Raw genomic sequence first — 144,179 nt, 5'->3', positions numbered from 1 at the left:
AATGAACTACTGGGACCTCATCAAAACAAAAAGCTTCTGCACAGCAAAGGAAACAATCAACAAAACTAAAAGGCAACCGACAGAATGGGAGAAGATATTTGCAAATGACATATGAGATAAAGGGTTAATATCCAAAATCTATAAAGAACTTATCAAACTCAACACCCAAAAAACAAATAATCCAGTGAAGAAATGGGCAAAGACAAGAATAGACACTTCTCCAAGGAAGACATCTAGGTGGCTAACAGGTACATGAAAAAATGCTCAACATCACTCATCATCAGGGAAATACAAATCAAATCCACAATGAGATACCACCTTACACCTGTCAGAATGGCTAACATTAACAACTCAGGCAACTGACACATGTTGGCAAGGATGAGGAGAAAGAGGGACCCTTTTGCACTGCTGGTAGGGATGCAAACTGGTGCAGCCATTCTGGAAAAAGGTATGGAGTTTCCTCAAAAACTTAAAAATAGAACTACCCTACGACTCAGCAACTGCACTACTAGGTATTTATCCAAGGGATACAGGTATGCTGTTTTGAAGGGACACATGCACCCCCATGTTTATAGCAGCACTATCAACAATAGCCAAAGTATGGAAAGAGCCCAAATGTCCATTGATGGATGAATGGATAAAGAAGATGTGGTATATATATATATACAATGGAGTATTACTCAGCAATCAAAAAGAATGGAATCTTGCCATTTGCAACTACGTGAATAGAACTGGAGGGTATTATGCTAAGTGAAATTAGTCAGAGAAAGACAAAAATCATATGACTTCACTCATATGAGGACTTTAAGACACAGAACAGATGAACATAAGGGAAGGGAAACAATAATAATATAAAAAGGGGGAGGGGGACAAAACATAAGAGACTCATAAATATGGAGAACAAACAGGGTTACTGGAGGGGTTGTGGGGGGGGATGGGCTAAATGGGTAAGGGGCACTAAGGAATCTACTCCTGATATCATTGTTGAACTATATGCTAACTAATTTGGATGTAAATTTTAAAAAGGAAAAAATAAAATTAAAAAAAAAAAAAAGATTCGCCAAAAGCCAAACAGGCCATTTTCACTCACCTTGGAGAGTAATGGCAAAGAAGGCTGGGTTAATCTGCTTCCCACACTAAGTCCTCAATTATATTCAGTCATTTGACAGAATGAACTAGAGGCTCTACCATGAGACAGAACATGAATGGATCCAGGCAAAAGCTCATGGGAAACCTATCCATTGAAAATAATCAGTGAGCATACTTTGACTACCTCCAGCAGATTTACTTTTTGTTTATTCATCTGTTTGTTTTTCAGCATGCTTCACTCATCTAAATTAAGCTCCAGAATTTAGTAAGTATGAGGACAGAAACAAAGGATGGAGGAGAATAGGGTTGATGTTGGAGAAGCTGGCTAGGGAGAGCTGAACAGTTTGTGCTTTATTCAAAGCTGGATGAGAAGCTTTGGGTGGGTCTTGAGAAGGGAGCTGTGTGATCTGACTGCTGAGGTCCCAGATAGAAGAAACAAGAAGTAACACTAAATGTTTGATTTTTTTTTTCTTGAGGAATAATGTTTACTCTCATAATTTTACATAGTATTACAATTAGCTAAGCAATTACAGGACGCATGGTATGTCATTTATTCTCTGTAGCTTTCTTGTGCCAAACGAGAAAAATACCTTTAAAAAAAACCCAAAAACTATACATTTGTTTGAAACAGGTTTATGTTTTGTGGGGTGGAGGGGCATTTTTACATTGAAACTCTAGTGATACAATGGCGGCATTCATTATATGACTTTTTGATTCTTTTACTGAAACATATGCTTTTGCCTCTTCCCCCACCCCGCACTCTCCCACCCCAAATGGAAGAAGCAATAGAATTAAGAATGAGGCATGGAATGTATCATTATTTTTGTTCATTTGACTAAGATTTTATCTCTAACTCAGAAATGTTTGTAACATTTGTATCTCCCAAGTCCAATAAACATTATATTCTGATAACTAAAAATAGTAAGTTAAATGAGCAAAAACTCATTTGTTCTGGTCTTTTTTTCAGTATTTCATGTACTGGAAAATAATTATGAAAAGGAATATTAAGCCTGGTGGAAGCATCAATAATTGCTCTGGAACTAATTCTACCTAGCATGATTTAATATAGGCTTTACAGAATTCTACGAACAACCAATTTAAATTATACACGCCAAGATTTGAACCCATAAAATGACTATGCAATTAGTTCAAGGCATTGGGCATCTGCCCCTCTCCATCATGTGTCTGCTCTTAAAGTGAATAAACATTAACAAATATCAGAAGTGACTATGACTCTCAGTCTACAAATCTACGTGGGTGTGGGAGAAATATGCACTTATTGTCTTTAAATCCAGCTAAGACCAACGCCGATCCCTCCTCCCACTCAGCCAAAAGGCAGTAGCTCTCAACAGATTCCTTGGCTGCCAATTTCTTTCCTCGGGAAATCTCTCCTGCCACTCCCACCCCCCCCCCCACCTCACCCATCCTTACTTTAAAAACCATTCCCCTCTGTTCTTCTCTGTCAAGGTAATCACTTCAATGAGCTCAGACTTTTTAGAAAACAAAACCAGAAATTAAAGTATATTAAAGGTGACTTTAGTTTTTGCTCTTAAAATTAATTTCTCCTAAGGGCTGGACTTCAAGACTTCATTTTAACAAACAGAACATAGCAAAAGTATGAGGGTGTAACTTTAATGATTAAGTTACAAAAGACTGTGACTTCCTGCTGGCGCTCCCTGGCCCTCTTGCTTCCTTGCTCTGGTAGAAAGCGGCTGCCATGTTCTGTGCTGCAGTGTAGAGAGGCCTCTGTGAAAAGAAACAACTGAAAAGAAACTGAGAGCACATGCCAGCCAGTGAGGAACTAAGGCCCTCAGCCCAACAATCCTTTCAGAACTGAATCTTGCCAATAAGCTTGAGTGAGCTGAGAGCAACTCTTTCCCCACTCAAGCTTTGAGGTGTGACCGTAGCCCTGGCCATCCTGGACCACAGACTCTGAGACTGGAGCAAAGGACCCCGCTAAGCTGTGCACCCAGATTCCGTGGGGGTATAAATGCATAAGACTTTGGGTGGGTCCGGAGAAGGCAGTGGTATGGTTTGGTTTTAAGATCATCTCCTGCTGTGTAGACGATGTTGGAGGGGCAGGAGTGGCTATGAAGGGAGGCTCTGGTGGTGATCCAGCGGAGAGAGATGGCTGGCTCCACCCAGAATGGCAGCGGTGGGACAGGAGGGACAGTTACGAGGTTCAAGGCAGAGGCAAAAAAAAAGATAACACTAAATATTTGGATCATTTTTACTGAAACTGTGAGCTATGAATGCTGTTGTTTCAAACCACTAAGACTTGGATTAATTTGTTATATAGGAGTAACTAATATAAACCACCAAGTATTTGTGGTGCCCTTGTCAAAGTATGAAGTTGAGAGCCAGTGAGGGGACCTTACACTATTTGCACACTGTGCCTATCAAATATCTGGGATGCCTGGGTGGCTCAGTGGGTTGAGCATCCAACTCTTTTTTTTTTTTTAACATTTATTTATTTTTGAGACAGATAGAGACAGAGCATGAGCAGGTGAGGGTCAGAGAGAGAGGGAGACACAGAATCCGAAACAGGCTCCAGGCTCCGAGCTGTCAGCCCAGAGCCCGATGCGGGGCTCGAACTCACAGACAGCGAGATCATGACCTGAGCCGAAGTTGGACGCCCAACCAACTGAGCCACCCAGGCGCCCCGAGCATCCAACTCTTGATGTCGGCTCGGGTCATGACCTCATCCTTTGTGGGATTGAGCCACACATGGGACTCTGTGCTAACAACGTGGAGCCTGCTTGGGATTCTCTCTCTCCCTCTCTCTTTCCCTCTCCCCTGTTCACATTCTCCCTCTCTTTCTCTCTCCCTCTCTCTCAAAAATAAACTTTAAAAAAATGTCATTTTCATTCTATATATTAAAAATATGTGTTGGTGAATGAAAAGTAAGTGTAAACATAACAAAGAGACACATGTACCATAGAGAAGGCCTTGAGTAAGGGTATGTTTGGTATTTTTATAATGTTTTGACCTGGTCAAAACTGAATAACTAGTAGTATTTTAATAAGGCATTTGAGATAAATGATGATATATTAACATTTATACCAGGGCAATATCAGCAATATGGCAAAGTAATTAAAAATGAGGTGTTTAAAGGACCCTTTATTATTAATCATCAATAAATAATATTAAGACATTAAAGTTGAGACTGAAAATTATGCGAACATAACAGAACTTCCCCCTTTATTTTCCATGTTGCTCACTATCTGGATCTTACAGAAACAATAAAGCTACATTCCAACTCTAAGTGGTGACATTTGTTCTTTTCACATCCCAGAAGGGACACAGCTGCACTTGGAAGGAGCACACCAGTACTGATAAAGAGAAGTTTCTTCAAGGGACAAACAAGCAGTGGGAAGGCATATGGTAGGACAAATCAGACCTGCCCTGTAGAAGTGTGACCCTGAATCAACTACATTTCTCTTATGTTTTTGGCCCTAGAACAATGTTTGTGCTGCTAATGGTCCAAGGAGTAGTTGCCAGATTAAGTATATAAAAATACAGGATGACCAGTTAAATTTTAAACTTCAGATAAACAATGAATACTTTTTCATGTAAGTGTGCCCCCCACCAAATAATAATTATTATGAAAGAGGCTGAAGAGAGAAACAGAATGAAGAAGCATTCACAGGTGACACCCTGGATAACTAACTGTAGAGGCTTTGGGGTCCCTTCCTGAAGTACAAGATGGCTGGATAGGTATAGTAAGCCATCAATGTTGTGCCTCTGACTTTGCCGTGCTTTGAGTTTACTTCAACCCACATCTAAGTGGGAGCATTCCCTTTGGAGACTTAAGAAATGCATATTGCTTACCACAAGTTTCCAGCAGAGGGCAGTAAAATGTCATGAGGAAAAAGCAGGTAGTAGGCACCTGCTTTTCCAACTCCATTCAAAAGACTTCAATGAAGAGATTGCCTCCCCACCCTTTCCATGTGTGGACCAAGCTAAGGAGACCAGTAAGAGATATCGCGCTTGGAGACTGGCAAGAACGGGAAGGCATCACCATTCCTAGACCTGAGAGCATAGAAGGAAATGGTGTTCTCAGAATCCAGTGAAAACTGGAGCTCTAGCCCTGTGGACAGATGTCAGCCACTGCCAGAGATGCAGCCCCAAGCAGGGAGGGAGCAGGAGTAAAGATCCCAACTCTCCTTCTGCCCTTTTACTTTCCCATTGGCAGAACCCAAGTCTGTTGGCAAGGGAGCCCGCGTGATGTAGTCACGAATGGTCAGGCACCGACCATGACAGGGAAGTGTGGAAAATGGATTGATCTCAGAAAAAAAAAAAAAGCAAAACAAAATAAAACAAACAAAAAGAGAAAAACCAGCATGGGGTCCTTCTCCTAAGTTGCACAGAGGCACAGTGTGGACAAACAGCAGCCTGCCTTTGTTAAAGAAGTATTTAAATACTCATCGGAACTTGATAAATCTGGCCTGTGAAGTCAAGTATAGTGGTATATTTTATGTATTAAATACTTAGCAAGTACAAATCAGTATGCAGGATTCTGAGGCCAGAGAGACGAGTAATAACAATAGCTAACGAGTGGCTCACTCATTATGTTACAAGCACTGAACTAAATGCTTTATAGGCAATATTTTATTATATCTTCATGTCAACCCTCTCACCTAGACCCTATTATTATTGACGTTTTACACATAAAGAACTAGGATGCATAGCAGGTTAAGTAACTTGCCTATATCATGAGCTGCCCAGATGGGAAATCACATTAATCTGACTGCAGACCTTGGGCCCTGATCTAAACAAAAACATTGGTTATAGATAAATGGGGGAGAAAAGGTTAGTGATAAATGCTATGTCTGCAGTAACTGTAGGGATTTATGAAAAAAGATTGGTGGGGCAACTAACCCAGAATACAGTGGGAGAGAGGGGCAGGTGCTTATGAAAAGTCATGGGGAGTAGGGACTTTATCTTAACAATGGTGTCTGGTCTTATCACCGTTCAATTATATTCTGCTTTGTAGCACAGCTATTTTGTGCACAGGCCACATGCTGGCCTTAGTGGTCCTCAGCTCTAGCTGCACATGCATATCACCTGAAAGAAGTGTCCTAGACCCCACACCAAATCATTTAAATCAGAGTTCCTGCAGATAGACTGTTGGCATCAGTATTTTTATGTCCTCCCCAAGTGATTCTTCTTTGCAGCCAGAGGTTAGAAAAAAAATGTATTACTCTAAAATTTTGTATGAGTAGGAGTAGTGCCTTATTTATTTTATAGCTTATAACTCTGCTTTGCATATAGTTCAATATTTAATTGAACAAACTTGAATCAAATAGCTAAAGAGAATAATTCATGAATGGGAAGAAAATATAACTTGGAAGGACTCAAATAAAAAAGAGGGGAAAATTTCCTTAGTCAATGTTCTTTTCTTCAAATCCGTAAAGGGCATAGGACCCTTGGACTTTTCCCAATAGATTATCAGCGCACACTGTTTTTCTCAAGAAGCACATATTCATCCAAGTGTCAGGAAATTCACTGAGCTATTTCCATCTATATCCAATAGCATGTAAGTCAGAGGTGAAATTTTTTAAAAAATCATAAAGGGTAAGACTATGGGAGAGGCCATGACCAACATGGGTGTACCTGGCAGAGACACCGTGACCTAGTAATGGTAGGAGAGGGAGCGGTGAGTGTCTGGACTACCTGGAATGGGAACATAGCTCTGGGGTTGAAGAGAAATAAACCAGAGGGAAAGAAAATAGAGCAAGTCTGGGGCGCCTGGGTGGCTCGGTTGGTTAAGCGTCGGACTTTGGCTCCGGTCGGTCGCGATCTCATGGTTTGTGAGTCTGAGCTTTGCATAGGGCTGGCTCTGTGCTGACAGCTCAGAGCCTGGAGCCTGCTTTCGATTCTATGTCTCCCTCTCTCTGGCCCTCCTCCGCTCACACTCTGTCTCACTCTCTCTCTCAAAAATAAACAAACATTAACAAAAAAACAACAACAAAAAAACCACTTCAGGCTCAGATGGCTTTCCCAATGAATACCATCAGGCATTTAAGGAAGAAATAATACCTGTCATAAATGCTTTTATAAAATAAAGGAAGAAGGAACATTTCCTAACTTGTTTTATGAGGCCAGCATATCCTTCATACCAAAACTAAATACATTACAATAAATGAAAAGCACACTATCAATATCCCTCATAAGCACATATTTTAACAAAAATTAGCAAACTGATTCCAGAAACATATAAAAAGTATGACATATCATGGCCAAGTGGATTCTGTCCCAGAAATGTAAGATTAGTTTAATATTTGAAAATCAATCAATGTAATTCACCATATAAAACAATAAGAAAAAAAGTTATATAACAATTGGGATAGAGAATAACAACAAAATAAGTTTTAATACCAATTAATGAATTAAAAAATAAAAACTTGCAGCAAACAAGAAATAGAGGGTGACTCTTAATATGATACACAGCCCACATCATATTTAATGGTGAAATACTGCTGTATGTCCATTAAGACTGGAGAAAACAAAAAGATGTGTACTCTCTCTAACATTATAGTGGAAGCCCTAGCTAGTTTGATAAAGCAAGAAAAAGAAATAAGAAGCATAAATATGAGAGAGAAATAAGTAAAACTATCCTTAATCACAAGTGACATCATTGTTTATAAAGAAAATACTATAGCATCTATAAAAACTAATAAATTAATAGTGAAATTACCCATATTACAGGATATCAAAAAAATCAATTATCTACAAACTTAATAGATGTGCAAATCTGAACACACACACACACACACACACACACAAAGCATTGCAGAGAGAAATTCATGAAAATCTATATAGAGAGATATGCCATGTACATAGATTGATAGACTCTCAAATTTTAAGATTTGAATTCTTCCCAAATTGATCTGTAGATTCAATGCAATCCCAATCATAATTCCAAGAAACTCTGTCAGAAACTGAAGAGCTGATTCTAAACTTTATATGAAAAAGCAAAAGGTCTTGAGGCGACTGGGTGGCTCAGTCGATTAAGCAGCCAATTCTTGAATTCAGCTCAGGCCATGATCTCAAACTCATGTATGCCAGCCCAGCTGTCAGTGTGGAAACTGCTTGGGATTCTTTCTCTCTCTCCTTCTCTCCCTCTCTCTGTCCCTCCCCCACTCGTATTCACTTTCTCTAGCTCTCAAAATAAACTTTTTAAAAATATACACTACAAAATAAAAATTTAAAAATATTTTTTAATTAACAGAAAAAGAAAAGAAAAGGAAAAGACAAAGGTCTAGAATGGCCAAAACAAACTTGAAGAAGAACAAACATGAAGAAGAAGAACAAAGTTGAGGGAATTACATCCTATGATTTTAAGACGTAATATAAAGTACATTAATCAAGAGAGTGTGACATTGGTATGAGCTTAAATAGATCAGTGAAGCAGAACAAAGACGTTAGACAAGAAGCTATTTTGACCAAAGTGCCAAGGTAATTCAATAGGAGAAAAATATAAAAAAATGGACCTCAGCATTTATTTCACAGTATATTAATTCAAATGGAAGTTCAAAAATTAGCCTAAATGGAACTCAACCTACATATGAAGCTAAAACCATAGAGTATCTACCAAAAAACTTGGAAAAATACCTTTTGTGATATTAGACTGTTAAAATATTTTTAGACAAAACAAAAAAGCACTAACCATAAAATTAAAAATTTATAACATGGATTTAATCCAAATTAAACATTTTTGCTCATCAAAAGATATCATTAAGAAAATGAAAAAGCATCCATAGCCTGGGAATAAAAATAATTTTAACACATAGGGCTTGTATCAGAATATATACTTCACATACTTTATCATAAGATACTCTTTGACTCTGCAAGTATGTGGATCTGTGTAAGAGAAGGGGTTGGGGAGAGGTACAAGAATGGGTATAGCATCATTGTTTATAGTAGCCAAAAACTGGAAACAACCAAAATGTCTACCAGTTCAATAGGAGCATGGATAAACAAAATGGTGTATCCATAAGTGGAAAATTACTCATTAAGAAAGGAACAGATAATAAAAGAACCAACTGCTTATACACCAACTAAACAGATAAAGTTCAAAACACCATGGTAAGTAAACAAATCTAAGCACAAAGGTTGCATTATCTATGCCATTTACATGAAATTCAGGAACCAGCAAAACTAATTTGTGGTAATAAAAATATGAACAATTGCTGCTTTGGGAGGTAAGAGGGAACTGACTGGAAAGGAGCATGAGAACACATTCTGTGGTAATAGAAATGATTTGTCTTGTTTTAGGTAACGTTTATATATGTGATGAAATTGTCAAAACCCAGGATCTATATATTTTGTTTTTATTAATTATACTTTAAATTATATTACATAAATTATACTTTAAGAATGTCGGTTTAATAAAATCAACCCATAGGATTTACGTATTGCTTTTCTTAGAAATTTGTTCTCCCTTTTCCCTGATCTGACCTATATTGTGAATTTAAGGCACAACTCATTGTTCTAAATTCTGGTATTAACCTCTGACCAAAGTTATTATAAATCTGACCTAACCCAAAGAAGCAATGATAGCATTAAAAGAATAGTATGTGAAGTAATTATTTTTGCATCTGTGAGTAGATAATACTGATCTGAACTGATGCAAGAGTGGAAAAAAAGCTTTTGTTGCATGTTTCTGCACACAATGGTTGGGTACAAAAGGCAGCTGAAATGCTACCGTTACATCACTGGCACACTTTGGTGTATTTCTTTGGTGACTCCCAAAGGAGTCCTTGTGTAATTTCCTCCCCATAAATCCGAGCCAATCCCATGACCTATTGTAACCAAAAGTAAGGCAGAAGTCCCCTGACCTTCCATGTAAGAAGTCTGTCTACCCTGCTGAAGAAATTACATATAGAGGCCATATGGAGACAACATTGGGAGAGGAAAGGTCATAAGATTATATGGCGAAGAACTGGGGAACCCAGCCAACAAGAAGAACAAGGCACTAAACATGACCCCAGCAGAGTCATTCAAGCCCTTACCACTGACAACTTCCAAATAGAGGCATGAGACATGCAAGTTAGGAAACCGCTTAGACATGGTAGCTCCAGCAGACATGACATGGAGCAGAGAAAAGTCATCTCTGCTATTCCCTGTCTGAATTCCTACCCCACAGAATGGTGAGAAATAACAAAACAGTTCTTGTTTTCCACCAGTAAATCTTGGGTACTTTGTTATACAGCAGCAAATAACTGAAACACACCTAATGGAATAAGCTCCAGAGGGAAAGTTGGGGCCAGGAGGAGAAGGAGGTAAGAAGCTGTTTGAGAATGAATAGAAGATGAAAGAACAAAGGAAACTGAGGCATATATATGATCCAGAGGAAGCAGGAGGATGCCTGAATCATAGACGTGCTTCAGACAATCCATCCCATGTATATGATGGCCTTCAGCCCACCGCAATAAAGAGGTAAACTATCATTGGGTCAAAGTATGGGATGAAGACGGAACAGACTTAAAAGCCAGCTATTTCTACCAGTTTGACCATGAAACCTAAGCCACATTGACTACTTTAAAAGTTATTTTTAGTCTACACCTCTATATCAAGATTCTCCGTAAGGTTTTCAGTGAGCTACAAAATGAGATTGCCTTAAGCAATCCCAAATGATTTTTTTTTGAACAATAAATATTTGTTTCAGTTAAAGAACTTAAGAAAAATTAAATAAAAAACTCAGATTCAATAAAATTCTACCTGTTACTTATTTACCCCAGAATATTGACAACAGAGTTTTATAATTATAGTCCAAGAATTAAGTAATATTTTCCATATCCAAAACAATCTAAGTTTGCATAGTTCACTTAATATCTCCCTATGGTACAGTAATGAGTAAAAGTTAACAATGTATTCATATGTCCTGAAGTTGTTTTTTTTAATTAACTAATTTTTTAAATTTTATTTTTTTAATTTACATCCAAATTAGCTAGCATAAAGTCCAACAATGATTTCAGGACTAGATTCCTTAGTGTCCCTTACCCATTTAGCCCATCCCCCCCCCACAACCCCTCCAGTAACCCTCTGTTTGTCCTCCATATTTAAGAGTCTCTTATGTTTTGTATTTGTATATTTTTATATTATTTTTCATATATTTTTAATATTATTTTTGTTTTTATATTATTTTTGTTTCCCTTCCCTTTATGTTCATCTGTTCTGTGTCTTAAAGTCCTCATACGAGTGAAGTCATGTGATTTTTGTCTTTCTCTGACTGACTGATTTCGCTTAGCATAATACCCTCTAGTTCTATCCACATAGTTGCAAATGGCAAGGTTTCATTCTTTTTGATTGCTGAGTAATACTCCAATGTGTGTGTGTGTGTGTGTGTGTGTGTGTGTGTGTGTGTGTGTATATATATATATATACCACATCTTCTTTATCGATTCATCCATCAATGGACATTTGGGCTCTTTCCATAATTTGGCTATTGTTGATAGTGCTGCTATAAACATGGGGGTGCATGTGTCCCTTCAAAACAGCATACCTGTATCCCTTGGATAAATACCTAGTAGTGCAATTGCTGAGCCATAGGGTAGTTCTATTTTTAAGTTTTTGAGGAACCTCCATACTGTTTTCCAGAGCATCTGCACCAGTTTGCGTTCCCACCAGCAGTGCAAAAGGGTCCCTCTTTCTCCTCATCCTTGCCAACATGTGTCAGTTGCCTGAGTTGTTAATGTTAGCCATTCTGACAGGTGGTATCTCATTGTGGTTTTGATTTGTGTTTCCCTGATGATGAGTGATGTTGAGCATTTTTTCATGTACCTGTTAGCCACCTGGATGTCTTCCTTGGAGAAGTGTCTATTCTTGTCTTTGCCCATTTCTTCACTGGATTATTTGTTTTTTGGGTGTTGAGTTTGATAAGTTCTTTATAGATTTTGGATACTAACTCTTTATCTGATTTGTCATTTGCAAATATCTTCTCCCATTCTGTCGGTTGCCTTTTAGTTCTGCTGATTGTTCCCTTCACTGTGCAGAAGTTTTTTGAGGTCCCAGTAGTTCATTTTGATGAGGTCCCAGTAGTTCATTTTTGCATTTGTTTCCCTTGTCTCCAGAGATGTGTTGAGTAAGAAGTTGCTGCGGCCAAGATCAGAGAGGTTTTTTCCTGCTTTCTTCTCGAGGATTTTGATGGCTTCCTGTCTTACATTGAGGTCTTTCAACCATTTTGAGTTTATTTTTGTGTATGGTGTAAGAAAGTGGTCCAGGTTCATTCTTCTGCATGTTGCTGTCCAGTTTTGCCAGCACCACTTGCTGAAGAGACTGTCTTTATTCCATTGGATATTCTTTCCTGCTTTGTCAAAGATTAGTTGGCCATACGTTTGTGGGTCCATTTCTGGGTTCTCTATTCTGTCCCATTGATCTGAGTGTCTGTTTTTGTGCCACCAAATGATTTCCTAAATAAAGAGGTGTTTATTTAAAAAAAATTAAACATTAAGATAGCAACACAGCTATTACCTCTCTATAATCATTACATCTGTAGCAAATTAAACTACAGATTTATTTTTGAATTTCTGCAGATGGCTTCAATCTATATCTGCCACTCCAGCCACACCATCTGTAGATGGTGCTTTTTTGAGAGCCATGCTTAAGTTGTCGGTAAAAGGACACATTAAGTCTTGCAATGACTGAATTTCTAGACCTGATTGCACTTGAGAAATCAGAAAGTCTTACAGAAATGACTCATTAATAATGGTTAAAGTTGTGAACAATGGGAAATAACAGAACTCTTGACTCCTCCCCTCCTTTATCTTTTGCCAGTGTCCCTATTCCTTGGAGAATTTTAATGGTACCTGGGTCATAAGATTATTATGAGCATTAAATAAGATAGTATGTGTTTAATGCTTCAGACAATGACTGGCATGAAGTGCGCATTCAATAATAAATTTTATTATATTGTTTCCAGTCTGCACCATATTGTTAATCAACCAAAATACCTTATCACTTTTATACAAATTAAATATCAAGAAGAATTTTAGTTATCCTGACAGATCATGGGGATGCTAAAACACTTGCTACATTGTCACAAAGACCTGCATAGATGTTTCAATTACTTTATACATTTTGGTATGTCTCGAAAAGATAATCAACATTAACAATTTTAGGGCTGTACATGATGGCTCACCTTCACAATCTCTGAGTTAGAAATCCTATTGGATTACTGAAGCCTGAACTCCTAAGAAAATATTAAGATATGGGGCGCATGGATGGCTCAGTCAGGTAAGCATTGAAGTCAGTTTCAGCTCAGGTCGTGATCTTAAGATTTGTGCGTTTGAGCCCCACATCTGGCTCTGTGCCCAGCCTGCTTGGGACTCTCTCTCTCTCTCTCTCCCTCTCTCTCTGCCCCTCTCCCACTTTCTCTCTCTCTCTCTCTCAAAATAAATAAATAAACTTAAAAAAAAAAAAGAAAATCTGAAGATAAATACTAAAATACTAGGAAAGACTGTTATACGTATTAGAAACCTCCAAAGCAAAAATAACAGAACTGACACCAGTTCTCTTGAGTAAATGGGATTTATCAAAGAATATTAGGAGTTGATGTCATTAGTGGGCTTTTGGAAGACCAAACTTGGAATATGGGCCAACACCAATGCAGTGTTAAAGGGCAGAAAAAGGAAGCTTTTGGCAGAAATAACTGCCCCTGCTGTTAAGAATTACGCCTAAGTGTCTCTATGTAAACGTCAGTCACCAAAGAGTCAGAGTCCCGGGTGGGAGTGTTTAACCAAACCCAAGTAACGTGACCATGTCCTGGCTCCTAGGAGAGGAGAAAGAGAATCAGGCCATTGTGGTTACTATAATGGGAGGTAGGACCCTGTGTTCTATCGAGACCAATGGTGAGTTAACAGGAGTGAAAGTTTGGAAATGCCATAGAAATGCTGGCTATGCGGGGCGCCTGGGTGGCTCAGTCTGTTAAGTGTCTGACTTTGGCTCAGGTCATGGTCTCGTGGTTCCTGAGCGAACCCCATGTTGGGCTCTGTGCTGACAGCTCAGAGCCTGGAGCCTGCTTCAGATTCTGTGACTCCCTCTCTCTCTGCCCCTCCCCTGCTTGTGCTCTCTGTCTCTCTCTCAAAAATAAACATTAAAAAATATATTTTAAAAAAAAGATATGCTGACTATCCAATACATCTTTGAACTGTTAGACATAGCAACATGAGACTGGCATCCACCTTATAACTATTTGTTCAAAAAGTAATATTCAGGGCTCTGGGTGGCTCAGTTGAGCATCCAACTTCAGCTCAGGTCATGATCTTGCAGTTTTGTGAGTTTGAGCCTCACTGCTGATCAGTCTGTTGATGCAGAGCTGGCTTCGGATCCTCTGTGTCCCTCTCTCTGCCCCTCCCCAACTTGTGCTGTCTCAAAAATAAATAAAAATCAAAAAAGAAGAAAAAAGTAATTTTCATGCTGTCCATTCAATGACCGACTGAGAAAGCCAAATTCACACTCCCCCCAGCCTTAAATGAACTCTGCCTTTTAAGCAATTTGTCTTAAAACCTTTTAAGTCTATATTAGCACAATACTTTGAATCAATTCAGAGATTATATAGACAAATAGTTACAGATTACATGAATATTTTAAATATTAATTACATAGAAAGACAAATTGGTTATTTGTAAATTTATTTGACATACCCACATCAGTTGACACATCTATATTAACCAGTCAGGCTATTTTCTACCACCATGATCAATTTAATAATCACTTTAATAACTTTTCCCTATTTTCCATCTGTATTAGTTTCCTGTGGCTATTGCAATAAATTACAGATTTGGTGGCTTAAACCAACAGAAATTTATTTTTTTGTAGTCAATGAAAATACCAAACACATTTGAGTTTTTTAATGGTTAATCAAAGAAAAATGCAAAATCATATAGAACATTTTAAAATTAAAAAAAATCTATATAAGTAATAAAATAATGCCATACACAGAAAATATAAAACTCTGGCTCTTTTAATATAAAATATACTTACTGTATAGGTTCCTTAATAAAAAAATAATATAAATTATGAAAGCTTAGGAAACATGAAACAAAAGGATTATCAATATTTCATTTTTTCAGTTACTTATATTTTACTTTCAAATATATGAAGAAATTAATTAAAAAACCATCTTCACAGATCCCCAAAGTTTCTTCCTTTCTGATTTCCTATTCTGAATCAGTTTATAGCTTAATAATATATCAAAATTGTTTTATCTACTGCTGTTCGTTAGATCAATTGAATTATAATAAAAACTAGGTTTAGAAACTTTGCAGAAGCATATTGTAGCCTGAAAATTATTTGCAGTAAGCAAACTACGTTTTGCCCTCAGGGAAGCAAATTTTATATTCAAAGCACTTACTTCCTTTTAAAGATAACTTGTATTTTTCTCTTTTTCCATACTAAAAACATCCAAATTTAAGTGTTACAGTCAAAAGTAACTTTCCCACAATTGACTGGGTTCAAATCATAATATGGTGACTTATCAGTGGAAACCATTTCAAATGCTTACAGATTTTTATATAAATATATAGTGAAATACATATGAAATGACAACATAATGGTCTTTCTGTGATGGAAATTGAGGACTAATTGTTAGTTTGTCTAGTTATTGATTTCCTAGAGACTGGTTCCCAGAGACGGAATTGGAATATGAAAAATTCCACAGACATAGGCTATGTCTTGTACTTAAGGGAATCATTCCCAGTCAACCCCAAATCTTGGACCCCCGTGTTCTGGTTATACCACGACAGAGATGGGTAAATCTTGCTATTAGCTTACCACATAGGACTTGGACCCAGTCCCTGAACACAAAAAAGGAGAGATACTTCAACCCACACCCTCATAAATATACCTGGACTCAAAGTCTGAGCTATTAGAATAAGACTGATGTCAACATTCTCCTTGGCCCTGATCACACCAGCAGGAAGCCCAGTACGTTCTTACTCATGCAGCCTAGCAGCAAAATAATCCAACTGTCCTCCTGGAATAGAATATTTAGACCTGCATTCATATATTTAGCTCTGTGCATTTCTCTAGACCGAATGGAGCATGGGATCCCTTGAATATTATTTAGTCTGTCTCTGGTAGTTTCCTCCTAAAACATGCTGCTTTAGCAGGCCTGATCATTAGATCATGCTGCCTGGTCATTAGAACTTGTTTGTATAATAAAAATACAATATTCCTATTCGAAAGCTTGTCATTTTGCTCTTAAGTAATTTTGAAACTACATTTTTTTTAGGTTTATTTATTTTGAGAGAGTGTGTGAGCTGGGGAGGGGCAGAGAGAGAGGGAGAGAGGGAGAATCCCAAGCATGCTCCGTGCTGTCAGAGCAGGGACCAATGCAGGCTCAAACACAGGAACCTTGAGATCATGACCTGAACTGAAACCAAGAGTCCAACACCTAACTGACTGAGCCACCCAGGAGCTCTGAAAAATATTTTTTTAATGTTTATTTATTTTTGAGACAGAGAGAGCAGGGGAGAGGCAAAGAGAGGGGAACAGAGGATCTGAAGCAGCCTCTGTGCTGATAGCATCGAGCCAGATGCAAGGCTGGAACTCACCAATGGTCATGACCTGAGCCAAAGTCGGATGCTTAACTGACTGAGCCATCCAGGCACCCAGCTACGTTTTTAAATTGTTGGCTAGGGTGGCCATATTCTTTTGATAAAGCTGCCAAATAATTCTTACTTATGATATTAGAGCAAATGAAAACTAGAAAGTGTCATCAGTACTGAGAATTTTGTTTAGAAAAGTGAAATATGTAGCAGTGCTACAGAGCTATAAACTGCTTAGGTGGGTCGTTTGAACATGAATTTGGAAGTCTTAGGCTGACTCTCTCCATTGCAGTGCACGGACTTACTGGGAAATTGTGTCAATAAATGTATTACCATTATCTCCCCCACTCTTTATATTCAGGATATTAGCCAACAAAATTAGAACAGAAAACAAACAAACAAACAGCTAAAGACAAATATTGGAAAGCAAGAGGTAAAATTATCTCTATTTGCTGATTATGTGATAGAATACCTAGAAAACCTAAGAAAAACAAAAGCAAAACTAATATAAACAATATGAAAATTCAGTAAGGTAGTAGAATATAAAATAAACATAAAAATCAAGAAAAAGAAAAAAATAAAATTAAATACTTACAAAAATAAACATAAATTTGCAATACGTGGAATAAAAATTTTTTTATTTTATTTTATTTAAAAAAATTTTTTTTAATTTTTTAAATTTTTTTTAAATTTTTTTTTAACGTTTATTTATTTTTGAGACAGAGAGAGACAGAGCATGAATGGGGGAGGGTCAGAGAGAGAGGGAGACACAGAATCTGAAACAGGCTCCAGGCTCTGAGCCATCAGCACAGAGCCTGACTCGGGGCTTGAACTCACGAACAGCGAGATCATGACCTGAGCCGAAGTCAGACGCTTAACTGACTGAGCCACCCAGGCACCCCCTTTTTTTTTTTAATGTTTATTTTTGAGAGAGAGACAGAGCATGAGTGACAGAGAGAGAGGGAGACAGAATTAGATGCAGGCTCCAGGCTCTGAGCTGTCAGCACAGAGCCTTACGCGGGGCTTGAACCCGCAAACCGTGAGATCATGACCTGAGCCAAAGTCAGATGCTCAACCCACTGAGCTATCCAGGCACCCCTGGAATAAAAATTTTAAACAAGTGTGAAGGACTGAAAAATTCATGAGTAAACTTGAACAAATGGAATGATGTCTCCTTTTCTTGGAAAGTCCGTTCAACATCATAAAAAAGTCAATTCTCTCCAAGTTGTATAAATTTAAACTACAACAAAAATAACAAAGAAACAAAAGTTATTTTCTGGAAGTAAATAAGCTTAGTCTAAAGTTAATTATGTAAGTAAGCAAAAACAGCTCAGAAATCCTGAAAAAGGACAGTAGGGATGCCAAACCTTATCAAATATTAAAGACAGTACAATCAAAACTGTGTGGTATTGGTGCATGGGTAAACAGACTAATGGAACCTAAAAAGTACAAAAATGGATCCAAAGACAAATCAAAATTTACTGTACAATAAACATGGCATCTCAAATCACTGGACAAAAAATGGACCTGGGAAAAATGTAACAATTGGTTAGCCATTTGGAAAAAGAGGGAGGGAGGGAGGGAGGGAGGGCAAGAAACTATAGAAATACTAGAAGAAAATAGGGGTGAATTTTTCTATAACCTGTAAGTGGGGAAATATTGCCTAACTATAAATCAAAATTTAGAACCTAAAAAAGATTGATAAATTAAGCAACATAAAAATTAAAAAAATGTTTGCATGTAAAAGATAAAGCTAAAAACAGGATCAAAAGGTAAATGATAAACTGGAATGAAAGGGTTTGCAATTTATATTACAGACAAAGGACAAACATCCCTAATTTGTAAAGAGCTCATAAAAAAGAGGAAAACATATACTAGAAAACAGAATTAAAAATGAACAAAGACATGTACATTTACAGATAAAAAGAAAGGATATGGGTTATAAACCTATGAAAAAGTTGTCAGCCTTATTTGTAATAAGAGAAATGTGTTTTGGTTTTCCATTGCCCCCAAACTCACTGGTTTAAAATAACAGCCATTTTATTTGCTCATGATTCTATTGGTTAGACACTTAAGCAAGGCTCAGCTGGATAATTCTGCTCCACGTGGCCTGGGGGCAGTCCTGAGACCACATCAGCTGGGTTCTGCTGGTACTGAAATATCCCAGAAGGCTTCACCCACCTGTCTGGGATGGCTAGAACAACCTGAGAGCTGACTGAGTTAGCACCTTCCCTCCCTCTCTCTCTCTTTCTTTTTCTCTCTCTCTTGCCCTCGCTCTCTCTCTTTTCATGTGACCTCTCCAGTAAGGTAGACCTCATTATGTGACAGTTCAGGGCTCCAAAAGCCAGGAAAATGAAGCAAGATCTTTAAGGTTTAGGCTTGCAAGTTGCACAGTGTCACTTCTGGTGATTAATCATAGTCACACTGGTCAGCCCATTGTCAAGGAAAGGGGGAACAGATTGTACTTCCTTATGGAAAATTGGCAAGGTAACATTGTCAAAAAAAAAAAGCATGGGGGTGGGAATTGTTAACAGCCATCTTTGGAAACACAATCTACCATAAAATGCAAATTAAAACTACAAAAAATTTCCCCTCCATCAAACTGGCAAAAATCTAGAAGTTGCTCATAGACTCTGAAGAAATAGGCACTCTTATATATTGCAAGTGAAAGGTCCCATAAAGGGGATTTAGCAATAATTACACTTTGACACAGCAATCATAACCCTACTTCTACCTCTATAAATAAAATTCTTGCACACAAGAATATATGTGGTATTATTTGTAATAGCAAAGAACTAGACAATCCAAATAATAGGGCTACTTGAAATAACCTACGGAACATCCAAACAACACAGTACCATGTAGCCATAATTAGGAAGATTTTTATGTCATAGCAAAGAAATATTTCCAGGAGAAGTAAAAATAGTAAGATGCAGAACAAACCCACTGATATTGGAAATATCAATTTTGCCTCGTGGTTAAAAAAAAAAAAAACGAAACTTATTTTCTACCTCTGTTCCGTGAAAGGACCTAGAAGCAATGACAGTAATAATAAGCACACCTCTTGTCCATTTCTTGGTTTCTAAATACCATGTCCACTAAAAGAGGCATTCTGGGCATGGGTCAGGGAAATATAAGAATAATATGATTGGGGTGCCTGGGTGGCTCAGTCGGTTGAGCATCCGACTTCGGCTCAGGTCATGATCTCACAGCTCATGAGTTCGAGCCCCACGTTGGACTCTGTGCTGACAGCTCAGAGCCTGGAGCCTGCTTCGGATTCTGTGTCTCCCTCTCTCTCTGACCCTAACCCACTTGCATTCTGTCTCTGTCTCTCTCAAAAATAAATAAACATTAAAAAAAAGAATAATATGATTATGTGGGGAAATGTCTTCATTCTTAGGACATACTTGCTGAAGTATTTAGGCGTATAGTGTCTTATGTCTGCAGGTTACTCTCAAATTATTCACCAAAAGAAACTACAGTAGTCCCATTTGGAAACAGGTAGTCCTTCTGACATATGATCACAAAGTCAATAGTAGCCTAACGCTACATTACAGTGCCTACATCATTCACCTCACCTAGGCATTTTATTATCTTACATATCATCAAAGAAGGAGGCTCAGTAGAACACAATACGATATATTGATAGAGAGACCACATTAACATAACTTTTATTACAGTATATTGTTATAATTGTCCTATTTTATTATTAGTTATTGTTGTTAATCTCTTACTGTGCCTAATTTATAATTAAATTTTACCATAGGTTTGTATGTATAGGAAAGTACATAGCATATATAGGATTCAGTATCATCTGCAGTTTCAAGAATCGGCTGGGGGTCTTAGAACGTATCCTCCACAGACAAGGAGGGACTACTATATACACTTGTATACACACACATGGGCACACACACACACACACACACGTATATATACAGTGTAGGTATGTATACATACATCTAACTATACATCTATCTATATACACATAAGATGGATACATAGATAAATTACATGCTGGAATATATTTAACAATTGTTGGATCTAAATGGAAAGTATATGGATGTTTGTTGTACCATTCTTTCAACATTTTTAAAGTTTGAAAACTTGTATTGAAAATATTTAGTACCAAGCTGGTGGCTTAGTCGGTTAAGCATCTGACTCCTGATGTTGGTTCAGGTTGTTATCTCATGGTTGAGAGATTGAGCCCTGCATCAGGCTCTGCACTGAGTGTGGAGCCTACTTGGGATTCTCTCTCTCTCTCTCTCTCTCTCTCTCTCTCTCCCCTCTCTCTGCCCCTCCCCAACGTGCATGTGTGCACATGCACACTTTCTCTCAAAGTAAGTAAACTTAAAAAAATATTTTTTTTAATAATGGGGGAAAGTTTTTGCTCTCAAAAAAATAAAAAGATGATCAATAATACAATAATGTCCATTCTCAAGAATGACTGAAAAAAGAAGGGGACAAATTAGCATGTATTAAGTGCCAGGATGGATTAGGTATAGTATTTCACCTAAACCCATAGCCACACTTTGTGACCACTTTGTTGTTCCTGCACAGTTAAGAAAAGAGTCTCGTAGAGGTTAGGTAACTTGCCCACAATCATACAGTAAAATTGGTTTTCAAACCTTGGTTTAACTGAGTCCAGAGTCCCTGCTATTTCTACTAAACCATACTGAAGAAGAGAAAGAGCATACAATGGTCAGGCAAGACAATATAACTGAGATAAAACTTGAGTTGGGTGCAACTTTGGAGATGGATAGAATTTGGAAGGGCATGGGTTTGGAAGATGTTGTGGCATCCTAGTCATGACGTTGGCCATGGCTTATTTAGGCAGCAAGGAAGAGACCGGCCCCCAACAGACAATGATGGTTGTCATCAATGAATAGAGTAACTTTTCAGAAGAGATTGAGTACTTGGACTTAGGTATCCTGGATTTTGGATGTCTGTTTCAAGAGTCTGCCTTTATGTCATAGACTAGAGGAAGGTCTGTGGGTAGGAAAGTGATATGAAAAGAACGTTTTAGAAAGGTGAATATGGTAGTATATGCATAGGAGATCCCAAGACATCGAGTTATTTCAAACAGTTTATTTACCTCTTACTTCATGCCAAGCACCATGTTGTATATGGCAGGAGATGAAAAAAATAATAATAACATTAAATTTCTGTTCAAAAAATCTTTAAAACATTAAAAAATACTTATTGAGAACCTAGTATGTGCCAAGTATGGGGTTAAGCAAGATAGATAATGTCCCAGCTCTCATGAAGCTTACATTTGTACAGGACCAAAGGGATATATAAATTACTATATCATTGTGATGTAAGTCCATCAAAAAGGGGGAAAATGCTCTGGGGGAGGTGGTCAGATGAGGACAACACTGTATCTAGTTTGAAGAGATGGAAACGACATCATGGAAGGCGTAGCACTGGTGAGATGGGTTTTGAAGAATGAAAACTGCTGTGGCAGGCAGAAACAGAAGGGGAGCATTCCAATTAAGAGCAACAATTCGAGCAAATGAAAGGAAGCAGGAGATTATTAAGTTAAGAGATAGGAAGTGGTACCTCATGGCTGGACTATTGGGTGTTTTTTTTTTTTAAAGTAAGAGGAAATATAGCTAAATATAATGCCTGGACTCATATATAGGATTCTTGAACGGCAGTATAACAGTTGGATTTACTGGTTAGAAAATAGGAGGACCTAACTTGGGGAACAAAGAAAGCAAAACTATGCTTTAGGAAATTCTTCTGATACTAGTCTATAGAAGACATCAGAAGGGAGATATAAAGCTGGATAGTTATTGGGAGATTAGCGTGATGGTTTAGTAAGCGGACATAACGATTTAGCTAAAGTCTTGAGCATGGAAACTGGAAAAAAAAAAGCCAGAAGTTTGGGGAATGAAGAATCGATAAAAATTGGACAGTTAAGTGAACTGGGGGGCAAAGAAGTAGGTATTACAAATGTAAAGAGAGGGAGTCTGGGTGGATTTAAGATGAACTAGCAGAGAGAGGCATCAGAAAGTCCATGGGGGAAGGGGAATGAGGGAGAACGGGGTGAGAGGTGTAAGGTGTCCAGAAAACCTCCATGTGAAGATGTTCAACATGTGGTAGAATTAGGCATCAGTGAGTCAGTAGTGATGGTGGGTAAAATATAGGTTGAGCTATTTATGTAAAGAGGTAGTGGGAACCGTGAGAATGGGTGAGATTGTTGGAGGAATGCACGTGGACATGAGAGGGGCTTGAAGGCTGGTTTCCTTGTCCCCCAAAGTGCTCTGTCTCTGTATCATCCCTCCCAGGACTCCTTTCCATGGCTGCCAGAACTATGCAAGGTGCGATTCTGACCGTTTCACTCCCTCACCTACTGCCTACTACAGCCGGGGTTCAAGCTTTTAAACTCTGCATTCAAGACCCAGCCCTTCTGGAGCCTCCCTGTTATTACTTTCTGCCTCACACTTTATACTCCAGTGTCAACTGTTGGTTCCCATGCTCACGTCTTGCTTTCCCGAGATGCCAGACGTACCCCAGCTGCCTTTACTGCCAATAAGCAATTCTTATGCAGCTCAGACTCCTTTCCTGAATCCTTTCCTGTCCTTCCAACCACTGCCCTGGAGTAGACATCCTTACTCCAAAATGGTAAAGTGACCATGATTTTGCTTATCACACTGCAGCCTGATGATCCACTTGGGTACCCATTTCCCACGAGTTATATCTTGACCTGTCTCTGGGGTAAAAGTGTTCCTCCTTATCAAGACTAATCTCACACTGTATGTGCTAAGGTGGGGTCTTTGTCATTTGTCTTCATACCCTCAGTATCTAGCATAATACCTGGAATGAAAGAGATGGCCATGGGGCACCTGGGTAGCTCAGTTGGTTGAGCATCCGACTTCGGTTCAGGTCATGATCTCACGGTTGGTGGGTTCGAGCCCCACAATGGGCTTTCTGCTGTCAGCACAGAGCAGCCTGCTTTGGATTCTGTGTCTCCCTCTCTCTCTGCCCCTCCCCCACTTGCACTGTCTCAAAAATAAATACACATACGGGGTGCCTCGGTGGCTCAGTCAGTTAAGCATCCAACTTTGGCTCAGGTCATAATCTCACAGTTTGTGAGTTCGAGCCCCACGTCGGGCTCTGTGCTGACAGTTCGGAGCCTGGAGCCTCCTTCAGATTCTGTGTCTCCCTCTCTCTCTGCCCCTCCCCTGCTCTCTCTCTGTCTCTCAAAAATAAAGATTAAAAAATAATAATAAGTAAACATTTTTTAAAAAGATGGCCATAATGGTTGGCAGGTTTTTTTTTTTTAAGTTTATTTATTTATTTTGAGAGAGAGAGAGTAAGCAAGCAGAAGGGCAGAGAGAGAGAGAGAGAGAGAATTGCAAACAGGCTCCCTGCTGTCAGCACAGAGCCCAACTCAGGGCTCAAGCTCACAAACCCTGAGATCATGACCTGAGCCGAAACCAAAAGTCAACACTTAAGCCTCTGGGCCACCCCAAGCACCCTGGTCTGCAGATTTTTAAATTAAACAACAAAAACAGGTTAGGGAAGTAATACTGGGTCTTTCTAGAATTCATTTCTTAGGAAAACGAATGAATCATAAACTCCAAGTATACAGGAGAGTATAGAATCCCAGAAACTAGAAATGTAACATTTGTAACTCAGGGAAAGAATCTCCTGTATTTAGCAGACAGTGACTGAAAATGGGAAGGAAAAAGCAAAGGTCCTGAAGAGAGGAAGAGACGGTATCAGAGGTACAGTGTGAGGATTAGTTGTGACACGAAGAAACGTCCTTTCCTCACACAGCTTGCAGACAGAGATTTTGAGGTAAAAAGGAATGATGCTGACATCTAGGTTGGAGAAGCCCTCTTCAAACCAGGCCTAACTAGCAAGTTTCAGGTTCATCTTTTCGGACAACATGCTAGATTAGAAAATACTAGAATTCCAGAGAATTCTTGGACATAATCACCAGTTCAGGACTCAAGTAGTACTAGTTTTTGTGTGATATGTTTTTTTATGATGACAAAAACTCACATTCCAAAGCACACGTACTCATTTATTTAACTTCTCTTTTCCCCTGCCTGGGCCCGCATGAGTAGGCAGCAGGTCAGCGACGATTTTCTTCTAAATTAATTAAAAGCATCACCAATTGATATTCTGTGAGCATCATGGCTGGTCTTCTCCACCTGATACGCTGAGGACCTCAGAATACATCTGATAGCGTCTGATTTTGCAAGTAATTAGGTATTCTGCATATTTACGTATAGATGAGCTTCTGCTTCCAAGTGACTCATAAATTAATATTTAATGAAATCATTTGCCTGGAGATGCTTTGTGTATTCCTGTTCATCTCCCGAATGCTTATATTTGGTGTTGCATCTCACACTCCAAAGCCAGTGACAGACTTGGCGGGACTATTTCTACGTACACATATGTATCCCATGTACACCTGAACGAAAGCAGGCTTATTTCTCTGTAATTTTCCCTTAGAGAAGTCATCTTTCTCCAGGCCAAGAAAAAACTCTTTATGAGAGGCACGCCAATTACTTATTTGAATTACAGGTAATATTTAGGAAAATCACATTAGATTGAAGCCACTTGAATATCACTTTCAGAAGACTAAAAAGGGCCACCAGATAAATTACTTAAAAATAAAAAAGGGGGCACCGGGGTGACTCAGTTGGTTAAGCGTCCGACTTCAGCTCAGGTCATGATCTCAGTTCGTGGGCTTGAGCCCCACGTCAGGCTCTGTGCTGACAGCTCAGAGCCTGGAGCCTGCTTCAGATTCTGTGTCTCCCTCTCTCTTTCTGCCCCTCCCCAGCTTGCACTCTGTCTCTCTTAAAAATTAACATTAAAAAAAATTATAAAAAAAATAACAATGCTTAATCATTATTCTTGGAAATATAACCTCAAAAACAAGCACAGGATGTTACAACAAGCATTTTTAAGAACATTATTAGGTGGTTATAATGTGGAAATCAACTACATGCAGATTAAGGGGGAAAATTTGCTAATTTGATGTTTATACAACAGGTAATTGAAGCATGGAATTTCTTATAACATCATACATGGGTAAAGCATTACCATCTTTCAAAAAACACTGCTTTCTTTCAAATAAGCTTAGACAACAAGCTGACAGGCTTTGGGAAACTGGTGTTTCAAAACATCAAGGAAAAATGTGAAAATAATGAGAACTCGTGCATGGAAAGAAGCTAACGTATCATTTCACAGAATTAAAATATGCATATACAAGCAAATGTGTATTTCATCTTTAAACCATGAACTATAGATTCAAGTAAACTTGATTTGCTTTTTAAAGTTATGCTACAGCGTATTTTAGGCACTATCCATCACCACCCCTAGCTTGGCCTCTTTCCACTGGATACCAGTAGTATGCCCCCTGTTGTGACAAATAATAATGTCTCCCAATGTTTTCACATGTTCACTGGCGGGTGTCATCACTCCAGTTGAGAACCACTGCTCTAGACAAATGCTGTCAAACATCTGTCAAGTAACTTCCACGTTTTTCTTGATGTTCCATTGTTTAATTATCTGAAATCTAATTAAAATACTGATTCCTCTCTGGTTAAAACAGTTGGTTACTATTCCCATTATTTACTTTTCTATTAAATTTTGTAAAAATAAGAAATTTAAGGCAGTTATGAGTAACTGTTACTGAGGAATAACCTTGCAAAATATACATTTACCAAAAAGAAAGGAAGGCTTCATAGAACCAGATCCATTAAAGATAGAGCAGTTGAAATCAATCTTTATCAGAATGGAAATATTAGATACTCTATACAAGTAGAACTATGCTGTTATGACTGCTCTACCTTCAGATCTTCTCATTTTGCTCAGGTTTTCCTTCTCTGAGCCAAACATCCTGTTTTCCTGGTCCTCATTAAACTTAAATGATGATTAAAACTACTAATGATGGGAAGTATAAACACGGTCAGTAGCAGGTAATCCAAATAGTCTGACCTCGGAGTAGATCTAATTTTTATCTTTTGCATTCTTCCGGATGTATGAATCTAGATGCTAAAATTTATGTATAGTTCCCAAATCTCTACAAGACAGATGGAGGGAAAAAAAGAGGAGTACAAAATTACTTGAAGAATTTGGATTAAGGTTAAATACTCGTTAAGGGTAACTGAATGTGGACTGTAATTTCTCCCATTTTATTTTCATGTGCTCATGTGATTGTTTATATCGGGACACAATAATTAAATACAAAACAGAATGCAAGACTCTCAATTTATAGTTTGTAGCTTAAAAAGAATCTCTTTATTAAACCTGTTACAGAATTCATTTTTTCAAATAGAAGTACAAAAAAATGTGATTGTCACCAAAAATGTAACCAATGAATGATGGTATTAGAAATTATTTTCCTTTACTGTAGCTTCTCTAAATTTTCTATTTTTTTCTATAATGAGTATTTTTTAAAACCACAAGCAAAAAATAAAAAATAAAAATAAATAAATAAATAAAACCACAAGCAAATTCTTTCTGCACTCCCTTTCCCCACCAATTTTATCACAGTTTGTGGCCTATCAAGTAGGATTTTTGGACAAGTGCTTACATTACTCTTGGTTCCTGGGTTTTATTTCAAACTATACTGAACTCTCCCTAATTTTTGCTAAGTGCATTTCCTATTAACCAAAATTAAAAATGTGCCCTTTGAAAAACCTGATTTCAGATGAAAATCTGTCTTGCAATTAGATACATAGAAAACGAATATTCTATGCAATGTAAGACAAACCATGGTTCTTACCATTCTATTTCCTAGTTTGATAAGGACTGTCAAATTTCTTAAAAGAGTACACACATACATTTTTAACTTGGCATTCCATGTTCAGTAAAAATCAATTTGATCTTAATTACTGTGGAATTTTGACAACTCTAGCAATGGCAAGGCTGAGTTTTATCTTGCCGTTATCTAGCAAAAAAGTAAATACCATTAAGATTCCAAATGCTTAACCTGGTTAAAATGAGAATATATTTCAATCAAAAACATACCATTGGGGAAAAAAAATAGTATTGCTATCTAGCCATGAGTTTCTCAGTACATTTCTGCAGGCCCTAAATGTTTAGAATAAAGGTAGCATTCACATAATACTATAGTCCATGAAAAGAGTATATTCTTTTATTGTTTTTGTACATACATGTTGTTTCAACTTTCAATAATAAAATTCAATAAATTTGATTCCTCAATCATAAAAACTTGCTTTACACATTATGTACATGTTGCCAAAGTCTATAGCCATACAAAACATCACAAAGATTTGACTCTATGCATGGTGCCATCACACAGGAGGGAGCTAATCAAATAACATACATTCAAAGATTAAACTGTAGATACGCACAGTGTATTTGGCACTGTTTCCTTAACATTAGAACACCTTCCTCTCAGAGACAAGTATTCTTAAGCTTTAGTCCCAATATACCAGGATTTCTTTTATTCACGTCAAAAGCAGCTTTCAAACTCTATTGTAACAGTAATCAGTTTTAAGAAACAAAATACAACCAGAATTGGGAATGGATTCAAACACGCAAACTTTTTGCTATGCTCCAACCTGCCATCCTTAGAGTAGGTTTACTTTGATAATTTTTCCATTGTCAGGGGTGTCAAGAAGAAACAATTTAAAGACAAATACCTTGAGTACACCTAAAGATAACAGTTTGTTTAAACTTTAAGATTATCAGTTCTTCTTGGGAGTGCCCAGGGAGCCCTGATGATGTGGAACTTGTGATGATTTTGGCAGGAATTCCAGAATGACCAATGCCATTCAAGTTGTGGAGACCATACAAGCAGTTAAACTCATGAGGAGAAGGATCTGGAATGCTTATATCTGAATTCAGAATCCTTAGCAACTTGTGTTAAGGGTCTCTTTCTAGGACTATAACAGACTCAAGTCACAGGTTACAGATTTACTTTGATGTGTAATACTACACTGGAAGGAGAAATAAATGGAATAAATGGAAGGAGAAATAAATGGGAGGAGAAAATAAAAGTACAAAGGCTTAACCACTAAACTTTTAGAGACTTTGGCTACATCCCAGTGGGTAATGTTTGATTAACTTCATTTTACCAAAATTAAATCCCTTCACTTCAACCAGACCCATTAAATTTATTCATTGAAGCCATACATATTCCAGAATGTTTATAAAAGACACATACCATGTTTATAAAAGACATAAATTCAGTCTCAAACTAAGGCAAAAAACCCTCAACAGAACATGGATCACAGTACAGGGGAACAGAAATCAGAAATTGGTAAAGTTCAGGGATATGCTATAGTTTCACACAAAACTTGTAGCAATAAATTAAGACTTAAAAAAAAGTCTTACAATGTACAAAGGACTATGAAGTGCAAAGTAATGTCACTGAACCAAAATTTAGTTTAATCATTTTATTTCAAGTGTAGTTTTTAAAATCATAAATGGGGTCTTATAGTCCAAAGTCCAAACATTTATTCCTCCTCAGAGCTTTAGAATATGACAAGCAACTTTAGACCTTGCTTTCCAAGCCCAGTCTTCCTTGCTATTTTTTAGACTTCTGAGACCTAGTATTTAAGCTACTCCATTCTAAATGTACAATTTTAGACAACTATTGTACACTTAAGATTTTTCTGAAAACAGTCCATCAAGTATAAAGAATGGTTTCTGTCCAAGGATCAGTAGTGAGGGAAGAAATACTAAACATCAAAAAATCATTTATTCATTTAAAAAATAACAGAACCAGTGCTGTTCTCTGTCACGAAAGAGAACATGTAAGGTTAACTTAAATTACTTTTGTAGACTTTGGTAATATTTTATTACCTATACAGGCCTCAATCTTACTTAAAGATCTTTTAGGCAAAGTCCCCCACCATCAGGATTTACTGAGTAAAAATCCTGGGAACTAACACAGACCTAAATGTGCTATTCCAAAGAGTAATAGGTTACTACTTTAGGGGAAAAAAGCTGCCTTGATAACTTTTCAAATGCTCTTTTAAATAGAAAGTTAATGGGAATCTTTTTTTAAACCAACTTTGGGTACATACTGCCCACCAAATAAAAAAGGGAATCAAACTTTATTTCCTATTTTAGGAAATTTTCCAACTTATAATCCTTTAAGATTATAACTTTTTCACCTTTTTTTGACTGATATTTAAATTTTTTAAATTCTACATTTCAATGTAGTAAGAGTACCTTTTCAAATAATTTTCACAACCCAGAACACAGACATCAGAGCAACACTCACAAGTCACATTGTTTAACTATAATGAGATGAAAATGGACGGATATCTGAAAATAGGTATTCCCTCTACTCCAAAGGTGAGCAAACTTTTAACATGTGACCAACACAGAACTCCATCCCTCCGGAGATCCCTCAGACTCAAAACAGTTCCATTTAATAAGTCAATACATTATTCTTAAAAATTAAGTTTGGTCACTAGGAAAGACTGAACAAAAACGATTCCCCTCCGCTCAAAACAACCAAATAGCTCTAGTTACCCCCTCCTCTCCCCACAAAAATAGGGAAGTAGTTGAGGCTGAAGTCTTTAAATCTGAAATTTCAGCTCCTAAAACACTGCTGCTATTTGCTCAAAGTTGCAGATCTATGTATTTCCTTCTCCAATACTTCCCCCATTTATAAATTTATTTACACACACACACACACACACACACACACACACGCACACACGCGCACGCACACACACACACACACACACACACACACATATTCACACATACCCTTACTCTCAAGTAAGACACTTTTTTGTGTTTGTTGATAAATTATGAGGATTATGAACTAGGTGTGTACAGGGTTTCATAGGTGCTTTGTAAACATCAGAGTCACTTGGGTCCTTTTCTCCAAAAGCCTGAAATCAAATTACACAACCAGGGATCACTACTTTCCCAGACGCTGTTCACAGGCTGCATATTGACGAAGGGCAGAGAAAAAGTCCTCATAACTGATGTTTAGGTGGGAAGGCAAAGAGCTGAAAAGAAAGCACAGGGGGAAAAAAAGCAATTAGATGATACGCTGTAATGTGGAGGGGGGAACCAGAAGGAAAATACCCCAAAAGACGTTAAGGACAGAAGAAAGTAAATGATAAACACAGAGTATGTCAAACCATTTCTACCAAATGACAGCTAAACTCACTGTGAAACAGTGCAAGTACAAAATAATCTCTCCTTCTTTCCCTAAGGAGAGAAAAGCAACTTGTAGCAAGACAGAGATTCAGAACCTGTATCAGCCGAAGTCTAAATCAGTGCAGAACTGGAGACCTATTTGTAAGGATCTCATTCACGTTCACGTTAGGAAGTCCTCTCTGCCAGAGCGAAGCCCGCACTGTGTGAAGCGGTCTATGAAAGCCACGCTTAGCACTGGCAGAGCAGCATAGCACCCTCACGCGACTGCATGTCGAAGCCACGCGGTGAGCAACCAACAAATGAACGTTCATCTCTACCATTTCCATTCGCTCAAGGCGGCAATCACAGTGCGATGTGAAGACACTTTAAGGGCAGAATGAATGTACAGCCAGAAGGTTCCCTGTTAGGTATTTTGAATACTTAGAATAATTTTCAATAATTGACATAAACAATTCTCTAACGTACACAGCTTTCTTGTGAGGCTTTGGGAATTCCAAACTGTACCAGAGCCAAACACCTGGTCAGAGTACAAGTCGCACTGGGAGCTCCAGGCACATACATCACAAAAAAAAGACTGAACAAACTTACCACGAACAGACTCCTGTCTGACCATGTGCTGGTTCTTGTAGCTAGGCTTTCTTTGTCCTTCCTTTTCCCCTCCCTAGCTTTACTGAAATATAATTGACTTATAAGCTTTTTCCTTCAACTGCCAAAAATTCTGAAACAAGTCTCCTTTTCTTCCACTTCCTTCTCTTATTAATCCTGCCATCAACCTTTTCTCTTACTCACTCCACTGCAGCGATAACCTCACAAGATATCCTCAAACAACAAGTCAACGACACTCTTCTTGCTGAAGCTTGCTTCATTCAGATGTCCTCCTCAAACAACCCACTTGACTAAGTCTTTCCCATTTTATCCTCTTCATCAATAGCTTCGTCTCCTATCACTCAAGAAGCACTTAGCGCCACTACCTCCTCACTGCCCCCAAAGTGGTCTTGCCATTCCTGTCTGTTCTGTTAGGGCTCCACCCTTCTACTTCTCCATGTTATGATTAAGACGTTAAGACATCAGGTGCTTACGGTCTGGTGGGCAGTAGACAAATCCAAAGCAAACCTTAATATAACGTGATAGGGCCATGACAGACACATGTACAAAGATCCACAGGAAAGCTTATTATGTGCTCGGTATCTGATGTCCGTTATCTGACTTAAATCCTCAACTTCTTATTAAAATACCCATTTTACAAATACAGAGACGTTTAAAAGCTATCCAAAGTCATGTTACTGAAAAGCATCACCAAGATTCAAACTGAGATGTATCTGTTCTAAAACACACTCTTCCCTTCAAACTACTCTCAACCTCACAAAGCAGCACTGCTACCTTTCTTGGAGCCCAATGCACAAGGCACCTGAAATTAACTCAGAAATCCCCTGGAGAAAAAGAAACAAGAGAAACATACACCCATCATACGGAAAACCAGAGTTTGGAGATTTGGGTTCTAATTCCACTTTACTACAAGCAATAGTTAAGAGCTACGTCTCCTCCCCATTTTCCTCACCCCTACAAAATGAGGAGGCAGGACCATATGATCTACAGCCCTTTCTGACTCTACAATGCTACGGGTTCTTTTCTGCCTTTTTATTTGACACCTTTACCCTGTCTTGCCCCTGAACTTGGAGCATTTATTAAAAGGCCAAAAGATCCCTTGATACTGTGCTCTTCTATATACACTTGAGAAAGTTCCTCTATTCTCACAGACTCAACTACTACTACTTCTAAGTACTGTCAAACTCTAAATATACATTTTTTAGCCCCTTGACTTCTCATCCATGGACCAATTCTGCATCTTCATCTGCCCTTGTAAGTGTTTCCACGAAATAGACTATGGCTTTGAAATCATCTTATCCTTGAAATCAACCTTTTTTTTTTTTTTTCAAAATCAATGCTCCCTTGACTTTGTAGTTTCTCTCAGTAACGTCATAATTAGGCTTAACAGCTTAGGAGTCATTTCATTTCTTCTCGGACTTTTAGCACAGTTGTAATTATGCTTGATAAATAATTCTCATTAGAGACAGAATTTATAGAATGTTCCTCCTAAGACTCAGAATTTAAATATATTTTAAGGCTACTAAGTCTCTTTAAAATCAGGGGTCAGCAAATACAGCCCATGAGCCTGCCACCTGTTTTTTTTTTTAATGATGTTTTATTACAACACAGTCACACACATTTGTTCTGCGCTGTCTGTGGCTGCTCAGCTATACTGCCAATGCTGAGGGGTAGCTGCAAAGAGACTGTATGGATCACACATTCGCCAAAAATACTTACCATCTTACCTTTATATAAAAAGTTTACCCAACTCTGCTCTAGATAAGCAATTTCATTCTCCGCGCTGTATTATGCCCTAAATCATAGCCAAGGATTCTTCACTTGTCTCTTTACCAGGTTCTTTCCCAAATCCGATCTACTCTAGTACACAGGTGCCAAACAAATCTTCTAAAATCACCATTTCCACACTATCTACAGGCTCAGTGGTTTCCTACTTCCTGTCTAAACCGTTATGCATATTCTTAGTGCTGGTACTTAAAACCTTCCCAGCATCAATACACCCAAATTATTTGTTTTCATCTTACAGAGCTGACCCTTCAACAACATGGGTCTGAACTGCATGAGTCCATCTGTACACAGATTTGGTTTTTTTGATACAGTACAGTACTATAAGTGTATTTTCTGTTCCCTATAATTTTCTTAATAACATTCTTTTCTCTAGCTTACTTTATTGTAAGAATACAGAATATAATACATATAACACATAAAATATGTATTAAGTTAGGCTTCCAGTCAAAAGTAGGCTATTAAGTTTTTGAGGAGTCAAAAGTTATATACAGATTTTGGACTGCACAGGGGGTCCACACTCCTAATGCCCACATTGTTCCAGGGTCAAGTGTACTACCATCTAATGTCATAATGCCAAATCTCTGTGCTCTGGTAGGGCCGGTTCCCTCACGATTTCTCTAAAATGAGATGTTCACTCCTCACTTCCCAGCTTTTCTTTTTTCCTTGTCCATCATCCCCTATACTTCTCACCCTTTCTGTAATTACAAAAATTCTATCCATTTTACATGCCCTGGAGTATGTCAGACCTTTTCTTTAAAATCAGTAACTATGGGGGCACCTGGGTGGCTCAGCTGGTGAAGCATCCGACTTCGGCTCAGGTCATGATCTCACAGCTGATGGGTTCAAGCCCCACATTGGGCTCTGTGCTGACAGTTCAGAGCCTGGAGCCTGCTTCAGATTCTGTATCTCTCTCTCATTCTCTCTCTCTCTCTCTCTCTCTCTCTCTGCCCCTTTCCCACTCACACTCTGTCTCTCCATCTCTTAAAAATAAACATTAAAAAAAAAAAAAACAAACAATACAACACAATAAAATCAGCAACCCTGACCCACAGACATATCTCTCTCACTCGTCTCCTATGAAATTTGTATTAATGCCAGATATTTGCACAAGCACTCTCTCTTGTGTCTGAGTCTTTATCTTACCACTGATACTGTGAAATATCTGAGGCAAAGGACCAGTATTGTAAGTCTTTGGGAATTCTCACCATACCTAGTACAGTGCTAGGCTCAAGAAACACTTGCTGAATTGAATCAAAGTCAGTACACTTTTAATTACTTACACAATCTCAGTCAATCTGATGTGCCAGGGAAGAAAGCCTAATGTGCTGTCCACAGGACCAAACTTCAGTACTAAATCGGGATCGGGGAAACCATCTGAACCTTATAAAGAAAGAAACACATAGGAATTTAACATGCATTGCTCACAAATAAAACGACCAAGGGCAAAATCTGTTCATCAAATTGGCTTTTTATGCTTTATCTGTTTTCTTCACAAGCTTCACTCATATGTTTCCATACCACCACCCCACTGCCCAACATATACTTTAGTATCTATGTTATTTCCAAACGTGAACACTTTCTCTAAAGACCATTTGACTGAATGGATTACCTCATAAGAAGAGGTAACCCCACTCCCATCCTAAACCATAGAGACAGCCCCCAAATCCCATCCATCTTTCAAGACTCCAAAGTTCTCCTGGCACCCTGAGAACCATACTGCTTTAGGGGCACAAATGCTTATTCTGGCCATAGAAGCACAGAACTTCAGAGATGAAAAGGAACCATAAAAGTAACTAGAACCCTTCCTTCCCCAATACCCCTTATTTTATAGCTGATAACAAAAAAACCCAACCCCTAGCTATCTAGTATAAATGTTTTCTCCAGAGCTCCAGCCCAGGGAGGGAAAAGACCAGACACCTGCCTCAACAAAGGCATGGCCATTCAGTCTCACAAACTGGTTTCCATACAAGACCTGGTTTGAGAAAAAAAGGGGATAAGGATAGTTCAACTGCTTAAAAAATAAAGTAAAATAAATATTAAAATAGTCACTGGTAGAACAGAAAAGATGCTATTATCCAAGAAACCCAGGCTGCAACAGTTTCTAATAACCTCAATTCTGCCACAAACTTTCCGTTGCACAACCTCTCCGGGGCTTAGTTGTTTCATTTGTTAAATAAGGAGACTAGATTAGACAGGCTCATCTAGCAGTAATTAAGAATTATTTCCATAAAAAAGTCTCTTTAAAGTCCATATTGGTAAAGGTGTGTGGACTAAGAAGAATATATATTCCTCTGACTGCTAAAGAGCAAATTCTCTTTAGATCAAAAAAAAAAAAAAAAAATTAAATTAAAAATGGCAAGAAGGAATTTCTGGCTAAGGGTAGTGTGAAGAAGGTGATGAATCCTCCCCCCAAAAATATGTATTAAACTGACAAAACCAAACATTTAAGGGCACCGGATACTGGCCAGAAGCAGACAATTATTCTTTTAATAACAAAAAAATGAAACACCAGCTAGAGCTTCAGGTAAGAACGGTAAGGGTCTTTGTCTTTCCTGCCTGGGAATGGTCCTAACTCCCATGCCTCTACCCCCAATCAAATGGAAAAAATTATAGGTTTACCAGCATGGGGCTGATGGCAAAACTGGTAGATTTGCTGCCTGTGGCTAAAAGATATGAACTCAATTTGGAACTGGAGATTGTGGGCAGAAGGGGGCAATGATGAAAGCCCAGGGTTTTGCCAGCTAAAAGCACCAAGTGGCAAACTCAAAAGGAAACAAATGAGGAAAACGCACAGCTTGTTGGCTTGATGTTGTGGCCCCAGTTAGGGCAGGCAATCTAATGGTCAGAAATTTACCAGGCAGATCCTGAAAATAAGGGCTCAGCTAAGCCCTCCACGTACCCATAGCTGATGAGGAAACTGCATACATGCAAAGGAGGAAAGTAACCAAGGAAAAGTAACCAAGAAGACTTGAGAACTGGTGGGAACTCTGAACCCAGCAGCCAACATCATACAGATCAGGGGAGCCTTCCAAACTCAAGCTGTTAGAGCACAACCAGTGTGCAAATGACAGTCTGACACATAAAACTAGACAGACACAAGAAGTGAGACTAAAACATAAAATTAAAAATAGAAAATTTGAGAAGAGGCAATGGGTGTCATCTTTATATACAGGCAACACAACTGTATATTTAAAAAATCTTAAGGGGCAGGGTGCCTGGGTGGCTCAGCTGGTTAAGCGTCTGACTTCGCTCAGGTCATGATCTCACAGTTTGTGAGTTCGAGCCCCGCATTGGACTCTGTGCTGACAGCTTGGAGCCTGGAGCCTGCTTCGGATTCTGTGTCTCCTTCTCTCTCTGCCCCTCAACCGCTCACACTCTATCTCTCAAAAATAAATGAACATTAAAAAAAAAAATCTTAAGGGGCACCTGGGTGGCTCAGTCGGTTGAGTGTCCAACTCTTGGTTTCAGCTCGGGTCATGATCTCACGGTTTGTGACATCTGACAGTGCAGAGCCTGCTTGAGACTCTCTCTCCCTCTCTCTGCCCCTCCCCCAGTCTCTCTCACAATAAATAAACATTAAAAAAAAAATCTTAAGACTCTGCAAATAAACTATCAGAACTAGTAAGTGAATTTTAGCAAGGTGGCAAAATACAAAATCAATATTAAAAAAAAACAAAACTATATTTCCATTTATTATCAACAATCTAAAAGCAAAACTAAGCAAACAATCTCATTAATAACAGCATCCAAAAGAATAAAATACTTGGGAATAAATCTAACAAAAGAAGCAGAAATCCCAAATCCTTTTAAAAACTCTGTTAAAAGAACAATTAGGACCCAAATATGGAGACATGCTATGTTCATGGATTAGAAGACTAAGTATTGTTAAGATGGTCAAACTCCCCAAACTGAGCTACAGATTCAATTCAGTCCCTACCAAAACCAGGTGCTTTGGGGTTGGTGAAGCTGATTCTAAAATTTACATGAAAATGAAATGTTCCTGACTAGCCAAAGTTGTTTCACTTCAAAAAAGAAAATCAAGGGGCGCCTGGGTGGCTCAGTCGGTTAAGCGGCCGACTTCGGCTCAGATCATGATCTCATGGTCCGTGAGTTCGAGCCCCGCGTCGGGCTCTGTGCTGGCAGCTCAGAGCCTGGAGCCTGTTTCAGATTCTGTGTCTCTCTCTCTCTGACCCTCCCCTGTTCATGCTCTGTCTCTCTCTGTCTCAAAAATAAATAAACGTTAAAAAAAATAATAAAAAAAAAAGAAAATCAAAGTTGAAGGACTTTAAGGACATGATTTCAAAGTTTATCATTAGTAGGCACTACGGTAATCAAGACCTTGGGGCATTTGAAGGGACAGGCAGTACAGACCAATGGCAGAGAATAAGAAGTCCAGAAATAAATTCAAAGATTTATAGTAAATTAGATTTCAACACAGGAGTCACAGTAATTCAAGGGAGAAAAAAATGGCAGAAGAACAACTCAGTTTGTCTGCCTCACACCATTCCCAAAAAGTAAGTCAACATAGCTTACAGATTTAAACGGAACAGGTTAAGTGATAAAAGTTCTAGAAGGAAATAATGGTGACTTTGGGTTAGGCAAAGATTTCTTAGCTATGACACCAAATGCATGATTCACAAAAGAAAAAAAAAATGATAAACTGGATTTCATAAAGATTAAATACTTTTTTTTTAAAGTTTTTATTTATTTATTTTGTGGGGAAGAGAGGGAGAGGCAGGGAGAGAGAGAGAGTCCCAAGCAGGCTTTGCGCTGTCAGTGCAGAGATCAAGGCAGGGCTCAATCTTGAACTGTGAGATCATGATGTGAGCTGAAATCCGGAGTCAGACACTTAACCAACTGAGCCACCCAGTCACCCAAAGATGAAATACTTTAAGGAAAAAAAAGTAAGCCATAGATTGTGAGGAAATATTCATAAGTCATATCTTACTACTGAAAAAAAGATCTGTACCCCAAATATATAAAGACCTCTTAAAACTAAGTAAGACACACAACCCATTAAAAGTAGGCAGAATGTCTTGAATGGATATTTCACCAAAGAAGATACAGATGACAAATTAGCACATGAAAAAAGCTCAATGACATTAGTCATTAGGAAGATGTTAATTAAAACCACAATAAGATACTATTACATCCCCACTAGAATGGCTAAAATTAAGAAACAAAAACAAAAAACTGACAATACTATGCCTTGGCAAGGACATGAAGAATCTAGACTCCTCTACATTACTGGTAGAATATAACAATACTATAGCCTCTTTGGAAAAGTTTGGCAGTTTCTTAAAAGTTAAACATTCACTCAACCAACACAACCTAGCAATTCCATTATTAGTCATCTACCAAAGAAAGGAAAACATGTCTGCACAAAGACTCGTATGTGAATAGTCACAGCAGCATTATTCAAACAAACCTAATGCACATCAACTGGTGAATGGATAAACGAAATGTACATCCACAGAACTGAATACTATTCACCAACAGAAAGCAATGAACTACTAATACATGCAACATGGATGAACCTCAATAATATGCTGAGGAAAGAAAACAAGACATTAAAGATTATTTTATATGATTTCATTTATATAACATTTCTAGAAAAGATAAAAGTATAGTAAAAGAAAAAAAGCAGATATGTAGTTGCCTTGTATGCAAGTAGGAATGGTGAAGTTCACAATCATAAGCGAACTTTTGGGGGTAACAGTATTCAGGGGGTCTGCTTCTGTCAGATTGGTAAATTAACTTATGGACTGTGTACTTTTTCACTTATCGTGAGTTTGCCACCCCTGAAGGCAACACCTGGGCTCAAAACTTTGGCACTTCTCCATAGGCTCCCTGAAGGACCACCTTTGGTCCCTCTATCACTTTTAGGACACCCTCATAAATTACTCTATGGTTGGGGCCTTACAGAATCCGGGAAACAGTCAACATCCAGTAACCTACAGTAAGTCCCTACAATGGTCTACTTTAAGTCTATTCATTCAGCCTAAATGCAGCCAGGCAATGAGAGAGAATACCAGAGTAGGGGAAGAAATGAGTAGTCAGTGAAAGACAGGAGTTGGTGAGACCGGAGGCCAGAGAGCGAATGTGCTGTATGATGAACATGTGTCAATTTGGAAGAAACAAGAATGGAGAGTCAAGTAAATGACTGAATTAGACAAAAAAAAAAAAAAAAAAAAAAATGCATGATTAATAAGTAAGGTAAATGGAGACCCTATTTGAATGAACAAAAAATGTATGCCTGAAATTGCATAGCTATAGAAGCTATTAATGGACATAAACTTGTTAGAATCACTGCCTTTCTTCAAAAGATCAAGGATGGGGTGGCTGGGTGGCTCAGTTGGTTAAGCATCTGACTCTTGATTTTGGCTCAGGTCATGACGTACGAGTCCTGAAGTCGAACCCTGCATCAGGCTCTGTGCTGGGCATGCAGCCTACTTACGAGCCTCCCCCCAACCCATCTCTCCTACCCTTCTGCCCACTCCCAAACAAAAGAAAATAACCCAAAAAACAAAAAAACAAAAGGATCAAGGATAATGCCAGTAAGCAGAAGGACCATAAAGTTGAAGCAAAAGGTTCCTAGGAGGTTCTACAGAGAATAAACAAATTAAAGGCTTTTATAAATAGTTGAAGGAAAAAAAACCCTATAATGTTATATTTGATATAACATGACAAATACAGTGAGTATATTTCATATCACATAACAGAAAGAACACTAAAAATAAAGTGACGAATGCTAATAAGATTATATTCTTGGGACTGCCTCCTAAATAGCTGTTAAATTCAAACTTAACAGATAGTTCAAACTAAAAAGAAACAGTAAGAGGAGTGCGATATTATTATAAAAAAAATATGTGTTTGGTCTCTGTCCAGGTTCCAAGCACAGAGCTCCTAAAATCCTTGGAATTTCCTGAATGATAGGAGTGAGAGGAGTATCTTGTGTTATTCGTAATAAGCCCCCTTCCACCACAGCTGAGTTTCTGTTAATGGTGACTCTGGGCAGGCTTCTGGATAGCTTTAGGATGGGAGCTAGTTGCTGGGGAAACCAGTCATGTGATTAGAGGGCTGCAACTTCCGGCCCTACCTTTCAACCTGCAGGTAGGGGAGAAGAGCTGGAGACTGAGTTCAATCCCTAATAGTCAATGATTTCATCAATCATGCTAACATAAAGGAACTTCCACAAAATCCCCTAAATGACAGGGTTCCAAAAGCTTCCAGGTTGGTGAATGCACTGAGGTGCTGAGAGGGTGATGAGCCCAGAGAGGTCACGGAAGATGACTGCATCCCCTGGCGATACCTGGCCCCGTATGCCTCTTACGCTGGACGGCTCCTGAGTTGTGTCCTTTATTATCAACTGGTAAACATAAAGTTTAGTCAAGTTCCTTCCTGAGTTCTGGGAGCCATTCTAGCAAATTAGCAAACCTTAGGAGAGAGTCATAGGAACCCCCTGGTTATAGGTAGTTGATCAGGTGGCCTGTACAGGTGGCATGAAAACCGCAACTGGCATCTGAAGTGGGGGCCGTTTTGTGTGACTGAGCCCTTCAACCTACAGAGTCAAACACTATCTCTGGGTGGTTAGTGTCAGAAGTGAATTGAACTGCTGTACACCCATGTGGTGTCTGGAGAATTGGAAAACTCACGGTGTAGGAAAACATCCCACAGGAAGGCTGACAAGCAGAAGTCCCGATATTCAAGAACATTCATCAGCCCCCTGCAAAATCCTCTTATATCCTCTCCTTTACCAGTAAGTTCTCTTGCAAGTGAGCTGACTACAAATCTCATTATCTCAAAATCATTTTCAACATGTGGGGCTTCAAAATTTCAGAAACATTACAAGTGTAACAACAACAACAACAAAATCAGGCTTTATAGCGCAAAAGGAACCCAGATGCTCTCCTTCATAGTGTACCCTCGTAAACCACATACAGTTGTAGGACACAACTGAAAACATATATATTTGTCTATATATGACTTACTAAGTAAACTGCCAAACATATCTACATCCAAATCTGTGGATCTCTTTTGCTGCTGGGCTACTAACTGGCAAAAGTCCTGAGCAGCTCTCACAATATCTGCTTTTCCATCTTCTGGGGAGAGCACCTTCACTGCCGATTGGCAATTTAAAACTGAAAGAAAAAACAAACAAGTTATTAAAAAAAATATCCTGTTCCAGACATATTTAAAAATCTGTTTCAAGAAATATTAAGTTCAGACTAAAATAAAAGTATAGTTCTTATAGTAAACATGGATCATTTAAGTCCTTCAAATTGAACATCAAAACATACTTATCTACTCTCCTCTGAAAGGACCCACACATCACATTTGTGTGTATATATATATATAGTACCTTCCTCTCAAAGTACTCAAAGACCTTGTATCTCTGAATAAATCCTCTAGAAAATAGGAATCATACGCTAGTTTACAATTTCACTCACCTAAAATGCCATCTACAATCATAGTACAGTTAGCAGTAACACAAAAGATAAAAATGAAGAATATGGGGAAAAAATGTGTTTCAATGAAACAGGTACTGTCTACCTTATCAGAATCTGATTCTGTGGGAGCTATTTTATAATTGACAGGATTCTAGGTACCTGACAGGAATGCCAAATTCTTGTCTATAGACAAGAATGCAAATTCTTTCTTGTCTGGTAGAGGTTCAACTATCTTCCCTCTAACCCAAAAGAAAAACCAGTTTTGCCTCCATTTACACATTCATTGCAATATCACTTACCTGTAAGTATGTCCATCCTTTGGACTCTCTTTGAACTGGTTACAAAATCTGCCTGTTTCCTGGTTATTCATTAGTTAAATAAAATCTTTAACATGTGTGTATTTTTTAATATCTATGAAAGTCACGATTTTATCTTTTTCTGAAAATTCTTTGAAGAAGATGAAGAAAGAAAAGTCTAAATCTGATGATAAAAGAAGCGTGACAATAAAGACTAACAGTGCAAAATGAATGAATGAGTGACAGGACCTGCCTTGAAACACAAAATACATCTGTGTAAGTTAGATATTCAATTTGATACTCACGCTTACCTTGATCATCTTTGTCATTACTATTCGCAAACTCTGGTGAATATTTGGAACAATCTAAACCCAGAAGTTCCTGCTGTTGTTTTAAAATTTCATCCATTAATCTGGAATTATTTCTTTTGAAAATACCTTAAAAAGAAAAAAAGCAAGTAAATCCCAACTAGGTTAATTTATCCTCTTCAATAATTAATGGATGTTTGCTGTGAAAACATCACTGCACCCAGAACTGAACAAACTCCACATGAAGCATTGCTGACTATGCCTCAACCGGAGTCTAAAAGAAAAACAAAACAAAACTCTGTTAACATAAGAGTCTGGAGTCAGGCTAACATAAAAAAAAGGATAGAGGTGACTACTTGGAGCCAATATGAGTATGATGAAAAATTTACACCTAGAAGGAAATTTTAAGCTATCTTTTACTTGAAATTTTCATTTACAGATTAAGAAACTGGGACCCAGAGTCCTTAAGAGACTTGTTCAAGAATCTGTAACTGTGGCAGTGGCCCAGAGCCCTTATCTTGTGGACTCCCAGTCTGATGCACTTTCCTTGCAGACCCATTACGTGCATTCAATATTATTACTTCTATTTGATTCGTTGTTTTATTTATTTTTTATTTTTTTAATGTTTATTTATTTTTGAGAGACAGAGAGAGACAGCATGAGCTGTCAGCAAAGAGCCTGACTGGGGCTCAAACTCATGAGCCGTAAGATCATGACCTGAGCCGAAATCGGACACTCAACCGACTGAGCCACCCAGGCGCCCCGATTCGTTGTTTTAATGGTAAGAGGAACTATTAAGAATTATGTAGGGACGCCTGGGTGGCTCAGTCGGTTGAGCATCTGACTTCGATTCAGGTCATGATCTCATGGTTCTTGAGTTCAAGCCCCGCGTCGGGCTCTGTGCTGACAGTTCAGAGCCTGGAGCCTGGTTTGGATTCTGTGTCCCCCCTCTCTCTCTCTGCCCCTCCCCCGCTCATGCTCTCTCTCTCTCTCTCAAAAATAAACATTAAAAATTTTTTTTAAAAAGAGAATTATGTAGAAAATAAAGAGAATACACAAAAGTAACAAAATCAAAATTTAGTAAATCCCAGCAAACCATGGAAATACTCTACCTAAAACTGTTTTTGATCCTTCAACCATGCACAAAAAAAGCTAAAACTTTTAATGACTATTATGTCATTGAAAAAGATGAAGTAACTATGTGGCATAAATTTAACATGAAACTAATGAAGAGAGTTCTAACTAAAAACAAGTGACAACTATTTAGCTATTTTCAGAGGGGCAGCTTTTTTACTGGTCATTGCCTTTTCGATCTTTACCAAGTGTTCCTACTCTGTACTCTCAGTCAGATCTGACTTTAAAGTACTTCAAAGATTAACTGGGAAAGAGAATATAGTTAAAAATATATAAAATAACACAATCTGGTGAATATGCTGTATACACATTATGTTGCTAGTCCACGTGTAATAGCAGTTCAAAGGTTAAAAAAAAATTCTCCTTTGGTAGGGAAAGCTTTGTAAAATAAGCAAGACTTGAGCTGAGCTTTCGAAAGTTAGAAAACTGAGCTTCAACCTTAGAAAGTTAAAGATGATGGAGAGGATATTTAGTTTGGAAAATGTTTAAGAAAAAAACACTGAATACTCAAAAGACAGACAAATGTTGCTGGTGCAAAGGATTCGAGAAAAGGGGACAGACCTAATTTTCATTTCATGTTGCCTACCAAGTGGGTAACCAACAATTTCTAAGCCATGTGGGAAGGTGGAAATTTATAACTTTAGGAAAACTAACCTGGCAACGGTATAGAGAAGGTCAGGCAGCAGAATACTGCAATAGTCCATTCGTAATTTGATGAAACAATGGAAGGAGTTCATTACAAAAGAACTGAGAGAATGAAAAGCATGACTTAATGAGAGGTGAACAGAGAAAATTCCATGGCATTAATCCTAGCTAAAACAAAATAATAACTTTTGTTTAAAGTGTGGAATTTCTAGCAGAGAACTGGTTTGAAGGAAAACATAAGCTTAAGTTTTAGACACCTGATGATAGAATATTTGGGCAGGGGTACTGAAAAAGTGATTAAGACATAGGAAGCAAGGACATTCAAAAAAGGTCATATAGGGACGCCGGGGTGGCTCAGTCCATAGAGCATCAAACTCTTGATCTCATGGTCATGAGTCCAAGCCCCACACTGGGTGTGGAGCGTACTTAAACAAAAAAACAAAAAACCAAAAGAGGTGATATAAGCACTATGTGGGTAGAGATCTTAACTGTGTTTGCTTACCAGGGGCTAGCACAGTGCCTGGCACAGAACAGACACTCAGCAAATAAATGTCTGCCGAAAGAAGGCAACAGTCAGAGACTGACTAGGGGACTTAAAAAGACCTCTTTAGGGTAAGTGACATTTCATCTAGCCCATGGAGAATTAGGAGAATTCTACAGGGGTAAGGCTGGGAAGGTAACATAACAAAAGATGAGGATACAGACACACATTTGGGAGTCACCTTCCTTAAGGTGAAGCCAGACAGACACACAAGAAGTGAAAAATAAGATCTGCAAAGGTAAAGAAGCATACGTGAAGAAGAGCAGGGGGCTAAGGCTGTGGCACCTTATGAAAGCCCACAGTCATAAGACCAAAAGCTAGGAAGTATAAAAGTGAACACTGTGTAGTTACCCATATGCAAAGCAACAAAAAATACATAGTCCCAAAGACAAACAAAAATTTTAAAGGAAGGTGATTAATATCAGAAGCTATTGGAATAACAATGTTGAGAACAGCAATACTTGTGCAACAATACAGATGTGTAGGATATTAACATTATGTTCAAGTCAGTCATAAAATTTACATGTATGACACAAAAGCATGTACTATAAGACAGCTACATGATACAGGCTTATTAATGTTACAAGACTTCCAGTTGTTTATGCAAGTAAAAAATAAAAAATGATTTAGACCATACTTTGGTCTATATCATAGATATAAATCATGGAAGGCATGCAAATGCAAGCTGGTGCAGCCACTCTGGAAAACAGGATGGAGGTTCCTCAAAAAACTAGATAGAACTAGAACTAACCTACAACCCAGCAATTGCACTACTAGGCATTTATCCAAGGGATACAGGTGTGCTGTTTTGAAGGGACACATGCACCCTAATGTTTACAGCAGCACTATCAACAATAGCCAAAGTATGGCAAAAGCTCAAATGTCCATGGATGGATGAATGGATAAGGAAGATATGGGGTGTGTGTGTGTGTGTGTGTGTGTGTGTGTATACACACATACACTGGAGTATTACTCGGCAATCAGAAAGAATGAAATCTTGCCATTTGCAACTACGTGGATGGAACTGGAGGGTATTATGCTAAGCGAAATCAGTCAGTCAAAGAAAGACAAATATCATATGACTTCACTCATATGAGGACATTAAGTGACAAAACAGATGAACATAAGGGAAACAAAAATAATATAAAAACAGGGAGGGGGACAAAACATAAGAGACTCATAAATATGGAGAACAAACAGAGAGTTACTGGAAGGGGTGTGGGAGGGGGGATGGGCTAAATGGGTAAGGGGCATTAAGGAATCTACTCCTGAAATCATTGTTGTACTATATGTTAACTAATTTGGATGTAAATTCAAAAAATAAAATAAAATAAAATAAAATAAAATAAAATAAAATAAAATAAAATAAAATAAAATAAAATAATAAATTATGGAAGGCATATGAATTTCAAAAACAATGTAAAATCTCCACAACACTGCTAGAACATATGAACTTACTAGAATGTAGATTTATTCATTTTAATAGTAACCCACCACTAGGAACCCTTGCTTTTGTCTATTTACAGGACACTGATCCCTTCCTTCAATACTCCAAAGACCTATACTTCAGTGCTCACTAATTCACTCATCTCTGCCTTAGCTTCCAGATTAAAATAGAAACACATTTCAGGAACTCTTGCTCTCTCCAAATCAATGGATAACATTCTTTGTCACCAAAATGGTCACTACCTCTTTTCAATCTGTATCCTTTCCTTCTCAATCTTTCTGAAGTGTTACCATTAATGACCAAGCTGCTCCATTCTCAAAATTCCATCCTTACCCCACAACTTGTCTAAACTCCCTTTCTTGGTTCTACTCCCAGCCTGCGCCTTGAATGGCCCCTTCTCCCTTTGCACTGAATCCTTTTCCTCTTCCCACTTCTAACTGGAAGATTACTCCTAGAGTTGCTATCTCAGCCTTCTCCTTCTGTCCATGTGCTCCTCTTTCTCTGAGTCTAGTCACTCATGGGACTTTAAAACCACTCAGGGCCAGGACAAGGGTGAGATAAGTGAAGCAAAACTTAAGTTGGCATCAAAAAACTCTAAGATAATGAATAACGCATTATCTTCAACAACTTAATGCAAAAACATCCCATGATGAACAAAACATTAAAATTTTAAGTAAAATCAAGGATCAGCATTTAATAATTCCAGTTCAGGGGCGCCTGGGTGGCTCAGTTGGTTAAGCCTTCTACTTCAGTTCAGGTCATGATCTCACGGTTCGTGAGTTCCAGCCCCACTTCTGTGCTGACAGCTGGAGCCTGCTTCGGATTCTGTCTTCCTCTCTCTCTGCCCCTCCACTGCTCATGCTCTGTCTCTTCCTCTCTCAAAAATAAATAAACGTTAAAAAAAAAAAAAAAGAAAATTCCAGTTCATTGTACCCAGAAGTTCTGTAAGCATCTGAAACATACCTAAAACATAGCAGCTGATCTCTTAAAGTTAGTTCTCAGGGAGCCTGGGTGGCTCAGTCGATTAAGTGTCCGACTTCGGCTCAGATCATGATCTCACAGTTCGTGAATTCGAACCCCAGCTCTGGTCTCACGCTGACAATGCAGAGCTTGCCTGCGATTCTCTCTCTCCCCCTCTCTCTCTGCCCCTCCCCTGCTCATACTGTCTCTCTCCCTCTCTCAAAATAACAAATAAACTTAAATTTTTTTTTTAAATAAAACTGGCTCTCAAACACTTATATCAAGTTTTTTTTTTTTAATTTTCTTAAATGTTTATTTTGAGAGAGACACAGAGCGCGAGCAGGGGAAGGGCAGAAAGAGAGGGAGACACAGAATCAGAAACAGGCTCCAGGCTCTGAGCTATCAGCACAGAGCCTGACGCAGGGCTCAAACCCATGAACTGTGAGATCAAGACCTGAACCAAACTCAGATGTTTAACCGACTGAGCCACCCAGGTACCCCTATATCAAGTTTAAAAAAAAAATGGAGCAGTACCATAACTGTAAAATTTATATGCACTTAGGAACCAAGCTTGGAAGGGAATAGGCTATATGACAACAGTGAATGTACAAGGGTGATAGGACAACAGGGGATTTAAAATGGTAATTGGGGTAAAACTATATAATTAAAAAGAAAAAAAACACCAGCCTTTTTTGTTGTTTTAGTTCCTTTTTTTTTTAAGTTTATTTTTGAGAGAGAGAGAGAGAGAGAGAGTGTTTATGTGTGCATGCAAGTGGGGAAGGAGCAGAGAGAGAAGGGGACAAGGGATCTGAACAGGCTCTGTGCTAACAGCAGAGAGCCCAATGCAGGGCTCAAATCCAGGAACCATGAAATCATGACCTGAGCCGAAGTCAGACACTTAACCAATTGAGCCACCCAGTTGCCCCGTGTTGTTCTATTTCTAATAAAGGCATCACTACCTGCCCAGGCACCCAAACATCTTCTCTACTCTAGTATTTTCACTACCACTTCCAATGCCCTATTAACATGCTAAACCCATATACTCATCTACAGCAATATTTCCCCTATCCATTTCCATTTGTCCATTGTCCCCAACTGTTTCAAGTTTTTCTTTTTCATTAAAATATTACAATCACATGATCTTCCAATGGGTCTTCTTGCCCCTTCTAGCATGTATCACTAGATTGACAACCAGATTAATCTTTGGGTTCATCTTTAATCCTGACATATTCCAATTTAGGATCTTCAATGGCTCCCAAAATGCTTAATATACTAAGAACAAACTGCTCAGATCAGCATTAAGATTCCAGACTACGCTTCCACACTTGGTGGGTGGAAATAATGTTTATGAAACAAATGAATTTATTTCTCTGTAGTAGTCTGTCCCCAGCAAATTAGAACTGTCGTATATTCCCCTCAAAACATATGACATGAGCCCAACCTCCATCCTTTATGTTACCTCCCCAGCCCCACACCTACAAACTCTTCACAGGCCAGCTAAAATGTCACTTACTCTTAAGAGACTCTTCCCAATCCCCCAGCCAGATATGCCCCATTCCTCCTCTGACTCACCCTTACCTCCTCCAAATACACACATTTTGTTCAAACTCCATAATAAACGAGATTCTACTTTGTACCATAATTACAGCTTAATCCCCCTACTGAACTGTAGTCTTCCTTGTGAACTTCTGGCTTACTCATTTCTTTTCCCCTAAGGTGCCTTCCACATAGCAGGAGTTCAATGTTTATTTAATAAACTGAATTAATCAGTGCACAAAGTGCCACCTAACAACAAAACCTAAATGGATAGGTCACTAAGTGGAATTTTTAAGAAGTTTCCAGGAACCTCTCACAATAAAAACAGGCACTTCCTCATTGCATACAGGCAGAAATTCTGTTAAAAAGGAAGAATACACAGAGCCACAGTTACCAAGTATCTTCCATAAAGAAGTTCATAAAGTTATTTTAAATACAACCTTTGTCTCAGCTAATTTGGATGGAGAAATTAAATGCACAAGTATAGTTTCTGAGAAGTGTATAGATAAAACAGAGTATCAGTAAGATGATTCCTGATCACTCACAGCTTGCCCCTTCCAGAAATCTGATTATATGCTATGCTGCCTATCTCACTTACCCATAGGCAATACTATCATCTTAAAATTTTCTTCAGGATTCAAAGTCTACACATACATACTTCTCATGATACGCAAGAAATGCGGAAAGATATGAGTGCCTTTGTCTATGATAGGCAATTCCTCCACTAATATCATAGTATGGTATTAGGCAAGTATTCATACTTGCAGAGCTCTTTTTCTCATATCACACTTCATCTTGTTTGCCTTCACAGAATCTAAACTAACGCCAAAATGGTGTAATAAAAGAAACTATGACAAAAGTCATTTTATGTAAAAGGAAGTTGAGACTACATTTGCTCAGAAATAACTGACCTAAGGGAAAAACATTTGTAAATATATTTTTCAGAAAATCGTAATTTACAGAATTATACAGTAATAAGCTGAAATAATTATTTTAAACCATCCTTTCACAGATGAGGAAAGAGACCCAAAAAGGTCAAGCAACTGTCCTTGGCCAAGAGTCTAAGATTTTGGCCTGGAATCCAGGTCTCCTGGATTCTAATTATTCAGTTCAGTAACTATTTCTAACATTGATAAACCAATGATGCTAAACCCACTTTACTAATACACCCATTAAATTCTGAATTCCCCTCCCTAAAAGTTGAACTCTATTAAATATATAAAACTGGCCTTTTTACAAATAAGCAGTATCTTTGGAAAAAACTAGAACTAGAGCTCTTTTTTAAAAGATTCTTAAGGAGGTTTCACAGGGCTGACAGTTATTTGAATTAAGAAAAAATAAGTTTGGGGTGCCTGGGTGGCTCAGTCAGTTAAGTGTCCAACTTCAGCTCAGGTCATGATCTCACATTTGTGAGTTTGAGCCCCGTGTCTGGCTCTGTGCTGACAGCTCAGAGCCTGGATCTTGCTTAGGATTCTGTGTCTCCCTCTCTCTCTGCCCCTCCCCTGCTCATGCTCTCTCTCTCTCTCTCTCTCTCTCGCTCTCTCTCTCTCAAAAACAAATAAACATTAAAAAAAGTTTTATTAAAAGAAAAAAGAAAACATAAGATTTTGCAATAATGATTTCAAGAATTTTATATTTTGTTGCTCTACAACTATACCTCATGTATTCTCAATTTCCTAACTGTAAACTGTATGTGTGTGTGTGTGTGTGTGTGTGTATGTGTATACATAATATATATAAGAGAACTATCTTTTAAAACACGCACATGCACACACACACAAACATCTACAATTTCCATAAAAAAATAAATAAAATATTATGCCAGAAAAATTGGACCTCAGAAAGACTACAATGTTTTTAGTATTTCTTTTTTTTTTTTTTTTTTTTTTTAAAATTTTTTTTTTTTTTTCAACGTTTATTTATTTTTGGGACAGAGAGAGACAGAGCATGAACGGGGGAGGGGCAGAGAGAGAGGGAGACACAGAATCAGAAACAGGCTCCAGGCTCCGAGCCATCAGCCCAGAGCCTGACGCGGGGCTCGAACTCACGGACCGCGAGATCGTGACCTGGCTGAAGTCGGACGCTTAACCGACTGCGCCACCCAGGCGCCCTGTTTTTAGTATTTCTTGACAAACATTAGCTACACACTTTTGGGGCCAAATGTAAACTTCTCATATTCTAAGAAATACCTATTTTGAATTATAGTATTAAAAACTACTTAAGACGCTCAACATTTAGACAATAAGGTAACCATTCATCCTAAACTGAATATTCCCTAACCTCATCACCATAACACTTCCAGTTTTTAGTGTTTCCTAGTCTTTGTTCCCACCCATGTATAATACTGGCCTATATGATTATGCAATTTTATATCCTGCTTTTTTCATTTATATAACATGTATTCTTCCTTGGTGCTAATCTCATGATTATTATAACAATTGCATTATTTAACAGAAAAGCCTTTGCTGATTTGTTCCAGCTCTCAAAATATAAAAATCAATACTTCCAGGACTAAGATTACTACTAGAGCTATTGCATATTCTCTCAGCATTTAGGTTTTCATCATATTCAAGGAAAATAAAATATATTGCCAATATAATTGGTGAACATAGAAATTAAGTGGAATGAAGGGCATCATATGAGGCCAGGCAAAGGGGTAATACAAAGGGGTCTGTGGGCCTTGGTAATGAGCTGAGAAAACATTCCAAGTACAACGGGAAGCCATTGGAAGGTTTTACTCAGAGCTTAAATGACGTTATCAAGAAAGATCACTTTGCTGGTGAGTAAAGAATGGATTATACAGGGGCCAGAATATAAACGAAGACCAATCAGGTGGCTACAGCAAGAATCCAGGTGAAAGATAATGATAACTCAAACTGAGGTAGCTACAACGAAAAACCAAAACAAGTATCCAATTTGGAACATATTCTAGAAGTAGAGCCAGGGAGGCCTGTTGGTAGATTATAGGTGGAATGTAATGTAAGAGACTCACAGAAGACATCTACGTTTTTAGCTTGAGCACTTACTAGTATGTTTTAAGATGGGAAAAACTGTGAGAGAGGTCTGAGGGGAGTGAAATTTGAGACATGGTTTGGACATGTTAAGTACCTGAGATGCCTAATAAAAGTAAACCTGTTAGGCAGTGAATTAGATATAGGAATCTGGAATTATGGGAGAGATAAGGACTGGAGATACAAATCTGGGTATGAGCATTTAAAGGACTTTTAAAATGATAAGGTTAGAGAAATCATCTGGGACAGCGGTCAGCAAACTACTGGTATGGGAACACAGCCACACCCATCCTTTTATGGCTGCTTTTTGGCCTCATTGGCAGAGTTGAGTAGTTTTCACAGGAACCCATAACCCACTAACCTAAAATATTTACTAGCTGGCCCTTTAAGAAAAAGTTGTTGACCCTTGACCTAGGAGATAGCAAGAACAACAGAAGGACAAAGGCATATATGCAGCACAATACTCTAGGACACCCCAACATTTAGAAGTGAAAAAAATGAGAAGCCAGAGGCTCAGAAGGAACACATAGCAAGACAGGAAGAAATCCAAGCATACGTACGTTTCAAAGAGAGTCGAATTAAGCATGCTCTATCCACCCATTCGATTATATGCTATATTCAGGTACCTTACTGGAGTCCTTTGAAATCTTTACTATACCAATCGAAATGACATTTTAGAATTATAGGTTTCAATATAGTCTACTCTTTCACTCAACTCATGCACACGTTAACTGGCTAATACACCCATGACATACATACTTTTTTCAAATTCAGGAAACCAAGTAAGGAGTTTAATTAGACAAATATTCAGTCAGCAAATCTTATCTCTATTCCTTAAATCCTGCTTCTTCTAAAATTTATGTGAAATGAATAATCAATTCCATAAAATGAGACTTTTAAAGCACATATTTAACATATTTTCTTTTAAATATGAAATTACAGGGCATTAGGTGGCTCAGTCAGTTGAGCATCCGACTTCAGCTCGGGTCATGATCTTGTGGTTCGTGAGTTCGAGCCCCATATCAGGCTTTGTGCTGACAGCTGACAGCCTGGAGCCTGCTCCAGATTCTGTGTCTCCTTCTCTCTCTGCCTCTCCCCCCCCACCCCAAAATACACAAACATTAAAAAAAATTAACTGAAATTAGAATTTTTACCATGGTTATTCCCTCCTTTCTACAGAAACAGACTTTAAGATATAGCTAACATCAAGTATTTATAAGGATACAGGAAGGGAAGATATAAGGATACAGGAAGGGAAGACAGAAAAGTGAGATAAACACTAAAACAATCTCTCCTAGTTATAAAGCATCTCATCAGCTATGGAATTAATGTTAATACTTCTTTAAAAATAAGTGCCTGTCCTTCAAAATGGCCTACCTTTTTTCCTTTTAAACTAGACACTTAAGTAAGTTACCTAGTGGCTACCTTCATTTAATTTCTCTAACAATCCATTTACAAAACTATCAGAGGCAATCTTCAGAGAAGAAAATATAATACTTATGGAGCAATTATTTAAAATTTAAAAAAAAGACTACCATTAAAATTTTATATGACTAAAGCAGTCCTAAAAAAAACAAATCTTATACACCATTAAACAGTTTTATTTCAAGAGAGAGCCCCAGGATTAGGAATCAGCGTGTCGTAGCAGGGAAGGTATGTGTGTGATAGCAGCACAGCATAATGGAACGAGTGTTGTGTTTCAAGTCCCAGCTCTTCAGCAGGATAGGTGTGTAAAATTAACAAGCCATGTGGCCTCTCTCAGCCCCTGGGTACACATTTTAAAAATGAGACTATCTTCACAGACTCTGCTCACCTGACAAAGAAACAGTTCAGTACAGAGCAGGAGTACCATGATATTACGTTTAGTTGATTAAAAAAGTGTCCTATGGGGCGCCTGGGTGGCTCAGTTGGTTGGGCGTCCAACTTTGGCTCAGGTCATGATCTCGCGGTTTGTGGGTTCAAGCCCCGCGTCAGGCTCTGTGCTGACAGCTCGGAGACTGGAGCCTGCTTCTGATTCTATTTCCCTCCCTTTCTGCCCCTCCCCTATTTGTGCTCTGTCTCTTTCTCTCTCTCTCAAAAAATGAAAAAATTTTTTAAAAATTTAAAAAAAATAATTTAAAAAGCGTCCTATCAGTCACAGGATGAACGTTTATATTAGTGGTAGGAAGAAAATTCTATTTGCCTTCATATTATGTTACAAATCATTTCTATCACCTGTAGATAAGTACCACTTTACCGAGGCTTTCAGATGACCTAACATAATTAGAAACAGTACTAAAAGTGACTATTGTAGTCCCATTCTCTTAGGAGTGTAAGTCAGTATAGCAAAATGGTTAAGTATAAAAGCTTTGGAATAAGATTTAGTTCAAATTCTAGACCTGTTCCTTACCAGATATAGGTTCTTAGCTTTCTCAGTCTCAGTTTCTTGATTTGTAAAACTGCTAAGGGTTTAATGGACTTCTTTGCACAGAAAGAATTCAACAAAGACTAATTATTCCTATTAAGTAAAGGTTTATTTTCATAAATAGATCCAGTACTATGGTTAACCAGAAGGGTACTCAAGAGAAGGTCATTTCAAAAGTTGCCAAAAGCAGAATAAAGCTTTTCAAAGTCAGCAAAACTGGGGATGGAATAATAAGTCAAGAGGTTACCGAGGAAGTAACAGAACGGACGTTATAAGAATTGATGATAGCCTTTTGACAGGTAGCTAACTCTCTGGCACAAAATGAAGACGACGTTCCAGGATGCTAGGATATATATGAAATTATGTACAAGTTGTGAACTACACAAAGGTGAAGATTAGGAACAGATGTTGCCTTCCATGAGTTTCCACATGAGGGAAGACAAGTAGCCTAGTTTGTACTGCTCATTGTGTCAACATGTAATCACAGTACAAGTGGATTTTCAACCCTCCTTCCAACTCTGTATTTCAACATAAGGAGAACAAGAAGTATTTAGTAAGACCATGCTTCCCAACAGCATCTCCGTCAGTGTGCCAAATATGTAACTAGGGGAAACTATGTTCGTTTCCTTCCATTATTCTAAGGTTCCTGGGTACTTATGCTCAGAAACAAATTACACGGAGAACACCAAGCTACCTACACGCTGTAGGAGAAGCAAAGATGAGAAGGATGGACAGTATCTGTGGAGCCTAAATCTAGTAAGAAAATTGAGGCACATATACATGATTACTATTTTAGAAAATCTAAATACCTTTCAAGATGCAAAGTTCTCAGGAGATTCAAGAAAAGAGCAAGATTAGGAATGGAACAGTCAAGAGAGACTACATAAGAGGTGACAGGATAGACTTACAAGGATCAATGACAGCCTTCTGACAGGTAGACAGCCATTTGTCAGGAAAAGGAGAAGAGCCATTCCGGGGAGGGGAACATCAAGTAACCTAAATGTGGATGAGGCAAAAGGTATATAAAATGTGAGAAGTAGGTTAGGGAAGCCGTGAGTACACTGGACAGACATTTTTAATGCCAGTGTGAGAAATCTGTACCCAAAACCAATTTCAGAAGACACCTAGTACACATTTACAACTACGGAAGTAACACTAGAAAGAGCATCGTGAAAGATTCCTGTTTGCTTGTTGCTGGATCCTCACACGGAAGGCAATGCCTTATCCTAGATCACTCCAATTTATAACGAGCAATACTAAAACCCTACCCAGATTTCCTCATTCATGACAAGGAACATGAAGAATGAATACTTTGAGGCAAGGCAAGCAGCAGAGCAGAGTATCCCTCAATTTGTGTTAGGGTCAAACTTCAAGGCACAAAGGCAGTATATAGGCAGTTGGGTAAAAAGAGATGCTCAGGTCCCACTCCCCTAATTCAGTCTGATCAGTAATTGTGTTGAATCTGTAGTTTTTACAAGTATTCCCAAAAACTCATTCTCAGAGGGTCCACAGGCCACATTTTGAAAAATACTGCCCTACAGCAAGGTCCCCAACATGGCACCAATATAACTGGGCCGAAGAACAGGCTTCATCATTGAAGATGAATAATACATACCCAGATAATGTGGAGCCCAGCATACTTCAAGTGAGATCCAGGCCAGCACAACGCCCCTAAGGTGGTAAAGTCCCTGAACTCCAGGTTTTGTGCCATCCCAATTATGGTCATTTCTTCAATTATAATCATGTAGACAAATTAGGCGAACCTCTTTACTAGAATTCTGGGCTTAAGAAATCCTGAGAAAACAACTCCAATTTCTAATATGTGAAAGAATTACTGGCAGAAATTATTACAATCAAGAAATATGGCAGGTAAATGAAAATAAAAAGTTCAGTTTGCTGGCAGTCAAACCAAAGTAAATATCAAGGGGTTTTTTAAGTCCAAGAATAAAATATAATCTAGATTCAATTATAATTAATTAGAATGAATACTTACTTAAACTCAAATTTTTAAGTGACAGGGTACAGGACAGGGAAAGATGTAAGAAGGTACAGTAGCTCGTCTCCGAGATCCCTGCCATCAATCCCCCTGCCTAACCCCCATCCTTCCCACACTTGTCTCCCTTGCACCTTTCTGGATAAGCTATTTTCTCAATGAGAGGTAAAGTCTATTTCACCATTTTCTTGATTTGGGCCAGACCTGTGATGTCTCAAACCAAGAGAGTACAGCAAAAGTAACACTGCATGGTTTCCTAAGCTAAGTCAAAGAAACCGTGTAAGCTTTGGCCTTTGGCTAGGCCTTTGAGAACTTTTTCTGGGAGAAGCCAGCTCTACCATCTGACTACCCTGAGGCCACTATTAATGAGGAAGCCTAAGCCTGTCAGGTAGAAAGACTGTGTGAGACAGATGACCAACCCGCCCTCATCTATTCCAGCCATTACAAACCAGGTATCAGACTCATGACAAGAAATTTTTACGTCCTGGCCACTATCTGACCACAACCTTATGAGTGACCAACCCCCAAAAAGAAATGACCAACTGAACTGAGTCATATAACATATAAGCTGTTGTTTTAAAACACTATGCCCCGGGGTAAATAACTGGAACAGTCACGGAAACCTTCACCCTACCGCATTTCTCAAGTTTTCTTTATAAGAACTTGCTTATATTTACTGCTCCCCACAGTCCTCAGCACCGTTGTTAAGGCTTGTCTGATAGGAATGCCACCCAAAGGGAATTCCCTAGTCACATACAGAGCAGGGAGGGAGAGAGAACACTGCTGTTCATGCTAATCCAAATTCTACCTACTTTGGCAAAGCCTAGCTCAAGTGTCACCTCCTTCCTTATCAGGGGCATATGGGGGTGACCCTGCTTTGCAGGGATTTTTCTTTCCTTAAATAAAGTCTCTGCCACTCCCTTAGCATCTATATATATTATATATTAATTTTTAGTAGATATCCTTGAGATACTTTAACTTTCTTAAGAAACACAAGTTCTTGTATCCCTTTGTATCTCAGTGCTTTACACCATAAGGTACTCAATAGATGTGGCATTTGTGAATATGTCAATAGGACTTTTTTTAATTTATAAAGAAATGGGTTTAAATAAAAGTTTGTTTGGGAAAACTAAATAAAGGGTAAGTAGCTATACCTCCCCTGAAAAGGACAACTTTTCTCACATATCCACAGGTCGTTTCCTCACCTCTTTCAGGTCAATACTCAAAAGTCAACGAGGCTTTCCTTGCCCACCCTACTTAACGCTGCACCCCACCATTGCCTTTCAACATTCCCATTCCCTGTTTCATTTTTCCTCATTTCATTTATGATCTAATTTACCACTCTTTTACTCTTATATAATATTTGTCAGGCTTCCACTAAAGTGTAAGTTCCATGAGCACAGGGATTTTTGTCTGTTTTGTGCACTGGTGTACCCCATGCCCAAACGAATACCTGATAGTTAATAGACAGCCACTGTCACTGTTGAATGAATGAATGAACACCAAGAATGGGTACGTCAAAAGTCTCTTATTTCAAACAATGAAATTATCCCCTTAAAAATAATGAAAACTGCTTTTACAGTTGGGCACAAAGTGCCCTATGTCAATTCCCTGGAAATAACCTTAAAACTCCTTCAGGTTTTCAGTCAATACCTGGTTAGCTTGACTTCTCCCTGTTCATCAACAATCACTTTTCTTTTAGCAAATATGGCACAAGATATTTCTGGACCATATCAGCAATTCAAGAACAGGAATTATCAGAAGATGAAAGTGTTGCAGTATTACAATCTGTAGGCACAGTCACCAAGTTAAACTATTTAGCTATATACATCTGCATTTCCTACTAGAACGTAAAGGTACTTGCTTTAGAAGAATCACCCGTATATAAGGGATTCACTTATAAGTTAATTCACCCTATTGTTTAATGGCTTTAACTGATTTCCATTTCTGCTTCACTTGTTTCTTTCCCCACACAGTGTTTCTGTTGCATTGGTTTAAGCAAAGACTGGGTTGCTTCCTAACAGTCCTGTATTTCTATTGGTCTGCTCAGTTCTTTGGCAAGTTCCATAAAATGTCAGCCCCTATTAAACTTTACCCTACAGGTTATATCATCAGTTGATAATGACAGACTACTGAGTCACTATATTCCTTGCTGACTGCACGGAAGGTGACAGGTCAATCAAAGATTACTCTAATACCCTGCAAGAGTTCCTGTCTGACCTTGACGTACCCTTTCGGACAAAACCCTGCACTTACACCTGCCTATGTGACAAAGATTTAAAGGAAAAAAAAAAAATCAAACCGTAGCGTCTGTGGAGCATACCAGTAATTTACGTTACTCAACAGAGAAGAAAACATTAGTTTTCTTTCCTTCATACACATACACCTAAATCATTGTTATCGTCACATCTTTATATCTAAGGAAAGGAAATGACACTACTTTCAGGATCTGACTGAAATCCAAACCTGCCATTTAGAACCTTCCTCAACCTGACCTCCTAGTCATCATTTCAGTCCAAAGGAAAGCCCATTTCCTCTGCATGAACTTCTCAAATTCCTCCAATTCAGAATTTCTCTCCCCCATTCTCATCGTGGTTACTTACTCCCAACACTTCTTGCTATTCACCAACAAGTTACTTATGTATCTACTCCCCTAAACCTGAGAATCCATGGAGTTAAAAGTAAGATTAAACGGAATGTGTTTATTAGCACAGTGCTTAAGGTTTGTAGCCACCCAATAAATGGTGAATTCTCGTACTTAAAAAATTCCCCATGGTTAAATGCATTCCCTCAATCAACCCTTAAAAAACGGCAATTACTATATCAAGTACTGTGTTAGCCACTAAGGATCAAGGATTGCACACTATCCCAGACCTCTGGGACTGTTTTCATTTTGCCTATCCAGTCTCTCACATACTTTTTGTAAGCCCAGTTCAAACGCTACCTGCCCCCAACCACTCAGCTTATGCGCCTTCACAGACTAGCAATGATTTAAGAGCAGTGCCTTGAATCTCTCTGAAGAAACAGTGTAGTAAAAAACACAAACAACAAAAAAGGTTGGGGCGGAGGGCAAATAACGTGGAGAAGCGCAGATGTTGGTGTTTGTGTTCAATAAAGCTTATCTCCCTTCCTCGAAAGCGCTAGCACCGTAATTTGCCCTGAAGGGCCGTGGAATGGGGCAACTGGAAGAGCAGGGAGCGCTGCGGTGCGCGGCGCGCCGCGGATACACCTGCCGGATGTGCGGTCCCCCCCGACGGAGACGCCCGGGTCCCCCTACCCGCGCCGGACCTCACCTTGGTGGTCGTAGACGCTAATGTAGGAGATGCCCACAGCCATACACCACACCACGAGGCTCGCGATGTCCGTGAAGCTGGGCTCCTGCTCCTCTTCGGTGACCACCAAACCCATGTGCACTGGCAGCTTCTCCAGGGAACGGCCGTCCGCGCGCCAGCGCAGCCGGGGGTGGGCGGCGGCCGGGCCCGGCCTCACTCGCGGATGCCGGTGGTGACGGCGGTTCCTGCCGACAGCCGGGGGCTTGCGGAGCGTGAAGCCGAGCGGCGCTAGGACCGCGGCAGAGGCGGCGCGGCAGCAGCGCCGCCAGATCCAGTTCCAGGTGCCGAACCGAACGCGGAGCCAGGAGGTGAGCGTGCGGTGCAGGCAGAGCAGAGCGTGCAGCACCCGCCACACCAACTCGTACAGCCCCGTCATACTCCCGTGGCGTCCAGGCGCCCTCTCCTCCCGCCCTCCCACACCCGCGGTGCGACGGCTTCTTATCCAGCCCTGCGGCCGGCGCGGGCCATCACTCCACGTTCCCCCGCCCCCCACGCCTGAACCCCTTTCCACTGCCAACACCTCACCTCGCCCCCGCCGCCATCTTCCTCCTGCCTTGGCAGCCCCGCCCCCACTAGTACATGGACAGTTCTGATTGGTCGATGCGGAACTCTGACGCGACTTCTGAGTCCGAGGATGTGGCCTAACCAGACGCCGCGAAGGAGAGCGCGCTCCTGGGAACTAAGCGGGTTGGGGACCGAGGGCGCCCCCTAGTCGTGTGGAGAACGAGGAACAGACGCCGCCAACCCTTGCCCGCAGGACTCGACAGAAAGGCACTTGTCTTCAAGGTTGGAATGGGCCACCTCAGGCACTCCGCGTCCCTCGAGGCCTTGGGCGTCTTCTACTGCCTGTCTCCTCGCACGGCCCCGCCAGAAACGGTTTCTAAGGGATAAAAGTGGCCCAACTGGATTACATTACATTGCAAACGCCAGAAAGAACCTAGGAACAGAAGGTAGCCCTCAGCAAGTGCTGATGTTGGGGGTCAACGAGGGTCCTGGAAAGGAGGGGTGCGGAGACAGAAGCGTGCGCCTTACGGAGGTCCTGCTCCTGTTCTTTAGTCAAACCTTGTACCTGAGGCTAATTCTTCCCAAAATGTGAATGAGGATCTTTAGGAGTGCTCTTGAAACATAATTCTGCCTATGTCCTCCCCCTCTAAGTGGAATCTTTACTGGCTGTCCATTGCTTAATACAGAAAAGGGGGTTCCGCGGCCTGCAATCCAGCCAGTTTATTGTTTTGTTCGTTCAGCACGCGATCGCTGACTACCAGCATGAGCGACCTGAGTAACCACCTCTCTCTGGTGGAAATTGCCCATGCAGTGACATCATCCCCTTCACACAGGCTCATGTTCCAGCCCACCTGGACCACAAAGTATTCCTCCAGGCCAATTCTGTACCTGCAGGAGTTCTGTACCTTTTTTGCCCTCTTTGCTCTCTTGCCTTCTCCTTAATCCCTGTTTCCCAAGTACGTGTTGCCCGAGCCCCAACCCATTTCCCAAGCATCATCGTACAGGCCAAGTCCTCGGTGAAAATTCTCTTGATCTCCTAGCCTGAAGTCATTTCTTCCTTGTAAATCTCACCACTGTTTGCAAATTTCATGGCTCTACTTATTACACTTTCCATTTTCATATTCAGTTTACCCTTGAGGAATATGGTGGGTTAGGCTGCCAAAACTCCCCTCCCCTCAGTCAAAAATCCTCATATAACTTTTGACTCCCCCAAAACCTAACTATTAACAGCATACTGTTGACCAGAAGCCCTACCAGTAGTACAAACACTGGATTAACACATATTTTGTATGTTATATGTATCATATCCCTTATTCTCATAATAAAGCTAGAGAAAAAGAAAATGTTATTAAGAAAATCATAAAGAGAAAATACATTTATCAAAAAAATGTATCAAAAAAAAATCCAGTAGGAGTGAACCTGCACAGTTAAACCTGGGTTGTTCAATGTGAATATATATATAAATATATATAAAAATATAGATAGATATATATATATAATATTGCATGTTACATATAGCATGTATAAAATAATTGCATTTTTGTAATGCCTACCTAGTCTTTGTTCTCTCAAGCCCTTTTTCCCACGGGAAACATCTGTTAACTTCTTGGCCACATACCTTAGTGTTTCAGTCATTGTCACTTTTTGGACTAGTCTCATTGTCCAAGACTCACTTCATTTTATTTATTTATTTTTAAGAGATGCTTGAGAGTTTTAATGTTCATTTATTTTTGAGAGAGAGAGAGAGACAGAATCCAAAGCAGGCTCCAGGCTCTGAGCTGTCAGTACAGAGCCCGACACGGGGCTCAAACTCACAAGCCGTGAGATCATGACCTGAGATGAAGTGGGACACAACCGACTGAACCATCCAGGCTCCCATCACTTCACTTTATTTTGAAACTGGAGGGGCACCTGGGTGGCTCAGTCGGTTAAGCGTCCGACTTCGGCTCAGGTCATGATCTCATGATTCGTGAATTTGAGCCTGTTCATGGGTTCAAGCCCCATATCGGACTCCGTGCTGACAGCTCAGAGCCTGTAGCCAGCTTCAGATTCTATGTCTTCCTCTCTGTCTGCCCCTCCCCTGCTCATGCTCTGTCTCTCTCTCTGTCTCTCAAAAATAAACGTTAAAAAAAGAAACTGGAATCTCATGTCCATGTCAAAGTTTTTCTCCCTTTGGCAGTTCAGCCAGAGGAAGTAAGGGCTAAGCACCAGGCACACCCTTCACTCCCTTCTACATCTTTCCGGACCCTCTGTCTGGTGATGGACAAAGAGGAGGGAGAGAGGAAAGGCAGTAACCAGGAAAGTCTGCAGTCTTCTTCCTCACTCGCCATTGCTGTTTATGTGACTACAGGATGCTCTGCTAAGGAAGCTCTTCAGGCACCAGCACCCTTCTGAAATTTGGCTGTGTATTCCAAAGGACAGCCCCCTACACACACACACACACACACACACACACACACACACACACGGCTACATTTCTCTGTTCTACTCACCTCTATGCCCCAATGTTTGCCACTTCTGACAAGACTAGAGGCATCAGTCTCATCTCTCCATGGTCAGCTCTCAGGTCTGCAGGCACATGCAGGCTGCAACTTTTGTACTTCCTTGAATTGCAAACTTAAGCAAAGGGGTTCTAGCTCCATTTCTGTCTGACAGTATCCCACCACCCCCCGCCCAACATGCAGATCCTGCCTCCTGTCCTCAATTGTTTGTTTTTTTCCTCCAAGAGTAACCGTAGGTAGGGTAACAGGTCTCTTGACTTCAAAATGTTCAGCCTCCTGAAAGGAGATAGGCAAGGGCTCCCCGCTTTTCTTCTTTGCCATCTTTCAGTAGGCTGAGAATGGAAGTGTCAAATTCCAGCTACTTCTCTGCCCTTAGAAGGAGCTGGATTTGGGGGCACCTGGGTGGCTCGGTTGGTTGAGCGTCCGACTCTTGGTTTCGGCTCAGGTCGTGATCTCATTTTTGTGAGTGTGAGCTCTGCGTCTGGCTCTGCACTGCGGTGCAGCATCTGCTTGGGATTCTCTCTCTCCCTCTTTCTCTGCCCCTCCCCTGCACGCACTGTCTCAGTCTCTCTTAAAATAAATAAACTGAAAAAAATGAAATAAAAAAGTAGGAGGTAGATTTGATGCCTGTTGTTTTCTGCCACAATTCTGGAACAATAGGAAAACATATTATCTTATTGTGTATATCCATTCAATCCAAAGCTTAAGGACTTATCTCTTTTCTAAAGAATTTCTAATTTTGTCACTTGCGAAAAAAAGAGAAAAAGCAATGAATGTGGCACTTTTAGGAATGTTAAGTGTTCATATAAATAAAGTATAATAGAAATTTTGAACTTCTTAAGCATAATTCCCATCACCCAAGTTCTACCAGGGACAGATAAATGCAGAAAGAATTCTACAGCCTCAGGAATATGGTAAGTCTCAAACATTATGGGGACAAGCATGCTGTGATTCCAAGTGTATGACATTTTGATATGTCACCTCGACATCCTCGTTATATCTCAGTCAGGTTCTGATGCTTGCTCTCTCTCTTCAAACTGTTTTTTGGGTTTTTGTTTTTGTTTGCCATTTAGAATGCCTTGTAATTTTTATCTGGTGATTGGACATGATGTACTGGGTGGAAGGAACAGTCCTTTAGTAATGTGGTGTCAAGGTGCAGAGGGTGGGAAGCGTTCTGCAATCCTATGATCAGGTCTCAGTCTTTTAGTGAACTTTGTGCCTCTGGTTTGTGAACTCACAAGTATTTTTCAGTTCCCTAATCCACCCCCCGTCTTATGTGGGCCAGGATGACTAGACAGGGCTGGCATTGGGTATTTCCCTTCCCCCTAGATTGGATAAAACCCCAGTAATTTAGACTGTGGTAAAATAGTTTCTCTTGAGAGTACCCCCTGTTAAGAAGAACAGAATGCTCTGGCATCTTTCAAAATGGCTCTTTTTCTCCTCCTGCTGTCAGAAGCATGATATTTTTCCCCCTAATATTCACTGGAGAACCTGGTTGAGTTCCTGAAGGTGAAGCTTACCTAAGTGTGGGGGACCTCCTGTGTCTGCCAGCCCCTCCAGAGCTTTTAATTCTCAGACTTGTCCACTCTGAGCCTCTAGCAATTACCCATCACAGGTCAGATTTTTCTGCCATAGCACAGGTTCCTGCAGAGGCCTCTGCTCAGGGCTTTCTGCTCCTGTGATTCTCTGCATTCACCTGGCTCTCTAATTGGGATCTCACTTTCTCTTATGGATCAAAAAAGAGTTGTTGATTTTCAGCTCATTCAGCTTTTTTATTTGTGGCTGCAACAGATTGACAACTTCCAAGCTCCTTACATGGTGAATCATAAACTATAAGTCAACTATGAGTTTTTAAAAAGTTATTAGAACACGGCCACATTCATTTATGTATGAATTGTACAAATGTGTACTCTTAGGGCATTTACCTTAAAAGTTGACCAACCTGGAGTGCCCGGGTGGCTCGGTGGGTTCAGCATCCGACTTTGGCTCAGGTCATGATCTTGCGGTTCATGGGTTCAAGCCCCACAATGGGCTCGGTGCTGATAGCTCAGAGCCTGGAGCTTGCTTCACGTTGTGTGTCTCCTTCTCTCTCTGCCCCTCCCCTGCTTGCTCTCTCCCTCTCTCTTGAAAATAAATAAATATTAAAAAATAAAATGGGCACAGTGAACAGATCACCAACAGAAGAGGAAATGCAAAGGCTAACAAACATATAAAAACATGCTCAACCTCACAAGTAGTCAGTAAAGTGAAAATCAAAACAATGAGGTACTGTTTTTTCATTCATCAGATGGGCAAAAAGTAAAGACTGAGGGTAAAAGCTGATGACCAGGCAGAAACAGGTATCTAAAAACATTGCTGATTAGTTGATACATTTGGAGGAGGTAATATTTGTAAAATGATCTGATAGAATCGATTATAATTAAAAATACACATAACCTTTAACACAGGAATCCCATTTTGAAATTCCATCACATTTCCAAGGGAAGAATTATCATGGATTACTTTTCATATAATACATGGACCTTTATAGTCTGTCAGACAGTTTTATTTTCAGTGGCATTTGTGATTTTTTTTTTAAATGTTTGTTTACTTTTGAGAGAGAGAGAGAGACAGAGAACGAGTGGGAGAGGGACAGAGAGAGAGAGGGAGACACACAATCCAAAGCAGGCTCCAGGCTCTGAGCTGTCAGCACAGAGCCTGATGCGGGGCTTGAACCCACAAGCCGTGAGGTCATGACCTAAGCTGAAGTCAGACACTTAACTGACTGAGCCACCCAGGCGCCCTGGCATTTGTGATTCTTTTAGAAAAGTGGTTGATAAATTAATCCTAAAGCAGAAATGAGTACTGTAAGTCTGAATAACAATGATCCAACACTGGGTGGGGCAGCCTGTGGGGAGTTTGTGTTGTGGGGAGTTTGTGTTGTGGGGAGAGAGCAGGTGGGAAGGAATGACGATACACTAGGTATTTTATGAAACCAAGATAGACTGGGATGCAAATACTCGAGAGGCAATGGTCAGTGACAGTTTTAAAAGTTGAATAATGGCTATTAAATAAAATCCTCTGTATTGGGTTCCTAAAAACAGTGTTTTGTGACAGCCTATAGAGAATATTGGAACAGTATTCTACCTTAGAGGAAAAACATAAAGAAATCCATCATTCGAGCTCTTTCCTGTCAAAAACAGATACCATCTGGAATAAAGGTAATCCTTGAGCTCAGAGACAATGCTAGTAATGTTACAAAATCAAACTGTTAAGATAATCCATTATTATTACTGGAATGATACCAGGAAGTTCCACGAAGTTCATTCTTACAAAATTGCACTTTGGGGGCACTTTTACACATTCCCTGAGGTTTCAGACTAATAAGCTGGCAAGAATCCAAGTTTTAACATTCACTACACAATTATATGATGGAGAAACATTGAGTTTTTGGTTGATTTGCAAAGATAGTAGTTTTTCATTTGTGTGCATATTTGTTTAAGCAAATTCAGCTAAGAGCAAAATGTCTAATTAACTAAATGATGGGTGATATAACTGAACCGTGACCTCTGGCAAAGTAGAGCTTTAAAAACATACTGATTATTCTGTTTCTCAGGGCTGGTGAAATCTGTATAACCTGTATTTAAAAGGAATGAAAAAATTAAATAAAAGGGATGAAAGCATTAAACATCAACCAACCCTCTTCCAACCTTCCCCACCCCCACCCCCACATGGTTGTTTTACCAGAATTTTTGGCTACAGCCTCAATATCATAGCATTATTTGATAAGGGGACATAGTGAACAACTATTAAAAAAAAAGAACTTCTTTAGAGAAAGGAGAGTTTTCTGAGCATTGGCCTTAGAGACATCTTTGTCATCTAAAACCAGAACATCTATGAACCATGAAGTAAGGGAAGAGATTCAGAGGTGCAACAAAGCAGAAAATTTGAAACTTGTGAGCCTCTTTGCAAAGGCATTAACAGAAAGCCTACACATCACAAGAAGGCAAGTCCAAAGTTCTTGCTATTGCACATATTGTGTAACAGAAAGTTATAAAGTCTGTGAGAAAAACTCTTCAAAGTTGGTAAATTCTGAGTATTTCTAAGTAGAAACTAAGTATGCTCCTGAATGAGAATATCAGCTCTGATAAAAGTAGTACATTTGCATGTGACCATGTGCATGTTCTAGAAAGGAGCTTCAGTGCTTTCTTTTCAGATCATTCATTTCAGCTATTTATTCATTTCCGTTTTTTCTCACTCCCTTTTCCAAGGGTAAGTAGAAGACTAGTCTGTCATCAAAGAACAATCAAGCCCTGCAGGGGGCAATTTAAAGGCTTCAACCAGGATTTGTATTACCAAGAGAACAGTCACAGTAGGAGAGTATTGACCAGGCAGTGGCTTGGTTCTGACTCTTGGAAGGTCTAAGCAGGCATGATTTGAAAAGGGAGAAGGAAAGCAGTGAGAGAAGAAAAATGCCTTCAGTATGGACACATGCTATCCACTGCATAACCTTTTGGGGGGGAGGCATTTGCATATGCTACTGTGTGATTGGCCTCTGAGGTATAGAACAATGTCTCCATTTGGAGAGACAAGCGGATTTGCAAATTTAGGGGGCAATTAAGGAAATGTTTTTCTTCCATATAGGTTTAATTCAAAAGAACGCTAGGAGGTATACTACAATCCCCATTTTACAGATGAGGAAACAGTGGCACTAAAAGGTAAAAGGAAAAACTAGTCTCTGGACATTAATCTCCCCTTTTCCTTATCTACCACAAAGTAATCCCTTTTTCCAGATATTAAATGTACCCTTGTGCCCAGGATGACTGCCCCTTCTCCAACTCCAATGACACTCAACCTACACCTGTCTTCCAGGATCATGAAGCATTATCTCACAATCTATATTTCACTCTTCTTTCTAAGTTTCACCTGCCTTATATCTCAACCTTGCCTGCTAGCTGTCTTCTCAGATTAGCAGCTAAATATCTGATTTTTAAAAATCTCTACATAAGTATAAATGTGCGATAATTGGGCCTTAAAATTTCCTGATCCTTTTCTACTTTGTTCTCCCCACTCTTTCCTTTTTCTTATTTCTTTTTCTTTTTTCTGTAAAGATATCAATAAACTTAATTGAGAGCCCCAAACTGAGATAGATAGTATAGGTAAATAGGTAAGTAGATCGATAGATAAGAACTTACATATATATATATATATATATATATATATATATATATATACACACACACTGTTATGGACTAAATTGTGTCCCCCAAGATCCTTATGTTAAGCCCTAACCCCCAATATGATTAGATTTGGAGATAGGACTTTTAGGGAGATAATTAACATTAAATGAGGTCTTAAGGGTGGGGCCCTAATCCAATAGGACCGGTATCCTTACAAGAAGAAGAGACAGGAAAGATCTCTCTTTTTCCATGTGTGTGCACACCGACGCACACACAGAGGAAAGTCCATGTAAGGACACAGCAAGAAGACAGTGGTCTACAACGTAGGAAGAGAGGCCTCACTAGAAATCAACCCTGATGACATCTTAATCTTGGGCTTTCTAAACCTCCAGAATTGTGAGAAAATGAATTTCTGTTGTTTAAGCCACCTAGCCATAGTATTTTGTTATGGCCACCAGAGCAAATAAATACACATACCTTATGGAACATTTTACTATTCTGGACATTGTGAGTAAAGTGTGTCCTAAGTGAATCTTACAGCAAATTCTGTAGTAGGAGTATTGAATGGAAGTAAAAAAACAAAACAAAACAAAACAAACAAAAACAAAAACAAAAAACCCAGGTGCAATCAAGTTCCATTTCTCCCACTTTCTTTTTTCTAAGTTTATTTATTTATTTTGATGGAGAGAGTGGGGGAGGGGCAGAGAGAGAGGGAGAGAGAGAGAATCCCAAGCAGGCTCCTCTCTGTCAGTTCAGAGCCCAATGCGGGGCTCAATCCCAAGAACCATGAGATGATGACCTGAACCGAAATCTCGGAAGCTTAACTGACTGAGCCACCCAGGCACCCCTAGTTCTGCCAGTTTCTATGTTCGTGAACCTGACAGTGACTTCACCCCTATGAGACTGGCTCTCACATCTGTAAAAGACTAAGATTCTTTCTCAAGGCCCTCATAGCCTGGAAATTCTGATTATTAATACCCAGGCAATGGTAGTGGGTATATATTATTACATATCACAAATCACTGGTTTTTCTTAGAATTATAGGTCAGACACATCACAAGAGTTGAAACCCACACCATAACAAGGAAAATCACGTAAGAGTTCCTTTATTTCTGTACTTCTATGCTTTATGTTATTGGGAAACCTGTCACTATGCCAAGGAATTCTAGAAGCCACAATAAAAATAGGGCTCTTTTCCAAGGAATGTCAATTTCATAAAGATTTTGGGAGAAGAAAATGTGGACATAAAGCAAGTAATACAAACTCTGCACAAAATTTTAAAACATGACACTTTGGTGAAAGTTCAAGCTTCTGGTGGGCATATTACTCATCCACTCAATCTCTACTATTTCCTTTCTCTGCCTTTAGAAGCATTTTGATGGAAGTCTTTGTAAAATGCTGCAATAGGTAAATCTTACTAATTAGGAAAGGAGCCAATTTAGATGGGGTTTCAGATTTATATGCCTGTAGATTTTATTTACAAGTAGATTGATAGAAAAAGATTGCTAGTAGATTGATAGAAAAAATACTGATTGAAAAAAATTATTCTACAGTCACACCTCTATGACCAGACAGGCAATTCTCAAAAGTATGCAGTTCATCAAAAGGAAGGCAGTGTGGGATTGTGGTCAACTCAGGGAAAATGGACTGTAACTCAAAACACAACTCTTTTCAGGGAGGCCATTATAGGGACATCTGTAATATTTAAGGTGCCAGTTTATCTTTCCCTTTTTTTGGTTTCCCTTTGGTCTTGATCAGACTGTCCCACAAGACCTACTGTCCCTTAGCAGGGATGAACATGTAACCCAAGTTAAGCCAATTAGCCTCTCCTTCTGAAGATATGACTCTTGAGAAGAGGGAAGCAAACACTGGTAATAGCAAGAGCTCTTCATTCTGCACAGAGAACCTCGAAGAAGCTGAGGGCCTCTCCATTACATCATTCTGTCTGGGACCCTGGAGCAGTTCTGATCCCTGTTCTTCCCAGATTCTTCAGTTTTCCTTTGATTCTGTGGGCTATTCCCAATCTTTCTAATACTTGCTTGCTTGCCTAAGTTGGAGTATGTCTCTATTGCTTACAGTCAAGAGCCAGTAGTGTAGACCTGCAGGCATCAGCTTCATATACAAAAGTCATCATCTTATGTGAAAAAATGAGCTACTCTATTTGCAGGAAGTTAGTGAGATGGCAATTTATTTGGCATTATTATTTGTGTAGATTTCAGTATAAAACACTAATTACCTTTTAAGTGGAAGGAATCTTATATCTTCTTACCATTGTCCCTTTCTCCTTCCCTCCCCCCACCTCAATTTACTTCAACTCTGATTTCATTCTTTTTTTTTTAATTTTTTTTAATGTTTATTTATTTTTGAGGCAGAGAGAGACAGAGCATGAACGGGGGAAGGTCAGAGAGAGAGGGAGACACAGAATCCAAAGCAGGCTCCAGGCTCTGAGCACAGGCTCTGAGCCTCAGCACAGAGCCCCACACGGGGCTCGAACTCACGGACCGTGAGATCATGACCTGATCTAAGTCAGACGCTTAACTGACTGAGCCACCCAGGTGCCCCTCTGATTTCATTCTTTAAAAAAAAAAAAACAAAAAAACTTACAAAAAAGACTCTTGCGTATCTAAATTTATTGTATATTTCTGCTTAGGAGATTAAACGCTATAAAACTTCATCTGGAGCACAGAACATTTTTAAGGCAGTGAAACTACTCTGCTACTATTATGATGGACACATGTTGTCATACATTTGTCCAGGTCCCCAGAATGTATGCCTCCAAGAGTGAACCCTCACGTAAACTATGGACTTCAGTTGATGATGATGTTTCAATGTAGGTTCATCAATTGTAATAAATGTTCCACTTTGAAGGGGGATGTTGCAATGGGGGAGTCTATACATGTGTGGAGATAGGGGGTATATGGGAACTCTCTATACCTTGGTCTCAACTATGCTATGAACCTAAAATTGCTCTAAAATGAAGTCTATTAGAAAAAAATTTTTTTCTAAACTGTAGGCAAAGCTCATACTTAATCTATTTCATAATCATAATAATCATCATCCATGTTGATTCTGATGCTGGAGTGCTCTTCTGGTTTTGATTTCTTTTTGGTTTCTTTGTTTTTCTCGGTTAGATGTAGTTGATGCTCACATTGTCTCATGATCTTCTTGGAGGACATCCAGCTTTCCCCTTGTCGTTCAGCTGGTGCAGCACATTGTCCCCCCTTCACATCTGTGCCCTTGGCCTTCAGGATCTCCCTTGCTCTTATGAGACTACAGGTACAATTCCATGGATTTCCATCCAGATACAGGTGTCTGAGGCGAGGCAACCCCTCCAAGGCTTTGAGGTCTAAGGCAGAAATCTTGTTATTCCTAAGGTTTAGAACCTGAAGCTGCTTCAGATCCTTGAGGTCCCTCTCAGTAATATCCTGGATGGCATTGCCTTTGAGGTCCAGCCTGGCTAAGGTCCCTGGAAGCCTGCAAAAGTATGGAAACAGGATGTGAGAGGAAGCCATGATCACCATTCCATAACTACCTAGGCAACCCGGACTGAGCAACACCAGCCTTTTCTGTACCACCATGTCCTGTTTGAAGCTAGAAAACAAGACTTGTTTTGAAAAATTAAGTCTTATGTATAGGTCTTTAACCCTTTCTCATAGGTCTTGTTTTCTAACCCTCTGAGTTTTCTGGTTCCTAGCCATAAAACTCTTTAATTTCTTTTGTTGTCAAATAGGATCACAGAAACAAATTGATAAGAAAAAAAGTTCCCAATTTTTTAGTTGGCAAAGGCCACGAATCCATAATTTATAAGAGAGAAAAAGTATTGAATAAAAACATGAAAAAGTGTTGTTCTTCATGAATATAAAAGGCAATGAAAAAGTGATGCAATGTTTTATGTATGAAATTAGAACATGGCTTTGGTTAATTTTTTTTTTAATGTGTATTTATTTTGAGAGAGAGGGTGGGCACCCACAGTGAGGAGCCCGATGTGGGGCTCAAACTCATGAACCATAAGATCATGACCTGAGCCAAAATCAAAAGATCATCAAGACCCAGATGCTTAACCAACAGAGTCACCCAGGCACCCTGGTTTTAAATTTTTATATTTATTGCTGCTGAAGAGGTTGTAAGGTAAGAACTTAAACTCTATTGGTGGGAGTGCTCAGAGCCTGGAGCCTGTTTCCGATTCTGTGTCTCCCTCTCTCTCTGCCCCTCCCCCATTCATGCTCTGTCTCTCTCTGTCCCAAAAATAAATAAAAAACGTTGAAAAAAATAAAAAATAAAAAATAGAACTTAAACTCTATTGGTGGGAGTTTAAATTGGTACCATTTTGGAAATAATTTGGTACTACGTATCAAATTTAAATAATGTCATACCTTTCAACCTAGGAGATAACAGAAGCAAACAGATTTGCAAACATGTTTGTCACATATTTAATTATACTTATAACAGCAAAAAAAGGATAGACTAATGTCTCCTAATATGTAAATTAAGAGATAATAAACTGTTATGTGACAATAAAAATCATATACTTAAATCATTTTTGAAGTACTAATTCTATGAGAAAGCTTTTCTAACTATGGCTTGAAAATCCAGAAGCTATAAAAGATCAATGAATCAATGACATTAAACATAATTAAAAAAAAGAAATTGTGTATAGCAAAAGACATATGCAAAGTCAGAAGATAAATTATAAACTGGGGGAAAATATCTGCACCTTAAAACCCGGACAAAGTGCGGCACCTGGTGGCTCAGTCGGTTAAGTGTCCAACTTCAGCTCAGGTCATGATCTCACAGCTAGTGAATTCAAATCCTGTATCGGTTTCTGTGCTGACAGCTCAGAGCCTGGAGCCTGCTTCAGATTCTGTGTCTCCCTCTCTCTCTACCTCTAGCCCATATGAGCTCTCTCTCTCTCTCAAAATAAATTAAAAGGAAAACCAAAACACAGAAAAGCAAAGCTCTGAAGTCTTCAACCATACTCAAAATAGAGAAATGAAAAATAAAACCACACAGAGATGCCATTTCTCACCTACCAGATTGGTAAAAATCTTAATCTCTAGCAACACATTCTGTGGGCAAAGCTGTGAAGGAACAGACATTCTCATACACAGAGACTAAAGTAGCATAGCCCCTATGGAGGAGAATTCAGCAAAGCCTAAAAAATAACCTGTGTATTCACCCTTCAATCCAGAAATCTCACTTCTACATATATGGTTCACAAATATAAAACAGCATATATGTGTTTATTATGGTATTACTTATAATACAAAATGATTGGAAACAACCCAGTACAACAGTAAAAAACTACTATGCAGCCTTAAAAAAGGAAGGGACTCATTCCTATGAATTACTACAAAATGATTTCCAGAAAGTATGGTTAAGGGGAAAAAGCAAGAAGTAGAATAGTATGTACAGTATGTGTAAGAAGGAAATAAAAATACATGTCCATATATTTGCTTATGTTTGGGGGAAAAAAGAATGATAAACCAGAAGTGAATAAAACTGGTTACTTACAGGAAGTGTTTGCATATGGTTTTAACTTTTGAATCATGTTAATGTTTTACATGTTCACAAAACAAAAATGGTAAAGCAAAAACAAGCCCTAAAACTGAATACAAACAGAAACAAACATATCTAATTAATCAATGTTTATGTTGGTGTATAACCAATAAAGGAAAGAAAAAGTACTCTGACTAAATATCCTTGGTGGATATATCTAAGCCTTAGACACTAGGGACAAAAGGATCTGCGAGGAAACTTCTCTTAGCATGCTTATTATTAACACCACCTAGTAATGAAATTTTGAAACTTTTTAAATGAATGCTCTAATACAAAACAAATAAGTAAATGTATTCATATCATTAGGAACCAAGATTTCATTGTAAAAGAAGATATGCAAATATAAAATAAGAAAAACCCTCTAATGTTAAATGTGAATTGGAGATTTTAATATGAATTCATAGCTTAAAAATACATATTTTCTAATTCTGCATACTGGAAGGATCTAGAAATAAAGTTACACTCTAATGGCAATGCTATTCCAATAGCATAGCACACTGAACACCCAGATCTTAATTTCAGAATTCCAGTTTCCACTTAAAAGAAGCAAGGCTTCTTAGAGAAATGGCTTATTCTATGTCTGGAGCAAGGTAAGCTAGAACATCTGAGCCAGAATGCAATGACATATTCAAAGATAAGCAATATCCATCAGCATGGCTGCTATAAAAAATCCAGAAAATAACAAGTGTTGATGAGGATATGGAGAAATTAGAACCTTTGTGCACTGTAGGAGGCAATGTAAAATGGTGTAGTCGCTATGGAAAACAGTATGGTGCTTCCCCCAAAAATTAAAAATAGAATTACCCCATGATCCAGCAATTCCATTTCTGGGTACATACTCAAAAGAATTGAAAGCATGATTGGTCTCAAAGAGATATTTACATATTAAATAATCTTGTACATTATTTACATGTTATTCACCCATATTAAATTCACAATAGCTAAAATGTGGAAGCAATCCAAATGTACATTGACCATGAATTGATAGGCAAAATACAAGATGTACATACAATGGAATAGTCAGCCTTACAAAGGAAGGAAATTCCGGGGCACCTGGGTGGCTCCGTAGGTTAAGTGCCCTGACTTGAGCTCAGTTCATGAATTCAAGCCCTGTGTCAGGCTCTGTGCTGACAGCTCAGAGCCAGGAGCCTGCTTTGGATTCTGTCGCCCTCTCTCTGTCCTTCCCCCGCTCACACTCTGTCTCTCTCTCTCAAAAATAAATAAACATTAAAAAACATTAAAAAACAAACTAAAAAATGAAAAAAAAAACAAAACAAAAAACAAACAAAACAAAACAAAACAAAACAAAAAACCAAAGGCAATTCTGATACATTCTACAACATGGATAAACCTTGAGGACATTATGCTAAGCGAAAAAAGCCTAGCACAAAAAAGACAACTACTATAGTTCCACTTATATGAGATTTCTAGAGTAGTCAAATTCATAGAAACAGAAAGTATAATGGTGGTTGTCAGAGGCTGGGGGAGGGGGAAACAGGGAGTTGCTTAATGAGTGTGGAGTTTCAGTTTTGCAAAATGAAAAAGTTCTGGAGACCCATTACACAACAATAAGAAGGTATTTTACTGAACTGGACAGTTAAAAATGGTTAAGTAAATTGTATGTGTATTTGACCTCAATTTTTAAAAAAGAGAAATAATGGAGGAGCACCACCAGACACTTGATTTCGTCTCAGGTCATGATCTCACGGTTTGTGGGATCAAGCTCTGCATTGGGCTCTGCCCTGACAGTGCATAGCCTACTTGGGATTCTCTCTCTCCCTCTCTCTCTGCCCTTCCCCAGCTCTCAGGCACACATGTACTCACTCGCTCACCAGCTCTCTCTCTCAAAAATAAATAAACATTAAAAACATTTTTAAGAGAAATAATGGAATCGGGTCTCATGAACACAGGGACCACCTTGGAGGGGCACCCACTAGACAAATTTGGAGCAATTTGAGAATCAAAAGAGACTAGCAACTGGAAATGATCGTAACACACTGAAAAAATTAAGATTCCTTAGGTCCATAGTGATACTCAGAAAAAGTAGAAAGGGTAAAGGGAGAGAAAAATACTCTATAATGTTCAATGGAAAAAATAGAAAAAAAACAAAATTAAATGATCTCAAATACATAAAAACAAATTATGTCTAGAAATAGGCTCTTGTTGAGCAATTCTTGGATGATATTTCATTTTTCAACAGATGAAGTTTTCAGTCTTGAACAGGTACTGCTTTATAATCAGGAAAAAAAAGTTTTTCACTGTGGATACCAATGTGAAAAATGTCATGCTAATGCTTATTGATAAAAAGTAAAAAAAAAAAAAAAAAAAGAAGCACAATTGTGAACCTGAAAATTTTTCTGCTACTCAACAGCTTCATATTCTCCTATTTCCAGATGCTGTTTCCATAGAGTGTGAACTCCCTGAATGTGCACTCATGTCTTTTAGTATTCAGTGACATTTATTGTGGTGGTCCCGGTTATATGATGATTGTATATTTTATGTTAATATCCTAAACTGTACAGTGAATATACATATATAAGTATTTGTGATTTTGATTATTTATTTAAAGTGTTGTCGCCTTAGTTGGAATAAAGTTTACCTTAAAAAGTAGATGAACTTACCAGGGAAAAATCACTTCTTTCATTTTAACAGTTGATAGTTAAATTTATATAACATTTATTTTTTATTTTATTTAAATTTTATGTATTTTGAGAGAGACAAAGAGAGAGAGAGAGAGAGAACAAGTGGGGGAGGGGCAGAGAGAAGGAGAGACAGAATCCCAAGTAGGCTCTGGGCCATCAGTGCAGAGCCCATTTCGGGGCTTGAACTCAGGAACCTGAGTTGAGATCAAGAGTTGGACGCTTAACCGGCTGCACCACCCAGGAGCACCAACAGTTTGATAGTTAAATTTAATTTGAAGTCAGTCCCCAAGACAATGTATTTTATGTACATACCAACTGACATAAGGTACATCCCTAAAAGTTATACAGAAAATCTTATGTATAGCTTTTTTCCCCAAGGAAATATGGACTATTAGCAGATGGTGTAGCAGTAAGCAAGACACTATTACCCTTCAGAGTACAAGGGAGAGAAATTGAGGAAAGATATGATAAAGTAAACCAAAGAGTCCAGTCCACTAATGAAGACTTGAGTTCTAACTTTGGCCATTCTTTTTACCAGTACGCAACTTCAGGTAAGTTATTTGGCTTAAAGTTTCTGATTTTCCACCCTATAGATGAAAGTGCCTAGTACACAGAAGTCTCATAATAAATGTTAGCTAATGAAAATGAGAAAGCCAAGTTTTCTTTTAAACAAATATAATGAACAGTTCTAGGGTGGGTATCTAAAACTTATACCTGCTCTTCCTTTTTTTCTTCTTCTGTGTTTCTATGGACATTATAACCAAAATGACCCTGTAAGAGAAATCACTAATGTCCTGATTTTGTGAACTTACGGCATTTATTGCTTTGATATACTTTGTCTTTATAAGTCTGATTTATGCTCAAAAAGTTTCCCTGATTTTAAGACAAACATGTTTCTAAAAATGCTGTTTGTTCTTTGGATCTGTGGCTTTTTAAAGTAAAAAGGGGTACACCCATTTTACCAGTAGATGGCACCTGAGTGTAAGTAAGGTAAAATGCTATGCCTGTGTTAGGTTGTAGAAAGCTATTCTGGATTTGAATTATCCAAATTGTGGATAAAGAAAAGGTGATGTGACTTATATTTGTTCACTGAACTACAGATTGGTGAAATGAAAAGCAGCAAAAGTGAGACCCAGGTCTTGGGCATTCTAAGTTTTAAGTAGTATAATATATTGTTTATAGCAGAGTAAATCTCAGAGGTGGGTAAATCTCACGTGGTGGCTAAAATTCACTGACTCTAGAGTTAGACTACTGTGTTTGATCTTGACTCCACCACTTACTGACAATGTGATTTTGAGCAAGTTTCTTGATACCTCCTAACCTTAATGTTCTAACCTGTAAAATAATAGTTTAAAAAATGTACGTACATTCGCAGGTTTGTTGTAAAGAGTAATGGGAAATAACATGCATATATGAACTCACTGCTGGTTTAGTCAGTACTTAATGTTATGTTAGGTATTATTTTTTCTTTTTTTTTAATGGTTATTAATTTGTTTTTGAAAGAGAGAGCGCGCGCGCGCGCACGCGCGCGCACAAGTGGGGGAGGGGCAGAGAGAGGGAGACATAATCTGAAGCAGGCTCCAGGCTCTAAACTGTCAGCTCGGAGCCCATCGTGGAGCTTGAACTCACGAATCGTGGGATCATGATCTGAGCAGAAGATGGAGGTTTGAATGAGTCACCCAGAAGCCCCTAGGTATTATTTTCTATTTCGAATAATGTATTGAGGCAAAAGTAGTAGATATTTGAATATATGTGCACCTGAAAACATCCACTGTTATTTCCTTGGTACAATGTAGAATGGAGGATGGTCGGCGAAAGAAGGGGTTTGTGATTTGTGGTAGGATACATAGCTAGCAACTAAGCAACAAATTAGGTTAGGTTAGCAACTAGTAACAGGTTGCCTGTGTTTATAATTTATTAATACAAAACTGAATTTTAAAGTACAATTTTGTGTATGAATAAAACCCATGAAAATATAAAGTGTCCTGTTTTAAGCTTGTGGATAAAAGTCTTAACATTCAGAAATTAAAAAAAAAACAAACAAACCCAGATCATACTGTGTTTTAATGCTTTATGGGAGGAAAACCACAGAGAACCTTTTCTGGGTCATTCACACTTTCCAATTCAAAGAAAAGCTGGGGAGGTGGGGGGTGATGGAGAATTTAAAAATCACTTTCCACAAGAAGCAGATTGCTCTCACAGCTGGCCAAGTTCTTTGACAAAGTAGATAGCTGTGATGCTTAAGTTAATCCTCATAGGAAAAGCCCAGTCTCATCTCATGTCCTTTGCCCCATTGTTCTTGCCCATTACTTCTCAACCCTGGCTGCACATTAAATTGATCTTGGGAGCTTTTTAAAAATGCTGATGCCTGGGCAAAAACTCTTGGGTGTCTGCTTTAATTGGCTTGAAGTGAGGTCTGGGCATAAGTATGCTTTTTTAAAGTTCTCCAGATAATTGTAATGTGGAGTCAGATTCAAGAATTATGGCTAGCTCAGGCTTGCAATTCTATTATACACTCCATTGGGTAAAAGCGTTGTGCTTTCTGTAGTCACTTATTAAACACACAAATGCCCTGGCGGGAGTAAATAATTAAGCTACTTTTCACTCATTAAACTTAGCAGGATTACTTAGCCAAATGCTTTCTAAAAGCTACGTGAATAGAGAAGTCCACTGGATTCACAGTTTTGCCATGGCTGTTACAGCCCACTGAGAATCCTTGACAAGACAGTCATTCCCCAATCTCTTTCATGAGTTTTTAGTCTATATGTGATTTGTTTTTTCTTGGAAAAGGGGCATATAGTGATAGAAAATAAGGCTTGAAATACAGTAGAGAAATGACTGAAATTACAAGTATTAGAGTCTTGACACACTGCAGGCATGTTCTTTATGGCTTTTGTATCGGCTCTTCTGTCTAGAACACTTTCCTCCCCCACCCCCCCCCCAAACAGCTTCACAGCTAAATCCCTCACCTCCTTCCAGTCTTTGCTCAAAGCTTACATTTTCATGAGGGTTACCACGCTTACCCTATTTCAAATGGCAACCAGCCACCCTTTTTTGTTGTTGCTAACTATAACACCTAACACCATGTAAATGTTATATACGTATACCTTGTGTTTATGGTTACTCTTTCCCTGCTAGAATTTAAGCTGTATAGAACAAGAAGTTTTATTTTTGTTGCACTGGTGTATCTCAAGTGCTTGGTAAAGTACCTGGCACAAGGAAAACACTCAAAACTTATTTGTTGAAGTAAATTAATTGTATGCATATGCTTTTATACATTAAAAGAAATGGCTTAATTTCAAATAACCCTGAATATGTATTTTAAAATCTTGATTTCCATTGGATAAATCATTTTTTCATGTTTTGCATTGGGTACAGTTACCATACTATATAACAAACTTCTTTTTTTCAACTAGAAAAAATGAACATCTGGGGGAGCCTGGGTGGCTAGTCGGTTAAGTGTCTGACTTCGGCTCAGGTCATGATCTCACAGTCTGTGAGTTCAAGCCCCGTGTCGGACTCTGTGCTGACAGTTCAGAGCCTAGAGCCTGCTTCGGATTCTGTGACTTCCTCTCTCTCTGCCCCTCTCCCACTCGTGCTCACTCTGTCTGTCTTTCTCTCTCTCAAAAATGAACATTAAAAAAATCTTTTTAAAGAAAAAATGAACATCTGTACATATCAAAGATAATTTTTCCCTTTTTCATTCATAAAAAAAGTTGTTTATTGTAACTAGCAATGCAGATAAGTAAATTGAGTGCCATAGGGTCTTACAGAAGCCAGAAGTTGGTATATTAATTACAAGCAATTTGATAATGATAATCAACAGAGCAAGATGCCTTTTTTTCCTATAAAGCTCCAAAAGGAAAACGAGTCCACTGATAGGCACATATAATAAATAACATAACATCTTTTTAAGAGAATAATAGGGCTTTATTCTTCTACTTTATTATCTACTTTACAAATGTAGAACATGTAATAAAGTTTACATAAAAAGCATCAATTAATGTCAACATGTACATTAGTCATAGTTATGACTGGGTGGGGGAACAGGATGGTGGGTTGGGCACAGAGGGAGGGATATTTGGAAAGAGAAATTAAGTGTCAGAGTATGAGGATATGTATGTGTTTGTGTCCATATGTGCAGGCGTGTGTGTGTATGCGTGTTTGTGAGAGAGAGAACTGAGGAGACAACCGAGAACACAAGGTAAGACACCCCAAATGGACTCACACACCCACAGGCAGACACAGATAGAAGCAGAACCAGGATTAAGTCCTTTAAAGATCACAGCCCTGAGAAGAAAACGAGTCTCCCAAAAACAGAATTCCAAGTAAATACAAGATGAGATTATACACTTCTGATTTTTTTCATAGCTACTATTTCAATGTTTTTAAAAAATATAAATATTTTACTACACTTCCCTCTCATTTCTTTTACATATCCTTGCTTCACTAGTGGCTGTGTACCTGTTGCTGGATCTCAGGCCACATGCTTAAAAACCAAAATACATTTTTACAAATATTACCCCATATTATGTTTGTTAGCATACTCCGCCAAAGTGGCGTTGTATATTTTCAAATACAGATCGCCCCTGTTGGTGTCTTGTCTGACAGGTGAGAGCAATTAAGTTAGTGCAGATTCAGTGAGAGGGCTGGGGATTCCAAAAGCCCGTCTAAAACCTCTATCCTGGAACCCTTGGATAGCCTTGATCAGATCATTTATGTTTGCTCTGTTTTTCTTGCTTGTATGATGTGCTTAATTGCCCCAATCTTCAGAAAACGTTAAAAGGAGTCAACATAAGTGAGAACTCTCCCTTACCTTAGAGGTATAGACAACAGCAGGTTCTGTTCCAGGGCCAGGTTGGAGAGCTGGGAACACATCTGCAGGGCTCCAGCTTCGAACAAGCTGACAATGTTGTTGTCCAGAAACAAGTGTTTCAAGTCTCGGAGGTCCTGGAAGTCTTGGGCTGTAACTCTCTGAATCAGATTATTGCTAATATCTAGTTTTTGTAGCCTTGCTGGTAGTTTAAGGGGCAACGTTTGAACCTGGTTTTGGGACAACTCAAGAGTAGTTAAATTGGCAAGGATCTGTGCCCCATCAATGGAGGAGAGTGAGTTTTCTGACAGATAAAGGTGGGAAAGATTCTCCAAGTGTCTCATGTCTCGAAACCTTACCACTTTGAGCTGGTTTCTCTCCATTTTTAAAGAGAGCAGGGATTTGGGCAGATTAATAGGAATTTTAGTCAGAAAATTACCACTGACACTGAGAAATTGCAAAGCCTGAAGAGAAGCAAAGAAGCTAGCTGGTATAAGATGCAGTTTATTATTCTCCAGGCTCATACTTTTCAGGTGGGGAAGTACCAGTGGTCCAGCTACAGATTCGATAATGTTGCCATCCAACATCAAACTCTGCAAACTGATCAAAGAAGAGAGTGTGCTGGGAGAGAGAGAAGAGATCAGATTGTTTTTAAGTTCAAGGATTTTTAATTTCTTCAGTCCTTCAAAATCAGATCCATGTAGGACATTTATTGAATTCTCATTTAGTTTTAACACTTCAAGACTGGCTGGCAGAACCCTGGGGACTCGTCTTAACTTATTTTTCCAGAGTTCCAAGGTCTTCAAGGTACTCAGAGTTTTGAAAGTGTCATTTTCTACTGACTCTGTTCCACTGGCCAGCAGAATAAAATCTTCTAGAGCCAACATTCGGGTGAAGCTAGACAGCTACAAAAAAAAAAAAAAAAAAAAAAAAAAAAAAAAAAGCAGGTATGGAGAGAAAAATAGAAAATTAAGACTACTGAGAAAAAAAAATACCGTACACAATGAAATGCAGTTGTCATTCAATACTAATGATACTTCATATTTCCCTTCAGGACCTCTTTAAAATTATTTTTTAGAAAAGGATGGAAACTCAGGTTCTGACTACTTTTTTTTTGAAGATTTTATTTTTAAGTAATTTCTGCTCCCAACATGGGGCTCAAACTTACAACCCCAAGATCAAGAGTCACATGCTCCTCCTCCTGAGCCAGCCATGCACCCCAGGTCCTGACTAGTTTTATTCATGATTGCTAACATGAAGGATATTAAAAATATGTTAAGCACTTTTACACACTATTGGTAGACATAATACTAGCCAACTTTTTGGAGTGCTTCGGTGGCTCAGTTGATTCGGTGTCTTGACCTCAGTTCAGGTCATGATCTCACAGCTCATGGGTTTGAGCCCTGCATCAGGCTCTGTGCTAACAGCTTGGAGCTTGGAGCCTGCTTTGAATTCTGTGTCTCCCTCTCTCTCTCTCTCTGCCCCTCTTCCACTCATGCTCTGTCTCTGTCTCTCTCCTTCAAAAATAAACATTAAAAAAAATTTTTTTTATATTGGTCAACTTTTGCTGTATATTCTCTGACCAGCAAGCTTATTTCTAGCCAGAAGTACTTACTAGTTGCACAATGATTTATGAAGCAGGATGTTCTTTGTGGCATCATCTTATAATAGCCCCAAATGGGAACAATCTGGAAATCTTTCACCAAACTATTAGCAGCTGCTAACTCTACAGTGCAAGATTACTAGAGGTTTTCATTATCTTCATTTTGCATTGTTTATATATTTTTAAGTTATAAATTACATTAAAAAATTTTAAGCACCAGGGCGCCTGGGTGGCGCAGTCGGTTAAGCGTCCGACTTCAGCCAGGTCACGATCTCGCGGTCCGTGAGTTCGAGCCCCGCGTCAGGCTCTGGGCTGATGGCTCAGAGCCTGGAGCCTGTTTCTGATTCTGTGTCTCCCTCTCTCTCTGCCCCTCCCCCGTTCATGCTCTGTCTCTCTCTGTCCCAAAAATAAATAAACGTTGAAAAAAAAAATTTTTTAAGCATTAAACATAAACATTTTAAATGTCCTAGACACTGCTATCACTAAGATGGGCCTATTAGAGAAACATTTCAACTATGTTATAATTTGAAAAACTAGCCTCCATATTCCCTATTGTTCAAACTGTACTTCATTGATGCAAAACATCCATGAAGGAACAAACAGGATACACGTGTCTCCATCTCTGTAGAACAAAGATTCCATTCACGCATATACCCCAGATCTAATGCTACTCTTGTCCTAGATTTTAGAAATGATCAAATCTGATATGCTTTCTCCATAGGTTGCAAGTTCAAGTACCCCTCTCCTCTCCGCATATCTGTCAACCTCCTAGCTTGCCATCTAGGTCTTCTTCTGAATGATGTAGTTCTTGGTATTTGGTTCTTAGAGTAAGATCATCTCTAGGCAGAAAGAGGAATTGTTCCAGATTTCCTTCAGCTTGGTAAAACTTCACAAAAATTTTCAATCTGCTTTAGAATTCAACTGCTAAAATTTTCAGGGCACAATTTTATGCCTTACTAGCTACAGGTTTTAAATGTTTGATTTAATTATGCAGTTGAGCCCTTCTGTAATAACAATTGCATGATTAACACTTTCAAAGTGGGTTAATTTTGTACCATATATTTATTTATCCTGGGAAGACATGTGATGTGAATTATGGTAGATTTTATTTTATTTTTATTTTCTTAAGGAGTCGGGGAGAGGGAGAGAGAAACCCAAGCAGACTCCATGCCCAGTGTGGAGCCCGACGCGGGGCTTGATTTCACGACCGAGAGATCTTTACCTGAGCCAAAATCAAGAGTCAGACGCTTAATTGACTGAGCCACCCAGGCACCGAATCATGGTATATTTCAAAGCTTCTCCTAATATGATACTCTGTTAGAAAAACCTCATGTTAAAATTTCCATAACAGATGTTTCTAATCATAATAGTTTTGGTGGCTGCTAACATGTGATATTTTCTTAATGATTAATCAGATGTATTAATTAGTCCTAGTCCCAGTAATAATCATAATTTTTTCTTGCATTTATTGAACATCTACAAGTGCCAAGTGCTTTTTTATATTGTTAAAAAAAAAAAAAACATAAGCCCCAAATGGAGTCATTTGCTCCCCACCTGCGATGGCAAATCAAGACTTAATTATAGTTTTGACCTCTCCTAAAAATGTGACCTTTTAGGGGCATCTGGGTGGCTCAGTCAGTTAAGCCTCAGACTCTTGATTTCAGCTAAGGTCATGATCTCACAGTTCATGAGATAGAGCCCCACGTCGGGCTCTGTGCTGACAGTGCGGAGCCTGCTTGGGGTTCTCTCTCTCCCTCTTTCTCTGCCCTTCCCCAGCTCGTTCTTTCTCTGTCTCTCACTCAAAAATAAATTAATAAACATCAAAAAAATTTTTTAAAAATGTGACTTTTTAAGAGTCAATCTGAAATTTCTTCATCAGCATTAGTGAGGCAATCACCATGATAAAAACGCTTTCCGTCCCTTCTTCCCCCAAGAAACTTGACCTGTCTGAAACCATCCTTACTTTTGTTTTGTTAATAACTCCTTTGCTCTACCCTCCTGCCTATAAATTCTCCCATTTGGTACAACTTCTCAGAGCATCTCTGCTTGCTAGATGAGATGTTGCCTGATTCATGCATCACTTATTATTAGATCTTCAAATGTACTCAGTTGCATTTTGTGTTTTAACAACATATTATCATTAGTTCTTCTAATAACTAGCAAATTTGCTATTATCAAACTTTTGAGAGTTGAGAATTTCAACAAGGTCTATTGGACTCTACAGCCCTTTCTTCTTCAACTTGCCATTCTCTATTGCATTTAGTCTACAGTTAATGGTTTTCAAAAAAGATAAGATCTAGACACAAATCAGAGAGTTTTAGAAAAGCAGAAATTTTAGGGGTACCTGGGTGGCTCAGTCAGTTAAGCATCTGACTTTGGCTCAGGTCATGATCTTACAGCCTGTGAGTTTGAGCCCCGAGTTGGGCTTTGTGGTGACAGCTCAGAGCCTGGAGCCTGCTTTGGATTCTGTTTCCCTCTCTCTCTGCCCCTCCCCTGCTCACGCTCTTCTTGTCTCTCTCAAAAATAAAAATAAATATTAAAAGAAAAATTTTAAAAAAAGATAAGCAGAAACTTTAGAGGTTACCTAGTTCAAATCTCCCATTAGAATTTCAGGCAAAAAAAAAAAAATTTTTTTTAATGACCTGCTCAAGACTGTTCTTGAAATACTTTTCATCCTGAAGTGTCCTTTCTAGACTTTCCTTCATATAAAGTCACGTGTGATTCTAGACATAGATCTTCATTTCTTAGATTGTTGATCTCCCAAAAGAACTTGGTGTTATTAGTACTTTCACATTTATCTGACTGACCATAAACCCTAAAAGATTACTGTTCATGTAGCAAGGCTCAGAGATGACACGGCTCTGAATGGGCAGTTTATTTGGGGACTAGGCAAAGTGTGGTATCAGAGCCTCAATTTGTCTTTATTTCTATTCATGAAGTGTACAGACTGGCCTAAGTAGACTGTTCATGTTCCTAAGCAAATCCAGTGGGTAGCTGAAGCACAGAGACCTTTCTTTCTCCTTTTTGTCAGTCAATGCCGATTACTCTTGATTATTATTAATTAAAATGGCTACCATTTTCTAGGGGTGCCTGGCTGATTCAGTCAGTGGAGCATGTGACTCTTGATCTTGGGGTTGTGAGTTTGAGCCCCACGTTGAGTATAGAGATTACTTAAAAATAAAATCTTTTAAAAAAATGGTTAGCATTGTCTAAGTATTTACTATGCTTATAAAGCCTTGTGTGTAAGCATGATTACTACCTTTTCAGAAAGGGAAACTAAGGCTCAAGAAGGTAAAATAACCAGTCCAAGTATATCTTGGTAGCAAGTGTAAAAGTTGAGCTTCCCACCCAGGTTTATCTTATCCCAACACACATATTTTTATTTTAACTTTACTGCTATAACATGAATTTAGCAGAAGAATATAGAATTCTGGTACCACAAACAGTGAAGAAGATGCCCACTGATTTTCAACTTTTCCGTTGATTTACAGAGCTGACAAAGGAAAATAATTCTGCGAGGCTAGTTTTTCCATTTTCCTGGACTAAGGGGAGGTGTGCTCCAGAGATGTAAAAAGAGATGCTTTTGCCCTTGAGCTAACTTGATGCTACTGCTTTTTCTTTCTTTCCTTTTTTAAGTTTTTATTTATGTATGTATTTTGAGAGAGAAAGCATGCAAGTGGGGAAGGGGCAGAGAGAGAAGTGAGAGAGAGAGAATCCCAAGCAGGCTCCACATCACCAGTACAGAGCCTGACGTGGGGTTCAAACTCACAAACCATAAGATCATGATCTGAACCAAATTTGGATGCTTAACTCACTGAGCCACACAGGTGTCCCCCTCACCCTTTTGGTTTTGTTGTTGTTGTTGTTGTTGTTTTTTAAGGTTTTGAGGCTGCTGGTTTTTCAATGTTGCTTAAAAAACAAGGCAAGTATGGCTTGGTGTTAACAATTAGGCATGGGAAGTTTAGCTAAATATAATTCCTGCCATACAGTCTTACAGTTTAGTGAACCTAATATATATGTAGATAAAAGTTACAATAAAATATGACAATTTTTTAAAAAAGCAAAGCAAGTAAAATGAAGTAGAGCAAAGAAACAACTTCTGCTGGCTTCCCAATAAGAGGTTTTGTTTCTGGTTTCCTCTGGGCAGGCCTTGCTCCAAGCATTGGAGGGCCACAGACCTTTCTTGGGTTCCTTATAGGTCCAAGGTACACATGAAATTGAAATATTAGTTACAGCCTCAGACATGGGTGAACTAAGCCAGTAAAAGTTTTGTAAAACAATGTTGGAATTATTTTTCTGATCATCAAAGCAACACTTGTTCTCTGTAAACAATTTTAAACTTCTGGAAAGTATGGAACGAATATAAAAATAATCCATAATCCCCCTACTTGGTGATAAACTCTGTTTATATATTTCTCACCCAGGAGGAATTTGACATAGCTTCTTCCCTTCCACAAAATATGTAAAGAGCAATCATTTTATCTATTTTTTTAAGTTTATTTATTTATTTTGAGAGAGAGAGAGAGAGAAAGAGAGAGAGAAAGAAAGCGAGCTGGGGAGGGGCGGACAGAGAAGAGGACAGAGGATCCAAATCAGGCTATGTGCTGAGAGCAGAGAGCCCAATGTGGGGTTCATACCCATGAGCCATGAGATCATGACCTGAGCCGAAGTCAGATGCTTAACCAACCGAGCCACCCAGACATCCCTGCACAATCATTTTAATTGGCTACTGTCATAAAGACACTCCTATTCTCTAAATGTAAGAGCTAAAAGTATAAAACTCTTAGAAGAAAATACAGGCATAACTTTTCATCACCTTGGGTTTGGTAAAAGCTATCTTAGATATGACACCAAAAGCAAAAGTGACAACACATCCACAAAACAGGGAAATTGGACTTACTCAAAATTAGGAACTTCTGTGCTTCAAAGGACATCAGTAAGACAATGAACAACAACAATAACAATGACAACAAAAACAACCATAGAATGGGAGAAAATTTTCTCAAATCATATATCTGACAGGAGATTTGTATTTAGAATATATAAAGGACTCTTACAACTCAATAATTAAAAGACAAATAACCCAATTAAAAAAAAATGGGCAAAGGATTCATATAGACATTTCTCCAAAAAAAGATATGCAAATGTTCAATCAGCACACAAAAAGATGCTCAACATCATTAACCACTAGTGACATGAAAGTCAAACCATAATGATGGGGTGCCTGGGTGGCTCAGTCGGTTAAGTGTCCAACTTCAGTGCAGGTCATGATCTCATGGTTCATGGGTTCGAGTCCAGCATCAGGCTCTGTGCTGACAGTTCAGAGCCTGGAGCCTGCTTCAGATTCTGTGTCTCCCTCTCTCTCTGCTCCGTCCCTGCTTGTGCTCTGTCTCTCTCTCTCTCAAAAATAAATAAACATTAAAAAATTAAAAAAAAAAAGTCAAACCATAATGAGATACTAACTGACACTCACTAGGATGGTTATGATCCAACAAAAGATTAGAAATGTTAGCAAGAATGTGGAGAAACTGGAACTGTCATACATATAGGGATGTAAAACAATGGAGCCACTTTGGAAAACAGTCCAGCAGTTCCTCAAAATGTTAAACATAGTTTCCATATTACCCAGAAATCCCACTCTTAGGTATATGCCCAAGACAGATGAAAATATATATGCACACAAAAACTTGTACATGAATGTTCTTTGGAGCATAACAGCCAAAAAAAGGAAGCCATCCAAGTGTTCATCAACTGATGAATGGATAAACAAAACGGTATATGCATACAATGAAATATTCAGTCTTTAAAAGGAAGGAAATTCTGACATATGTTATAACATAGATGAACCTTAAGGACATTATTTTAAGTAAGAGAAGCCAATGACAAAAGACCACAGGTTTAGGGAGAAAGATTGACTACAGTTTGGGCATGTTATTTTGAGATCATAGACCAAAATGAAGAAGTCTAGGAGGCAGCTGGATAAGTCTGAAACACGGGGGTAAGGCATGAATCTGAAACTCAGTTATGAAGCCATCATCACTTCCTTAAAGTACACTCTCCTAAGGAGAGTGTACATAGTAAGAAATGGAATGACCAAAGATTGAGACTCCCTGGAGATGACAAAAAAAAAGAAGGGGCAGTGGAGGAAAAGAAACCTACAAAAATGGCAGAAAAGAACTATCAGAGAGGAGTAATGAGGACACAAAAGTATGGTGCCACGGAAGGCAAAAGGGAGAATTTCAAGAAACAGGAGTGAGCCAACGTCCTGGAGAGAACAGTTTTTAACTGTATGAAGTGGGTAGAAAGCAGACAGTAGTGAATTAAAGAATAAATGGTAGATAAAGATGGGGTGCCTGGGTGGCTCAGTCAGTTGAGCATCTGTCTTGATTTTGGCTCAGGTCATGATCCCCAAGTTTTGGGATCAAGCCCTGAATTGGGCTCAGTGTTGAGTGTGGAGCCTGCTTAATATTCTCTCTCTCGCTCTCTCTCTCTCTCACTGCCCCTCTCTGCAGCTTTCACTCTCTCTCTCTCTCTCTCTCTCTCTCAAAAAAGAAAAAAAAGAGGCAAAGAAGTAGAAACAGTAAGTACAGATTACCTTTTTTTTTTACACACAGACTTAAAATAATGTTATTTTTATTGTAATGAAAGGAGCCTATTTCTAAGCTAGAACAGGGCCCTCATAAAGAAAGAGCCACTGGAGATATGGGTATGGGGAAGATGATGGAGCAAGCTCCAGGGAGAGGTGAGGAAGGTGGACTCCAGGGCATGGGTGTGAGGTTGCCTTGAGCAGACAGAGGGAGATCTCATCCTCTCTGTCTGGAGGAAAGAGTTTGCAGAATTGAATGGAGACAAGTTAGTACACAGTGAGCAGGAGTTGAGGGAGATCAAGACTAATGGCCTCAGTTTTGTCAAGAATAGTCAATAAAAGGGAAGACCAATTGTTGGTGATAGGAGAGCAAGGATGACGGGGATCATGAAAGCAGCCCAATGCTGCACTGAAGTTTTGGAAGATGTCAAGGGAACACAGGAAGAAGAACTGAAAGGGCAGATGGGTGACGCTGAAGACCCAGATGAGGCCGGAGACCTTAAACTTGTGGTGGTTCTATGGATTTGTGGTTGTTGCAAACCACACATACATATGCACATGTGTGCAGAGAGGTTGTGTGACCGTCTCCAGCAGCATCTGGGTATCCAGGCATAGGAGAAACAAAGGAAAATGATCACCCTAATCTAAGACTGAGGCTTTGCTGGATAGGTGTTGAGATCATTAATTTTGGGATGCAAAAAAGGCAGGGATAGGGAAAGAAGGTGGATAAGAAATGAACTAATTATCCGAGAAAACATGGTCAGATCTAGGGTTCGAAATCTCCATGGGGTGGATGGAAGAGTAGAGAGGGTGGCAGGTGAGACGAAAGAAGATAATGACCAGGGAGTGGAGGAATTCGAGATTTCTGAGTGGAGGCATTTTGGGTATAATGATTATGATATAACCAAGAGGGCAGACAGCTGTGGTGAAGTAGGAATGTAGATAGACACTTTCTTGTGAGCTCAAGGAATTGTGAGGCTTACACATCGGACACTGAAGGCACCAAGGAGATGCGGGACTCAGGATGGAGAGGACGACCAGGAGCCAGGAGGGAAGGGGCCAAGGCACAGTACGAGGCAAGCAAAGAACAAATGGGGAGTGTTACAGTCTGATGGATGTGCCTCAAATAAGTAGGAATTTTTACAGATGCACACATAAATAAAGGCCTTCATCCTGTGAGGGCAAGAACTGTGAATTTTTCATATTTTATCCCTGGTTTCAAACACAGCATTTACAATCCCAAACACAAAACATATGGATAAGTAATAGAAACATTTTTACTTTTATGCATGGATATATGTATGTGTGTACACATCCATGCATATGCGGTGTGTGTACAGAGATATATACACATATGTTGTATATATGTGTAGATACACATATGTGTGTGCATATGTAATTTCTATTGTTATTAATCTGAAGGTATTTTCAAGGTATTTTTTTCTTGAAATACAGGCACCCGATTCTGTAGTTCCAACCAAATGGACAGAACATACAGCATATTCACAAGATACAACTCACATTCGTGAAATACGGTCAATTTAAAACCTAAGGGTTTTTAAAATAGAAGTATTATTGCTTAGAGCTGTTTATTACTTTCGCAAAACAATCCTGTCTTTCATCAACGTTTCTGCTGGGAACCGTCCTTCCAAGAGGCGGTTAACTGGGTTAAATTCGGGGAAGAGGCAATATTGCTGTTCAGTGAACCTAAACCCACGACAAATGCACTCATTCAATAACTGAATTTGATGAGAGGGATAATTTCATCTTATCGGCTGCAAGGCAACAGTGTGGGATCATTACCCGGCTTAGCTGACACTTCAGCTCTTGGCGTCTCAGGCCCTCAGAACAAATATTTAAGCATCTCGCCCTTTAACCAGCTGTCCTACTTAAATGCTGAGACCTGACAAGGTCAGACTTGCTCTCTGGCATTAGGCACTACTGGATTACAAGAGCAAAGTAAACATGACGACTAGGCAATTTTGCTTATTGAGCCTTGAAATAAATACCATGCCACATATTTGAAAGTCTCCCTGCTTAGGCACACGTACGTTAAAATGTCTTAACCAAATGAAAGGGGATGGTGACTCTTTTGAAGGGAAAGTACATTCACCTGCTGACTGTCTGTGCCTGGATCACAGAGAGGTATTTCCTTATCTCAGGATTTGGCCTATGAGGGAGAAGCAGTGACTAGTAAAAATAAAACCAGAGAGCCATGGAATCTGCCAGGGAAAAGGAGCCTGGGATCACAATCACACCCAGGCTTCTTACTTCACAAAGGTAAAAAGTGAGGCCCGGAGATTTTTTTAACTGCTTGTTTAAGATGATTATATCTCTAGCTAGGGAGAAAATGAAGATGAGAACCCTTATCTCTTGATACTTTTCAAAATACCAAAGGCCAAAAAGTTCCTTCATATTACAAAAGTCAGGCAAATCTATAGCATTCTTTACGGCACTCTGAATAGGTAGGCATAAATAAAAATGTTAGAATTAAAAGTGCATAGAACGAGAACGGCAGTAATGTGCCCAAACATAAACATGTATTTCCTCTGTAGAGGTGTCCACAAAGACACTGAGGCCTGGCAGTTTTGTAGGATTTATATAAATAATTCTCAGATGCTTGGGTTCATCTTGATGGTCTTATGATGCTCTGTCATCTGTTTTTTTATGGCACAAACAAAACTACTTTTTCCCCTTTCCCCTGAAAGCACTTCTTTTTTTTAATGTTTATTTATACTTGAGAGAGACAGAGAGGGAGAGAGCACGAGCAGGGGAAGGGCAGAGAGAGAGAGAGAGAGAGAGAGAGAGAGACAGAGAATCTGAAGCAGGTTCCAGGCTCTGAGCACAGAGCCCAACGAGCAACTCAAACTCATGAGCCGTGAGACCATGGCCTGGGCCGAAGTCAGATGCTCAACCGACTGAGCCACTCAGGTGGCCCTGAAAGCACTTATTCTTAATCCTGGGAACAGGAAGTAGCCATTTGCTCTCAAACTCTTTTTGTTAAGAGAGAGCCACTTCCTGGGGCACCTGGGTGGCTCAGTGGGTTGAGCGTCAGACTTTGGCTCAGGTCATGATCTCATGATTTGTGCCACATCAGGCTCACTGCCTCTGGAGCCTCTGTCCTCCTCTCTCTGCCCCTCCTCTGCCTGCTCGCTCTCTCTCTCTCTCTCTCTCTCTCTCTCTCTCTCAAAAATAAACATTAAAAAGAGAGAGAGAGAGAGAGAGCCACTTCTTTTACTTTGCAATAGTATAATTACATTTGTTAAAAATAAAAACTGAAATAAAATATCATTAATTATAGATTCAGATTTTTTTTTGACCAAAGAAATATCCAGAGGCATACACCCATCTCTGCAGTAGAAGGCAAAATGATAGTGCCGCCACGCAAACTTGATAACCACTAGTTCTGAGTTTGGATTATTTAAATTAAACGTCAACAGCCCCACACTTGCCCCTCACCCTGCCTCAAAAAATACAATTGCAGCAACTTGACTGTAGAATGGTTACCTGGAGGTGTTGAATTTTGCTGTGGCTAATGTAGAGCTTCTTGGTGGTGGAAGGAAGGCCTGACGGTACCTCTGTTAGCCTGTAGCATTGTACCGAGTGCACTGAATCGCAGCTACATCTCCCAGGACAGTTAGGATGGAAACCAGAGGTAAGAGAGAGCAAAGCAAGGAAGGCATAAAGCAGATGCATCTTCCAAAACAGGGCCTCTCAGGCAGCCAAGTGTTTAGATGATGTCTCACTCTTTATACCATGAAATCTGATCATAGAATCTTATGAATGTGTGCTCTGTCAATGTAAGGAGACAGGGAAGAAAAAATTCCAATTTTGTCTGGGTTAAAATGTTAGCAACCATTACAAAGGGCTTAAACATTGATAAGCTGCCTTAATATTTGTAGGTGAGCAAACCCCTCTGTTATTTATGGCTTGGAAGGCTAATCTGCAAACATGTCTATTATCTGTAGTTTCCTTGTTTTGTTAAATGTGACACTAGGGAATTAGTCGGGAAAGACAAAGAGCTGTTTTATAGTGGGCTATAAACCTTTGGATTTTCTGTGACCCTATATTACAACGATTTTTGTAGGACTGCAACAGGCAGGTGTTTTCTTCTCCCATTAACTAGTATGGGAAAATAAGCAGGTTTTCTCTTTATTATTGTTGTTTCAGTAACATTTTATGGCTAGGGAAACAATGGGCTACCAAGAAGAGGGGTTTAGAGCCAGAGATAAATTGTTCAACTCATCTATCACTTGGTCCACTCAAATATCAAATTTGGACAATATTTTTGTCATTCAAAAATATTGTTGACTTGGATGAGAACAAAACATCAAAATGGGTCAGTTACCTTCATCTATTTGTAATAATGGAAGAAAAGGCCTCGAGTGTCTTCAGAGGAACTTGTGTGTTCTGAAACCTGACTGCAGAGGGAAGGCTTCATTTGTCCCAGGCACGCTTTTGTTGAGGCTCTTTTACTTGCTGTGCTCATCCCTGCTGAGGAATTTAAAAGCATTTTAAGCAAAAGATTATATAGAGAAGTTCTCTCCTCCCCAATGGAAGACCTGAATTTCCCTATGCTGGTTGGCCTGAGTCCATCGCTCCAAAGAAACCCTTTCTAATATTGAAAAGCTTTTCTGATGTCCCCTTCAACCTACCTCTCTGCTGCAGTTTTCATTTTGAAGCCAAAAGTTCCTTTGCTCTGATAATCTATTTCCAGAGTAAGTAAGGATTTCTCTATGCTTTTTCCAAAAGACTCTTCTACTCCTCTCTTTTGATTTTTTTTAAGTCCTCTTTTCTTTTACTATCTGAGATAAGGAATGATAAGGGATTTCTTTTCTATCAATATTCTGATTTTCAACAAACTTTATTACTAATTTCTCAACAAGAGAATTATTTTTTTTAATTTTTAGAATTTTCAGATAGGAAAGTGATGTTCAAGAAAAGAAAATTTGGAAAAAAAAGAGCAAGGAGGGGGGAAAAAATCAGTGTTAGTCTTGTCCCCAAATCAAACACGTTTCTGGTTTCTTTTCTCTGCCTAGGCTTTGAAAAAGCCAAGAGAAATACTCATGGAACACTTTTTTTTTCTTCTGTGTTAATTCATAGTTAATTAAAATGGAGAGAGTAAATTCATAGTTAATTAAAATGAAATGTCTACAAAATCCTTTGGTGTCATCTGCCATTAGAGGCAGCTAATTTTTCTGTTAAGCAGCATAGTGATGGATTTTATTTTCTACCCTCTGTTGGTCACTGCAGTATACCCTTTTCTTTGAGCCCTGAAATTACACTGTATTTTTTTTTCCCATGGTATTTCTATAGCTTTCCTGTAATGCCGACATTATCTCTAAAATGTTACTATTTTATAATAGTAAATAGTTTTATTTTATTATTTTATTTTTTTATTTTATCAATTGTAAACCTACTTATATATTTTATATTCTGTACCTTTTACTATTATATTTTTCATATTATTTTATAGTTTCCATAAACATAAATTTTAATGTCTAATAGACTTTCAAGAGTATTGTCCAGATTTGATTAACTACTAAGTGTTGGAGTTTTAAGTTGTTTCCTGGTTTTAATATTACAAATATAAATAGTTTTGATCATACAAAGTTGAAAATGTTTTGAAGAATAAAAGCTCCATTTGTTCCCCTAGACCACACCTATTTAGTTAGAGTTAAGCTGAGAAGTCTTTTTTTTTTCCAGGTAGAAGGCAAAGTCTTATTGATACCATAAACTGCAGAGAAAGTATAGTACAAAGGTACAGCCTGGGTGCTTGAAGGACATGCATGTCTTCTTGTACCTGCTCTGGAGGCGACAGTCCCCTCTGCAGTCATGCTGTGCTAAGCCGCAGCCACAAAACGGCCATCACTGGTCAGCTTCTGGCATACTTTCTGCTGACTTTTGGAATTTTCACATGTTGACTAAGGGCCCTGAGTGTAAAATTCCCTAGATTGAGTTTTTAGGTCTTGAGTTTATGGGTTCCTAAGGCTAAGTGTGAGACAGACTGTTCTTTTCTCTGAAAAGATTTAACACCTTATCTCATCATTATTGCTTGGCTTCTTTGGGTGAGAAGAAATCTAATAAAGAAGCATGGGTGCCTTTCTCAAGAATGGAAACTCAAATGACTCACCCAGCAACTGTTCAAAATATACCCCAGAATCTAGGTTTAATCTTTCAGCACAAGGAGGATTGCAATCTCAAGGAATATGCTTTGCATTTGAATTTGGATTGAATTAGATTTATGTCTTTGTTTAGATTCTCAAGCCAGGATCCTTCTTGACTTGCTTTCTTATCTTCTTTATCTTTATGCCCCCTCCTCGCCTCCCTTCCTTTCTTCCTTTCTATAACCCAGGGGTTCTCAACCAGGGGCAGTTTGGCAATGTCTGAAGACATTTTTTATGACAATAAATGGTGATAATGGTCAGGAGAGGATAGGCAGTGTTATGAGCATCTAGAGAGTAATGGTGAGGGATACTACTAAACACTCTACAACGTAAAGGACTGCCCCACAAGAAAGAAGTCTCTAGTCCAAAATGTCAATAGTGCCTTGTCAGGAAACCCCACAATAAATACAAACATGTGTCTCAATGCAATGGATATTGGCCTTCCTTGGTTTATTAAAAGCAAAGGTCTAGTTCCCATTGTAGACAGGAAACTGAATTCCAGAGAAGAAGCTGACTAACCCAAGATCTTCCTGACTTGGGTCTGTAAGCACTGGCTTGTGATTCCTATTATAAAACTGATCAGCCAAAAGTGAGACAGAAGCTTTAATTTATGAGGTAAAAGAAATTTTAAAGACTCAAAAAATTATGAATATGGTTCTTTTTAACTTTTATTTTCTTCTTGAAAATGTTGCAGAAAAAGTGTAACTTTGAAGTAAGACAAAAAAATACTTTCTCTACTGCTTAACCTCTCTAAATCTTAATGTTTTCTTCTATACGTGAAGACAAAATGTGAGGAAATAATGTCCACTCTATAGAAAGGAATAGATGACATGAACGCATGTCAAGTCCATGGGTGAAAAGGGAGTCTCAATACATGATAGTTGTATTGGTTTGGATTATTAGTTACAAGCAATGAAAAAAAAAACCTGGCTAATTTAAGCAGAAGAGGAATTATTGAAAATTGGGTAGCATACAGAATTGTGAAAACCTACAGAACCAGATTTGGAAATGGCAAGAATAAAAGCAAGCCTTTGTAGCCAGAATCACAGGCAAAATCACACTTCAGTCTGGTGTCACCACAGAACACGGATACCCTGGCCTGCACCACTGAACCAGAAATTGTGTGCCACTTGCTGGCCCCGCTACTATTCAAAAAGGATGTTGCTACCCCCACTCCCATCTCTCCTCCCTACTAGGAAGAATTATCCCAAGCTTGCCTTACTGTCTCCAAGGTAAAAATTCCAGGTGGATTATTTTGGTTAGCTGACCCCAGATCATATGCCTGTGCTCCCGCTGTCAAGAGTTGGGGAGTGGGCTTGTCTGACGTTTTCAGTCCATTATGGGAAGAAGACTCGGTTTATCATATTCAAGTTACGTAAGGTAGGGAATTCCCTAAATAGAGGAGGGGAGGCTTAAATATGGGCAGTCCTGCATTTATAGTGACAAATATCCACTATAAAAATCTTTTCATCCCCACTCCCTCTGCTTACCATGGCCACAAAAGCCAAATGAACTTTGAGTGAGTTACAGTCAAATGGGGCCAAATTCTTTGTCCAACAATGCTTGTGACTTGGCTTTTGTGTAATTGTTTCCCCACACTTTTCTGACTTGTTTCTTTGAAAGACTGTGAAAATTCTAAAAAAGATACTTAAAGGTATTCTTATAGTTTTAATCTAAGTGCAAAAAAAAAAAAGATAACTAATGTTTAACAGTGTTCAGAATGCAATTGTTTGGGGCCCCTTGTGGAATTAATCTACAAGAAACATAAATGACAGGGGCTGATGAGGGGGAAGTCTGTGTTTGATCTGGAAAGTCTGACAATCTGAGAAATAAACAGTGACTTGACAGTGATGAAAGAGGAAGAATCAATGATTAGTAAACTCTGTTACCATTGTTGCTAAATGGTGGTTTTAGATAATGCTGAATCAAACCTGGAGTTGTGGGAAAGGGTAAATAAAGAATGTAAATCAGGTAACAGTGGAAAAGCAGTTGTAGTTGGTCGTTGAGAGTGTAAGGAAAAAACACAGTGATAGAGATTTTGAAAATTGCTTTTTGTTATGTTTTGTCTTTTTTTTTTTTTAAGCTTATTTATACTGAGAGCGCCAGAGACGGTGCAAGTGGGAGAAGGGCAGAGAGAGGGAGAGGGAGACAGAGAATGAGAGGCAGACTCTGAGCTGCCAGCTCAGAGCACAATGCAGGGCTCGAACCCATGAAAACGTGAGATCATGACCTGAGCTGGAACCAAGAGTCGTATGCTTAACCAACTAAGCCACCCAGGTGCCCCATTATGTTTTGTCTTTAGGTTTGGGTACACCACACAAAAATGTAGTAGGTCTTAAATTTTAACTATGGAATAGGTAAAATAACTCTCAAAGCTTAAGTTATACTGGATTTATTATTAGTCAAGTCAACCAGATTATTGTTAAATAAACATTTCTCTTTAGGTTGGGAAAAAATATTCCTTAGATTTTAAAGGTTGACATGTATTTTGTAGATATTCCTAACTCTTGAGCTATGAAACATTAAACATTATAAAAAATGTTTAGCTATGCTCTCCAGCAGGTATCAAAGGTATGTTTTGAAAAGTGACAGTTTTGGGGCGCCTGGGTGGCGCAGTCGGTTAAGCGTCCGACTTCAGCCAGGTCACGATCTCGCGGTCCGTGAGTTCGAGCCCCGCGTCGGGCTCTGGGCTGATGGCTCAGAGCCTGGAGCCTGTTTCCGATTCTGTGTCTCCCTCTCTCTCTGCCCCTCCCCCGTTCATGCTCTGTCTCTCTCTGTCCCAAAAATAAATAAACGTTGAAAAAAAAAAAATTTAAAAAAAAAGAAAAGTGACAGTTTTTAGATTTCTAAGTAGACTGTTGTAATATTTTAAATATTAAACTGATTCCACAAATACTTACATCATTTCTACCATGTTCTATGTTCTGTGTTAGGACCTAGCATTCAAAGATTAAGTAATATATGGTTATTGCTGCAAGGAGCTCACGGTCTGAGGGGCTCCAAAAAATATGGTCAGCGCTGTAGCAGGTATTTGCAGGAAACTAAATGGTGATGGTAGCCATAGCTCCACATGAGAAGAAAAAAGGAAGTTTTCCTGAAAGAGGTGTCTGAGCTAATCTTTAATCACTGCATTAAAATTCCCGGTTTTAAGAAGAAGGCAAACGGTTTTTTCGTATGAGTATATAAAAGAAATGATCAGAAGGAGAATAAGGCTAAGAAATCACTTTGGGATGCCCAGATTTACTTCTTCAATATGAATATCTCAAATTTTCAAATTGGTAGTAAATACAAATAAATATAATTTTTAAAAAAAAATTTTTTTAACGTTTTATTTATTTTTGAGACAGAGAGAGACAGAGCATGAAAGGGGCAGGGGCAGAGAGAGAGGGAGACACAGAATCAGAAGCAAGCTCCAGGCTCTGAGCCATCAGGCCAGAGCCCGACGCGGGACTCAAACTCACGGACCGCGAGATCGTGACCTGAGCTGAAGTCGGACGCTTAACCGACTGAGCCACCCAGGCGCCCCACAAATAAATATAATTTAAATAATACATATGGACCTGATATTCCAAGACTTGATCTGCATTGCTCAAGTAAAATGGTAGTGGATGTTCCTTGGCTTTATTTATCATACAACTGTTTATAGTGACCCAACATCACTTAATTTGCCTTTTCTTTTTTCCTGATGGGGTTACTAGAAAGTAAATGAAACATGTGAAGCATAGTACAGGGCCTGGCACATAGTAGAGTTCAATAAATGGCAGTCTCTCTCTCCAATCCAAAGTGCATCATTTATGTCCATTCAATACAGTGCCTTTGCAATTAAAAGATACTTTGATAAATGTCTGCTTAAGTACCAGTACTCACCAAAGAAATACTTAGCACCTTCTGTTTTTCCCCTGTTTCCTCAGTCCCCATCCTGTTTATTCTTAGCAATACCTTGTGGTAAAACTCTATAGGGATGAGTTCCTAAAACAAAACTATCACATTTAAGTTATATTAGAAATTTTTTAATCACATAAGCATGATTCATGAAACAGTTATCAGAAGTTTCTGCCAATGCAATTGCGAATAGAAGTATCAAGATTTTATTATCTTTAGGAAAATAAATCCCACAAGAATTGAGATTACATACAATTCCAAATTCTAGAGTAGGTCAAGATGAGGCAATTCAAAATTAATTAACTGATAAAGTCCATGGGGGGAGGGGGAGGCAATAAATGTAGACAAAGCACACTGGCAACAGATGGCAGCACTTGAATATCAAACCCTGCAACCCTGCTTTATACTCTAGGTTAAGTTGTGATTTGCAGAAATGCAAATCCCTGGTCTAAATGGGCAGAAGATAATTTCTACACAAAGGGCACCTCATGAACATTTGAAAGCGTCACATAGTACTAAGATAGCAAGCACACAGAGATACGGGCGACTGCTACAAGTGTGATTACAAGAAGGGACAACATGAGATAGTAAGTCTTCTGAGAGAGTGTGATTTGTTGGGAGTTGTAAAGGTTGTAAACAGAAATGGAGCTGGGTTCTACAATCCTGAAAATGGTATTCACCAAGAATCAGAGCATTGGAAACTAAAAACACTCAAAATGCATTTCAGCTGTGCCCTCACAGTATAGTAGGAAGTTGAAGGATGTTCCTTTTTTAAATAAATTAATTTTATTTCGAGTGTCGTCCATCCAAACTAAAGAGAGTAATAACAGAATGTGAATATTGTAGGGGTGCCTGGGTGGCTCAGTCAATTAAGCGTCCGACTTCAGCTCAGGTCATGATCTCGAGGTCAGTCAGTGAGTGTAAGCCCCATATCAGGCTCTGTGCAGATAGCTCAGAGCCTGGAGCCTGCTTTGGATTCTATGTCTCCCTCTATCTCTGCCCCTCCCCCACTCACACTCTGCTCTCTCTCTCTCTCAAAAATAAATAAACATTAAAAATTTTTTTAAATCTTTAAAAAAAGGAAATGACTTTTTTGGTAATATTACATATCAATGGATTTGTTTATGGCTTAAAACTGGGAATAAATTATTTTTTTAGAAAAACTTTTGGATTGGGGTGCCTTGGTGGCTCAGTTGGTTAAGCCTCAGACTTTGGCTCAGGTCATGATCTCATGGTTCATGAGTTCAAGCCCCACATCAGGGGATTTTGTGCTGATAGCTCAGAGCCTGAGGCCTGCTTCAGATTCTGTCTCATTCTCTCCCTGCCCCTCCCTCTCTTGTGCTCTGTCTCTGTCTCTCAAAAACAAATGTAAAATAATTAAAAACATTTTTTTTAAAAAGAAAAACTTTTGGACTGATTTGCCAATTTATTATGCCGGTAACTTATACAAAAAGAAATGGATTTCTTCATCCCTCTATATTTCCTGGTTAATAGGTTAAGACTTTGGAGAAAAAGATACCTAGATTGAAATCTCACCTCATTTGATTTTTAGCTGTATGACTTTACCAAGATACTTTAGCTCTTTGTGAATTATCTATTAAAAAGTGGTAATAGGGGCACCTGGGTGGCTCAGTCTGTTAAGCCTCCGACCAGCTCAGGTAACCATCTAACGGTCCCGTGAGTTCGAGCCCCGAATCGGGCTCTGGGCTGATGGCTCAGAGCCTGGAGCCTGCTTCCAATTCTGTGTCTCCCTCTCTGTCTGCCCCTCCCCCGTTCATGCTCTGTCTCGGTCTCAAAAATAAATAAACGTTAAAAAAAAAATTTAAAAAAAAAGTGGTAATAGCTACCTCTTGTGATTTTGTGAGGGTCAAAAAATTAAATAGCACAGTGCTTTACACATGGTATGTTTTCAACAATTGAAAGCTGTTCTTAATGTGATTCCATGTATGTTCACCCTTCCAATTCTAAATTATTTACTTCAAATTCCTTAAAATGCATTGCTAACTATAACACATTACAGAGAACGGGGCTGGGGCCTTGGTCACTGTAGTAATGATGTTCTTGCAAATACTGCATATGAAAATAAAGTTAATTTGGAAGGGAATGAGGAAAGACGAATATTTTAGGTTTATGTTATTTACTGTGTATTAAAACCTATGTGAAGGTGCCTATTTAAGTTCAAGGCAAAGATCTCATAGTTTTGCTTAACTAAGTTCGCTGAAGCCAAAGGACTTATCGATGGCAGCTAGCCTGCCCTGCACTATCCAGACAGCAAACTGGAGCTAAGCTTTCTTACTCCTCAGTGGCATTGCGTTGGCGAGAGGTACACGGGGCAGGCTTTGGTGGTGATCAATTGGAAGAGTCTGTTCCAGATCACAGGAGTCTGGGGTGGGCTAGTAAAGTATTCCCTTACGCAAGGCAAAAGAGTTCTCACCAGCCTAACCCAATATCTGATTTCTCCTTTGTTAAAGACTGGGCTAGTCTAGAAGTGGAAAGGAGTTGAGCGCAAATAGGGCTAATGGTAAAGGGCAGTTTGTCAACACTCCCAAAGGTACTACAAAATTCAAATCGAAGTAGTAGCTATTAGGATTAGACTCACTAGCCTACGAGCTCGGCTTGCGTGAGGCTCGTCTCGTTTTTGTGTCCCCAGTGCCTCAACAGGGCTCTGCATTCAATATATTTATGAATATATGTATCTTCATAATTTTGTTTTTATGAAAGGTCACTGTGGGAACACCGTAGTTGTTGACATAAGTATTTTTAAAAATAGTTTCTTTGGAAACGTATGACCTGGAGGCTAATAATCAGGATGAAGGCACTGAAGTTAAGCATCTCACCTCAGTACTGAGCGAAGTAAACTTTAGACACTAAGGCTTCAAGGTTAAAGAACACAACTAAACAGGACAGCTAATATGACAGGGTGCAAGATTCGAACTCAGGGCTGCCTATTAAAGGCAAGACAAAAGGTCCCGTGCGAATTCAGCAAAACCCGGGCGGCCGCTGTCCTTCAAGTCGCCGCTCCAAGCAGTTTTCACTCGGAGTTGAGGGCCTGGTTTAGCAAGAAGAGCCCGTATGTCCACCCACCTCACCCTCTACAGGAACCGTAACGAAAGGTAAAACGTGGCCCTTGCGCATGCTTACACCGCCCGTCCTCACATTCCCTTCCCCGCCCTGGACGTCGCCGCAGCAACTGTCCCGGAGGTCTTTAGAACGGCTCCCGCCCACCGTGAAGTCAAGCGGGCGGAAACTGTTCGTCTCTGCGACGTGGACACCGTTCTCTTCCTCCGGCCTTTCCAACTTGGAAGCCGACACGATGCGTGCCTGTTTCTCGGGGATTCAAGCTAGAGTTTGCCAATTGTCAATATGGCCGCTGACGGGCAGGTCCCAAGTAGAGGGTTTTCATAGGCCAAGGTCTCGTCCTAGCCCCGCCCACTTCGTCCCTCCAGGCTGCGTCGGCCTAAGTCTTCGCTACGCATGCGCAGCGGGGGCGGGCCGGGAGGTGGGACAGCCGGATTCTTCCGTGTGCCACCGCCGCCGCCTCAGCTTCACTGCTCTTGCCACTCAGGGGTGCATTGCCGGCGTTAGCCGCGCGAGGGGAAGGGAGGGGACCGACGGAGCGTGCGTGCGCGGGGGTCCCCGCAGTCCCAGCAGTTCCTCTCGCGCGGGGTGGGCGGTGGGGGTCAGCAGCAGTCGGGGGAGGCCCTAGACGGCGCCATGTCGGCGGGCGGCCCGTGCCCGGCAGGAGCCGGAGGGGGCCCCGGGGGCGCCTCCTGCGCCGTGGGGGTCTCCCCCGGCGGGGTATCCATGTTCCGATGGCTGGAGGTGCTGGAGAAGGAGTTCGACAAGGCCTTCGTGGATGTGGATCTGCTCCTGGGTGAGATCGATCCGGACCAGGCGGACATCACTTATGAGGGGCGACAGAAGATGACCAGCCTGAGTTCCTGCTTTGCGCAGCTTTGCCATAAAGCCCAGACTGTGTCCCAAATTAACCACAAGCTGGAGGTGAGCTGTGGGCCCTGGAGGAGGTGGCATTCAGCCCTAGGCATCAGATCCCATTTAACGCACTGGTGAAACGACCCTAGAAAACTACCTACCAGGGCACCTGGGCTCAGATGCGACAGGAGAGTGCGTGTGTATATGTGTAAAGCAAAGGAGTGAGGTGAGGTTGGAGTAGAAAAAGGGGGTGTAGATCGACGTGTGGGTGTCCTGGAGTCCTGTCACCCACCTTCCTAGTATTTCTATGCGGAGGAAACAGGAACTAGTTACTCCAGCCTACTTGTACATGCATCGTTAATAAACCTAAGATTTAAGCTCAAAGATTGTCAGAATACCTTAGCCCACCTTTCAACATTTGAGTTCTCTTATATCGATTTTGACATTGACAAACTAGGTTTGTATATCACCAGACTGATACAGTGTTGATGGTTTTTTTTTAACTATTTCAGACCATCGTGTCTTGTTTCACACAGACGTACTATTCCCTGAATGCATGAACTATTTAGGGGAATTCTATCAAAGCTCTTAGGAAAATTTAGTGGGATAAACAGGATAGTATCAGTGTCCTTCTTGGTTTATAGTTCGTCTTTAAATTACAGGCAGATACCGCAAGAGTTGTCTACAATTTTTCAAAAGACTTATAACATTGAGTGAAGTTTTGTTTGTCCTTTACTATATTTCCCAAAGTCTGGATTTATTTGTGAGAGTATGTGAAGAATGATCATTTGCTTTAGTCTCTAATCTTGTGTGTGGGTGTGGGTGTGGGTGGAGTGGAGTAGTGGTGGTTCCAAAAAAAACCAAAAACCTACCACGTTGTGCAGAAAGTTAAATTAATGCTTTATTACAATATTTAGAAACATGGCACGTTGACATTATTACATAAAGAGCTTTTTCTAACTAGATAATTTAACAGAATGGGTCTTTCATTTTAAAGTACATAAAAATAGGATAATCAGAGATGTGCAAAGCTCTTTGAACATGAAGTTACCCCGGAAAGCATCATTGCTGTCAGTTACAATGATTGAGAGTGCCCCTTAGATCCAAATCAATATGAATATCAGTTATGTATCCTCTCCTTGATTAGTGGTTAGCAGTCTTCCTCTTTCCTGGCAGCCACAGAAAAGGTGGTCTAATTCATCTGTGATTAGCACAGATGCAAATCAGAGATTTTGTTTCTTCTCCGCTGAAAGGACTGTTCATCTCTTCCAACCTTTTTGAAGAGTTTCCAATGGAAGTGCTGATGTGAAGCTAATCACGTCTTGTTCTAGGTATATGAAAATGATTTTTTATTTCTTGATTGCTGCTTACTTCTAGAAGGTAGTTAATTTTTCGGGTAGTAAAAATGCATTTAATGGATTTTAGAAATAGTGCTTTAGCTTTAAATAACAGAGCAAGAGTAGCTTTTGCCTCATGAGAACTTTCATATCACTTCCAACTGCAAGTACCTACTGAGGATAAACAGCTTTTAAAAAGTGAAGCAGTATCTAATTTTTAAATGACCAGAGGACTCTTTGAACAGTGATATTTTGATGTCGGATATAAAATCTAATTTTGGAGAAAGGATGATTCTGTGAGTAGGATGTGGTACTCAGTCTTTTTCATCTTTAAATATTTTAGATGAGTATTCAGAGCTATAATAAATTATGTATATCCTTTTTCTCAGAAATCGTAATTACATATTCTGACTCCACATCCTGGCTTAGGAGGTGGCGTTATTTCTCAAAATAAGAAATGCTAGCCTGTCGTGATGTGAGCATGTTTCTTCAACATACTTTGAAACCCTTGACTTAAAGATCTTAGAAAATGGGGAAGGGACATTTTGTTTGTGTGTTTTTCTGTTGCAGTCAACTTATCTATTTGTGGGTTAATCTTTCTACATTTAGCAGTTTTTACGGTTTTCATGGAACCGGTTGTGTGTTTTTGAGGAGAGAGGTTCGTTGTCAGCAGTGCCTTTCAAAGCAGACCTGCTGGTGGATTATTTGCAGAATTTCAGAGGTTCATATACTGTTATTAATCTGAGATCTTGAAATCTTTAGAAAAGATTTCCATACTTTCTTGCCCTGTTTTATTTCTTAGTAAGTGGATTGAATTACTTCTATTGTTTTAAGGATATGGGCATTAAGATTCAACATTTGAGGCCATTTATAGTGTGATATAACAGGTGTGCACCAAAGTTCAGTGTTTTTAGAGATTAATACCTTAAACTATATTACCATTATAAAACATTTTTATAATCAAGACACAGATACTTCCAGTGTAGGTAACTTATATTTAATTGGTCTTGAGTATCTTTCCAGATTGCTCTTTCTTCTGCCTTACTTATTGTGCCTTTAGGTAATACCATATTTAATATCAATATAGTAGTTAAAACAATTTTGCTGCAAAAAAAGCCAGAGGTTATATTTAAAATTAAATACTAAATGGTGTGCCTGGATGACTCAGTTGGTTGAGCCTCTTGATTTCAGCTCAAGTCATGATCCCAGGGCCGTGGGATCAAGTCCCCCCAGTCTGCTTGAGATTCTCACCCTGTCCTTCTCCCCCACTCACACACATGTGCATGGTCCCTCTCCCTGTGTGTGTGTGTGTCTCTTTCTCAAATACAATTTAAAAAAGTAAAATAAAATAAAAAGTAAATATAAATGACGCCTGTGTGACTGCTGCTTGCCGTAGGGAGAGGGCTATATATAAGGGGAAGGGGAGGACAAAGAATATCAGAATATATTGAGATATTTCAGGTTACTCACCTCTCTCTTATACTTTCCACATGCATGAGAATTCCTGCTCTAGTGAGCACTTGGTGACAGCTGTGCTGGAGTCACAGGTATTGATTGGGACAGTAGTAAGAGCAGTAGTAATAGTAATAGTTATAGTAGTGTGTTAGAGTAGTACAAAGATTGAGAACCAATACTTTAGAAAAACCCACCTGTCTATCTGGAAATGCAATTTTCTGCCTATTTACCCCTTCTCTAAAATAACAGCAAAACATGAGGCACCTGGGTGGCTCAGTTGGTTAAGCATCTGACTGGATCTCAGCTCAGGTCTTGATCTCAGGGTTGTGAGTTTGAGTCCCACATTGAGCTCCGTGCTGGGTATAGAGCCTACTTAAAAAAATAATAATAATAAAAGTAAAATAACAGCAAAACAATATATCTTCTGTCACATCTTCCTTTCCCTCCCCCAACAATTGCTGAATCAGTATATCTTTTTTTTATTTAAAAAAAATTTTTTTTAATGTTTACTTATTTTTGAGAGAGAGAGAGAGAGAGAGAGAGCATGAGCATGAGCGGGGGAGGGGCAGAGAGAGAGGGAGACACAGAATCGGAAGCAGGCTCCAGGCTCCAAGCTGTCAGCACAGGGCTTGAACTCAAGAACTGTGAGATCATGACCCGAGCCGAAGTCGGACACTCAACCGACTGAGCCACCCAGGCCCCCCTGAATCAGTATATCTTTTTAAAGTGATTTACTGTTCACAACCATCAGAAGAGAAACTTTTGGTTTAGAGCCATGTTTACGATGAACTGATGATGTACTGTCCTTTTACTGCTTTAACACTGTTCTGTTTTTAAACAAGTGGTAAGGCCATTTTGCACCGTTGAACTTGAAGGTTAATATTGATTCACTCTGTATTTATTGAGGACTAATTCTGTGCCAGATGCTGTATTGGGTACTTGGGATACAATGGAGACCAAAATGGACATAGTTATTGCTGTTACAAGGTTTGAATTCTGTTGGGGAGTTAATTGGAATAATTATCACGTAAGTGTGAAATTCCAACTTTGATGAGTATTATGAAAGGTACATAGTGTAATGGGGGATCAAGCTTGTTCTGGGGGATCAAGGAAGGCTTCCTTCTGGAAGTGGCCATTGAGTTAAGACATAAAGCATAAGTAGGAATTAATTAGGCCAAGAGAAACAGGAATATCATTCAACATTCCAGTTGAGAGAACAGAAAGTGGAACACACTGTGATGGTCAAGTGCATAATGCACTTGAAGAACTGACAGAGAGTTGGTATGTGTTATAAGAGCAGATGGCCCAAGGAGTGAGATGCAAGATAAGTTTGAACGGGTAGTTAGGGACGATATCTACATGATTTTATAGGCCATGCAGTAGATTTGGGGGCTCTATCATACCAGTGGGAGATGTTTAAAACTGGATGGTGACCTCAGATAGGAGATTAGCATAGCTCACTGAGACTAGGGTTAAGGAGAGAGTTTGGGATAATGACAAGAATGAATGCAGGAAATCCTTTAGAAGATTCTTATTTTGATCCATATGAGAGGATGATCGTGCAGGGTAGGATAGTGAGATGGAGGTGACAGAACAAGAGAGACTTGGGAGGTAAAAATAAAGTCTAGAAATGGATTGGAATGGAGAGATGAGGGAATTTAGGATGACTCCAAGATGTCAGTTGGCTGAATAGATAGATGGACATGAGTTATTATTAACAATAGTTATGTTGCTAACCTTACTGATCAGTTAATATTGGTCAGGCTCTGCTTTTAGTGTTTTGCATATATTCAGTCATGTAATTCTCACAACAGTCCTGTGTGATAGGTTTACTATTATTATTCCCATTTTACCAAGATTAAGTAAGGGGACCAAAGCTCTAGAACTAGAGAAACCAGTTTCTCCCAAAGCACATATTTATGCCTGGTGGGGGAAGGAGGAGGTAGAGAGAAAAGCAGGCAGAAAGAGTGAGTGTGGCTGGATAGGTAGCAGGAAGGAGGAGTGTAGAATTCCAGGGGGGTATTGCATGTATAAGCCAATAAATGTGCATAAGCCAATGAGAAGCATCTAGTTGAGAGGGAAGCTGAATATTCTAGCAAAAGAGAAGGGTAAGTAGTAGTAGTAAGATTTCTGAATGAAGAGGAGATCTAAGATACATGTAGAGAGAATGGCCTCACATTGAAAGGCCAGCTGTTACACTTGGAGGGAGAGGGAGACTGTGAGAGCAGGAGGTGGGAGGTTGAGAGTGTTTGTCTGATGGCTTCTTTGTTCTCTGTGAAATTGGAGCTGGGGACAACTGCTGAAAGTGGGTGAGAGTAAGAGCTTGGAGAGAGTGAAGAGATTTGAAATAGTTATGGAAGAGTGGAAGAGCCAGTTGGCCAGAGAAACAGAGGGACCGCCAGGCAATGTTGGAGACTTATTTGGAGTTAGTTATCATAAATTCATGATACAGCCAGTCTGCCTTGTTGTGTGACTTTCTCCAACAATACTTGTTTAGTAACAAGCACAGTAATGTGAGTAATAATCCAGTGTTGTAGCAAGGAGTTTGCTATGTTGACAAGAGCGTTATTGAAATGAAAATGGTAATGGGGATGAAGAAAAGGAATAACCTTCAATTAAGAAGTAGAAACAGGATTTAATAATTATGTATGTGCAGAGGATGAGGACAAGGAGGGGTTAAGGATGCCACCACATTTCTGTTTGAGAAATGGATTAGGTGGTAGCTGTTTGAGTATAGTAGTCTCCCCCCAAATTCATATACACCCAGAACCTCAGAATGTGACTTTATTTGGAGATAAGGTCTTTGCAGATGTAATAATTCAAGGGTGGAAATAAGATCATAGCAGATTAGAGTGGACCCTAAATCCAATGAGATTGTCCTGATAAGAGACACTTAGGACACACAGAGACACTGAGAAGAAGGCTATGTGGAGGAAGAATTAGAGATTGGGGTGACATGTCAACAGTCTTGAGAAATGCCCAGGATTGCTGTCAATCCTGATTGCTGTCAGAAGCTAGGAGACATGCACGGAACAGTTTCTCCTTCAGGGTATCCAGAAGGAAACAGGCCTGCCAATAGCTTGGTTTTGAGCTCTTGGCATCCTGAACTGTGAGAGAATAAATTTTTGTTCTTTTAAGCCACCAAGTTTGTAGTGATTTGTTATGACAGCCCTAGGAGACTTACACCATTTACTGAAGTAAAGAATCCAGGAGAAGGAGCAGGTTTGGCAGGAAAGATGAGTTGAGTTTAGGAGATTGTATGTAGTTAAGTTTCTTATCCTTTCTTGTATATTCCTAACATAGTCTCCTAATTGCTTCTTACCCCCTCCAAACCATCTTTTCATTTTCAAAATCATTCTTTTTTTTTTAAGTATTTTTAAAAATGTTCATTTATTTTTGAGAGAGAGAGCACGCGTGTGAGTGGGGGGAGGGGCAGTGAGAGGGAGACAGCATCCCAAGCAGCTCTGTGTTGTCAGCGCAGAGCCAATCGTGGGACTCAATCTCACAAACTGTGAACTCACGACCTGAACTGAAATCAAGAGTGGACGCTCAAACGACTGAGCCACCCAGGTGCCCCTCACTGTCAGAGTCATTCTAAAATATTTCAGTTTAATTGTTCATATCAAAAAAGGGCAACTCTGATTCTGGTCACTCTTCTTTTACTTATGCTTTTCTTTTACTAACTGGGTAAAATTCAAACTCGAGCATAGTGATCAATGCCCAGTGTGTCTGTCCTTATCCCTTGTCACCCCTTCTTAGCTCCTTTTGCCTCTCAATAAAACTGGTCTATTTGCAGCTCTCTAAATAGGCCTTGCATGGCATCACTGCTTTAACATAGGCTTTTGTGTATAGTGCCTTCTCTGTCCCCTTTGTCTACAGTGTCAAACACCCACTCATCTTTCAAGATACCACTTACCTCACCATCTCTGTGAAGGCTTTCCTCACCCCATTTGTCTCTGCTCTATATAGGCAGAGCCGGTCATAACACCTTTAACTCACTTGGACTGTTAAATTTGTTGCGTTGTTCTGTCATTAGTGGCTGCCACATCTCTCTACCTCTGGAAGGTAATCTCTTGGAGGGTCAAGACTATGTCTTAGGTGAAATAATATCAAGTGCTTTGTGGAAAGCTGACTTTAGGTGGGGGGAATATTATCTCTTTGTGAACTCATTTTGGTCTCTAGGAATGGGTTGGTAATTTTTTTCTCTATAGTGCTTTCAAACTTTATCGAGTAGTGAGCAATTCCTTTGAGTATGGATATCCAGTTGACGGATATGTGGATTATAGAATTGTTGTTTGGCCCCTTTTTAAAATTGGAAATTTGAAACTCACACATTGAATACCAACCTTTCTGCCCTATTTACATCCCTGTCTCACTTGCAAGGGATTTTCATTTCTCAGACCTTTCTCTACTCTATATATTAGCTGATTTCTTTAGTACTCAGGTATTTCTCCTTTCTGACTGACTTTTTCACTGCTTGTTTTTTTAAGTTTTTATATAAATTCCAGGGAGTTAACATACAGTGGAATACTGGCTTCAGGTGTAGATGATAGTGATTCAGCATTTCCATACATCACCCAGACTTTCGCTTCCTTTTTTTTTTTTTTTTTTCACTCCATTTTGAATTGGTACATCACACATGGCCTCTGTAACAGTGCTTATGACACTCCCTGTCATAATTGGAAGTGTAATTTTGTCTCTTTTTACCAGACGGTGAAATTCTGAAGGGCAGAATCCATGTCTTACTCATCTTTTTTGTCTCCAGATCCTGGCACACAGTGTGTACTCAATAAATATTTATTTAAATGAATAAATTATTTGAAACACTTTTAGTGTTCTACCATGAATCCTCAAAGATTACCAGTAATCATTCTATAATGCAAGTTTCACAAGGGCTGGGATGGTTTCTGTCTATATCCGTGGCATCTAACACAGTGTCCACTACATTGTTGAATGACTAAATCTGCAGGTTCATTTTTTCCCCTGGTATGTGATCCACAAGGATAGGATTTGTAAGTTAATATTTCATGGTATTCCATTTTAAGAAAAATTTGAAACTGTGACTAAAAGTAACATTAAACATTCATATTGTGTATGGACTTAGTGTACTTGTGACATTTCTAGAATATAGGGTAGCTTGATTCTCTTCACCCTACCTCCAGTTTGATCATAGAACCAACTGCGTTAACATGCAAATGGAAACAGGAAACATTTTATGTTGCTTGGAACTTCATTTTGAGCTTAACATCAAAGTAATTTAACTTTCAAAAATACATCACAGATTTATCTGTTTCTTTTTGAAAATCCTCCAGCCATAATTCATTCACTTTGTTTCCTGTATTATACACAGCTGCCCTTTTTTAAAACATAAATTTGATCATGTCATTTTGCTTAAAATGCCTCAATTATTCTATGAGTAAAATTCAAACTTCTTATGGCTGTCAAGCTGTATGATCTGACCTCTGGATATCTCTTCAATGACATATCTTACCATTCTTTTCTCTTTTCTATATGGTGCAGCCACATGGGCCTCCCTTCACACTTGAAGACAACAAACTTTTGGTCTCAGGACCCCTTTCCACTCTACAAATTATGAAGTCCCCAAAATGTGGATTAGGTCTGTAGGCATTTACTGTATTAGAAATTAAAACTGAGAAAACTTTAAATATTTCCTGTATCAGCTGAAAATAGTAACAGTAAGTCTATTATATGTTCATATAGATATCATTTTTAATGAGAAAATAACTTTCCAAAAAACAGCACTGTTTTACATTTAAGAATAATCTTTAAATATCTGGCTTACTAGAAGACAGCTGGATTCTTACATCTGCTTCTGCATTCAAACATTTGTGATATGAGGCGTGGGTTGTAGCCTAGAAAGTTTGACCTCACAGAGATATATAGTTAGATAAGGGAGGAGTATCTTAATAACCTTTTCAGATAGTTGTGGATATTTTTCTTTGATATTAAAAGGTAATTTCTTGGGGCGCCTGGGTGGCTCAGTCAGTTAAGTGTCTGGCTCTTGGTTTCAACTCAGATCATGATCTCACAGCTCATGAGTTTGAGCCCTACTTTGGGCTCCACACTGACAGTGTGGAGCCTGCTTGGGATTCTCTCTCTTTTTCTCTCTGCCCCTCCCCTGCTTGTGCCCTCACTCTCTCTCAAAATAAATAAACTTTTTTTTTTTTTAAAAAGGTAATTTCTTAAAGGTTAGTTACAATGTGGAGTCTGAAACTCTAATCAATGAAGTTTTCATCCACTGTTAAAGTAAAATACATTGGTCTATGTATGTAGTCATTGAATGGATCTCTTACTGAGTCCTGATGTTAACATTATGGATTGGTCGTTTGAAAATACTGGTTTGCTGAGTTATGCAGATTTTCTAAATGTGGGTACACCTCATTGTACAATATTAAAAAAAAAACACATTTGTTGGGGTGCCTGGGTGACTCAGTCAGTTAAGGGTCTGACTTTGACTCAGGTCATGATCTCATGGTTCCTGGGGTTGAGCCCTGTGTCAGGCTCTGTGCTCACCGCTCAGAATCTGGAACTACTTTGGATTCTGTGTCTCCCTCTCTCTCTGCCTCTCCCCTGCTTGCTTTCTGTCTCAAAAATAAATAAACATTAAAAAAAAATTTTTTTTTAAGTCATATTTGTTAATATCACCAGCCTCATCAGAAAATCCTTTAAGCGTTTGGAAGCTGTCAAGCTTCAATTTTTCCAGAATTCTAATTTTCATTTGAAAACACAAATTCTTACCATTGGCAATAATACTCTCAGTTGTTTGCCTTGAAGTAACAGATTCACTTAATCGTTGTCAAGAATATGTCTACCAATAGTAATGTATTTGTTCTTCTTTCTTTTTTAAAAATTTTTAAAGTTTATTTATTTTTGAGAGAGAGAGACAAAACACGAGCAGGTGAGGAGCAGAGAGAGAGGGAGACACAGAATTTGAAACAGGCTCCAGGCTCCAAGCTGTCAGCACAGAGCCCCATGCAGGGCTCAGACTCACGAAAGGCGAGCTCATGACCTGAGCTCAAGTTGGACACTTAACCAACTGAGCCACCCAGGGATCCCTGTTCTTCTTTCAAGTAAAACTGGTGTTCCATGCAAACAGTTTGGTTTTGCAACTCAAGCAATTGCGTAAGTGCTTTTTCTTGGGACAACATGATTTGATATGCAGCGTATATGCTTTATGCACACTTCCCATTTCATCACACAGAATATTAAAAGGAAGTACTCAAGGGTTGAGATTTTTAAAAATTTATAATTTTTTTTTTAAAGTTTACTTACTTTTGACAGAGACAGAGTGCGAGCATGAGCTGGGGAGGGGCAGAGAGAGAGGGAGACACAGAATCCCAAGCAGGCTCCCGGCTCCAAGCTGTCAGCACAGAGCCTGACGCGGGGCTGGAACTCACGAACTGTGAGATCATGACCTGGGCCGAAGTCGGACACTTAACTGACTGAGCCACCCAGGCGTCCCCCCAAAATTTATAATTTTTATTGCTTCATCACGGGCATTCTTAAATGAACTTTTTGTTCTTTAACTGCAAACACATTTTACTCATCATTGCTTTTGCACTTTCAGTACAAATGTCATCATGGTGAAAAAGGCAAATAATGCTTTATTAGTATTAAAATAGTTTTGACCTTGTGGATGCCCTGAAAGGTCCCACAGGCCTGTGAGAATTGCTGCTCTGACAGCAACTGGAACACTTCTCAGAAGAGTAAGTGTACTCTCCCACCCCACGAATCCCCTTCTTTTAGTTTCTTTCATACAGCTTACACTTGGTAAGTATATATTATATTACTTGCTTTGTAATGACCTTGGACAAGTTACCTGACTTCTCTGCACCTCAGTTTCCTTCTCTGTACAAAAAATGTGTCTCTCAGAGGATTATCATGAGGATTAAGACAATTAAAATATGAATATGTTCCAAAAAGTACCTGGCATATAATGCCATTAGTGCTGTTGTTACATATGCCACTCATTTTCTTCACAAGCCGCCTCCTGCACAAGGCCACTGCACGCTTTGCAGGCCGGGATCCCCATTTGTTTCACCTACCAGTGTCTCCCTAGAGCCCAGCCTGTGCCTGGCATGTGGTTGGTAGTTGATAAATACTTGCTGAATGAATGTAGTTTAGAAACAAAAACAAGTTTGCTGGTCTTAAACTGCAGAGCAGTTTGGAGAAGAATGATGACAGATGAAGTTAGTGGTCTTTTATGCTTGTATAGAGGGAATTGGAGCGAATAGGCAGTTTTCTCACAGAACTTTGGTAAGCCAGATGTGCAGGCTCTTTCAGGAGCTGACTTGTAATAAAGAGGAATATTATTTCCTATCTTGAGGGGTGGCAGAGGTTTTTATACTTGACTTCTGAATATATTTTCTGTTTGGTCACAGTCTTTGTTTTAGAATTGGATCTGTTGTCTTTCTGTACTCTTGGGTGGTTGGAGCAATGCTAAGTACTTCAGGCACAGCGGGGAACAGGAAGGCAGAGGGAGATTCTTTATAAGAGGTATGGGTTAACTCAGATTAGGGCTGAGACGTTGTTCTGCTCTGTTGAAGGAGTAGAAGGAAAAAACGGAATGGATCAAAATGCTTTCACGAGTTGCATTTTCCCTGTGACTTTTTTTCACAGGAGAAAAGTCCCTGTGAAGAATGGCTCTGTTCTGCTTTTGCTGTCACTCAGGATCCTATATGTATATAACAATTCCTATGATACTTTTTTTTTAAAAGTTTAGTTCCAGGAAAGAAGGAGTCTCACCAGATAAAATGGCATTGCTTCTTTTAATGAGTCAAGGAGAATTATATAATATATAAAGGTTTTCCTATTGATAGGAAACTCAGTATTAAATTTAATACACAATAAACTGTATTAAGGTGGATTTTTTTAGTGAAATCTTGCCATCTCTATATGTTTTTATTTTTATTTTTTGACTGTTTATTTTTGAGAGAGAGAAACAGAGAGAGAGAGAGCATGGGGGAAGGGCAGAGAGAGGAGGAACAGAGGACCCGAAGCAGGCTCCATGCTAACAGCAGCAAGCCGGATGTGGAGCTTGAACTCATGAACCGTGAGATTATGACCTGAGCCGAAGTCGGACACTTAACCAACTGAGCCACCCAGGCGCAGTTTTTTTTTTTTTTTACATTTTTATTTTTTATTTTTTACATTTCTTTTATTTATCTTGTGAGCTTTACAGCCTTTCGGGAAATAGGTGGGTATAGATGATAAGTCTTAGATATTGACATTAAATGGTATAATTGCTAGAGATTTAAATTCTAATCTGTACTTTCATCCTAAACTGCATTTTCAAACATAAAAAAACATACAGACTTTTAAAAGCATACTTGTTTCTTTTTAGTGAAGTGATTACCTTTTGTGCACGTACTTTAAAACAGAAGGTATAGAAACATTTGTAGGTAAATTTGTAGGTGAGATTATATTTACTTTATCAGCAGCTTTCTGTGCTACAGTTCATTACAGGTCAACTGCTATTTGGAGTCAGCTATTTTTTTTTGTAATTCTTAAACAATTTGGGGAATGTATGTTTTTGTGTGTATGCATGTCTGTTCCTGCATGTGTGTCTATCTGTGCACACACATGAGTTTTACTGTTGGGCGCGGGGAAGGAGTTGCTAGCTAGATGAGGAATGTTCTGAGTCTCTTGCTTAAAGCCCTGTCTGAGGTCTGGGGATGTGATCTTATTTGGGGGCCCTGGACTGCTTGGTCACCATGTCCCTATTACTGCCGGATTATAAAAGATGTCAGGAGGTCTGAGTTTTAATGCCATGCAATTTGTATTTTGGGGCCACTCAATATCTTTGAGCCTCAGTTTCCTCATGTGCGAAATAAAGATATTTTACCAGAGTTTTTTAGGTTCCTAGATTGGCCCTTTTAAAATGTTACTAAAAGAGCTGAATGATGTGCTGAAACAAATGACTGAGCTACATCCAAGTTCCCTGCCATACAACTTGATGTTTGCTAATTTCTTGTCTTAGTCTGATCCTCTCCCAAAGAGGTTTTTGAAGGGTGCTTAAGTTAAAGTAATTGTCATTTTTCTCCATAAGACTGTTAAATAAAAATTAGCTTATGTTTCGAAAGAAAAATGCAAGTGTTGTGTATTTTTAGCAGATAACATAGAGGATTAAGGCCTGGACAAAATGGAAACTCTGAACAAAAAATTCCTTTGGTTTTGGTGCTGCACAGTGGAATCTAGTAATAAAGGATTATTTTAGAAAGGAATTACCTTGTTGGAAAAGTTTGGATGTTTTGGAAGAGTATGAGATGAGAATAGAATAGTAATGGCTGCATTAAATACAAATAAGTGGTGATGATAATACTCCAGTGTTATTTAGATAGACTGCCTGTCTTTTTCATTTTGGGGAATACTTCATTCCTACTTTGCAAAATATGCCTCAAATTTTCATCTATCTCCAGACTCCATTCCAGCTGGACCACATGCTAAGAATCACTGCTTTAGAAAATCTCACCAGTGGTTGATTTAAATGGCTTGGTTCACGTGAAGTGAAGGCCATACTCACAAACTGTGAGATTGTGACTGGAGCCAAAATCGAGAGTCGCCCGTTCAACTGACTGAGCCACCCAGGTGCCCCCATGTTTGTTTGTTTTAATGTTTATGTATTTATTTTGAGAGAGAGAGAGAGAGGGAATGAGCTGGGGAGGGACAGAGAGAGAGAAAGAGAATCCCAAGCAGGCTCCCTGCAAACAGCACAGAGCCCCACAAAGGGCTCGATCTCACCATGAGATCATGACCTGAGCTGAATTAAGAGTTGGATGCTTAACTGACTGAGCCACCCAGGTGCCCCAAGGCTATGGTCTTAAGACCCAGAGACCCTCCTAGAATGAGATCATTTTTTCCTTACTGTGTAGGGGTAGAGTGTCTTGATGATCAGCTTTTGTTTTATTTTTTCTCTAAATGAATCTCCCAAGATCAAGTGCAGGAAGGGGAAAAGATCGTATCCCAAATTAAGTCTGTATGTAACATAGTTTTTAACTATTTTGGTTTTGCTTTTAAAAATACTTTTGGGGGTGCCTGGGTGGCTCAGTCAATTGCGCATCAACTTTTGAATCCACTCAGGTTGTGATCCCAGGGTCGTGGGATCTAGCCTCGTGTGGGGCTCTGGGCTGCATGTGCAACCTGCTTAATATTCTCTCTGTCTCTCCTTCTGCCCCTCTCCCAGCTTGTGCACTCATGCTATCTAAGATAAAAATATTTTAAAAAAATAAAACATTTTTGGGATATCACTTGAAAATTTAAGTAAGAGTTGAAGGTTGAAATCACCTGTTTCCTTTAAACTTTGGCTCTTTACGAGTTACAGTGTGGCCAGGGTAAGACAGTGAGGTAAGAGATGCTTAGGCTTTTTCTATGGTCAGAACAATGTGGAGTCTATTACTTACTAGCTGTGTGATTCTGGTAAATTGCTTAAACTATGAGTTCCAGTTTCCTTAACTATTAAGAAAAAGTTGGAGAGTGTGGTAAGAATTGCAGATCATGTGTGGTGTGTATATACCTGCCATATGGTATATAGATGCTTGCTTTGTGGTAGCTGTGAATATTGTTAGTAAGTTAAACATATGTATTGTCGCTATAGAAACAGTTTTTTTTTTTTTCCTTATGACCAGCTGCTTGATAACACTTCCACTACCTTGTTCTGGGAGTAATTGGGTTCAAAGTGCTGTTTTGCTGCTGACCAGTGGGGTAGCCCTGGATATAAAAGCAACTTTGATTGGCCTTGGTTTCATTATGTAAATAGTAACTGTCATAATTGTAGTCTTTATGTTCTCTTTGAATTCTAAAATTTGGTGGTATTAGAAAGATAACCATTATATAAAATACGCACATTTCTAATTTTGACATAAAATTTATCAGTGACTAAGTTTTCTTAGCTAAAATGCTTATATCATGGACTAGAAAAGAGTTACTTAACTATTACAAAATTTAAAGTAAATTTGAAACACTTGTTTTAAAAATAAGATTGGCATTTAATTTAATTTAATTTTACTGTATTTATTTGTTTTGTTGGGAGGATACAGTGTACTTTATTGATGTGGATGACAAAGTGGGGTTCCCTAAGCCCCTCTTCTTCAGAGGGTCTAGGATGGAAACTGTCAAGGTCAAGAGGGGTCTCGTTGTGTTAGGGGATGATTTGTGGCAAGGACTCTCTAGCAGCTGAGGGCTTCCCTCTCTCTCTTATGCTTTCAATGGGGCTGGTCCAGGGGACTCTTATTTCTTGGAGGCCATATGGAACATAAAATCTATTGCCTGGTTGCTATAGCCAAATACATTGTCGTACCAGGAAATGAGCTTGATACAGTGGTCATTGAGGGCGGTGCCAGCGCAGGTATCAAAGGTGGAAGAGTGGGTATCACTGTTAAAGTTGCAGGAGACAGCCTGGTCCCCAGTGGAGCCCAGAATGCTCTTGAGGGGGACCTCTAATGCCTGCTTCACCATCTTCTTGATGTCATCATGTTTGGCAGCTTTCTTTAGGCAGCAGGTCTGGTGTCCATGGCTGACACATTGACGGTAGGGTCATGGAAAGCCAAACTAGTGAGTTTCCTGTTCAGCTCTTGGATGACTTTGCCCACATCCTTGGCTGTAGAAGCAGAGATGATGACCTGGGCAGCCCCTTAACCATCATGCCACAGCTTCCCATTGGGGCCACCTACAGTCTTCTGGGTGTCATTGATGGCCTGGACTGTGTCATTAGTATTTTCATGATTCCAAAGTTTTCGTGGATGATCTTGGCCGAAGGAGCTGAACAGTTGGTGGTACAGGAGGCATTGCTGACAATCTTGAAGGAGTTGTCATACTTCTCATGGTTCATGCCCATCACAGACATGGGGGTATCAGCAAAAGGGGTAGAGATGATGATCCTCTTGGCCCCACCCTCCAGTGAGCCCTAGTCTTCTCCATGGTAGGGAAGAAACCAGTGGATTCTACAACATATTCAGCACCAGCATCACCTTGTTTGATGCTGGAAGGATCTCCCTCCAGGAAGATGGAGATAGGCTTTCCACTGATGACAGGTTTTCTGTTTCCAGCCTTGACTGTGCCATTGAATTTGCCATGGGTGGAATCATACTGGAACATGTAGACCATGTATTTGAGGTCAGTGAAGGGGTCATTGATGTCAACAATATTAACTTTGCCAGAGTTAAAAGCCGCCCTGGTGACCAGGTGTCCTATGTGGCCAAATCCATTTTCTCTGACCTTAACCATCCTTTCTCAGGGAGCTGGCTGGCACTGCACAAGGAGATGTGACTGTCGGTTGAACAAGGAGGAACAGAGAAACTGGGCTTCGAATTTTAATATCTGCATGTTCTCCTTATAAAGAATTTTTTCTTACTTTTTAAGTTGAGCGACCTCTTGAGAAATTAACTGACTTAATGAAGAGTCCATATTTGTAATGGGCCATATTCAAAAAACCTGTGTACTACCCTGTTTTTGTTTTTTTTTCCCTTTTAGAATAAAATCATTAAAAAATATTTTTTTTAACGTTTATTCATCTTTGAGAGACAAAGACAGAGCATGAGCGAGGAAGGGGCAGAGAGCAGCGAGGAAGGGGCAGAATCTGAAGCAGCCTCTAGGCTCTGAGCTGTCAGCACAGAGCCCGATGTGGGGCTTGAACTCATGAACCGTGAGGTCATGACCTGAGCTGAAGTCGGAGGCTCAACCGACTGAGCCACTCAGGCACCCCTAAAATCATTTGACTTGAATATTAATCTGCCGAATTAATTAATGAATACCACTTATGCCTCTTCAGTCTCTTAACTCCAGAAGTTTTACTCCATTGTTAATGATTCATGAGATATTTGATTTGAAAGGTAAATCATTGTGGGACTACCAGGCAGTGTATGCCTTTTGAAACATACAGTATATCCCTTGCCACAAAGATTTAATTAGTAAGTAAATATAATTAAACCTTTAAAGATTTTTTTTTTTTTTTTTTAATTTTTAAGTATTCTCTATACCCAACGTGGGGCTTGAATTTCTACCTCCAAGATCGAGAGTCCCATGTGTTACTGACTGAGCCAGCCAGGTGCCTCTAATTAAACCTTTAGATCTAACTTCCAGTTTATAGGAAATGTTAGGAATAGAGGAGTATATTATAATCAGGTAAATGCAGACTGAAAGTGAATGTAATGAAAAAATAGGTGAGGGTTGTTATAGAGTAAATGACTTATGTTAAACCTTTTCTGCATATAGGTTCACTCTAGCATAAGTTTCATATTGCTTAAAAAGAGTGCATATTATTCAAATCTTTGTTTTCCTTTTATGGTTATCTTGTTACACTGTAAAAACCTGTAGGTTGTTTGTTTTGTTTTGACTAAGAAGAACTTTTTAGGCAAGACTTACTTGTACTTTAAAAGAGCAGTCTTCAAAATGTACTGAACATTGTCTGGTAAGAGGTGATTATAAATGTTTATAATTTTCTTTGGTGGGCATTTTTTTTTTGTTAAAGGGAAGAAGATCTGTAAGACATATTTATCATACATGTAAGGGTTTTTTTTCTACGTTTTTCAATTAGGAGTATTTGTGAAAGTATTACACACTCTTTTAGAAGGCAATGGATGGGGCGCCTGGGTGGCGCAGTCAGTTGAGCGTCCGACTTCAGCCAGGTCACGATCTCGCGGTCTGGGAGTTCGAGCCCCACGTCAGGCTCTGGGCTGACGGCTCAGAGCCTGGAGCCTGTTTCCGATTCTGTGTCTCCCTCTCTCTCTGCCCCTCCCCCGTTCATGCTCTGTCTCTCTCTGTCCCAAAAATAAATAAAAACGTTGAAAAAAAAGACAAAGTTCTTAAAAAAAAAAAAAAAATAGAAGGCAATGGAAATGAAGTTCTTCTGTAATCTCTTGTATATGTTCATTACATTTAAAGAACAGAGTCAACTACTAATGTAATTATTTCTTTTAGCATTTACATTAAAAAAATTTTTTTTAATGTTTTATGTATTTTTGAGAGCAAGAGAGACAGAGCACGAAGGGGGGAGGGGCAGAGAGAGAGGGAGACACAAAATCTGAAACAGGCTCCAAGCTCTGAGCTGTCAGCACAGAGTCCGATGCTGGGCTTGAACTCACAGACTGCAAGATCATGACCTGAGCTGAAGTTGGACGCTTAACCGACTGAGCCACCCAGGTGCCCCGCATTTAATTTTTTTTTTTTTTTGATGAAAGTATAGTTGTCACACTATATTACATTAGTATCAGGTGTAGTGATTGAACAGCTCTATGTGCTATGCTCATCACAAGTGTAGCTATCATCTCTCACCATACATTGCTATGGTAATACCAATTGATTATGTTCCCTATTCTGTACCTTCCATCCCCTGACTTACTTAAATTCTGTAACTAAAAGCCTGTAGCTTCCAGTCCCCTTTACCCCTTTGTGCCCATTCTCCTACTCACGATAAGAAGTGCGCCTGTGTGTATATGTGTATGTTTGGAGGGAGGGGGAGAGAGAGAGAGTGTGCATGCAAGAGCACTTCTACAGTATTAGAATTCATCTCAACTTAAAGATATTTATTGAGCATCTTTTATGTCCTAGGCACTGATTGGTGCAGTTGGGGTGTAGAGATGTATATTAGTCCTTTGGTCGCTCATACCCAGAGAATTTCCCTCAGTTGCTTCTGGTCTCTTTCTGCCTCTTCTGGTCTTTCCATCTCTGGACTGTTTTACTACTACAATTTTGTCCTTGTCACTTAACTTCAAAGCACCTCTAGACTCTTTTTCCTTCACTAACCCTCTTTAAATCTTCCTTTGCTTTGAATTCCTTGGGATGACCGATTCTAAATACACCTGTAACTTGCCACATTTTTCTTTAGTTGGTTTGCATATATATTACCTCAGTTAATAAATAAGAAAGCTTCTCCAAGACATAAATAATGGTAATCTATAATTCTAAAAGTATTTTCCACAATTTTTTTCTCCTTGAGCTAATATAGTTCTGAGCCCCTTGATGCTTAGTACAGTTACGTTGAATTAAATAGAAAACTAAGGCCTTTTTCTTAATCTTTGATCTACTGGTGATTGGGAAGACCAGACACACAAGACATCCCGTGCACAACTATAAAACATTTAAGTGTAAAAAATGAAAAACTTCCAACTTGAATGAATAAGTGGTTTTGAGGGGTTGTTCTGCTATGTTGTAACAGTTAACTGTAGCTTATAGTTAACTCTGATATTTAGGCCCATTGTGACCTCAGTGGTTCACACCTTAGCACCTAAAATAATTACTAGATAGATAGTGGATGGGCTCATATGAGCTAGTATTCTCTGGGGTGGCTACTTCCTGGTGTCTCCTCTAATACACCATTAATGTTAGTGAACCACTGTAAAACATGTTATCGCTAAGGATGATGAGCCATCCCATACCTTTATATTTTCATAAACTTTGTAGGTAAAGGTGAAACAGTGAAAAGCCCTCTTAAAGTAAGCAAAGTAAAATGGAAGTAGCATTCTGTATTGGAAGATACTGTTTATGGGAGCACCTGGCTGGCTCTGTCAGAAGAACATGTAACTCTTGATCTTGGAGTTGTGAGTTTGAGTCCCACGTTGGGTGTCGAGATTACTGAAAAAAATAAATAAAATAAAAGAAGATGCTGTTGATGGTAGAGTTAGTTCTCTTACCACTCCAGTATCTTACCTGTGCTATTGCATTTGTGACTATTTAGATGGATGTCTTAGAGCTCAGTCACTTCATCTCTTCATTCTGGTGTTCCTCTGTTCATTTTACAGGTAGCCTGTATCCTTTTTGAATAACTATTATTCGAGTCAAAATAAAATTAAGCTTACTTGATGTTTTTTGTTGTTGTTTCATAAGGCACAGTTGGTAGATCTGAAATCTGAACTGACAGAGACCCAGGCAGAAAAAGTCGTGCTGGAGAAAGAAGTCCACGATCAGCTTTTACAGTTGCACTCTATTCAGCTGCAGCTTCATGCTCAAACTGGCCAGAGTGTTGACTCTGGTACCATTAAGGCAAAACTGGTAAGTAGTTTAGAAGGTAACATATACTTACATATATTTTAGAGGGCAAAGAGCACGGTTTTTAATGAGGCTTTTGACTATAAAAGGTAATATGTGCTCATGGTGGGAAATTCAGAAAACACAGGAGATGTAAAGATCTTCGTGATCATCCACTGTCTCATCACCTGGGGGTGATAAGTGATAACATCAGTAAGCAACTGATACTTAGAATAGGATTTTGTTTTCTTCTTTGAAAATCTCTGTGTACATACATTTAAAAGATATTTGTGATTATAACACGTAAACATTTTTTTCCCCTGTTGGATCAGTTAGGATTAAGTTCAGCTGCATATAACAGAAATCCAAGTAACACTAGGATTATTCTTGAATAGTACAAACTGTTTTCTCTCAAGCCCCGAGATAGGTAGTCTAGAGCTGATATAATAGCTCTACAGAGACTGGGTGTCCAGGTTCTTTTTATTCTTGTGTTCTGCCATTTTTAGCTCATAGTTTCCATCTTTAGGATTTCTTTATTCCAGGCAGGAAGAAGGAAGAATCTAAGAAAAGGGCAAAAGGATGCTTCCAGGCTGCATTAGCCTTCTTTAAGGAACTCTTCATGAAACCCTCCTCAGCGATTTTTGCCAATCAGTTTAGCCATCTCGTTGGCTATTGGGACTTGCATTTCGGCCTCTTATTTGGTCACATGACCACCTCCAGTAAAACTGGAGTTCTGTTAATAAGGATGAAGGGGAAAATGGAATTGGGTGCCAACCCGTGGCACATTTTTTCTGTTGCTCTTCATAGAAGCACTTTTCCTGTCACTAAACATTTTGTAATGTTTGTATAATACTCATTACATAAATTTTCCATAATTCACCTTTGCCTTCATAATATAGGTTATTTAAATAGAAAAAATTTTTTAAGTCTCATGTCGGCTTAATCTCTCACGTATTAAGTGTTCACTATGTGCCACTTTGTTGACCACAGGGGACACAGCAGTAAGACAGGTACAGCTTGGGAGAGGTGAAATGGGATGATGATAGTAATACATTTTTAAGTTTTCCCTGTTTTCAGTTAATTCCATTTGATTGGTTGATTAGTTTCTAATACTGATGGGTTAGAATTTATTTAAATGAATGTTTACATGCTCCTTAAACCTTTACAATTCAGAAATTCTATGGATCTAAGTTGGTAGTCTTGTTTTGTTTAACTGAAGTGACTTAGATTTGTAACTGCTTCTTTGGGATGTTTGATATTAACATTGAGCAACAATGTACATTTTCAGTAGAAAAGAATTGAAGTGTTAACATTAGATCTTAATCAGGGTGCTATAGTCAAAAGGCACTGAACTAGTTGAGTTGACTAATTTTGGTAAAACAAAAAATTTTAATACTATATAGTTACTATTACTTATGGATTTGCAAATATATTTGTTCTAATGAAACTTCATCCAAATGATATTCAACATATGGGAATTTTCCTTATAATGATTATACCACTAGATAAATTCATTTGTTTGACATTTTTCTAATTATGAAACTTTTTTCTTATATCTTAAGTCTGTCCCCTCTGTGGAGGAGCTGGTAAGTGTCCCGTTTCTGTTTTGCTTTAATATGTCATGCTGAAGTGTTCTTAGTGTCTTATTTGCATATTGCGTGTTGTCACTTTGTATTTGAAAACGATGGTCATGATGGTGATTTTTTCATGTGCCAGTACCTGAAGAGTTCAGTTGGTGGCCCTTTGTTCTTTTTCGCTACATGTTGTTAAAGATTTTTCTTTTGTTTGTAATTTTATAACCATTATTTGCAGAGCCCATCAATGTTTGACAACTCCTGAGCCTTGTAACTTGCTCAAACCTCTAATTCAAAAGAGCGGTTGGTTTTCTCACTTGAATATTTCAAAGATACATTAAGTGGAAATAGCTTTTTCCTCTTCTATTTGAGTTTATCCCGAGGAAAAGAATGTGCATGTTGGTTTCTTACTCATCTACTGCATGTGCCATAACCTTTTAGTAGTCTTGGAATAATTGTGTGGCCTTTGAAACAACTGAATTTTGAAACTCCTTATCAAAATTTATTTTAGAAAATAACAATATGTAAGTTCTTAATATTTTTCCCACTCTCCCAATCTAATCAGCCTCCAATTTATCTTATGGTTTTATTTCTTTTCAAAATACAGTGTTTGACTATCTAAATACAACATGAGTTTCTTGGTTGTTACCTAATAATAAACAGGCTAACTAAAAATTTTTTTTTTTAAATCTAAAAGTGATTAAATTCAGTTTTCTTTGTCCTTTTCATGCTTGCAAATGTTATTTTTAGGCCTAAGAGTTTGCCAGATTCATTAGGTGTTTGAATTGTGAAGACAAAGTGGTGGCTTAATATGTGTTTCTCAGATTCAATAAATATTATGTAAATAGCTCATTGAAGTAATTGTTAAGTAGGTAATTCTTAACGTAAAGTTTATTTAGCCCATAAACCAAAGAATACCTGGTCTTCTAAGAACTCTTTTTCTGACACAAACAGCATTAACCCCAGTAAATGTCATAAAAAAGATTTTTGTTCATGTTATCCAAACTTTGGGGGGTTTTTTGGAATTGATACTTGCCTTTTAGGAAATAGGTTCTGAAATAAATTGCAATTTTAGTAATTCCAAAGTTGTTATAAAAGGAAGATTCTAGATTATTCTTCAAATTCTTTAAAAACAGTATCTGGAAGTTAGGTTTTAATGGTTACATTTTTTTTTTACAGAAGCTGAAAAAGGCTGCTAATTAATTTTCTTCTGTTTATAATAATAACAAATATTTTTAATCAAAGACGTGATAAGTATATCCAACATTTGGTACTCATTTTAGCTTGTATATTATGTTTTTGTGTTTTAAGTTTGTGGTACTCACAGCCTTGTATTTGAATATATCATATAGTGATGTTTATATCATTTATTGATATACTATTGTCAGACCAGTTGACCAAAGCAGACAGTTAAATTAGTACCAAAATATATTCCATGAGTTGTTAAAAGTTTTTAGAATTTATTTCTCAGCTTCTTAATATCCAGAATAAAAAGGGAAATAATTACAATAATCAGTACCCATACAGTAGGAACTATCACTTGCCATTTGCTCAAGATAAAAATCTTTCTGGTGCTGAGGTAGATTTTTTTTTTTAATAAGATTTTTTTTAAGTTTATTTTCAGAGAGAGAGAGAGAGAGAGAGAGTGAGAGTGCACGCGTGCATGGGGAGGGGCTCTGTACTCCTCGAAGAGCTCGACGTGAGGCTTGATGTCATAACCGTGAGATCGTGACCTGAGCTGAAATCAAGAGTCAGATGCTTAACTGACTGAACCGCCCAGGTGCCCCTAGATTTTTAAGTCTCACAAAGGGGACATAGTAAACAGTGTCTTCACAATTCGTCAACAAATATAGCCACACTGTCACTGATTCTGTGAATCAGTGAGTTGGTAAAAACAGTTCTGGAAGGCAGTAAAAACACTTCTACTTAGGATAAATAAATGGAAGTTTACAGTGTTTGGATAGTTTTCTTGATCCAAAAGTAACACTTAAAATATCTATCAGGGCCATTATCAAACTCTCAGAAGAGTTTTGTTTGGCCACAGAGTTTGTGTGTGTACTTGAACTTGACTGCCTTTAGATTTTGTACCTTCTGTTTTCCATTCTACTTTGTTTTGTATCGGCCTGTTTTGTGTTTGGGTCCTGAAGGCATTTACATTAGTAACTCCTGATTTATAGGAATAGACATACTGTACTTTATATCATTCTAAGGTAAATTGAACATTATTTCTCACATGTGAGCTTGTGATAAAAATTTGATGGCAAAGATCTTGAGGTTTTATACTCTGGCTAACACTTGTAATTCATGTATATGGGCTGTCTACCAAGTGGAGCATACGATGGTATCCTTTTATGAGAGCTAAAAATGGATGTCCATCCTACCTCATAATAGGCAAGTGGGGCCCTGTTTTCCTCAGCAAACAGTTCTTCATTCACTTTAACATATGGACAAATAGATGAGTCAGATCCCCCAATTCAGTGATAATCTGTACCATACATATGCTTATGTAGAGAAATTTTTTAACGTATGTTTCAATGCAGTTGTTACCAGCATTTTTCCATGACCACCAAATGTTCTTTATTTATTATTTTTTTCCATCAAATGTTCTTTAAAAAATTAGAATATGTGTTCTAATTTAAGCAGTGCAACTTTCTTGTAGTCCTCTCAGGTAAATTAGCTGTGGAATCTATTCCACCGCTGAAGGATTTTGACTTGTTTATAGAATTGTTGCATTAAAGTTAAATAAATGTTTGGGTACAACCACCAGTGTGACTATTTTTATTTTAGTCTAGGTTCTTGCATCATTCTTAGAAAGTAAATAGAGAGCAGATTCAATTATTCATTGAAACCACTCCTATTAGTATATGATGACATTAGCTTAGAGAAGACTAACTCTCTTAGTATCCTCAGTGTCAAAGTACTCCAAGGCATGCAATTATCTTATGTGGAAGTGGTCCCAGTACCTTCTGGTACTAGTTAAAAAGAACTGTGTCCAAATCTTTGTTCCATTTTACAGAAACAAAGTGGTAACTTCTCTCATATGCTTTCATTGTTGGTATTGTAGATTGTGCGCTTTTATGTATTCTGAGGAAATTGGTCTGTTGTTAAAAAGCCTTAAATGTATTTTCATTACATTGTGCTGGTTTTTTTATTTTTTAATTAGGAGAGAGAGCTTGAAGCAAACAAAAAAGAAAAAATGAAAGAAGCTCAACTTGAAGCTGAAGTGAAGTTGTTGAGAAAAGAGAATGAAGCCCTTCGTAGACATATAGCTGTTCTCCAGGCTGAAGTTTATGGGGCAAGACTGGCTGCCAAGTACTTAGATAAGGAACTGGCAGGAAGGTGTGTAAAAAACGTGTACCCTTGTATTCTTAGGTAACGAATTGGGTATTTAATGAGGTTGACTCTTAACCTCTTGTGATAAATGAAACATTAATCTTTACCTTAAGACTTATTTTACAGTTTGTTATAGCTTACTGTTAACTTAATATTCATAGCATTATATATTGCAGATTTATTTCGCTGTACTACATAAATATTTCTGGTTTACATGTGCACACACACGCTTGATAGGAACTTACTATGAAATGCTAATAACTCCAGATCTGCACTTTTCAGCCATTTCGTGCCTTGAAACCATAAAAGATGATGTTCACATATACAGCATGACTTCCATAAGAAGTTTTTTCTGTGATCGTTGAAACCCAGTCTTTCTTGACCCTTTAAAACATGTTTGAATGGCAGTGATTTTATTATAATAAAACAGTTCTGCTTGCATTAATTTTCTTACAAATAACTACTCGCAGACTTTGGTGATTTATTATTGTTGGTAAATAATTTTTTACTCCTTGTTTTGATATCATGTTAAGAACTGATGTGGAGCAAATAAAAATAATTTCTGTCATGTTGAAGTGAAGATTTTCTAGTAACTTTTACCATATTTAAAATAATCATTTTGTAAAAAGAAGCTATCATTAAAAGAAATGTTTTTGTACGGTTAGTTTCATGTGAAGACTAGTAGTCAGTAGTATCTGATTTTATTGCCCTGCCCTGACTGCACGCAAGACATGAAACATGTTCGCTGACATTAGTCTCAAAAGTTGTTTTTTAATGCATTTGAATGAAGTATGTGATTAGAAAAGGTCTCATTCATTCTTTGTTTTTAAAACTGGTTTTCCCTTGAAGACATCTGTTCTTTTCAGAGTTTTCATATTTTACAAATCTGAAAGCCATCAGGAGGTTCCTGAATAGTAGTTTTAATACTAACTTAGGTATATGTAAAAGCTACTTGCATTCAGTAATTCTTGTGAATTCTCTCTGTAATAAAAATTATAATAATGAAAAACTAACTGAATTAACTCTTTTCCCAATATAAAGGGTCCAACAAATACAATTACTAGGACGAGATATGAAGGGACCAGCTCATGATAAGCTTTGGAACCAGTTGGAAGCCGAAATACATTTGCATCGTCACAAAACTGTGATCAGAGCCTGTAGAGGACGTAATGACCTGAAACGACCAATGCAAGCTCCTCCAGGCCACGTATGTTTGCTCTGTTCCTGTTTCTTACTTAGCCTCTTCTTTTCTTTAGTCAGAAATCCTTTCCATTTTTTTTTTATTCTAGTAGTATTTAAAACCATTACTTAAAAAGTAAAAGCGGAATTAAACTTATTTAGAGCAGATACATATAGTTCTTTTCTGACTTATCCTGAAATGCTCTAAAAGTGATGTTTCTGAAAACTTAACTGTTGCTAGCAAATATATATTACTTTTACTTTGGCTCATATTTCAGAGTTTCCCGGATCATAATTAGGCATGTTTAAGTTTGTTTTTCAAGCTTAGCAGAGAACTTGTGGTCGTATTAATAAATTGGCAAGTATTTTGGGGGTAGTTTATAAAATAGTTTTTGGTAACTAGATTTAACTGTAGTTTTTGAACTAACATTTACACCTGTTTGGTCTTGAATTAAGGTGGAATTTGAGATCTGTGTCCAATCGTCTGTTTCTGTAGCTACCATTGTACAAGAGCTTTTCTATCTGGATAAATCTTTATTAAATTTCATTACTACAGCTGCCTGATAATAAAAGCCTTACCATAATAAAATTTATGCATGTCTGACTCCTACCCAATGGCTTGCATATCTTCATACCAGATAAAGCATGGCCTTAAACAGTTGAAGTATTTGTTGCCTCTGCAAAGATTATCATAAGAAGAATTGATATGTACGTGAACTTAGTGGGCAAAGAGTGAGAATTACAATGTCAGACATTGGGGACCATTAACTTCTAGGCAGTGGCCAAATGACAAAAATTATTTTATGCTAAATAAAGGCTTATGAACTTTAATCTGATAAACATGGGATTTTTTAATAAAATGGTAGACTGAAGATTTAACATTATTTTGACAAATTACTTTGGTATAGTGAAGAGGATATACCGGGAGAGGGCCTAATTAGAGTCGAGAAGATACGTTAGGAAGATACTTTAGTAAGCTGAGGAGAGAGTGATGGACAAAGAGGAAGTGTATTTGAGAGGAAGGACAGGTTTGAGAGAAATAGCATCAAGAGGACTTGGTGATTAACTGCTTTTGGTTAAGTAGGTGAATGAGAAGGAAGAGTAGTCTAGGTATTTGGTGTGGGCAGTTCAGTGAGATGATGGCATTCGTTTATAAAGCAAACAGAAGAAAGGAAGATTTGGGGGGAAATATGATGAGATTTGTTTTAGCATGTAGTGTTTGAGGTCCCATTGGGTCAAACAAAATGTGTCCCATTGGATATATGACTCTGGAATTTAGGAGAAGTCTGAGTTGAAGAAATATGAGGGAAATCATCTATCTGTTATAATCAAAACAATGGAATTGATTAACCCAGGGAAATGTGTGGAAAATAAAAAGAATAGGGGTTCTCAGGTGGCTCATTCGGTTAAGCGCCCGGCTCTTGATTTCGGCTCAGGTCATGATCTCACAGTTCATGAGCTCGAGCCCCACATATAGGGTTCCTCACTGACAGTGCGGAGCCTGCTTGGGATTCTCTCCCTCTCCCTCTCTCTCTGCCCTTCCCACTCTCTCTCAAAATAAATAAATAAACTTAAAATATATTGGAAAAAGAAAGAAAAGACAAGAAAAGAAAAAGAATAGGAGGCCAAGGATGGAAAGAAACTTTTATGGAGTGAGGGAAAGAAATGGATCATTTAAAGGGAGGATTCTGAGATGGACCTGTCAGATATAAGCCATCTGGGAAAGTACTATAATAGAAACCAAGGAAAAGAGGGTTCCAAGGAGGTAGGGTGATGAACAGTATCAACTTTGTGCAAGGTTTAAGAAGGGTAGTAACTAAAAAGTGTGCATTAGATATAGCCATGTTGGTTGCCAGTGACTGTAGAGAAGACAGTTTTAATTAATGGAGCAGGTGGGGGCAAAACCCTAATTACAGTGACTGGAATAGTGAATGTGAGAGGCAAGGAATGTGAGAGGCAAGGTTTGACTTCGTGTGAAGGTTAAGGAAAGATGGAGGGAAGATAATAAAAATAATAGGTGATTGAAATGTTTTTATTTTGTTTTGTTTTATGTTTTTACCTGGATAGTATTTTAAAGCTGGAAAAGGCTTAGAATTTGTTTATATGCAGAACAGGGCTGGAGCTTAACAGAAAGGAAAGAATAAAGGTACCAGAGAAAGAATTATTAATGGAGTAAAGTCCTTTATTTAAGAAGTAGACTCCAGAGCTCAGCAGAATGGAAAAGTAATTAGTGAACCAATTAGGAATTTGTTTTTCAGTTCTACAAGTTAGTTAAAATGGTTGTAGATCTTTATGATATTTTTCTAATGAAAATAAACATTTTATCAACTTTTATTTCTTGAAGATATGTGCTCATCAGTTCATTCCTGGCAATAGTTTCCTTTGTAATGTCCTACAATTTAAAAGATGAGCAGTATAAAAAAATTACCCTAAGAGTGAGAAAATCATCTATACATTTCACTATATTAACAGAACAACTGTTTTCATTTTTCCATTTTACCTAGTAATTAATTTCTTAACACTTTACTGTGTATCCATTCCAAGAAACTAATAAAGATTTCTAAAAGCAACTTATATAGCATGGGTTTATTCTATTTGATATATCTTTTAAGTAGTACTAATTTTTCTTCTTTTTTTCCCCTAATAAGGATCAAGACTCTTTAAAGAAAAGCCAAGGCGTTGGTCCAATTAGAAAAGTTCTCCTCCTTAAGGAAGATCATGAAGGCCTTGGCATTTCAATTACAGTAAGAAGTAGTGCTTCCAGTCTCCTTTTCTATAGTTATGTAGTCTAATCATGCTTCTGTGTTGGACATCCTTGGGAAACAAAGCGTTCTGGATATATTCTCTAAGTAAATAAGTTTATCCCCCTGGGCACCAACACTTTTGTGTAAACTTTTTTTTTTTTTTGTATGTAAATCTTCCTAATGACCATTAAGTACTACTTTAGTAAAATTATAACTTTTTTCAGTATAATTTAACATTTTCATTATGCCTTGGGTCATAGTTCTATACAATATCCTATTATTGCCTCTGGTAGCCTTTGGGAATGGATCTGCTTTCTTCTGTGTTAAATGGCTCCATATTGTATTGTTCTTTTCTCTGGAGTGTATGTGTTATCTTTCTCTTGTCTCATTTCTTTGCTGTCAGATTTCACTGGCTCTTGGGTCCAAATATCCTTTCTAAATCTGATGCCTTTACAAACATGTACCTTGGGCAACATTTCTGAGAGCAACCTGTTAGGAAAAAGTAATATATTTGGAGTCATTTGCTGTTGTTTAGTGCTTTGTTCCAGATGAATGAATAAGATGGCTTTACAACTATCTTTGATTTGGTAATACTTAGACACTGTATAATACTTAGACACTTAGAACTATATAAGTTCATTTGCTTTTTGGTATTGCTTAATGTAGAAATTATTTTTATAATAACAAGTTTATCTGTTAAGGATTTATTGATTACCTACCTACCTTTTTGAATGCACTGCCCTCAAAGAGCATAAATTTTAGGAGAAGTAATACACATATATACAAATATGATACATATATATACATACACACACAAATAATTAGGATACAAGCTAGAAAGTGAAAGGCACCAAATAACTGCATTTCATCAATTCTTTGTTGCATATTTTTTCACATTTTAGTATCTCTGAAATTGAGATTACACTCTTCGAATGATTTTTGTAGTACATAAAATAATGGTATGTCTTACCATTCATAGTGATGTAGAGTTGATAAAATCTAACAGTGCTTGTGCAATATTAATACATAGAATATTTTTATTTATGTTTAAAAGAGTTTAGCCAATATTTTGGCTTTGGAATGTGTTTAAGAAACCACATGCATGTTGCTGTTTTATTCAGAGAAAACTTTTTGATACTTGTAATAATATATTTACCTTTACCTAAGTAGCAAGTAATATTTCACTCAGCATTTATACAGTATAGATACTTATTGAAATGCATTTTTAAGAAGATATTTTATTGTTAGAATGGTATGTGACTATACAAAGAGTAAACTAATTGACTGCCCTTCACCTCCCCCCCCCACTTTTTTTTTTTTTTTGGTCAGGGTGGGAAAGAACATGGTGTTCCAATCCTCATTTCTGAGATCCACCCAGGGCAACCTGCTGATAGATGTGGAGGGCTACATGTTGGAGATGCTATTCTGGCTGTTAATGGAGTTAACCTAAGGGACACAAAGCATAAAGAAGCTGTAACCATTCTTTCCCAGCAGGTAAGTTCCCTTTATGTAATGAAAATTGGATCTATCGATTGGTTCCTTTTGAATCTATTGAATATTTTGTACTTACCTAGGAGGCTTCTCCAGTCATAAAAGTGTTCATATATGGATACTAGGTTCCTTTGCTTTGGGCCTTTTATAGAACACATTCATCCAGATTTACTGAATAAAAAGATGTTATTTGCCTTTTTCCACAGTTGTGTAACTTCTAGCAAGTTTGTTACTTCCCCTGCTGCAGTGTCCTTATCTGAGAACTGTCAGGATTAAGTATGTTGATTCATTTAGGATGCTCGGAACAGGACCTGGTACTTAGGAAGCAAAACATCATTAATGACTAAAAAACACTATACAAATAGAAGGTATTATAGAAAAAACAATATGCTAGACATAGATTGGTTTCACAGTCATAAATGTTAGAACTGAGAGAGTCCTTAGAAATCATTTAGCCTATCCCTCTTATTTAAAATGAGTAAACTAAGGTTCTTAGGGTTTAAATAATTTGCTTAAGGTTGCAGAGCAAATAAATTGTAGACTTTGGATTCATATCCACAAGTCATATTTGTTACCAGGTTAACTTAAGGTGGGTGGTTGTTGTTGTTGTTGTTCTGTTTTTTCCTTCAAGAATAGAGTTGAAGAAATTAGGTGTTGACAGTACATTGAGATTTTTGTTGGGTCATCAGTATGGAATTGAATCTGAAAGTTGAAAGTGAATTTATAGCTTGTTTGGTCCAACCATACATGTGGTGTAAATTTCTACGATATCACTAATCGAACATTTACATTAGAGGGGGACCTATTGATGATAAAGTAGTCCATTCTGTTGCTGTATATTGCTGATTTTTAGAAAGCTCTTCCTCATATTAAGCCTAGAACCCATTTTCATGACTATTATGCACAGACCTAATTCTTTAATCTAGAACTTTACTGAAGACCACTGAATTACCCATCTATCCTCTGAAAATGATATTTTTAAAGCTTATCTGCTAAGAGAGATCTAAGAATGCAGCCCTATCCTCTTTGTTAGTGTTTTCTTAACCAAACTTGGCTGTATCCAGTAGTGTAAGAGTGAGACGAATGGCAGCTGTGATAAAGGAAATACAGACAGGCAGTCATAAACTTTTAAGGAAATGCCAAGCACATTTTAAAATTCTGAAGCATAACCTCAAGAGGAGAACCAAAGAGACTGACTTAGTGAGTGGCAGTAAAAAATGACATACTTTCTTTGGAGCAAAGGCAGGACATAATTTTCAGAGTTGCAAATACCAGACTTGTGTATAGTGGTTATAGTCTCTTATTAAATGACTTGGAATGTTTTTTAAACATAAAATAATCTGTAACTTTTTCTCATATGCAAGGTTTTATTCAAGAATAGGGGTACAGATATTACACATTTAGTCTAGTAGAAAAAGCAAGGACTTTGGAGTCAAATTTCTATTTTTTGTTTTACTTGTTCATCATATTGGGAGAATTATCTGCTCTTTCCAGACTCACTCAGGTTTCTCATTCATGTAAAAGAGACTACACTACAATAGGGTTATTCTGAAGATTGAAGGATATAGTTTCGTATAATAAATATGATAATTACTATTATTAGTGACCAGATTACCTTAACACTGTGGTACTCAGTGAAAGTTAAGAAAAGGTTCAAGACCTGTTCAGTAACAACCAGGAAATCGTCATGTAAAGGTTTCTTGAATTAGTCAAGGAAAAGTTTGTGTGATGCCCTTAACTGCAACTTTACTATCTGCCTACTTAGATGGATTTGCCAAATTGCTGTGTAAAGTACAGTATGACAAAATGACTATTCAAGTGAATATTTGTTCCAGAATTTTGTAAGTTGAGTAGTTCAGCATCCTTTTTTTAGTTTAGATCTGTTAGCAAAAATACTGTCATCAGTAAAAAGAGCTACTGTAATATTAAAAGGAAATTACTTAGGATTCACGGGGTTGGTCTGGACGTGATGACCTCTGTGTTCTCTTCCACCTCTTGAGAGTCTAGAATTTCATTATTTGTTGTCTTGAAAGGGGGCTACATCTGAACTCTCTCGTCATGCCTATTACCCCAAGGAATTTGGAAATCCTTTTTGAGTACAATTAAAATAACTTCCTCATTTTCTTTCCTCATTTTAGAGAGGAGAGATTGAATTTGAAGTAGTTTATGTGGCTCCTGAAGTGGATTCTGATGATGAAAATGTAGAGTACGAAGATGAGAGTGGACATCGCTACCGTTTGTACCTTGATGAGTTAGAGGGAGGTAGTAATCCTGGTGCTAGTTGCAAGGACACAAGCGGGGAAATCAAAGTGTTGCAAGGTAAAAATTACTCTAAAAGTTATTTTTAATATATTTATTGTTAGTAAAATAAGTTTTTAAATGTTTATTTTTGAAAGAGAGAGCACAAGTGGGAAAGGAGCAGAGAGAGAGAGAAGGAGACACAGAATCCGCAGCAGGCTCCAGGCTCCGAGCTTTCAGCACAGAGCCCGATGTGGGGCTTGAACCTACGGTTCATGAGATCATGACCTGAGCCAAAGTCGGACACTTAACCGACTGAGCCACTCAGGCATCCCTATTATTAATAAACTTTTAAAATACAGATTTTAGATTTCTTTGGTAACACTGTTTTAATGATGGGGAAGCCATCATTAACAGAATGAATGAATGAACAGAATGAACAGAAAACTGTAAGCAAACAGAAACTTTGCTTATAGTTTTATTGTACACTGGTCACTATGCCAAAATTTTATTTACATAGAAGTTCTTCTGGATTCTTTTTGGACTTTAAGACAAGTATATTACCAGTTACTGAACTACATGAGATCCTGGAAAAATAAAAAAAATTCAAGTTTTCGGGACTGAAGTAAAAACCAATATGCCTTTTAGAATAGATTTATCTTAGTGTCATCTTGCTGTCTTAATGCAGATTCTTCTCTCATAATACAGTGATTTATAGACTAAATATGAATATGTTATTAGACTGTGGTGATTGTTATTAGAATCCAGATATGTGATCTTGAGGATTTTTGGGTTAATTCCTTTGCTATTATTTACACATATTTTAAAGAAAAATTCTAACCTTTCTTTTACGTAGAGCAGTGGTTCTTAAATTGTGATCCATGGATCTCTGGGGGTCCCCGAGACCCTTCTAGGGGATTCGTGAGATAAAAACTGTTAATAATAATGCTAAAACATTATTTGTGGGTTTTTTGAGTCGATATTTGCACTGATGGTGCAAAAGCAATGGGAGTAAAGCTACTTTTGCCTTAGTACAAATCAAGGCAGTGGTTCTACTATAGGAATCGTTTTCTTCCTTGCCATCTACTCTGAGTAAGAAAAAAAAAAAAAAGACAGTGACAGTTTCATGAAATCATAAAATTAGCTGTTCATTTTATTAAATCTTGACCCTTGAGTATGTGTCTTTTTTAATACCATGTGTTACAAGATGGGAAGGATGCATAAAGCACCGAGTCTGCATGCTGAACTAGGATGCTGGTCTCAAAGAAGAGCACTTAGTGATTAAGTAGCTAGCTGAAGTAGCCATTTATTTCATGGAAGATGATTTTTTACTTGAAGAATGATAAATTATGGTTATTCAGGCTATTTGGCAGCCATTTTCTTTCAAAGGAACAAAGCGAGTCCATCACTTCAGGGAAAACAGCTGACAGTATTTATTGCCAATGATAAAATGTCAGCTTTCAAGTGACAATTAGAATTTTGTAAAACATGCATCACCCCACCATAAGCTTGATAGCTTTCCAGTGCTTAACTTATAAAGTAAGATTGGTGGTAATGTTACTAAATGTGATTTTTTTTTGATATAGTGAAATGAAATTCGTCAACCTTTGGAATTGCTACATGACTCAGTGATCTAATATTTCTCAAATGACCAGTGTATGATGTTACAAAATCCTGCATGGGTAAAAGCCATTCAAATTGCAAGATAGACCAATGGATTTTGATGTAACAGAATGTGGACACTTTACTGATATGGTTTCAAGTCTATGGTGTCAAATTTGGTATAATATCAAAGAATATTGACAGTTATCTGAAAGGGCTATTAAAACTAGTCTTCTCCAGGTGCCTGTGTGGCTTAGTTGGTTAAGCGTCAGACTTCGGCTCAGGTCATGATCTCGCAGTTTGTGGGTTTGAGTTCTGCGTTGGGCTCAGAGCCTGGAACCTGCTTCGCATTGTGTCTCCCCCTCTCTCTGCCCCTCCCCCACTCATGCTCTGTCTCTCTCTTTCAAAAATAAACATTAAAAAAAACCAAACCTAGTCTTCTCTTCCAGCTATATATCTGTGTGAGGATGAACTTTTTATATACTTGTTACAGATGGAACAGAGGCAAATAAGAAAATCCAGCTTCTAGAAAGCCACACTTCAACGATATTTGTAGAATTGAAAATTATGCTCCTCTTCTGACTGAATTTTTAGAAAATGGAGTTATTTTCCCTAAGGCAAATGCTGTTCATGTTAACATTTGTTGGGCTTATTTTCATTTTTAACAAAGTAATAATTTTTTTAGATTTCTCAGTTTTAATTACTAATATGGTAAACGCCATTAACCCACATAACATTAATAAACCACATGAACAAAAGTCTTTGGAGCCCTCAGTACCTATTAAGAGTGGAAAGGCATCCTAACACCAAAAAAAAAAATTGAGAACGTCTGGTATAGAGTTCTGTAGTGAACTGATGAACGGATGCCCTTCTGATAAGCCTGGATCTTGTGAATTCTCTACGTGTACACAGCAGTAGCAGTTGTGTTCTCCCCGTGCGTCTCGATCAAAACTATTGTGGCAATATGTCAAAACTTTACACTGTTGGTCTGCTTTCCCTATGATTTCATTGTCTTTTATCCTTTCTACTATCTGTCGGGATTAGAAGGCTTTGCCCCTCCCTTTTTTGCAGCTGAGGCTAAAAGACTTCTCTGTCACCTGTGTGAATTGCAGACCACTGAAAGTGTGACTCATATAACTAAAATGTATGCTCTTATGATATATTACTATTAACGGACTCAAACCACAAAATATATCCATTGGTTACTGTTTAGCACATGTCCAGACTTCATAGCTCACTAAGTAGATGACATAATCAACTGATTTATTTGCAAGCCGAGTATGTATTTTTTAGATTTACCAAAATTTGTTTTAAATGTTATCTGGACATTGTCTTGACAACAACCTAGATTTTTAGCAGTAGGCTAGCCTGTGCCTTAGTGCACTGTAGTTAAATAATCTGAAAGCAAAATGTAAAAGAAACATATAACTTACTGTTCAATATATATTTGTGTAAGTGGAATTAACTGAATTTTACGATTGTTTGTATCAGTTCCAAGTTTCACAGAAATTCTGGTAGGACATTTTATATAATTTTTTGATAGGTCCAATAAATAATATGAAAAATCTGTACAGTGTTTGATATCTGGTGTAAGAAGAATTCCTCTGTCAGAAATTGCTAACTTGATTAATTTAGGCCCCATTATTTACCTCATTACTATTACTAGTTATAGTGGGTACTCCTTTGTTTTTGCTCAGTAAAATTGTAAGACTTCTTTCAGATTAGATAGAAAGTTTCTATCTTTTTTTTTTTCCTCTTTCTTTCAGGATTTAATAAGAAGGCAGTAACTGATGGACATGAAAATGGAGATCTAGGAACTTCAAGTGAACCTCCTGTAGAAGACAGTGCTTCTAAACTAGACGATCTGCACAGTCTGTATCACAAAAAATCTTACTAAATTGACTGTCTCTCCAGACAAGATTCTTAATCAGACTCTTCTGAGTTTGGGGCACTAGGGAAGACGGTGACAGAGACTATACAAGATCAAGGGAGGCTTGTAGCCTAAATGAAAGGCGGGTACCTCAGGGCTTCATGTGAACAATTCTAAATGCATAAAACTCCTGTTTTCTGTGGTATACCATAATTAGCTGTTGCATGTAAAGCGATTTTGATTTTCCTAAAATTGTAAAGCACCAAAGCATGTGTTTCCCAAAGGGATATTACTAGGCTCTTAAGTACCAAATGAAGCACTACTGTTTTATTTGGCTCCTTTTCTAGTTAGTAGAAGGACCATGCTAACCGGAATTTATAAGAAATAGCCTTTAAGTACAAGAATAAATGAATCCATATTATATATTCCAGAATGTTAAGTGTGGTATTTCAGAGGACAGAACTTAACTCAATGAATTACAGAAATGTAGGCTTGACTTAATTTTTTTTTAAACTAGAAGAATGGTTTTAGTTTTTTTATTTAATTTATTGTGCATCCTGATATCTAAATCAGTTCTTAATGATCATTTATTGTAATGAGTTTGCCTTTCAGCTTTATTCAATGCAGTACAAAATAGTTTTCTTTAAGCAATCCTTTATCAATCAATGCTGCACTAGAAATACTTCCTGAAAAGTTATCGTACATTGTACTTCTCCTGGTTTTTAAAAGAAATGCAGATGAGTATAAAATATCTGTTCTCAATTATGTTGATCTGTGTGCATGGTATTGGAGCATTACATTATTAATGTTTAGAGTCAGATTTTTTTTTTTCTGGAATCCACGAAAGACAGTTTTCTACATTTTGAGTTGTTCATAAAGTTTGTCTTGTTGTGATAGTCTTGGCACTTACAGATACATTTTTCTGGCAGTAAAAGCTCAAATTTATTTGTCAGTGAAATGCATTTCATTCAAACAGCAGTTTTCTCTCAGAGTAACTAATTTGCCAGTCATCTAAAAAGCCAAGGCACTGGTGGGCAAGATAAGGCGAAGACATTTCAATACCGGAATTGTTTTGGTTGGCTTTTCATCTCAGTGTTTGACTGAAGTGCTCTCATATGCAAACTACAGATTTGTTTCTCTTATCCCAGGATTAAGCATGGAGGGCCTGTTCTCTTAGTTACTGCTCTTGGAGGCCACACTGTACCTTGCTGGGGAAAGTGAAAACATTGCATTTAAAGAGGTGATAGTTTTGCCAATATCACGGTTTTAAAGGATGTATGTTTAAGGGAATATTAAGTGGAGGAAAGCCTGCAGGCTTTAGAGTATTATCAGTACCTTCATGTCTAACAGTCAGATGTTATGTGATGTAAAACACATTTTTTTTCTTTCCTAGATGCACTATATATTTGTTCATAGGTAAATCTTTACAATGTATATACTTTATTTGGTGGTTTTGCTATTTATAAATTTGATGTTTTAACTATTGCTCCTTTATGGTTTGTTTTGGGTGGTTTTGTTCATCTGTATATCACCATGTTAGTTTATAATAGAAATGCACTTCCTAGTGTATATTGTTACTGATATTAAAATACCTTATAGTGTAACGTTGCCTCCAAGCGGAAGCTAGTATTTAATTGTACAACCAAATAAGCAAGCTATATGTTATTGTTTGTTCCTGACAGGCTAGGCCTCTTAAAAGAAGAAAAGAGTTTTTCCTTTATGCATTTCCCCCTGTACCAAACACATACCCCAGGACTGACATGGGATCTGCAAACTAGATTTCAGCCGGTATATTCATTTAGCCAAGAAAAATTCCATTGTAGCGTATCTGAAAACATTTTTGTTGTGACTCAAAACCATATTCTTATTTTTTTTAAATGCAGCCTGGGATGGGATGACCATGGCATTTTTTTTGGAGAATATCCTTTATCCACTAGGTAGAATCCTTAGGAAATATTAGCTGAAACCTTTTGATTTTCAAGAACAATCTAGAAAGTCCACAAAGAGTTTTTCTAAGAACCTTCAATTGGCATTTCTACTTAGACGCTGCTTAATAGGAATCCTGTGGGGTGGTTATGACATAAACTCCTTTCAAGGATTGAAGAGCAGAATGAAAATTTTCCCCGTTAGTTTAAAATTGCACAAGTCCGTCCCTTTTCATTCCTGCTTCACCTTGGTTTGCAAAGTCTATGTGAGAGCCCTGTTGCTCAGATGCTACCGTGAGCTTCCTGGCAGGTGTTTAGAAAGTACCCAGTTAAAAGTTCATTTTAGAATATATGGTCTCTGGGGGGTGAGCTAAGAATTATAAACTAATGAGAAGCGGTTTTTATATTTTCACATTTATAGGGAAGAAATCTCTAACACTCAAGTTTCTAGGGCAAAACCAAACAGAAAAGAACTGTTGCAAAGCCATTACAGTTAAAAGGAAAAAGAAAAATATACAAATTCACAAGCGGAATAGCTGAGAAAAAATGTTCGACAGAACGTGAGGCTTGTGTGTATGTGCGTATATGTATTTACACTTTCGCCTCTAAAATTCTCTTCGGTGGTATCTGTTGTGAATATGATGGAGCAAAACCATTTGGGTCTTGAGGCTTGTTAAAGCAGGTTTAAGAGAGGTGAAAATGTTGTGAGTCTTGGTAATTATAACTGAATAGTTGTCAGAAGGTAACACAGCTTGTGCCTGGTGCTGGTTTTATTCCCCGCACGGTGGACTTACTTTGTTTTCCTGTTAAAAACAAAATATATTGATTCGTGTGTAAGCCGCACATTATTTGACATCTTTATTATGTAATCCACTATTCCACCTGTTCAGTCTTCCACTTACGGTTGGCCTCAGATCTATAGGATTTATGACAAATGTATTATATCTAGTTAAGTTGAGTTTAATATTTTTTTATTAGCCTGTAAATAAAGATGGCATCTTCTACATTAAAATGTGTTGATCTCATTTTTAAAAAAATAAACGTTTTAAGTTTCTTTCACATTCAGTATTTTGGTTTCTTTACTTCTAGTAGCTTCTGTCATTTGCACCAAGAGGTCCTAAAGTCCATGTAAAGGATGAAACCCAGTTACTATATTGAAATGGTTTTTTTTTTTCTTTTTTCTTTTTGTAGTAGTTAACTGTTTGATCTTAGGAACTGTTTACTCTGGCTTAGTTAAAAACATGTTGGTTGGAAGGATCTGTCAGATCTGTCAGAGCAACTGTGGGACCAGTGTTTTGTTGAAACTTAGCAGATGGCAAATACTCCAGCCTCCTGGGGTTAGTTTTGTGTTGCAAATCTTGATAGTCAGTGTTATCTCAGAGGATAACATTGAAACAAACTAGAAAACCAATCCTCTTAGATACACCATGTAAGAGGTAGATACATCATGTAAAAGGACAGTCTTCCATTTTATCACCTGAGCCTACAGGTTTGGAAGTTCCCAAATTATGTGTAAAATAACCTTTAGAAACATCTGGAAACATTATTCTGTTTCCTTGTGTCAGAAGTTTTACATGTGGTCGCTTACAGTCAGCCTAAGAACTGGGGGTAAAATACCTTTTCTTTGCTAAAGGGTTTTTGAGGTCAATCAGGAAGATAAACTTACAAATGATATTTTCCTCTAAGTGTTAATGAATACAAATCATATTTCGGAAAATTACTTGAGTTATGAACATTTGGAAATACGTATTTTTTGTCGTTGACTAACCTTGATTTAGTTCTAATACGATATGCTGTCTGTCAGCTTAAACTCCCAGTTCACTAAGCAGTTTGGAAGTCTTTTCCCCAGAATTCATCTGCATAGCATGTTTAGTTTATGAAAGGTAAAAGATTATTTACCTTTTCATTCTTAACCAGTGTTGTATTCTAGGTGGTTTTACAACTTTTTTTTTTAAACTGAAAGTGTTGCTAGTTACCATGTGCTGTTGGTGCTAAATATTTGATGATAAATCTTTTTCAGGTGTATTTGGAGAGCTGTAGCCCTGTGGTGGCAGCCAGGAGAATGTGTCTCCTGGATCTCCAGCAAGAGGAGCATAGCGACTCCAGGCCGCCCCGCGGAGCCCAGAGCTGCTGGGCTCTGAAATCCAGTCCTGCCTTAACACCGAGACTCCCGCTTCTCCAGCTGCTGCCATGACGCGGGTATCATGAGCCCTTGACTTTGGCTTGAGGACTCCCTGATGGTCTTGCCAGACTCCTGTGGAATTACATGATCATCTGAAGTGCTTTTTTTTTAAATTTTTTTTTAATGTTTATTTATTTTTGAGACAGAGCATGAGCAGGGTAGGGGCAGAGAGGGGGGAGACCCAGAATCTGAAGCAGGCTCCAGGCTCTGAGCTGTCAGCACGGAGCCCTATGCGGGACTCGAACTCAACAAACCGCAAGACCATGACCTGAGCCGAAGTTGGATGCTTAACCAACTGAGCCACCCAGGTACCCCTGAATTGCTTTCACCCAACCTTCCTTCCTTCCTTCCTTTCATTCAGTTGAGCTCATAACTGCATCAGAGTCTAGTTGCTTCCAGCTTCCCCCTAAACCCAGCTTCTGTTCTAGTTTTCCTCACCAGCGTTGCCCCTAATCTGTTACACAGTGGACCCCTTCTTGGTCTTGGTGTCTGCTTCTTGGAGGACCCCAGCTAACACAAGTGGACCAGGAGTGAGATCTGAGGAAATAGGCTAATAGATTAGGAACTGGCTCATCTCCCACCCAGAGGGTGAAGAGAATGACCTCCTGCTGGGTAAGTGGGGCTACATATAGTCCTTGGCATGAGGTCATGGCTCCGTTACTAAGTATTTCTTAGATGGTGTGCCTGAACCTGTTATCCTTAGAAAGGCCTACCTGCAAAGTTCACCTTTGGCAAGTGTCCAGCAATTTGGATTTCAGGAGTGTACCCTCCCGCCCCCCCGCTTTCACCCCCATTCCGTAACTGGTAAGAACTGTGCCCGAAACCTTTATACAAACAATAAGACTTAGGTTGAACACCAGCTTTCCTTCTGGGAATCTGGAATTTTGATACATGCTAGGCAGAGTGCCTATGTAACTGAGCCAAATAAAAACCCTGGACTCCATGCCCAGGTTCAGGTAAGCTTCCCTAATGGACACGTCACTGCTGGAGAATTAAGCTCATCCTGCGTGACTTAACTGGAAGGAGATTCTTGGAGCCTGTTCCTGGTTTCCTCTGGACTTTGTTCATATGCCTTTTCCCTTTGCTGATTTTGCTTGGTGTTCTTTGTAATATAGTTGCGAGTGTAGTTCCATGCTTAGTGCTGTGGGCCCCTCTAAGCGCCCCCTCCTCCTCAGACCGTAACTGTTACTCTCTTGGCTGCTTGGCCAGTAACAGGCTTAAATCCTAGCATAGCCTGGCTGTGGATGTGCTGGGTCTGGTAAGGGAGAAAAGAGACTAGAAATCAAAAGTGTAGGAATTAGCTCGCATATACTGGCAGGTGCCAAGGATGTGCTACTGGGGTTGGGTTTTGAGACTGCTTGATCAAAGACCAAACTCCTGTTAAAAGAATTCAAATTGAAAAAAATAATCCACACCTAAAACGTAAGGATATGGAACATTTGAAAGTGAAATGATCAAGAAGATAACACTGGGCATATATTCCAGAGGCCAGTTTAGATAATTATTCATATCAGAGAAAATAGGCTTCAAGGGAACAAAAAGCATTATCAGTGATAGAGAAATCTACTTAAATTCTTAAAGAATCAACTCTCAGTACAAAGTTAAAATAATTCCAACTTGTATATACAAATTTAAAAATGCCTCAAAATATGTAAAACAAAAATTAACAACCACTAGAAAATTCTAAAAAGCCATCACAGCAGTGGGAGGT

General features: G+C 38.6%; 3 protein-coding genes and 1 pseudogene across 4 annotated transcripts; 1 reads left to right on the top strand and 3 right to left on the bottom strand.

Annotated features, from left to right (window-relative positions):
* Nucleotides 1-29,186: 29,186 nt before the first annotated feature.
* Nucleotides 29,187-59,727, bottom strand: NUS1 (NUS1 dehydrodolichyl diphosphate synthase subunit). Its single transcript, XM_030316236.1, has 5 exons — nt 59,174-59,727; nt 42,213-42,338; nt 41,147-41,296; nt 34,436-34,535; nt 29,187-30,607 (listed from the first exon to the last, which is right to left on the bottom strand). Exons 1-5 carry the CDS (start codon nt 59,586-59,588, stop codon nt 30,517-30,519), a joined length of 882 nt encoding a protein of 293 aa, XP_030172096.1. The 5' UTR covers nt 59,589-59,727; the 3' UTR covers nt 29,187-30,516.
* A 10,675-nt stretch (nt 59,728-70,402) lies between these two features.
* On the bottom strand, nt 70,403-92,272 carry LOC115513406 (nephrocan-like). Its single transcript, XM_030314604.1, has 3 exons — nt 92,084-92,272; nt 80,391-81,292; nt 70,403-70,850 (listed from the first exon to the last, which is right to left on the bottom strand). The coding sequence occupies exons 1-3, from the start codon at nt 92,270-92,272 to the stop codon at nt 70,403-70,405; spliced, it is 1,539 nt and encodes a 512-aa protein (XP_030170464.1).
* A 9,861-nt stretch (nt 92,273-102,133) lies between these two features.
* On the top strand, nt 102,134-141,298 carry GOPC (golgi associated PDZ and coiled-coil motif containing). Of its 2 annotated transcripts, XM_030316233.1 has the most exons (9): nt 102,134-102,627; nt 122,190-122,354; nt 123,893-123,916; nt 127,068-127,243; nt 128,279-128,444; nt 131,065-131,160; nt 132,490-132,654; nt 134,790-134,970; nt 138,258-141,298. In XM_030316233.1, exons 1-9 carry the CDS (start codon nt 102,340-102,342, stop codon nt 138,386-138,388), a joined length of 1,392 nt encoding a protein of 463 aa, XP_030172093.1. In that variant the 5' UTR covers nt 102,134-102,339; the 3' UTR covers nt 138,389-141,298. The 2 variants fall into 2 exon arrangements, with proteins under 2 accessions (XP_030172093.1, XP_030172094.1); XM_030316234.1 differs by lacking the exon at nt 123,893-123,916.
* Nucleotides 117,565-118,592, bottom strand: LOC115514340 (annotated as a pseudogene).
* Nucleotides 141,299-144,179: the final 2,881 nt, after the last annotated feature.

This window comes from Lynx canadensis, chromosome B2, assembly GCF_007474595.2.
Source record: "Lynx canadensis isolate LIC74 chromosome B2, mLynCan4.pri.v2, whole genome shotgun sequence".
Classification (NCBI taxonomy): Eukaryota; Metazoa; Chordata; class Mammalia; order Carnivora; family Felidae; genus Lynx; species Lynx canadensis.
The sequence above is the reverse complement of the archived record's forward strand: the minus strand, read 5'-3'. Positions and strand labels throughout refer to the sequence as shown.

Coding starts and splice junctions, on each gene's coding strand:
- NUS1 (XM_030316236.1), bottom strand. CDS start 59,588: ATGACGGGGCTGTACGAGTTGGTGTGGCGGGTGCTGCACGCTCTGCTC. Junction 42,339..59,173: donor TAGCGTCTACGACCACCAAG/GTGAGGTCCGGC, acceptor TTTCTTTTTAAG/GTATTTTCAAAAGAAATAAT. Junction 34,536..41,146: donor TATGTTTGGCAGTTTACTTA/GTAAGTCATATA, acceptor TTTCTTTATAAG/GTTCAGATGGTTTCCCCGAT.
- LOC115513406 (XM_030314604.1), bottom strand. CDS start 92,272: ATGCATCTGCTTTATGCCTTCCTTGCTTTGCTCTCTCTTACCTCTGGT. Junction 81,293..92,083: donor GCAAAATTCAACACCTCCAG/GTAACCATTCTA, acceptor TTTTTTTTGTAG/CTGTCTAGCTTCACCCGAAT. Junction 70,851..80,390: donor CTGTTGTCTATACCTCTAAG/GTAAGGGAGAGT, acceptor ATACTTTTGCAG/GCTTCCAGGGACCTTAGCCA.
- GOPC (XM_030316233.1), top strand. CDS start 102,340: ATGTCGGCGGGCGGCCCGTGCCCGGCAGGAGCCGGAGGGGGCCCCGGG. Junction 128,445..131,064: donor TGCAAGCTCCTCCAGGCCAC/GTATGTTTGCTC, acceptor TCCCCTAATAAG/GATCAAGACTCTTTAAAGAA. Junction 131,161..132,489: donor GCCTTGGCATTTCAATTACA/GTAAGAAGTAGT, acceptor TTTTTTGGTCAG/GGTGGGAAAGAACATGGTGT.